The sequence below is a fragment of the Neoarius graeffei genome, chromosome 8 (genome assembly GCF_027579695.1).
Source record: "Neoarius graeffei isolate fNeoGra1 chromosome 8, fNeoGra1.pri, whole genome shotgun sequence".
Classification (NCBI taxonomy): domain Eukaryota; kingdom Metazoa; phylum Chordata; class Actinopteri; order Siluriformes; family Ariidae; genus Neoarius; species Neoarius graeffei.
The window spans coordinates 9,895,750-10,005,820 of record NC_083576.1 but is presented as its reverse complement, the minus strand read 5'-3'; the positions used below and the strand labels follow the sequence as shown (position 1 = coordinate 10,005,820).

General features: G+C 41.1%; 5 protein-coding genes across 6 annotated transcripts in view; 3 read left to right on the top strand and 2 right to left on the bottom strand.

Annotated features, from left to right (window-relative positions):
- Nucleotides 1–8,888: 8,888 nt before the first annotated feature.
- On the bottom strand, nucleotides 8,889–12,880 carry scocb (short coiled-coil protein b). Its single transcript, XM_060926835.1, has 4 exons — nucleotides 12,790–12,880; nucleotides 12,014–12,083; nucleotides 10,249–10,329; nucleotides 8,889–9,680 (listed from the first exon to the last, which is right to left on the bottom strand). The coding sequence occupies exons 2-4, from the start codon at nucleotides 12,030–12,032 to the stop codon at nucleotides 9,538–9,540; spliced, it is 243 nt and encodes an 80-aa protein (XP_060782818.1). The 5' UTR covers nucleotides 12,033–12,083; nucleotides 12,790–12,880; the 3' UTR covers nucleotides 8,889–9,537.
- An 8,991-nt stretch (nucleotides 12,881–21,871) lies between these two features.
- setd7 (SET domain containing 7, histone lysine methyltransferase) lies at nucleotides 21,872–44,346 on the top strand. Of its 2 annotated transcripts, XM_060927274.1 has the most exons (8): nucleotides 21,878–22,126; nucleotides 24,011–24,140; nucleotides 29,037–29,238; nucleotides 30,311–30,500; nucleotides 33,964–34,045; nucleotides 36,990–37,107; nucleotides 39,478–39,635; nucleotides 43,383–44,346. In XM_060927274.1, the coding sequence occupies exons 1-8, from the start codon at nucleotides 22,087–22,089 to the stop codon at nucleotides 43,582–43,584; spliced, it is 1,122 nt and encodes a 373-aa protein (XP_060783257.1). In that variant the 5' UTR covers nucleotides 21,878–22,086; the 3' UTR covers nucleotides 43,585–44,346. The 2 variants fall into 2 exon arrangements, with proteins under 2 accessions (XP_060783258.1, XP_060783257.1); XM_060927275.1 differs by lacking the exons at nucleotides 39,478–39,635; nucleotides 43,383–44,346 and having other exon boundaries at nucleotides 21,872–22,126; nucleotides 33,964–34,113; nucleotides 36,990–37,075.
- Nucleotides 44,347–49,548: 5,202 nt separating this feature from the next.
- zgc:113425 (uncharacterized protein LOC541425 homolog) lies at nucleotides 49,549–68,654 on the top strand. The gene is made up of 7 exons (XM_060926834.1): nucleotides 49,549–49,600; nucleotides 56,380–56,554; nucleotides 56,695–56,754; nucleotides 59,743–59,874; nucleotides 60,034–60,180; nucleotides 65,802–65,862; nucleotides 68,354–68,654. Exons 1-7 carry the CDS (start codon nucleotides 49,557–49,559, stop codon nucleotides 68,455–68,457), a joined length of 723 nt encoding a protein of 240 aa, XP_060782817.1. The 5' UTR covers nucleotides 49,549–49,556; the 3' UTR covers nucleotides 68,458–68,654.
- A 10,020-nt stretch (nucleotides 68,655–78,674) lies between these two features.
- rab33ba (RAB33B, member RAS oncogene family a) lies at nucleotides 78,675–92,904 on the bottom strand. Its single transcript, XM_060927273.1, has 2 exons — nucleotides 92,404–92,904; nucleotides 78,675–82,973 (listed from the first exon to the last, which is right to left on the bottom strand). Exons 1-2 carry the CDS (start codon nucleotides 92,629–92,631, stop codon nucleotides 82,491–82,493), a joined length of 711 nt encoding a protein of 236 aa, XP_060783256.1. The 5' UTR covers nucleotides 92,632–92,904; the 3' UTR covers nucleotides 78,675–82,490.
- A 7,465-nt stretch (nucleotides 92,905–100,369) lies between these two features.
- ugl (ureidoglycolate lyase) overlaps nucleotides 100,370–110,071 on the top strand; it is an 18,129-nt gene continuing 8,427 nt past the window's right edge. Inside the window, exons 1-7 of the mRNA XM_060927272.1 lie at nucleotides 100,370–100,419; nucleotides 100,668–100,796; nucleotides 100,890–101,108; nucleotides 101,449–101,539; nucleotides 104,537–104,613; nucleotides 104,702–104,812; nucleotides 106,653–106,712. Of these exons, the coding sequence (XP_060783255.1) occupies nucleotides 100,414–100,419; nucleotides 100,668–100,796; nucleotides 100,890–101,108; nucleotides 101,449–101,539; nucleotides 104,537–104,613; nucleotides 104,702–104,812; nucleotides 106,653–106,712 (693 nt within the window). The 5' untranslated portion in view covers nucleotides 100,370–100,413. The remainder of the gene's footprint in view (nucleotides 100,420–100,667; nucleotides 100,797–100,889; nucleotides 101,109–101,448; nucleotides 101,540–104,536; nucleotides 104,614–104,701; nucleotides 104,813–106,652; nucleotides 106,713–110,071) is intronic.

The window sequence follows — 110,071 nt, the reverse complement described above, 5'->3', positions numbered from 1 at the left end:
CAGGTGTTTTCAATCAATGGGATGACAATCAGGTGTGAGTGGGCACCCTGTTTTATTTAAAGAACAGGGATCTATCAAAGTCTGATCTTCACAACACATGTTTGTGGAAGTGTATCATGGCATGAACAGGAGATTTCTGAGGACCTCAGAAAAAGTGTTGTTGATGCTCATCAGGCTGGAAAAGGTTACAAAACCATGAATTGACAGTCAGACAGATTGTGTACAAATGGAGGAAACTCAAGACCATCGTTACCCTCCCCAGGAGAGGTCGACCAACAAAGATAACTCCAAGAGCAAGGCGTGTAATAGTCGGCAAGGTCACAAAGGACCCCAGGGTAACTTCTAAGCAACTGAAGGCCTCTCTCACATTGGCTAATGTTAATGTTCATGAGTCCACCATCAGGAGAACACTGAACAACAATGGTGTGCATGGCAGGGTTGCAAGGAGAAAGCCACTGCTCTCCAAAAAGAACATTGCTGCTCATCTGCAGTTTGCTAAAGATCACGTGGACAAGCCAGAAGGCTATTGGAAAAATGTTTTGTGGACGGATGAGACCAAAATAGAACTTTTTGGTTTAAATGAGAAGTGTTATGTTTGGAGAAAGGAAAACACTTGATTCCAGCATAAGAATCTTATCCCATCTGTGAAACATGGTGGTCGTAGTATCATGGTTTGGGCCTGTTTTGCTGCATCTGGGCCAGGACGGCTTGCCATCATTGATGAAACAATGAATTCTGAATTATACCAGCGAATTCTAAAGGAAAATGTCAGGACATCTGTCCATGAACTGAATCTCAAGAGAAGGTGGGTCATGCAGCAAGACAACGACCCTAAGCACACAAGTCATTCTACCAAAGAATGATTAAAGAAGAATAAAGTTAATGTTTTGGAATGGCCAAGTCAAAGTCCTGACCTTAATCCAATGGAAATGTTGTGGAAGGACCTGAAGCGAGCAGTTCATGTGAGGAAACCCACCAACATCCCAGAGTTGAAGCTGTTCTGTACGGAGGAATTTTAGCCCATTCCTCCAAGCCGGTGTGCAGGACTGATCAACAGTTACCGCAAACGTTTAGTTGCAGTTATTGCTGCACAAGGGGGTCACACCAGATACTGAAAGCAAAGATTCACATACTTTTGCCACTCATAGATATATAATATTGGATCATTTTCCTCAATAAATAAATGACCAAGTATAATATTTTTGTCTCATTTGTTTAACTGGGTTCTCTTTATCTACTTTTAGGACTTGTGTGAAAATCTGATGATGTTTTAGGTCATATTTATGCAGAAATATAGAAAATTCTAAAGGGTTCACAAACTTTCAAGCACCACTGTGTATAAAGCTGTTCAAGGTTATAATCAAGTAGAAACCGAAGTGTTTTTCATCTGCAAGTTGTTGCATAAACTTTATTTATAGGTAGGTTGTTATTTCTTTTTGAACTTGGATAGGTCAGATTTAATTAAAGTGTTATTTATTAATATAGGTGAGTCAAGTTTCCATCCTGAATAAATAAACACGTCCTCATTTCATTTAAACATGACGATGAAAGAAATGAACACTGGCAAGCAAACTAATAATCAGAATAAATTTTAGTTTCTGTTAATAAAACATTTGTGTTGCTCGGAATTGTTACTCACCTGTAGAACGAATGAGTTGATTCGAAATCATATCAGATTGATATTTATAAAATTTACAAAATTACACGTTAACCCACTTCCCATGTGTGTGATTGTGATGATCAGAATTTGTTTCATTTCATTTTCTATACCGATTGTCCATTGCGGGTCGCAGGGAAGCTGGAGCCATTCCCAGCTGACATCGGGCGAGAGGTGGGGTACACCCTGGACGGGTCACCAATCCACAAGGCCAACACACAAAGAGACAGAAAACATTCACACTCACATACACACCTATGGGCAATTTAGAGTAGCCAGTGGAACTAATCCAAATGTCTTTGGACTGTCAGAGGAAACCAGAGAACCCAGAGGAAACCCACGCAGGCATGAGGAGAACGTGCAAACTCCAAGTAGAAAGGCCGCCCTGTCGGGCATGGGACTTGAACCCAGAAACTTCTTGCTGTGAGGTGACAGTCCATCATGCTGCCCTGATTGATTATGGCTGAAAGGCGATGAGTTTATGCCATCATGTGTTGTCCGTTGTCCATCTGGTGTCATCCACATTTCACGAAAATCGCTTCTCTCTCAATTCTTCACCGATTTTTATTCTTTTTGGCAGGAAGGTCGGTCTGCCTGGGGTGCATGTGGCCTCTACCCAAATTTGCATAATTGCAATTGATAATGAAGATATGGAGTAATTAATCCCTAATGAGCAGTTTCCACACAAATCGTTTCTTCTCCCTCAATTCTTCACTGATTTTGGTTCTTTCTGGCATGAAGGTCGGGGTACCTAGGGTGCATAGAACTTCTACCCAGATTTGCTTAATTACAATTATTAATGAAGTTATGGACTAATTAAGCCTTAATGTTCAACAGCAGTTCAACAAAAATCGCTTCTTCTCAGTCAATTCCTCACCGTTTTGGATTCTTTCTGGCAAATAGGTCGGTATTCCTAGGGTGGATATAGCTTCTATATAGAGCTTGTATATAGTGTATATAGCTTGTAACATTTATTGCGCCCATAAGGTGGCCCACTTTAGGTCGTTCCTTCTGGACTAGGCGGGGCCGGAGTGAGCTACACCGTCAGTGACGATCTCGTTCGTGTTATTTACTATTTTTATGGCTATACCTCGTTTACGTGCTATAGACTGAGATTGATTTTGACTGTTCTTTCTTACGAACAGCGTTTAGATCCTCTCAGATATCATATTTGCTCCCATTAACATTTTACGCAACTTCCTCACTGTTCTTTATTCAAATTACATTCAAAGACAAATAGAGTCCTAGCAAAACTTCTCTTGCCTTATTTAGGTTTGGTCTCATATTGCAAGATAAACCCACATTTTTTAAAAATTTCTGAAAGAAAAATGGCAAAAGTAGACTTTCTATTTTGCGTCCAAAAAACATTGTCCTAATTTTTTTATTCTTTTGATGAGTATTAACTCATTTTGCATTTAGCAATAATTCGCTGAAGATGAAGTGAATATCGGTGAATAATAACTGAGACGAAGTCGAGGTTATTCATCGATATTCACTGAGCCTGAGGTGGATAATCGTTTTAGTATAAATACACAGGTGACTGTGGTTTTTTTTAAATTGTATTTAAAAAATAATTTCTTTCAAACTTCAAAAGCGGCATGCAAATGTAATAACTTTGTGGCGCAGACTTGTGTCACTTATCTACGCCGACTCACATAAAATACTTTGTTTTGAAATTTATAAAATAAATCTCAACTCCACCTTAGCTTTTTATAGTTTTAGACCAAACTTCGTAGCATTGTTAGTGCTTTTAGGAACAGCATTTTCCTTCATCGTTTGTAATTCTTCCTCACGGTGACAAAGCGATCAGCCGCTGTTTTTGCCGCGTCGCTCGAGATGATTATCGAGAAATAGTCTGAATTTCTCAACCAATCAGCACGCTCGATTTTCTATAATCTCCTGCGTATTTATATGAAGCTAATTTTATTCAAAAAAGTTCACGAACAGTTGGAACTATGGAGAACTACGATTATCAGCTTTACTCAAACAACACGTCATTTATAAGACAAAATCAGAAATGCAAAAAGCTCCTGTTTTGTTTTGTGGCTATTATTTCGTACAGGATTTAATTGATGAACCCTTTTGTGGCATCTCTGGCTTACTGTTACTCCTGAGACATTCCGTATTCTGCTATATTTGAAAGGTGAAAGCCAGTGTTGTTTTTACAAAGCAATTTTAAAAATTAGCAGCTTAACAGGGCGGCACGGTGGTGTAGTGGTTAGCGCTGTCGCCTCACAGCAAGAAGGTCCTGGGTTCGAGCCCCGGGGCCGGCGAGGGCCTTTCTGTGTGGAGTTTGCATGTTCTCCCCGTGTCCGCGTGGGTTTCCTCCGGGTGCTCCGGTTTCCCCCACAGTCCAAAGACATGCAGGTTAGGTTAACTGGTGACTCTAAATTGACCGTAGGTGTGAATGTGAGTGTGAATGGTTGTCTGTGTCTATGTGTCAGCCCTGTGATGACCTGGCGACTTGTCCAGGGTGTACCCCGCCTTTCGCCCATAGTCAGCTGGGATAGGCTCCAGCTTGCCTGCGACCCTGTAGAAGGATAAAGCGGCTAGAGATAATGAGATGAGATGAGCAGCTTAACAGAAATCCAGATGTAGATTTAGATCCATAAAGAACGAACTAGATGAAACATGAGGAAGAACCCTGAAGAGGAACTCAAGCAGGAACCCGTCCTCTTCTGGGTGACACTGATGATGCCCTTTATTGTCACTAGTCACATGTACCAGCGAAATTAGCCGTCAGCCTGTCCGTACATATACAACATACAATTGACATAGGGTAGACAGGACAGGAAGACAGGGATGAAGATAAAAAGGAAACACAACATGAGGAGAGATAAGGAAAAAAAAAGAACACCGCCCCCCCACTATGCTCCTGTCAGGAGTACAGTGTGGGAACATTTAAAAAACCTTTGCACATAAGCACACAACAACACAAGTACACTTTAAACACAGGACTTGAGGGGGGGAATCAGGGGTAGGGGGGAGGGGGGAGGGGAGGAGATAATCCAGCACAAGCAAGCAGCAGTCCACTCCTGCAGCCATGAAGGCGCTGGTCACGCACCCGCTTGTCACACTGGGGGTAAAAATGGCGACTGCGGAAAGTTAGAGAAGGAATGCGAGAGTGTCTCCCGGCAGTGACCTTCAGGGGGAAATGTTGCCTCAGCAACGGCCTGAACCGAGGCCGGTGCTGTCTCAGGGAGCCGAATGTCGATAAGATATGAATTGTTTGGTCTTTCCAGACGCAGTCTTTGCACGTCCACACCGCTCGTCCATATCTGTCCATTCCGTCCATTCTATTCAAATTGATCTCCGAAAAACGTATTCCTTGCAAAGCTGAAAGCTGCTCCGAGATAACAACCATTTTGTGGTTAAAGTTCTGAATGTCCACAGTCCGAGTGCCAACAGCTTTGCCCACCACTCCAATCGTATCGGGCAGCTTTGTGGGGCTTTGAACAGCTGTCACCGTTGTCTGATTTCCTCGATACACCAGGGCAATGCCTAATCCAATCAGCAAAAGTCCTGTAATCATGGTTCCAAATAGGTAGATATCTTCAATGTCCTCCACAGAAAGAATCGCCAGGCACACGACCCGCCACCGCTCCCACGCATCCATCGTGTAACCAGCCGCAAACGTTCCGGCAGGACAGACGGGTTCCCCCGAACCCAAACTTCTTGTCGAGAAAACTGTGTCAATTTCGTTAGGAGACCAGTTTCATGCTTTTTTTAGTTTAGAAAGTAATGCAGGGAGAGTCTCTTCAAAAAGTACAGCAGATGAGACAAGACACAGAAGCACAAGCAGGGAGAAAAAGGAGGGAGAGGGAGAGTAGAAAATGCGACCGCCTTCCGTGGAAGCACGGAGAGAAAAAAAAATACTGAATACCGTATTGGGGTTCTTCTTCTTTCGGCTGCTCCCGTTAGGGGTCACAACGTCAGATCTGTTCTGCATATTTGATTTGGTATAGGGACCGGTACTAAGTATGCACTGGCTTGTGCTCGGTATTTTATCTAATCTGCAAGTCTTTGAACTGTGGGAGGAAACCGGAGAACCTGGAGGAAACCCACACAGACATGCAGAGAACATGCAAACTCCACAAAGGCCCTGTCAGCCATGAGGTTTGAACCCGGAACCTTCTTGCTGTCAGGCGACAGCGCTAACCACTACACCACCCATTTTGCATCCAAAAACCACGCCCATTTTGGGGTTATAAATAATTACTCTTCAACGAAGTGTGTTTTAAATTCAGGACATTCAGTATGAGTGGTTTGTTTCGTCTTCGGATTTGGTTTAGTCTACTTTGCATTTCAAATCATGGCTGCAGAGAATTAGAATAAACTAAATTGGCACGCTAATGTAGAAAATCTCATTTGCATGGCATGAACTGTAAAGGTCCCTTGAACCATGAGGGTGAACAAAAGGTTTCCGGGTTCTTCTTCTGGGGAAGCGTTATAAAACGTGCTTGTGTGTTAATCTTAAAGATTTTTAGCATTCAGAAAGGTCTTTTTTTTTTCTAAAGAGTTCACGACACCAGGTACCAGACTCTAAAACACAGTAATTGTAGCATTTCTCCTATACACTTAATGATAACACATTCTTAGTTTGTCCTGCTCAGGCTTGTAGTACTCGAGTCCGACTCGTGCCCTAATTTTAAGGACTTGTGACTTGATTTGAGCACCGATGACTCGGACTCGTGTATTAACTGCATTCAGACTCGTAAATTGGAGACAAGGACTCGGATTTTTTTGTAACATGCCATAATAATTTGGCATACGATATTTACAGTGGGGCAAAAAAGTATTTAGTCAGTCACCAATTGTGCAAGTTCTCCCACTTAAAAAGATGAGAGAGGCCTGTAATTTTCATCATAGGTACACTTCAACTATGAGAGACAAAATGAGAAAAAAAAAATCCAGAAAATCACATTGTCTGATTTTTAAAGAATTTATTTGCAAATTATGGTGGAAAATAAGTATTTGGTCAATAACAAAAGTTCATCTCAATACTTTGTTATATACCCTTTGTTGGCAATGACAGAGGTCAAACGTTTTCTGTAAGTCTTCACAAGGTGTTCACACACTGTTGCTGGTATTTTGGCCCATTCCTCCATGCAGATCTCCTCTAGAGCAGTGATGTTTTGGGGCTGTCGCTGGGCAACACGGACTTTCAACTCCCTCCAAAGATTTTCTATGGGGTTGAGATCTGGAGACTGGCTAGGCCACTCCAGGACCTTGAAATGCTTCTTACGAAGCCACTCCTTCGTTGCCCGGGCGGTGTGTTTGGGATCATTGTCATGCTGAAAGACCCAGCCACGTTTCATCTTCAATGCCCTTGCTGATGGAAAGAGGTTTTCACTCAAAATCTCACGATACATGGCCCCATTCATTCTTTCCTTTACACGGATCAGTCGTCCTGGTCCCTCTGCAGAAAAACAGCCCCAAAGCATGATGTTTCCACCCCCATGCTTCACAGTAGGTACGGTATTCTTTGGATGCAACTCAGCATTCTTTCTCCTCCAAACACGACAAGTTGAGTTTTTACCAAAAAGTTCTATTTTGGTTTCATCTGACCATATGACATTCTCCCAATCCTCTTCTGGATCATCCAAATGCTCTCTAGCAAACTTCAGACGGGCCTGGACATGTACTGGCTTAAGCAGGGGGACACGTCTGGCACTGCAGGATTTGAGTCCCTGGCGGCGTAGTGCGTTACTGATGGTAGCCTTTGTTACTTTGGTCCCAGCTCTCTGCAGGTCATTCACTAGGTCCCCCCCGTGTGGTTCTGGGATTTTTGCTCACTGTTCTTGTGATCATTTTGACCCCACGGGGTGAGATCTTGCATGGAGCCCCAGATCGAGGGAGATTATCAGTGGTCTTGTATGTCTTCCATTTTCTAATAATTGCTCCCACAGTTGATTTCTTCACACCAAGCTGCTTACCTATTGCAGATTCAGTCTTCCCAGCCTTGTGCAGGTCTACAATTTTGTTTCTGGTGTCCTTTGACAGCTCTTTGGTCTTGGCCATAGTGGAGTTTGGAGTGTGACTGTTTGAGGTTGTGGACAGGTGTCTTTTATACTGATAACGAGTTCAAACAGGTGCCATTAATCCAGGTAACGAGTGGAGGACAGACGAGCCTCTTAAAGTTGTTACAGGTCTGTGAGAGCCAGAAATCTTGCTTGTTCGTAGGTGACCAAATACTTATTTTACCGAGGAATTTACCAATTAATTCATTAAAAATCCTACAATGTGATTTCCTGGATTCTTTCCCCCCATTCTGTCTCTCATAGTTGAAGTGTACCTATGATGAAAATTACAGGCCTCTCTCATCTTTTTAAGTGGGAGAACTTGTACAATTGGTGGCTGACTAAATACTTTATTGCCCCACTGTATATCTACACTAATTTTGTCCAAGAGAATGCACATTCACCTGTTCATACGTCATGTTCAGGAACAAACTAACGTTAATGGCGCTAAAATGCCTGGAGAGAACGCCGCTAGGATTGTCCGCTTTGCTTATACAGACTTCTCGTGCTGTAGGAAAAAATACACTGCTGTGTGTTCCATATGTAGAAGAACTATCGAGGAGACGACGGGGACAACCTCGAACTTCAATCGTCATTTGGCAAGACTCCACCCAGAGAAGGAAGTGACACGCTATGTTCATTGCTCTGTTGATAATGGGCGGGGCTTGCTTGCTGAGCGATGAACTAGCTAGTGTTAACCCTCTCTCATGTTATTTATCCTGTTGATAGTGGGTGGGGCTTTCTGAGCGATGAACAAGCTTTTTATCTGTAGCCTATTAACTAAAATGGCGCGGTCGAGCAGGAACGTTAGTCCAACACAGTAACAGAGACGCTTTCACATAAACGCAGCGACAGACACCGTCAAACTGTGCAGCTGGAGTCTTGTTCTCGGACTCGACTCGAAATTTTCTTTAATGACTTGAACACTGGTCCTGCTGGAAGAACAGATGTTTTTAGACACTTTTGTTTCATCCAGATCACAGGCGTTTTTATTTTCACACATAATTCATTTATTTTCACATGTAGGGCATGTGGATTCATATCTCTTCATTATATCATATAAATTTGCTTATAAAATGCCACGTTGATTTCTTTACTGTGCATTTTCAGGGCATTACATCATGAAAACCACCTGATGTTTATTTAAACCAAAAAATACAGTATAATCCACACACAAACACTATACTTCATATATTAAGAAGCACCAGAGATCAAAGGAAAATGTATTTATTAAAACAGGCACTAATAAAACCGAACAATGGTTAAACGTGACACAAACGTTAAATGCAGCTCAGAGAGAGATGTTGTGCGTCTACACAGCTGGAACGGAGGCCTGTTAAAACTCCTGAGTGAAAAGCACCAGGAGATCAGAAGTGTTATTTCCCTGAACAGAAGCACCTGAATAACTCACTTCGATTTATCAGGTTGCCTAAAACGCACGGTGGCGCACAGCAGTTTCACAGGCACATTCATCACCGCTGTGTTCTCGATTAAAAAATGAAATAAAATAGTTTTTAAAAAATTAAATATATACACACACACACAACAAAACGAAAGCCATCAATAAATTAACAGAACTAGTGTATTTAGCACAAGAATGTTTTAATACCTTGCCCTAACATAAGGCAAAAATGATAAATATATACATATAATTATATTTTATCCTCACGATCCTTAAACAACACCTAGCGTCGATAGAATACAACAGCTTCATGAATTAACGGGGTATTTTCAGTCATGTGATATTAAGAGCAGATAAAAAGCAACGTCGTAAACATAACGTGCAACAGTGGGATCTTATAGAACGCCAATACGTGGATGAAATAAACAGACTTAACGCGCTCTAGACGCCAGGGTCCGTTACTTCCGTTTGCTTTTGGAGTCAGTGGTCTGAAAGACGCTGGAGGCAGACATGAGGTTCTCGATGTACTGACCCAGAACTTGGTTCTCGGACTTGAGCTTGAGGTTTTCCTCTTTCACGGCGTCCACCCGTGCCGAGAGATCTGATCGAAAGAAAACGACAGATGAGAATTGTTTCACAGCTACTTGCATTTCAATATACAACCAAAAGTTTGTGCACACCTGACCAGGACAACCATATGCACCGTTTGAACATCCTATTCCGCATTTAGTAGCCATGTTACTAGATTTATGATCATTCAGCTCGGAGAGCTTAGTGAGGTCAGGCAGTGCACATCCCAGCTCATCCCACAGGTGTTCAGTGGAGCTGACTTCAGTCAGGGCTGAACACTCAAGTTCTTCCACTCTAAACTTAGCAAACCATGTCTTCATGACTTGCTTTGTGCACAGGAGCATTGTCATGCAGGAACAGATTTAGGCTTCGAAGGGAAATTGTAATGCTACAGCATACGGGTGTGACGGTCAGGTGTCCACATACTTCTGGCCATATGGTGCATGACGTCTAAACATTTGAAATTCTTTCAAAACCACTGACGCTCAGAGATGCACAGGGCTATTACATAACAGACTTATGTCACAAAGTATTAAAGGCTAATTTTATACTTGAATTGGCTTTTAACTCAACCATTGAATCCAGTGATGACGTTTTACCCTCCAGAGTGTTCTGCAGCTCCAGCACCTGATTTATGAGCCTCGTTTTCTCCTCCAACTCCACCTGATTTTCCAGGTCACCTGAAAAACAGAGCATCTTTGAGAACAGAATGATGTCTTACATCCTGTATGTAATGCCCTGAGAAGTATTTACGGACATTCTAATTTCGTCATCTTGTGTTTAATTCATTTACCAGCTGGGAGGTCCGTATCGTGAAATACTGTGATTGAGGTCTTGAAAGTACTGACCAAGTACAAGGTCAGTATTCAAGGCCGAGGTCACGGTATTTCACCATACGGACTGACCTTAAGCTGGTAAATAATATATTTATTTTTTTCTTTACCAAATTCTAACAGAAAACGAGAGTGCCCAAAAGGGAAAACCGAGCCGAGCCGCCATTTTGAATCCTCATTCACGGCTGTAATGCAAATGGCTTCCTCCTCGGTATACAAGTGCACTTCCATGGCAGGAAAAAAAAAAACTACATTTTGCCGCCCACATAGTCCCCTATTTATACAAATAGGAGTCATTCAGAATTCAGCCATATTTTTGCTCGGCGTTAGCAACAGTTACAGGTTTTTAGCTTTCTCCTGAAATGTTTTATTTTATTGTTTCTTCCTCAGGGTAGTAAAACTCGCTTTTGCTGTGAAGACTGTCGTTATCGCCATCCATGATAAAAATCTTATAAAAAGATAAATGTTGACAAAAATTGCTACTATGTTTGTTGTTGTTATGAACAAGCGAGTCACCAGAGGTCCATAACCGGGGTCCGTAACTGGGGTCCATACCGTAGGATACAGACCCACTCGCCAGCCAATCAGAGCGCAAGATTTGATGAAAACCACACCACGAAAAAAAATAATGTATATTATTATCCATACAGGACACTTTTTCAATGGAATAAAAAAAAAAACACGTGTTCTATTTCCTTCTAGCGGGTTTCGTTCATTTGGTTTGACAGCATGCAATATCGTTAGCATATCGCTTATCCTACGTGTATTACATCACTCTAGTCTACCCAATGCAGAATGAGCTTTGAATATGGTTTACGATATTGCACGGTTGTCAAGGCAACATGACATCACATGTCGGAGATGTAAAACTTCCGCACTCGTGAGCGACTGGGACAATTTGTGAACAAACATGGCTGCCGGGTTTGCTTCATTAAAGACGGAAGATTTTGAGAGAATTTTGAAAGCGAAAGATGCGTTGAACACCTGAAAGGAATGTGTCTGTATAATAATAATTTTTTGTGGTATATCAGATATATTCCATTCAGCTACTCGTCTTCAACTCATTTAATATCATGCTAATAGATCTGATATACCATTCAACGCCAGCCAATATTATTTAAATATAATATACTTAATAACGGGCGGCACGGTGGTGTAGTGGTTAGCGCTGTCGCCTCACAGCAAGAAGGTCCGGGTTCGAGCCCCGTGGCCGGCGAGGGCCTTTCTGTGTGGAGTTTGCATGTTCTCCCCGTGTCCGCGTGGGTTTCCTCCGGGTGCTCCGGTTTCCCCCACAGTCCAAAGACATGCAGGTTAGGTTAACTGGTGACTCTAAATTGACCGTAGGTGTGAATGTGAGTGTGAATGGTTGTCTGTGTCTATGTGTCAGCCCTGTGATGACCGGGCGACTTGTCCAGGGTGTACCCCGCCTTTCGCCCATAGTCAGCTGGGATAGGCTCCAGCTTGCCTGCGACCCTGTAGAAGGATAAAGCGGCTAGAGATAATGAGATGAGATACTTAATAACTGTCCTACCATCCACATCAGAGTTCATGGTGAAATAATCGTCTTCCTTTTTGGGATGCAGGGCTGCGGCTCTGGTGCACTGGCAATTAAACAAAAGATTAATTCATTCATTCTATTAATCAATTTATTCATTTTAATATTAATTAGTTGATTAATTAAGTATGCAATATTGCAAACCATGACTAGTGGAAATACCTACTGAGCATAATTATTCAGCTAGTGAATACATTAAAAGACAACTTTTAATAATAAAAGTAGGTTGGTTTGTAAAAGCTGTCATTTGATTTCAGTTTGCAAGCTAAATCACTAAACAAACATGCTAACTGTTAAACGTCCAGATTTCCTGCTCTGGGATTGGTTACTCGACTTATTTGACTACTCAATATCCAATAAGAGGACAGCTCCTGATATGATCTGCCAATCGTACCGCAGGAGGCGGGATTTCTCGTAAAATAATTACAAGGTGAAAAAAAAATAACGTAATTTTATTCAAACAAAACAAATAACATGGATAGCTGATTTTAGGATATAAATAATATAATAATGATGATGATGATGATGATAATAATAAAAGGGAAAAGCAGTTCCTATGCTCATCTCTGAACAATTTGCATCCAGCTAATCGCTAACACAAGCTAACTAGCTAGCCGAGAGCAGAATGACGTCAACAGCTGCCCTGATAAACAGCGTGTGAGGAAGTTTTATCACTAATACATAGAAACAAACATGTTCAGGCTTAAATACTGGGATTTAAAAAAAATAACCTTTAAAACATTCACACTCACCAAATCAAGAGATTCAAATGGGTCAGACGGTGTCTGATCAGAGGTTCAGGATGCTCCTCAGGATTAAAACAGGGTTGCCAGTTGCTTCATAAACAAACATCTGAGGTTCCTCCCAAACCCTACAGTCCAGAGGATCTCCAGTAAAGTAGAGTAGCTAAATTTTCACAATATTTCAGAGTAACACTATACAATACATCAGTAATAAAGCATTATTTAAATTATACACTTATCCTAGATAGTTCTTTAACGGTTATAAAACATTTAAGTAATAAACACTTTGGGAGCTGCGCTGTGGGAAAATAATCAACGTCTCATCTCATCTCATTATCTCTAGCCGCTTTATCCTGTTCTACAGGGTCGCAGGCAAGCTGGAGCCTATCCCAGCTGACTACGGGCGAAAGGCGGGGTACACCCTGGACAAGTCGCCAGGTCATCACAGGGCTGACACATAGACACAGACAACCATTCACACTCACATTCACACCTACGGTCAATTTAGAGTCACCAGTTAACCTAACCTGCATGTCTTTGGACTGTGGGGGAAACCGGAGCACCCGGAGGAAACCCACGCGGACACGGGGAGAACATGCAAACTCCACACAGAAAGGCCCTCGCCGGCCACGGGGCTCGAACCCAGGACCTTCTTGCTGTGAGGCGACAGCGCTAACCACTACACCACCGTGCTGCCCAATAATCAACGTATCCCAAAATACTTTATTCCTGTTATACCACAGCAATTTGTCATCAATTACATTCCAGGACATCATGTCATACTTTAATCCATGTAATGCTGTAGAACTTCCCAACAAGACACGTTAGTTCCTGTGATCATTTCCATTATCACTGCTATAAACAGTTGTTTCTTCACCGTTCCATTGTGAAGTGTAATAAGAAGAACTCAACTTGTTTTTTTCGCAGTGCGGTTTCCATCAAATCATGTGCTCTGATTGGCTGGCGAGCGGGTCCATGTCCTACAATACAGACCCCGGTTATGGACCTCTGGCGACTCGCTCGTTCACAACAACAACATAGTAGCATTTTTTTGTTAACATTTATCTTTTTTATAAGATTTTATAAGGCCCAGAGGGCCTCAGTCCGTACTTTCAAGACCTCGGTCACGGTATTTCATGATACGGACCTCCCAGTTGGTAAATAACATATCTCATCTCATCTCATTATCTCTAGCCGCTTTATCCTGTTCTACAGGGTCGCAGGCAAGCTGGAGCCTATCCCAGCTGACTACGGGCGAAAGGCGGGGTACACCCTGGACAAGTCGCCAGGTCATCACAGGGCTGACACATAGACACAGACAACCATTCACACTCCCATTCACACCTACGGTCAATTTAGAGTCACCAGTTAACCTAACCTGCATGTCTTTGGACTGTGGGGGAAACCGGAGCACCCGGAGGAAACCCACGCGGACACGGGGAGAACATGCAAACTCCGCATAGAAAGGCCCTCGCCGGCCACAGGGCTCGAACCCGGACCTTCTTGCTGTGAAGTGACAGCGCTAAGCGCCGTGCCGCCCCTACAAAAAAAATCAAACAAACAAAACTAAACACTAAAAAATACAGCATTCCAAAATAACGGGCGGCACGGTGGTGTAGTGGTTAGCGCTGTCACCTCACAGCAAGAAGGTCCGGGTTCGAGCCCCGTGGCCGGCGAGGGCCTTTCTGTGCGGAGTTTGCATGTTCTCCCTGTGTCCGCGTGGGTTTCCTCCGGGTGCTCCGGTTTCCCCCACAGTCCAAAGACATGCAGGTTAGGTTAACTGGTGACTCTAAATTGAGCGTAGGTGTGAATGTGAGTGTGAATGGTTGTCTGTGTCTATGTGTCAGCCCTGTGATGACCTGGCGACTTGTCCAGGGTGTACCCTGCCTTTCGCCCGTAGTCAGCTGGGATAGGCTCCAGCTTGCCTGCGACCCTGTAGAACAGGATAAAGCGGCTACAGATAATGAGATGAGATGAGATTCCAAAATAACCAGCGAACACTGTTGGATTTGCTCTTCTGACCTCGCTTCAGCTGTTTTCAGCACAGGGGATACAAGGATACAGCGTCAAATAGTCATAGTAAGTGAAGCCAAGAACCAATGGAACAGCGCAATAATGATGTTGAATCTAAATTGTATCGCTTTATTATATCACACCATTCCATTGGTTCTCGTTATGGTTCTAGCCAAACGACAATGAGCTCACATATTACAAAAAATGGTGCCAGTATTTGTAAAAACCAAACACGCTCTGATGATTGGGAACAATGAAAATTTGGAAGAAGAAAAAAAAAGATTCGCTATGACAAGAAGTTCAAGGCAACTTGGTCATCGGATCATCCAGCATCAAAGCATCGAGGCAAGGTGAGAAGCAGCATTTTGTGAAGTACGTCGGTCCAATTTCTTGGTCAATTTTCTTCAAATATGGCAGTCAGAATGCAGGAGAATGCACCATTTTACACTTTTTTTTTTTTTAATTTTCCAAGGGGTCATGCCACTCAGGAACCCCCTAGAAGGGCGCGACTGTGTCATGCAATCTGACCTACCGCTTTTCATTCTCAGGAAGCCGGCAAGTATGAATATGTTTTCTTTTTATTAAAATGGCTCCATTTTGCGCTTGAATGAATAACAGAATTGAAAATAACAGGGTTGAGTTTTTAAGCAAAGAACTAACAAATACAAGCATAAAATTGCATTGATGCTAAAACCATTATCATGATTTACTTATTAGTTGATTGTTTTATTCATAATACTTCACTTTAAGTCTATAATTTGACCACAGTGATTGTACTTTTAAAGTGACATCATCAGTCAGTTCAACAGTTCAACGAAATCATTAAGAAATAAAGAAAAAAGACGAGGAAACCTGATTTTCTTCTTCTCAGGATCTTCAGAAAATTTGGAGCTTCCTATTGAATGTAATATTCTAAAGGGGTGGATATGTTCAAGAAACATGGTTAAAGGTCATAGGCAAAGGTTTTAAATTTATGCACATTTGAAACTTTATATGTTAAAAAAACCCTCTGTAATTTTCTTCTGGTCCCAAGAAGTATTGTTAATAAGTAATAATTAAAATAAGTTAGCGCGGATCGCGGCGAATTTCTGCTCGGCGATTTTCGTGACCACTCGGCACGAGACGTCATTCAAGACAAACAAATCGCTTGAGTTGAGTCCACTTCCGTTTATTTGCATTGCTGTTCGGCTTGAGTGCAGACGTGCGTTCAGGAATTTCCAAAGAAAAAAACATGCCTTATTGTTGTGCAGTGAACTGTAACCGGTTCAGGAAGAAGTTTTTACCTTTTTCCGAGAGAGGTGAAGAGGCAGATAGAGTGGATTGGCTTTTTCCGAGAGAGGAGACGAGGCGGAGAGAGTGGATTGTGCGCGTGAAACAAAATCAAGCAGTCAAAGAAGAAACGGAGCAGCAACGCTCAAGCAAAAAGGAGAAGATTGGAGGTAAACATTTTTACTTTTGCTTGCAATTGACAAGTCAAGAATCCTGAGGGATCCTGTACAATCATTGTGGAAATGAGACAAAGGGATATTTCCTCGCTTAGAGTCGGCTATAAATAGTATAATGCCGCGGATGGCAGGCTAACGTGGCCTACCGGCGCACTGTCCAGTAATCGTTCCCTAGATCCACTAGGGAGGGCGGTTTAATTATTCTTCAAAAGGGCTCTTATTTAGTATTATGACGAAAGTAGGAATTTATCATCACTACCAGGATAAATCGTTTGGGCGCGAGTCTTGTTGAGGTCCGGGGTCACCGCGATCAGAGTCGGCCGAGTCGCTGTCCGATTCCGAGGCCGCACGGTCAAACCAGTGAGCCACATTCACTGATTGCTTTGCAACGCCCATAGGGTCATACATATACGGTTTCACCTCTCGATATTCAATTTGGAGAGTTCCTACTTCAAAATCGCTATCGCTTTCAGACATTTTACACGACCAAAGTCCGTACACGTGTGCTCGGTTCGCAGGTAAACGCAGAACTGCTCTCAGTCTGTTTGACTTAAATGACGTCACGACGACGGGCCCCTGGCGGTGACCGTGCACATAAGTGAGATGTAAACAAACCTTCGGAAATTGTGCAAACCAGTATATTTTAACCGTTTTATTCAATTTTAGGGTGCACATTAGACACCAGGAAGATTGAATTCGCTTTTTGGGTCGTTCTTCTAGACAATAAAGTCGATATTCTACGTTTCACCTCCGACCCTTGCCTATGACTTTTAAGGAAATGTTTTGGGACATTTTTTCATAACTTCATAACAATTCAGTGATTCGATATCATCTGATATTACATGGATTTGTTAAAATTAAGTATATTAATGTTTTGAAGCATTTTAACGATGTTATGTAGTGACAGTGGGCTGGGGAAGGCAAAAATGCTGTTTATCAAAGTGCTGTAGGTTTTCTTAATGTTTTAGGTCAGGGCTTTTCAAAGTGTGGGGCGCGCCTCCCCTAGGGGGCGCCAGAGTTCTTCGGGGGGGCGCAACGTGAGGAAAAATAAACCAGAATAAGTTACTATTGCGGACATTTAGCGAACTTCAGTTAGCCTTTATTTATTTACAATAAATAAATAAAAATCAACTTTACTTTTGATCCATTTATTATCCACACCCATCCACCTCTTTTTTTTTTTGGACAGTTATCTAATCATAGTAGTTAGCGCTGTTGCCTCACAGCAAGAAGGTCCTGGGTTCGAGCCCCGTGGCCGGCGAGGGCCTTTCTGTGCGGAGTTTGCATGTTCTCCCCGTGTCCGCGTGGGTTTCCTCCGGGTGCTCCGGTTTCCCCCACAGTCCAAAGACATGCAGGTTAGGTTAACTGGTGACTCTAAATTGACCGTAGGTGTGAATGTGAGTGTGAATGGTTGTCTGTGTCTATGTGTCAGCCCTGTGATGACCTGGCGACTTGTCCAGGGTGTACCCCGCCTTTCGCCCGTAGTCAGCTGGGATAGGCTCCAGCTTGCCTGCGACCCTGTAGAAGGATAAAGCGGCTAGAGATAATGAGATGAGAAGTTACTATTGCAGACATTTACTGTAGCGAACTTCAGCTAGCCTTTGCCAGAGACAAAATGGATCAATTTTTAGTACCTAAAGCTACAGTGAGTGAGGAGACAGAGTCTGGGCCAAGTAAAAAAAAAGAAGGAAGATGACCACGATTATTTAAAGTTTGGATTTTCATGGACTGGATCTGAAGATGCTCCACTGCCACAGTGTGTTGTCTGCCAAGAGGTGCTAGCTAATGATGATATGAGATGTTTAAAATGTGTAAAACAAGATGTTTTTTTTTTTTAAAGCACAGATGTTTAAAATGTGTAAAAAAAAAGTTTTAAAAAATCACAGATGTTTAAAATGTGTAAAAAAAAGATGTTTTAAAAAAGCACAGATGTTTAAAATGTGTAAAAAAGATGTTTTAAAGAGCACAGATGTTTAAAATGTGTAAAAAAGATGTTTTAAAAAGCACAGATGTTTAAAATGTGTAAAAAAAAGATGTTTTAAAAAGCACAGATGTTTAAAATGTGTAAAAAAAAAGATGTTTTGAAAAAGCACAGATGTTTAAAATGTGTAAAAAAGATGTTTTAAAAATCACAGATGTTTAAAATGTGTAAAAAAAAGTTTTAAAAAGCACAGATGTTTAAAATGTGTAAAAAAAAGTTTTAAAAAAGCACAGATGTTTAAAATGTGTAAAAATGTTTTAAAAAGTGCAGATGTTTAAAATGTGTAAAAAAAAGATGTTTTAAAAAGCACAGATGTTTAAAATGTGTATAAAAATGTTTTAAAAAGCACAGATGTTTAAAATGTGTAAAAAAAGATGTTTTAAAAAGCACAGATGTTTAAAATGTGTAAAAAAGATGTTTTAAAAAAGCACAGATGTTTAAAATGTGTAAAAAAGATGTTTTAAAAATCACAGATGTTTAAAATGTGTAAAAAAAGATGTTTTAAAAAGCACAGATGTTTAAAATGTGTAAAAAAAGATGTTTTAAAAAGCACAGATGTTTAAAATGTGTAAAAAAGATGTTTTAAAAAGCACAGATGTTTAAAATGTGTAAAAAAATGTTTTAAAAAGCACAGATGTTTAAAATGTGTAAAAAAAAAGTTTTAAAAAAGCACAGATGTTTAAAATGTGTAAAAAATGTTTTAAAAAGTGCAGATGTTTAAAATGTGTAAAAAAAAGATGTTTTAAAAAGCACAGATGTTTAAAATGTGTATAAAAATGTTTTAAAAAGCACAGATGTTTAAAATGTGTAAAAAATGTTTTAAAAAGTGCAGATGTTTAAAATGTGTAAAAAAAGATGTTTTAAAAAGCACAGATGTTTAAAATGTGTAAAAAGATGTTTTAAAAAGCACAGATGTTTAAAATGTGTAAAAAAAAATGTTTTAAAAAGCACAGATGTTTAAAATGTGTAAAAAAAAGTTTTAAAAAAGCACAGATGTTTAAAATGTGTAAAAAAATGTTTTAAAAAGTGCAGATGTTTAAAATGTGTAAAAAAAAAGATGTTTTAAAAAGCACAGATGTTTAAAATGTGTATAAAAATGTTTTAAAAAGCACAGATGTTTAAAATGTGTAAAAAATGTTTTAAAAAGTGCAGATGTTTAAAATGTGTAAAAAAAGATGTTTTAAAAAGCACAGATGTTTAAAATGTGTATAAAAATGTTTTAAAAAGCACAGATGTTTAAAATGTGTAAAAAAATGTTTTAAAAAGCACAGATGTTTAAAATGTGTAAAAAAAAGTTTTAAAAAAGCACAGATGTTTAAAATGTGTAAAAAATGTTTTAAAAAGCACAGATGTTTAAAATGTGTAAAAAAAAAAAGATGTTTTAAAAAGCACAGATGTTTAAAATGTGTAAAAAGATGTTTTAAAAAGCACAGATGTTTAAAATGTGTAAAAAATGTTTTAAAAAGCACAGATGTTTAAAATGTGTAAAAAAAAGTTTTAAAAAAGCACAGATGTTTAAAATGTGTAAAAAAATGTTTTTAAAAGCACAGATGTTTAAAATGTGTAAAAAATGTTTTAAAAAGTACAGATGTTTAAAATCTGTAAAAAATGTTTTTAAAAGCACAGATGTTTAAAATGTGTAAAAATGTTTTAAAAAGTACAGATGTTTAAAATGTGTAAAAAAGATGTTTTAAAAAGCACAGATGTTTAAAATGTGTATAAAAATGTTTTAAAAAGCACAGATGTTTAAAATGTGTAAAAAATGTTTTAAAAGCACAGATGTTTAAAATGTGTAAAAAAAAGTTTTTAAAAAGCACAGATGTTTAAAATGTGTAAAAAAAAGATGTTTTAAAAAGCACAGATGTTTAAAATGTGTAAAAAAGATGTTTTAAAAAGCACAGATGTTTAAAATGTGTAAAAAATGTTTTAAAAGCACAGATGTTTAAAATGTGTAAAAAATGTTTTAAAAAAGCACAGATGTTTAAAATGTGTAAAAAATGTTTTTAAAAGCACAGATGTTTAAAATGTGTAAAAAAAAAAGTTTTAAAAAAGCACAGATGTTTAAAATGTGTAAAAAATGTTTTAAAAAGTGCAGATGTTTAAAATGTGTAAAAAAAAAGATGTTTTAAAAAGCACAGATGTTTAAAATGTGTATAAAAATGTTTTAAAAAGCACAGATGTTTAAAATGTGTAAAAAATGTTTTAAAAAGTGCAGATGTTTAAAATGTGTAAAAAAAGATGTTTTAAAAAGCACAGATGTTTAAAATGTGTAAAAAGATGTTTTAAAAAGCACAGATGTTTAAAATGTGTAAAAAAATGTTTTAAAAAGCACAGATGTTTAAAATGTGTAAAAAAAAGTTTTAAAAAAGCACAGATGTTTAAAATGTGTAAAAAATGTTTTAAAAAGTGCAGATGTTTAAAATGTGTAAAAAAAAAAGATGTTTTAAAAAGCACAGATGTTTAAAATGTGTATAAAAATGTTTTAAAAAGCACAGATGTTTAAAATGTGTAAAAAATGTTTTAAAAAGTGCAGATGTTTAAAATGTGTAAAAAAAGATGTTTTAAAAAGCACAGATGTTTAAAATGTGTATAAAAATGTTTTAAAAAGCACAGATGTTTAAAATGTGTAAAAAAAAATGTTTTAAAAAGCACAGATGTTTAAAATGTGTAAAAAAAAGTTTTAAAAAAGCACAGATGTTTAAAATGTGTAAAAAATGTTTTAAAAAGCACAGATGTTTAAAATGTGTAAAAAAAAAGATGTTTTAAAAAGCACAGATGTTTAAAATGTGTAAAAAGATGTTTTAAAAAGCACAGATGTTTAAAATGTGTAAAAAATGTTTTAAAAAGCACAGATGTTTAAAATGTGTAAAAAAAAGTTTTAAAAAAGCACAGATGTTTAAAATGTATAAAAAAGTTTTAAAAAGCACAGATGTTTAAAATGTGTAAAAAATATTTTAAAAAAGCACAGATGTTTAAAATGTGTAAAAAAAAAAGTTTTTAAAAAGCACAGATGTTTAAAATGTATAAAAAAGTTTTAAAAAGCACAGATGTTTAAAATGTGTATAAAAATGTTTTAAAAAAGCACAGATGTTTAAAATGTGTAAAAAAAATATGTTTTAAAAAGCACAGATGTTTAAAATGTGTATAAAAATGTTTTAAAAAAGCACAATGTTTAAAATGTGTATAAAAATGTTTTAAAAAGCACAGATGTTTAAAATGTGTAAAAGAAAAAAGTGTACAACAACCATTTTTTTTAAAATACGAATGGAACATTAAGTATAGCAACAACAAAAATTGTCAGGGGGGGGATGACTCTCCCACACTTTGAAAACCCCTGTTTTAGGTTATTCAGGTTGTTGTGAAGGACCTGTTATATTTATACTGTATATGTTTAAAACATTTTTTTAAATATCTACGTTAGTGTGTTTAATGCAACTGGCCCTCAGTACTGGAACCGGCCATATTTAAAGCTTGGAAGGAGGCGGAGCTCATTCAAATCGCCGATATCAATATCATTCCTCAGCGAAAGTACGATCTGGATATGACGTCTAGATCGTCGCGCGCTATCTTCCTGTCAGCGCGAGCCGAGTGATTTCACCACACTGGAGCATTTCCGCCAAGCGCGAGGGCCGAAAGGTTGGTTGCTTGGATGCTGCGCGCTCGCGTGCCCGGATAAGTTAACCAACATCCGGGTAATTGTGTCCTGGAGCCACACTTAACATGGCGGCTGGGAAGTGAAGTGCGCGTGCACGCTGTGGGCTATTCTGAGGTCCAGTGAACAGACTGAGACTAAAACAAAAGCTCTAATTTTATTTATTATTTTGTTTATTTTTTAATAAACTTGGCAAGGAACTGTTTAAATAAAACATGGACAGCGACGACGATGATGTGGAGGAGGTTGTAGAAGGTAATGTGGCCAGCTTTGTTTACAAAATAGCTGGCTAAAGTTTATGCTATTTATTTTAGCCATGTCAAGGCTATATCTGTTTACATACTTGTATTATAGTAAATTATTACATATTATTTCAGTCTGAGGTTCAGCAGTGACTCTTAAACGGTTTTCGTTGCCCTGGTCTTAAAATTAGGCTTTACTTTCAGATTCCCTGTACAACCTCATTTGCATGTGCAATTTTGTGACGTCATAACATGTAAACCTTGTGGGGGGGAATGCTGTAGTGCTAAGTTCAAATACATTATTGTTTCTATAGTAACCAGGGAGTATCTGCATAAGGGTTGTTTTACAATCAGGGTACGCAAGCTAAAAATCACATTTGACACTTATCTTCAATATCAAAAGGCTTGACTAAAACTTGGTTGTTTATTGTAGCCCTGTGATCGCTCTATTTACCATGCAAAAAAAAAATTTGGTGATAAGGTTATTTTTGGTGAATGTATGGCAATATGTGTCATATTTAGCAAAATTACTCGTGTCATTTAGAAAAAGTGCTTTTTTGACCACAGGTAGCTCCAAAAGGGATGCACTTAAATCATTCTTTATACCATAAAACACATATTTGGTTCCATATCATTGGAAACATAGTTAAGTTTTAATGTTGAATGCCAGTAAGTTTTCACACTATTTTGATCAAATTAGTATGGAATTGTGTCAAAAAAAAAAGTCCTCTCTCCGAGACAGCTAATTTTTCAATATAAAATAACACATATCTAGATTTATTTTCATCCTAAAATGTGATCAAGATATTGGGACATAAATATTAGAGACAACTAACACAAAGCTTACAGCCTTATATTTAAAAGCACGATGGAAGTAGTGGATTCTGAATTGTCAAAAAAAAAAAAAGTCCTCTCCGAGAATCACTTCATTTGTTTCTCCCAGCCCTGCTTAAAGCTACACTTAATCTTCTTTGTCTTATAGCAGATTACACAAAACTACCATACACACATGTCAAAAAATTACCTGAAATCTGTTCTTTAACTTGTCCTTCACTTAAAAACTGGTACAAGAACCAGTTTGAATCAATTTGAATTTTGGACCCCTGTGACACAAACTTTGTACCCTGATTGTAAAACAACCCGTAACCTAATCATAAATGTGGTGTTATTTATTACAAAGATTGGAGAAATGTTATAACTGTTGATCTAGTGAAGCTTTCTTCGATGAGATGTTTGTTTATTTATTTATTTAGCATTTAATGGAAGGAGTCTCCAGTGTCAACAATTAACAGCGTAAGAGTCAATACGTCAGTAAGCGTTCTGGGCTTCAAAACGGCGCACTGCCAAGGTGCTGTAGTGTAAGAGCCACTGAAGGATGTGTGGTTATTTTCCGACAGCGAGGCAACATGGTTTCAGATCAGGTTGGTTAGTTGTGGATAAGTAGAATGATGTGTTTATTTGCTTTACAGGCAGCACTGGTGCTCAGAAATTCCAGAAAAGCTCCTTTCATGCTTAAAATGACATGACTATTGACAGCCGAGTAAGTATTTAGGGCAGACGTGTGTTCGTTTTCATAGAGACGTACACAAGTAAGGTGTGAACGATTTTTCTCGAGAGTCTAACTTTGGCTCTTTGGCAGGGGTAGGATTTGAACTCGCAACCTTAAGGTTACTAGGACAGACCCTGAACCACTAGTAACACTATATGCTCATCACTAATAAGTATAAAGCACACAACTAATCATGAGTTATTCCCAGTTATTATTATTTATTATGCGCTGAATATTTCTACTTTTTCAGGACAAATAGTCCAGTTCATGGGGAATCTTTAGCTCTAGAGCCTGTGTGTGAGTGAGTGAGTTTTGTGTGCGCTGACTGACCGTATCGTGAGTCCACAGGCCCACTAGACGATGACGAGCTCCCACATGGCTTCTGTACCGTCACCTACTCCTCCAGTGACCGCTTCGAAGGCCATTTCGTCCATGGAGAAAAGAACGGAAAGGGCAAATTCTTCTTTTTCGACGGCAGGTGCGAGACGGCACATGCAGGCAACTCAGTGTTAAACATCACTTACTGATGATTTATAGCACTGTGTTATTTTTGACACTTACACAAGCTAGAGCTTCTCAGACATGGTTATGACTCATACTTCAGATGAGTCAGAGTCTTATACAGACAGACACACACTCACACATATACACACAGTGTAGCTGTAATTGGCTTAGTGTGAGTCATATGTAATATATACTGCCAGTCTGGCAATAACTCATCGTTCATTACCAGCAGGTCGAGAACCTTTTCCTTGTCTCTCACGCACAGACTTGGGTTTTTTTCCTTAAGATATCTTTTAATTTCCAGTAATATCCTGATATCAGTCATCACGCTTTCGTTTTACCTATGTAAAGCAATCTTATAGGTGGTAGTTTAGCATCTAAATCATCACGCACACACTCAAACCATCCAGAGTTGTTCAGTATCTCAGACTTTCTTGCTTATGTGGTTTCTGACGCAGCATGACGCGTTCTTACCCGGTATTGTCCTACGTGGCTTATAGCCAACTCGGTGCTACGCGCCTCATCCGCTATCAGCTCCTGTGCGACTCGATTCCATGGAATCACTGTTTTATTCTATCCACATTCACCGGGTTTTGAGAAACGGAGCATGTTTATTTTTTGCAAATTCGAAAAATAAAAGCTTTTATACAAAACTTTCTTAAAAACCTATCGATGGTGGCACAAATTGACTTTGTAGTGTTTTTTTTTTTTTTTTTTTTCTTTTCGGAATTGCTGTCGTGCTGAGATATAGAATAGCTTTAGACATTTATTTAATTCCTCCTTGGACATTTCAGTGATATAATGTTCAAACTTCTTTGAGCTTTTGAACCAGTCTAAAAAAAAAAAATTCAACAAATTTTAATGCTTAAAGATGAAAAATGTGAACAAACTGGCGAAATGACAGGAGCAATTTGTGAAAAATGCTCTAATAATAATAATTCTTGAAAATTTTTTTTAAAAAGATACTTTTTTATTCCATATTTTGTGTTTAAATTTTTTTTTTGGAGGGGTAGGGTTTATTTTGTCCTCTGTTGGTTGAGCGACACGATCTGCCATTTTGTTTTTCTTTACTCATGGTATATGAGCTGATAGCCTAGAAGTAGGGTAGCCAATCAGAGCATGCGATTGCTCATATCCAGTGAATGTGGATAGAATAATTAAATAATATTGGTTGGTTTTGAGTGGTATATCAGATATATTCCATTCAGCTAGCATGATCCTGAACGAGTCGAAGACGAGTAGATGAATGGAATATATCTGATATACCATGAAAAAAACCCTTATTATTATTATTATTATTATTATTATTATTATACACACTCTTCATTATCAGCATTCTCGAAGGCCGACGCTAGCTTACCCGTGACGCGGTGCTGTTAGCACGGCAGTCGAGTTACCTTCTAGCTGGTGTAGTGCTAGCGCAGGGCAATCCTAGCGCAGTCAAGCCAAATATTATTATTATTTTTCCCTGTGTAATTTACTTAATTACTTTTAAAATCAACATCTAAAACTACGCACAACGGAGCGGCCTGGCAGCCAGCCAAAATTGTCTCAAAATCTTCCGCTTTTAACGAAGCAAACCTGGCGGCCATGTTTGTTTACGAATTATCACAGTCATTCGCTAGTGTAGAAGTTTTACCTCTCCAGTGTGTCTCTCTTCCAGTTTTTCAATGTCCATTGGTGTGTTTTTTTTTTTTTTTTTCCTCTTGCAAATATGCATGAAGAATATATAATGAAGTTTTGGTAGCCTTTCGGGTGTTCAGCACGTCTTTAGTTTCAGCTTATTTATTTCGTGCTTAAACCTAGCACTGGATTAGCCTCGTTGTCTCTCTTTCCCAGCCGACAAAGAAATGATTGTGCGCATGCGCAACAGAAAAGTTTTGTCATTGGATCTTTACGTGTGATGTCGTGTTGTCTTGACAACGTGCAATATTCTAACAATATTGCACGCCCATTCTCCATTGCGGAGAGTGGCGTAATACATGGAGGATAAGCGAAGCGATAACAATATTGCTTGCTATCAATAAACCTGCTAGAAGGGAATAGAACACATGTTTTTATTCCATTAGAAAAGTGGCCCGTGTATAATAATTCTCCATGTTGCACATTGTGTATGTTTCAGTATATACAGTGCTGATGAGTGTATTGATTCCTGGTAGGTTGGGCAAAGAAGTACACGTAAAATAATGTCATATAGACATGAACAGAAACCAACTTCCAGTCTTGAGTAAGTGTTTTACTGCCATCGACTGATGCGTTCAAATTGAATGCGAAGTTATTAAGAATAACTATAATACTCATATAATAAGAACAAAGCAAATTAAAAACAAAATAAACACATACATGTTATCACATAAGTATGAGCTGCATGTAATAATACCTGCTCAAGTAGCACAATATAAGCTAAAGCTACTCCGATCGATGCCAGAAGCCTCGCTTAGTATTAATTATATTATAATAGGCAAAGTCCACCTGGAGAACTAACGCACTGATGCTCAATTGCAAATCCAATCGTAAAACTAATTATACGCCTCATATGCGCTAATAAATATTCAGGAAAAAAAAGAACTAAAGGTGACCGATCACTTTGTTCTTAAGTGCACAGTTTGGTGCCGCATGCATAAGGTTCAGACTCTGGTAGAAGGAATTGTAGGTGAAACGCAATTCAAATCGTTATAGCAGAGCGAAGCGCCATACTTAAGAGAGTATGGTAATGCGCCGACCTGATTTTTGATGGCCTTTGCGACCGTACGACGAACATGTACCACTACAGGGAACCCGAGCATAAGTGCAAGGCAATGTATCTCATAAACACTTGACCACCGTACAACAAAATGTAGGCTATATCTTTATTTACATAAGATAGATGGGTTTTAATCCAGCACTTATTTTTAATTTGCTTTTAAAAAAATAACCTAGGATTATTCACTAATACATTTTAAAGGAAATATTCACAACCGTTTCAGATAAAACTAGTTAAAACAGTTTTATTAGTCCACTAGCTTGTTGGACAGTTTAGAGTTTCTGTCATGGAAGGCCGATAGATGGAGGTAATCACAGGAGGAGTTTTATAGAAAGGACGCTAGCAAACAGATCCAAAACGTAGATACAGGCAGTGGTCGAGTGAGTCAGAGGGAATACAGTGCTCACAGTCCAAAAACACAAACAGGGTCAAAACCAGAAAAGAAATGCAGCACGCAAGGCTTGGTAATGTCAGACGCAGGGTATAGAGCTTCACAAAGTCTGTGTATTACTTAGAGTCCTTATACCGTATATATGCGCTGTGATTGAGCACTAATCAGGAACAGGTGCATGGTAATCGGTCCTAATGGCGCTGCATGCGTGGATGAGAGAGATATAACCAGACAGCTGTTTGACATGAGGGCAATTCCATGTAAATGTCAACCTCACCATGCAAAAATAAAGCAACATGTAATACATCAAAACCACTCCCAGAGATATCACCTAGGCCTGTATTTTACAGATGTGAATAAGTTGAACCAATTTGTAACCAACCTAATATGTCACTGTCAGTCTTTCTTTCTTATAATGTAAAACCCAAGCTAAAATCAACTTTGATCATGTACAATTCTATATTATTGCCACAAGCCACAGAAATGTATGCTAAAATCCGCAAAACAATAGCCATCCTAAATATTATTATTTAAGAACTTTGATAGTTTTAGCTGATATTTAGAGAGTTTTTCAAAGGGTTATGGTGGTTAAATTGCTGATTTTCTAAACATATGCCATGTCTATTTCAGACGCGTCACATCCATAACGGAATTTCGTCACATCCATAACGCTGACTTTTCCTTCCGAAACTCTGCATGAAATACAAAATATTTTAAACAAAGGTTTTTTAATATTCACCTTGGACCCCTCTATCAAATCGATATCTCCATTTCGACATTAGGTTTACGATTTCACAGAGTTTGATAAAAATGTACAGTCACCCAAGAAAAGTGATACTTTTTCTGTCACATCCATAACGCATCTTTTATTGGCATTTTCTGGCATGCCGTAGATGTACTATGGGAATTGTTCTTGTTCTATCACTTCTCCAGTATGGTACAGCCTTAAAATATGCAACACCTGTTTAAATACTGGGAGACGATAAAACATGCACTGGGTCATTTGTTGCCATTTTGAGTTCAAGTGTCGCATCCATAACGCTGGAATTGCCCATATCCAGTTTGATTTCGGATGGTAACTCTACAGTAATGATGTAAAGTGAAAGTCCACCAGGCACCCAGCAGAGTCGCACCGTAATAAATGTCACCACATGTTGTCAAAGAAAGGAATGAATATGTATCGTAACTGTGATGCGGCTCTCATGATTGGCCTCACTGTCGCAAGATAATGCGGTGATTTTATTGAGGTGAAAAACACGACACAACTCGATGGTTCGTTCATGGTGCCACAATATTATTATTCTGTTCAGGTCGATTTTATGCCCTTGTGAATATTTTGCTCGTAAACTCTTCAGGAGCTGTGGTTTTGATGAAGCAGTGACTAATATCGAAAAAGGAAAGAGCCCATTTTGTTTGTAGATGAAATATTCCTTTAGATAATTGTCCGGTTATGAGTGATAACTCGTACTAGTGTACTCCAGTGTTAAATTCTGGTGTTCCTATCTTTAAATGTTGCAGGTCTGGTAATGCAACATGTTTGAAGTAAACGTCCCTGAAAATCATGGCAGCGTAATATCGAACAAGTCTATGAGTATATTCTAATAACGGACCCTAAACAAGAGTAGATGAGTGAAGTTGGAGAAAATGTGTCTCTTGAAGACGAACAGGAACAGACCGTTGAGTTAAAACTCCTCATTCCAGAATGTTTTTCGTTCTGCTTTTGCTTTCCTGCGCAGCACTTTAGAGGGCTTCTATGTAGACGATGCACTTCAGGGGCAGGGTGTGTATACTTACGAGGACGGTGGAGTGCTGCACAGCACCTACATGGACGGCGAGCTCAATGGTCCTGCTCAGGAGTTCGACCCGGAAGGACATCTGATCTTCAAGGGCCAGTACAAGGATAACATCCGCTGTGGCATCTGCTGGATTTATTACCCGGTACGCTTTCCTTTGTTTTCATGCAGCTCTTGGAGAGCTTCTGTTTTATTGAGAAGGTTGTGTTCATTGCAGGTCTGAAGTAGAGCCCTGCACTCCCGCGGGAGTCCCGCGGGACCCGACGCAAAGCAGTGCGGCGCAGGACAAATTTTGAAAGCTCGTTGCGGGCGTGGGCGGGAGGGGGAGGTGATAAGCTGCAGTCCCGCTAACTAAAAACGTGTTTAAAATAAAATTTATAAATTATTAATTTATGTTTATAATATATAATTTGTGCTGGATATTTTATTTGGCATTAATAACATTTTTAAGATGCCTAAATTTGCGGATGTGGTCTAATCTCGTGTACGTTTCCGATTCCTTTCCGCTCTTCCGTGTTTGAGATCTCCGATCATGGCAGAAGAGCAGAGCTCCTCTAGTGAAGCTCACAATGCTTCAGAAGTAAGTGCTGCTTTAAAAAGAGGTACATTTACCGTTAAAAAGTCAAGAGTCCTGAAATCAGACATTTGGAAGTCGTTCTCACTCGTGTACCCCTGAACGTGAGCTGTAGATATTTATGCTCAAATCTACTCAAAGTAGGGGGCGGCGCACCATCACGCTGTGTCTTTAAATTATATTAATTTCTTATAGGTCTACTTGTATTTCCTAGAATGTAAATGTGAGGAGTGACGTATAAGCTATGTGCAATGTACAATATTCTTAATATCCACTGTAGATTTTGGTAGGTGTGTTGGGTATCTCTGTAAAGCCTCAGCTGCGCATGCCGCCTGGCAACGCGCACCCTCGCTACGTGCGCTAGGTGAAGGATCGGTCAGTGGAGAGCTCAGCTAAGCTCAGCATGTTTAATTCCCCAAGCCAATGACAAGAACTTTCGTGAGAAATAACGCGAACGTCTGCATCATGTGGGATTTGCGGGCAGGAGCGGGACAAAATATGGCAGGCGGGAGCGGGACTGAAAATCATAATTCTTTGAGGGCGGGAGCGGGACTGCACAATGCGGGCGGGAGCGGGACTGAAAATTCTGTCCTGCGCAGACCTCTAGTCTGAAGGTCTATAACCAGGTGGTTGTTGTGTGTAGGACCGAGGCTGTGTGGTGGGCGAGGTCAACGAGGACGGAGAGATGACTGGGAAAGCAGTGGCTTACGTTTACCCCGATGGACACACGGCTCTGTACGGGAGCTTCGTGGACGGGGAGCTCATCGAGGCTCGACTGGCCACGCTGACCGATCAGGAGAACGGCAGACCTCACTTCACTGTTCAGCCCGACAGTCAGTAGCACCACCTTCAGCTCTCATATTTCAGCTTGAAAACACTGAATCCACTAATTGGATTGTGTCCTAATGGGATCTTTACCATTTCTGCCATTTCAAATAGCACAGACATCCATTAGGTCCATTAACTCGCACAAGGTCGCCATCAGAGACCATCAGGCTCCTTTAAGATTCTTCGAATCCCATTAGAAAACCATCACAAACATTTAGAATCCTATCACCTCTTAAATCATCAAGAGCTTGTGAGGTCAGGTTATCTGGAAACCTTAACTAACCACCAGCGTCTGGTCATTTATTTAGCAACATTTGATGAACGTTTTCATAATATTTAGGTGGTGTTTACATTAGACCGTATCAGCGGATCATCAGATTAACGTTTTTAAAACGATTCGCGTGCACACAGCAACGCCAATACACGATTCGCGTGCACACAGCAACGCCAATACACGGATACGCTAATCACATGACTAATTAGACGGCACGTAAGTTGAAATGTGTCAGCGCTGCTCAGCGCTTCCTCCTCAGCGGCTGCGCTCCAAATCACTCCGCCCTGAACAGCGAGTGCCCTCTGGAGGGTGCGCACTCCGGCCCTGCGCAGCTCACAGAGCGCGCGAGTGAAGCGCACGAGCAGTGATTCGGGACTGAGCCGCTGTGTGTGTGATCCCAGTGCGTATCGGGCATGCGCAAGTCACTCACCACTTGCAAGTCTAAAGCCTAAAGACAATCATAACTACACAATGGGCAGTATTTGCATCTTACCATGAACAACATTAAGAATGACAAAGCAAAGCATTATATTCATACTTTTATACTCTTTTTAATGAAAAACAAAAAGGTGATACAAGGCGGAAATAATAGCAGGAAGTGAAGTCCGCGCCGTTTTTCATCAGTCGCGTCACATGACCAACGTGGCATGAACAACGCCAGCGAATCAGGAAGGTGGATGTCACAGTGACGACGTCCAATGACGACGTCAGCTAGAGCTCAGCACTGCATATCCTCGTATCTCAGTGTTTACACAGCACCGGATCAGATACGAACTGGGTTGAATACGTGGGCCCTGGCGGATTCAAGTTGTTCCGCCTGTGGAGTCGTTTCCCGGCGTTTTAATGTGAACGGACAGTGCATCCGCAACGACAACGAGACGGATACGGTCTAATGTAAACACCACCTTAGTCGTATCCTGGCTCTTCAGAGACTCCTACAGGTGTAGTCTAGTTGAGTTTTTGTCCTCATAGTGTTTCGTTTCCTGAGCTTCAGCGTTTTCTCCAGTCCGACTCTTCGCTAAAGATGGTGTACTGTACCTTCGTGTAAACTTTTCGTCACTGCTAGCTTATAACATACATCAGCAAGTGATGCAACCTGGACACATCTTCAGTGATGTTACCTGGGGTCTTCGAGTGTTTCGGGTCTTTCAAACATCATACACTCTCACCCAGGCGACTCAGCCAGGGGTGATCAAGCCCCAGCTTGTGTCCAGGTAGCGCTACCCTGCCCACGGATCTCCTCTTTTGATCCACAGCCACCGTGAGGCAACTTCAGCTGCCTCAGTGGCTTCCTTTTTGGCCCTTTGCCTCCTTGCCCCTGTGATGCCCAGCATGTTATAAGCCCTACAAAGGGACTGGCCTGCAAACCCTCTACATCCAACCTCAATGGGTTCACATCTTGTCCCCCACCCATTGCGGCGGCACTCCTCCACTAGTTGAGCATACTTGGCTCTCCTCCTCTCATTAGCTTCCTCAATGCGCTCCTCCCACGGGACAGTAAGCTCCAAGAGGACCACCTGTTTGATGGTTTCTGAGGTGAGGACTAGATCTGGTCTTAGCGTTGTTGTGGCTACCTTTTCCGGGAACTTAAAGGAACAGTCCACCGTATTTCCATAATGAAATATGTTCTTCTCTGAATTGAGACGAGCTGATCCGTACCTCTCCGAGCTTTGTGCGACCTCCCAGTCAGTCAGACACGCTGTCACTCCTGTTAGCAATGTAGCTAGGCTCAGCATGGCCAATGGTATTTTTTGGGGCTGTAGTTAGATGCGACCAAACTCTTCCACGTTTTTCCTGTTTACATAGGTTTATATGACCAGTGACATGACAAAGTTCAGTTACATAAATTGAAACGTGGCGATTTTCTATGCTATGGAAAGTCCGCACTATAATGACAGGCGTACTAACACCTTCTGCGCGCTTCGACAGCACATTGATACCTTCACAGGCCCATGGTAAAACTGCACTTCCAGGAGGGGCTGCCGTCTGCCTCCCGAGCCGGCCGAGAGCGCTCCTCGTCGGGCACGGCCAGGCGGGTGAATGCCCTGGTCTGTCCGCCTTGTCTAAAAAGAATGGTACAACTCGAGCCCCATGGTAAAACTGGGACTTTGTCATTTTTTCAACCTAAGGCCCATGGTAAAACCACACTTCCAGGAGGGGCTGCCGTCTGCCTCCCAAGCCGGCCGAGAGCGCTCCTCGTCGGGCATGGCCAGGCGGGTGAATGCCCTGGTCCGTCCGTCCTGTCTAAAAAAAAATGGTACAACTCCAAGTGAAGGTATCAATGCGCTGTCGAAGCGCGCAGAAGGTGTTAGTACGGCTGTCATTATAGTGCGGACTTTCCATAGCATAGAAAATCGCCACGTTTCAATTTGTGTAACTGAACTTTGTTTCATGTCACTGGTCATATAAACCTATGTAAACAGGAAAAACGTGGAAGAGTTTGGTCGCATCTAACTACAGCCCCAAAAAATACCATTGGCCATACTGAGCCTAGCTACATTGCTAACAGGAGTGACAGCGCGTCTGACTGACTGGGAGGTCGCGCAAAGCTCGGAGAGGTACGGATCAGCTCGTCTCAATTCAGAGAAGAACATATTTCATTGTGGAAGTACGGTGGACTGTTCCTTTAAGTTGCCTTCCCAAGTCAGCTCTAACTCCCAGTCTTGAGCTGTTGCCAACAAACCAGAATACTTGGTCCTGGCCACAGCTAGTGGTTTCTCCCCGGCTCTCACAAAAGCGATAGTCTGCTTTGCAGGGCAGAGGCGCTTGCACTGGTTGATTCTGTTGCAGATGGTATTCGCAGTCACCCTTAGCACTTGGTCATGGCGCCAGCGGTAGCGTCCCTCGCCTAAAGCTCTTGGGCAGCTGCTAAGAATGTGCTCCAGTGTCCCCCTTTTCTGGCACAGGGTGCAGGCTGGTGACTCTACCTTCCCCCAGTTGAACAGGTTTGACGGGCTTGGTAACACAACTGATGAGACTCTTCGCTAAAGATGGTGTACTGTACCTTCGCGTAAACGTTTCGTCACTGCTAGCATAATATGCAATTAAAAAAAAAATTAGCCAAATGCAAAATTAACTAAGTCACAGCACCTATTCAAATTTGTAGAGACTGGAAATGATGGTATTGATGTACTAATATGCAGAAGGTTACAGAACTGATGAGGCCATTTCTCTTTGTGTGTCTTCCCTTTCAGGTCCTGTTTACTCCTATGACAAATCCACTTCCTCCTGTATCGCTGCTCACAAAACGCTTGTCGACCCCTATGAGAGCCAGCGGTTGGTACAATCCATCAGAGCCGTCTAATTCTCAACGATCCATAGATGTGCTTTGTAGCCCTAGATAGGTGACTTATTATTATACTAGGGTGGCACGGTGGTGTAGTGGTTAGCGCTGTCGCCTCATAGCAAGAAGGTCCGGGTTCGAGCCCCGTGGCCGGCGAGGGCCTTTCTGTGCGGAGTTTGCATGTTCTCCCCGTGTCCGCGTGGGTTTCCTCCGGGTGCTCCGGTTTCCCCCACAGTCCAAAGACATGCAGGTTAGGTTAACTGGTGACTCTAAATTGAGCGTAGGTGTGAATGTGAGTATGAATGGTTGTCTGTGTCTATGTGTCAGCCCTGTGATGACCTGGCGACTTGTCCAGGGTGTACCCCGCCTTTCGCCCGTAGTCAGCTGGGATAGGCTCCAGCTTGCCTGCGACCCTGTAGAACAGGATAAAGCGGCTAGAGATAATGAAATGAGATGAGATTATTATACTGTCCGTCTGAAACACCGTTTACTTGGTACCAAACTTCAGCTTGGGGTTCTATACCATGTGTACAGTTTTCAGGTCTGTCGCATATCAACTTCCTGTTTACCGACTGAATGTATTTACGAAACGTATAGGATGGATTTTGACGCTATTTCAAGAAGCAAAATGCTATTTCAGGATGCTCTGTGAAATCCCTGGGGAGAGACACTGCTCTTTACTTGTTTCAGGGTTCATTATTTGTTGACGTCAGCATTCATAATAAGTGTCCTGTTCCTTTGATCGCTCGCATTCTGATAGAAGCGAGAGCGGAGGGGGGGATACGTAAGTGAGCAGTAGCTCATGGTTACCCAAAAAGTACAACAACATCTGATTTGTCTAAATCTAAGACATGGTTTATGTGATATTAGTCTGTTTAACAGTTATTCCACGAAATCGAGTCGTACATGAGCCGATAGCTGACGAGGCGCGTAGCACTAAGTTGTCTATAATCCATGTACGACGAGCTTGAGTGGAATAACGGTTTTATTCTATCCACGTTCACTGGATTTTGAGAAACGGAACATTTTTTTATTTTTTGCAAATTCAATAAATAACTTCTGTACAAAACATCAGACAAAATACATTCTGCTTGGAATGTAAATAAACCGGTGAAATGACAGAAACAATTTGTGAAAAATGCTGCGATGATGATAATTCTTCGGAAAAAAAAAAAGTTCGAACCATCAAATGCTTTTCATTCCATATTTTGTTGTTGTTTGTATTTTTTTTTTGGGTTTTGCTTTCGAGTAGTTTTTATTTCGTCCTCGGTTGGTTCAGCAACGCGCTCCGCCATTTTGTTTTTCTCTACTTACGGTATATGAGCTGATAGCCTTGTAGTAGAGTAGCCAATCAGAGCGCACGATTACTCATATCCAGTCAATGTGGATAGAATAAAATATTATATTCTGTGACCTGTAGTTTCTTAGACTTGTAAGTTAGGTTTAAATAAGTGAGTGAGTTGTTTTTTCCAATATAGGCTCACTTTACACGGGGACGGTCTGAAACAAAAACGCAAAAGTCCGTTTTCGTTCTCACTTTTTTCCGCGTCTACACGACCGGTTTCAAGGAGGAAATCTGCGTCTATGCGGTGACGCATAAATGTGTGGAATTCAATTGGATGTGCATGCCAGGCAGTTAGGTGGTGCTGTGAAAGACCTCCACTATGTCTGCACGCATGCGCAACGTCTTCCGTCTTGTCTGATCTGCACATCTGCGCCGCAAAAACTTTTGACTACTCTGGCTATGGTAAGTAAGAAAGTAAGTAAAAAAGTAAGAGCATACTATACCCGCCTCTGTTCATTAACGGTATATGTGCAGATTTGGTATAGATGTTCGAAGGACTCCTGGACGTTTATTAAAGCTGCCAGAGCAGCTTGAAGGTCCGTTGGATCGATGTAATCAGACATGCTCTTACTTTTTTACTTACTTTCTTACTTCCCGGGCTGGCATGTACAGTATATGACATATGTATGATGTAAACGCGTACCCGACATGAGCAGATCCGAGCAGAGTTTCACGTATTGGGTAGTTTAGACGGATATGCAACGGGCGCTGTTTTTAACTTATCCACTCTGGAAGGCGTTTTCAATTTTTTCCATTTTTCAGCCTCGGAAACGCCGTCCCCGTGTAGACGAAAGGCACTTCTGATAAAATATTTAGTCGTTTTTACTCGACAGCGTCCTCGTGTAAACGGGCCCGTAAAGAAGTCACGTTGCATAAATGACTTTTTGTTAAGTAAACAGTTTAAAACCATGAGCTAACGAGAGAATTGATTTGCAAATGATTCACTGCTGATCGAATTGTTTATTTCGGTGTATGCAAAAGCAAACAACATGGAGTATACTCGATCTGTTAATGAATTGAAGTAAGAATTAATCATTTATATGGATACTTGGAGATAAATTGTCTTGCAAAATATACTGCAGTTGGAAAATTTAAAAAAAAAAAAAAAAAAACACCAAAGTTGGAAAGGGTTTTTTTTTTTTTAAATATTTGCATTCAGATCAGAGAAGGAGGTTCAACATGGCAGCCGGGTGTCTTAAGCTGACTAGGTTGTTATGTAAGGTAGAGTATAGTTTGAACAACTTATTTGCTGTATTGCGCACACTTTTTTTTGCTCTTTATTTCCTGAATAACAGCTTTGGTTGTTTTTTGCCATCAGTTGTACCCTGTAGAGACTTTAACAACATGACTCCAGGAAAACAATCGGCCATGGTTACAGCGTGATTGATTAATGGGCATTGTTCTAATGAGCCAACCGGGTTGCTTCTTAGCGACGAGATACAAATGCAGAGGAAGGCGTGCTGTTCATATGATTATATTACAATGCACTGGCGATTTGTTCTTAATGATTCATTATTATGACGTGCTTCACCCAAGTACACTGTGGATTAAATAAACACACTCTCTTATTCTTATGTATGTGTTTACGGCAGTGTGTGTGTAGGGCAGTCGCTGATCTCTGGAGCAGGAGAAGGCCTGTTCGCCAAAATCGACGCAGATGCCGACACCATCATGGCCTTTTACAATGGAGTGCGCATCACACACACAGAGGTGTTTTTTTTTTTTTTTTTTTTTTTTTTTTTGTCAGCGTTGTATATCAAACCCTGTAAATTTGACTTGCCAAGGAAGTTATAATCATTATACACTACCGTTCAAAAGTTTGGGGTCACTTTGAAATGTCCTTATTTCTGAAAGAAAAGCACTGTTCTTTTCAATGAAGATCACTTTAAACTAATCAGAAATCCACTCTATACATTGCTAATGTGGTAAATGACTATTCTAGCTGCAAATGTCTGGTTTTTGGTGCAATATCTCCATAGGTGTATAGAGGCCCATTTCCAGCAACTCTCACTCCAGTGTTCTAATGGTACAATGTGTTTGCTCATTGCCTCAGAAGGCTAATGGATGATTAGAAAACCCTTGTACAATCATGTTAGCACAGCTGAAAACAGTTTAGCTCTTTAGAGAAGCTATAAAACTGACCTTCCTTTGAGCAGATTGAGTTTCTGGAGCATCACATTTGTGGGGTCGATTAAATGCTCAAAATGGCCAGAAAAATGTCTCTCATCTCATTATCTCTAGCCGCTTTATCCTGTTCTACAGGGTCGCAGGCAAGCTGGAGCCTATCCCAGCTGACTACGGGCGAAAGGCGGGGTACACCCTGGACAAGTCGCCAGGTCATCACAGGGCTGACACATAGACACAGACAACCATTCACACTCACATTCACACCTACGCTCAATTTAGAGTCACCAGTTAACCTAACCTGCATGTCTTTGGACTGTGGGGGAAACCGGAGCACCCGGAGGAAACCCACGCGGACACGGGGAGAACATGCAAACTCCGCACAGAAAGGCCCTCGCCGGCCACGGGGCTCAAACCCGGACCTTCTTGCTGTGAGGCGACAGCGCTAACCACTACACCACCGTGCCGCCTGAATAGAAAATATAGTCAAGACATTTTTCTGGCGGGGCGGCACGGTGGTGTAGTGGTTAGCGCTGTCGCCTCACAGCAAGAAGGTCCGGGTTCGAGCCCCGTGGCCGGCGAGGGCCTTTCTGTGCGGAGTTTGCATGTTCTCCCCGTGTCCGCGTGGGTTTCCTCCGGGTGCTCCGGTTTCCCCCACAGTCCAAAGACATGCAGGTTAGGTTAACTGGTGACTCTAAATTGACCGTAGGTGTGAATGTGAGTGTGAATGGTTGTCTGTGTCTATGTGTCAGCCCTGTGATGACCTGGCGACTTGTCCAGGGTGTACCCCGCCTTTTGCCCGTAGTCAGCTGGGATAGGCTCCAGCTTGCCTGCGACCCTGTAGAACAGGATAAAGCGGCTAGAGATAATGAGATGAGATGAGATACAAAATTGTCTGGGTGACCCCAAACTTTTGAATGGTAGTGTACATAATTACAGTAATTATAAGTAACCATCAGTGTGTACTGTTACATTATTTTGTTTCTCAAACATTTAAAGATGCAGTTTGTCTGTTTTTAAAGCGTCAACTCTTGACCTGTATGAACCTAAATTGACGATATACGATACTGTGTAAAAGTCTTAGGCACATGTCAAGAAATGCTGGAGACCAAAAATGGCTTGAACATAATGAAATGTTTCAACGTTTTAAAAAATAAAAATACGATAAACAGTAATCAGTAAGCCATGATGAATGAAACAATGTCAGTATTTGGTGTGAGACGGAATTTCCTTTGCTTTTAAAATAATAATAATAATAATAATAATAGTCTCGGGCCCAATGCATGCAGATTTATAAGGAAATGATCTGTAGGTTTTACTGAGCATCTTCCAGAACCAGCCACAGTTCTTCTGGACACTTTTTGGCTCCTTAATTTTGCACCAAAACCCAGCAGCCTTCATTATGTTTTCTTTTTATAATCTGAGAAGTGCTTTCTTATGGAATATGCTGCTCAGATATTAATGTTTTTTTCACTTTTCCTGTCACCTTTAATTTTGTGCTGGAAAAAAGACGAACATTTGGACTCTAAAATGTTTTTGTGTTGTTGACTCAATAATGTAGAAGTCATAAAATAGAAACCTATAACAAAGTTTGTATGAAAAAAAACCGATAAGGTGCCTAAGACTTGTACACAGTACTATTATGTTTATCTTGAAACTTGAAATCCGAAATGTGAAAGTTATTTTTTTATTGTAGTAAATTTTAAGATGCTTTTTAAAAAAAAATCTTTTGAATATTGCGTTTGATTGCATCTCAGCCAAAGTAGAGCCGTTTTAAAATGTTCCGTCAGTTAAAATGCAGTATACGAGGCAAACAAATTTTCAACGCTGGATAGCAGACGGTTTGTATTTTCATTATGGTTCATCTGACAGGCAGCAAGGGGCCTTTTAAAAAGACAAACTGCTCCTTTTATATTACAGGAGTACTGTAGTAACTTATGTGGTTTGGGTTGCCAGGTGGACGCCCGTGATTGGTCCATGAATGGGAACACCATTTCGTTAGATGAGGAGACAGTGATTGATGTCCCTGAGCCCTTTAACCATACAGAGAATTACTGTGCATCACTTGGACACAAAGCCAATCACTCCTTTACCCCCAACTGCAAATACGACCCGTGAGTGTTAAAAGGTCGTGTGTGGAAAATAGTGTGTCGTGTTTTAAGCACTGCATCCTTAAGACTCAAAAACTGTTGTGGCTTTTAGAACGTTATTCTTTATAATTTGTTGCGAACTCCAACACAACCGTGCTGTGATCATGATAACTTGTTAAAATGGTGCCGTGACCCGGATTCAGATGCAGGATTCTTGCAAGATGATGTCCAGTTAATGAGTAGCCAATCAGAACGCACGATTGCTCATATCTAGTGAATGTGGAAAAAATAAGTAATATTGGCTGGCTTTTTTTCATGACATATCAGATATAGTCCATTCAGCTAGCATGATATTGAAAGAGTCGAAGACAAGTAGCTGAATGGAATATATCTGATATGCCATGAAAAAAAGCCATTATTATTATTATTATACCTGCACGGTCCTTTCGAGTGTTCAACGCATCTTTCTCTTTCAAAATCTTCCGTATTTCACAAAGCAAACCTGGCGGCCATTTATGTTTACAAATTGTCCCAGTCACTCGCTAGCACGGAAGTTTCACGTCTTCGTCGTGTGCCATCATGTTGTCTCGACAAGCATGCAATATCCTAAACAGTGTTGGGCACGTTACTTTAAAAAAGTAATTAGTTATAGTTACTAGTTACTTTTCCCAAAAAGTAACTGAGTTAGTAACGGAGTTACTTTGTCATAAAAGTAACTAATTACCAGGGAAAGTAATTATTCCGTTACATTTTGTTCCCCCTCAAAAAAAAATCAAATTCAATTAGTGTAATCATAATAAAAGTGAACGTTAAATGTGTTTAATGACTGAAATGGACACTTAACAGAACCAATTAGTAATGTTATCTACACTATATTAATATTTTTGTGGGACAATGTGAGATAAGACATCTATCAAATGTACTAATATATTTTTGTAGTTATTAAAATTGTTACTAATTATTGGCCACTGACGAGGACAAACGCTTTGTTCCTCAACATACTGTAATGTACATTGCACGTAAACACTCTTGCCTTTTATTTAAAGTAATGAAAAGTAATGGCTGTATTTCCAGTGTGAAAGCGCAGTGCTGGGCTGACCGCTCGCCATCGCTGGGTCTTCCGATTGAAAGAGCGCGCAGTCGTGCAGTAGGCGTGGCCTCCCTACGTACAGTATCTATGTTGTCCAACTCTACTCTGATTGGCTTACTGTGCCGTTGTCTCGCGTCTCCCCGCCCCACACGAAAGCAGAGTAAAGAAAGGCTGAACGAGCAGCGTGCCAGATGAGAACAGCTTTAATAAAGTAACGCATAGTATTTTATTGTAAGTAACGGGAACGGCGTTATAACGATGTAAAAAGTAATTAGTTAGATTACTCGTTCCTAAAAAAAAGTAACGCCGTTAGTAACGCCGTTTATTTCTAACGCCGTTATGCCCATCACTGATCCTAAACCATATTCAACACTCGTTGGGTAGAGTGATGTAATACACGTAGGATAAGCGATATGCTAACAATATTGCATGCTGTCAAACCAAATGAATGAAACCCGCTTGACATGAATAGAACACGTTTTTATTCCATCCAAAAAGTGTCCTGTATAGATAATAATTATCTTTATTTTTTCGCGATGCAGTTTCCATCAAATCCTGCACTCTGATTGGCTGGCGAGCGGCTCCGTATCCTACGATACGGACCCTGGTTATGGACTTCTGGTGACTCGGTCGTTCACAACAACAAACATCGTAGCATTTTGTGTCAACAGTTATCTTTTTTTTTTTTTTTTTTTTAAATAAGATTTATTTATAAGATTATCAAAAATCTTATAAATTTTTGCCAGCATTTCTCAGGAGAATAGCATTAATTTTACAGCATGGATAGCGATAACGACAGTGTTCACAGCGAAAGCAAGTTTTACTCCCCTGAGGAAGAAGAAATAAAAGAAAACATTTCAGGAGAAAGCTAAAAACCTGTAACTTGCTAACGCTGAGCAAAAACATGGCTGAATCCTGAATGACTCAATTTTGTATAAATAGGGGACTACATGGGCGGCAAAATGTAGTTTTTGTTTGTTTTTTTCTTCGTGCCGTGGAAGTGCACTTGTATACCAAGGAGGAAACAATTTGCATTACAGCCGTGAATGAGGATTCAAAATGGCGGCTCGGCTCGGTTTTCCCTTTCGGGCGCTCTCGTTTTCTGTTAGAATTTGGTAAAGAAAAAAAATGAATATATTATTTACCAGCTTAAGGTCGGTCCGTATGGTGAAATACCGTGACCTCAGTCACGGTATTTCATGATACGGACCTCCCAGCTGGTAAATAACACATGTATTTTACTCTGTACTTGAGCTGCTGCTGCAACACCTGAATTTCCCCTCGTGGGGATCAATAAAGGAATATCTTATCTTTTAGAATAACAATTCCTAAAAAGAATCGCATCACTGCAAATCACGATTAAAAACTAGTTTTCATCGGTTTGGATTTGGCATGTTGGCGTATTGGTTCTAAAGGTTATCGCCTTGAGAGGTTTTGCCCTCTCAACCTATAAAAATGTCCCAGTGGCTCAGCGCAAAATGTAGCCTTTGGCAACCAAGTCCAACTTCTGGGCTTTTACATGGCAGAACCGTTTCGTACCAACAGGCGAAGGGGTGAAAGGCAGGTCACCAGCGCCTTAAAACCAGTTGTTGCTCCTCTTGGTTTTGACTCCATCCACTGTCTCCTTGTATGCATTTTGGTTTGCTTGTTTTTGATTTGGGGGGGAATGTTAAAGGAGAACTGAAAGGCAATTTTTTTTTTTTTTGTAAATTATCAAAATTCAATTTCTCTCATTTTATTAAATATCGGAATGCATTTTTGATCGCTATTTTGTCGCTGCTATAGCAAGTTGAGTGTTTGAAATATGCTCTGTAATATATCAGTCCATATGTCAAAGCAACGGCCATAAACGAGATTCATTGAGACCTGTGCGAGACATCGTAGGACGGAAGTAAAACGTACAGCCGAAATCAAAATGACCAACATCTGCCAACGTCGTCAAAAGACGCGCGCGCCCTCTTTCGAACACTGACGTAATCAAGCCGGAAGTTTTGTTTGTTTCGATAGCAATCAGGAAAGTTTGAAAAAAGTAGGCAGGAATCGTCATTTAAACTCGTTTTTGTGCAATACTTCGTTTGGAAAACAGTTTTCAAAACGGCGGCACTGACACCTGGCTGACACTTCACGTTTCGAAGTCTCGCACAAGTCTCGTGAAGATCGCGCGGATAAGCGACGCCTTCCGTGGACCAAACGAACTAAATTCAACACGGCTAAAAACCGAATAGGCCGATAAATATAACATTTAATTGCGGTTAGTTGCCAATACGAGTCACGATATAAGGTTACTAAAACTGAAAACGTAACTGAATAACACGTTAATTAAGAAATAAAGCAAGTTTAAAAACGACTTCAGTTCTCCTTTAATATGTGATGTTTTTTGTGTGTTAATGACTTGTAGCTAAAAGTTAGCAGTAAATTAGCTGAGGTACGCTGGCTTGTAACATAAAAATGAGAACAGTACAACTGTAGTTGCCTCCATCTTCTGTTGCCCAGTACACTACAGTTTTCTGGCTTTAATTTTGAAGTTAATGTTAACATTGCATCATGATCTTGTGCAGTAAACCATGAAGACAGCTATAGCATCATGTTTAGAAATTTGGTGTTCCAGGTATATCCATATTTGTCTAATTATTATAATACCTGATTATATCTTCACGTTACATTTCTTGTCGTTTTGATAGGTTTGTTCATCCTCGCTTCGGGCCAATAAAATGCATCCGAACAATCCGAGCGGTACATGAAGATGAGGAACTCACAGTGGCTTATGGTTACGACCATGAATCTTCTGGGAAATCAGGTCCAGAGGCTCCAGACTGGTACAAGCAGGAGCTACGCGAGTTTCAAGAAAGAGAAGCTGAAAAAAGAGTGAAGGACTCTTGTTAACCACACTCCCTACCAAAAAAAGAGTTTTTGCATCATGCCAAGCAACACCTAGATCTGACTCTTTTACTGTCTTGCTGTTCGCTAACCATCTGTCTTTAATCCTTTTCTCGATATCCTCTTAACCCTGCTCTCTTTATTGTTCTCTTTGCATTGAAGGCTCGGCTTTTGCAGAATCTTGTTGTATAATATAAAGGTGCTATGATGTGGACAGATCTCAACACCTGCATCATGATTGCAGTAATATAAAGAGAGTGACTGAAGCACAGCATGATGATGTGAATGAGCTCCGTGACTCATCTGAAGCGAGAACTATGCACTACCGAACCCAGCAGGTGTTCTTTGCTGTTACGCTAACTTCTACAAGCATCGGCATTGCAGTTTATTAGTATGTGGTTAAACTCCCATAGCTATCGCTATTGCAATTTGTGCATTTGGCACTCTTGCAGTGCAGGTATTACAGTTCGCATCGTCTCTTCAGCTTCAATTTAATTGCACTGAGACTTAACTGCAACACTAGGTTCTACTTATGTTTTGAAGAACAGTATTAGAACTGCTCACGCACTGTACAAGTTTCGTTTTTGCCTTTTTGGTTTTTAAATCGGTAAGAAAAGTATGAAAGCGCATTACGTTTGTGTGTGTATGTGAGAGAAAGACAGAAAGAGTCAGTGGAATGAGTAGCAGATCACAATAAGAAATGAATTCAGGTCTTTGATATGCAGTATCTCTAATCCAGGATTTATCAATAAAACATTAAAAACATGACCATCATTGTTTTGTTTTTTTCCTTTTATAGTAATGTAAATATTACAGCTGCATATACGTGCTCATTCATGGAATTATCCAAGCAGTTAAAGGTTCTGAGTGCAAAGTTGAATTCTGGGTCAAATTTTCTATTGCTGTTGGAGTTTCGAGATGTTTCACTGCCGCACGCACACACCGTGTATCCTGTGTGTAAATGTTTTGCTGAGATAAAAAGCGTCCCGCGTTTTACAAGTCCGGAAATTGCCAAAGCCAATGAGCACCAGTGTGACGTGACCCATCATCTGTTCGAGCTACTTTTAAATAAAACAAGTCGGCGTGGGCGAACGTGTCGGATTTGTGTCTCTCCCTCCAGCAGAAAAGAAAAGGAAAGCCTGCCTAGTGAGTGTAACTGCAAGGTTAGAGGGTGTCATTATTCTGGACAGATAACTAAATCATTCTAGCTAGCGCTTAGCTATCTTAGCCTTAGAACGCATGTGCTCAACTCCACGGTAGCGAATTTGGAGCTGTACATCTAATGTTTTGATCTTACAGAGAAAGAAACGAGAACACAAAAGCAGGAACAGAGAAAAGATCTAAATCTTCGTCTTTTGTTTCACGGATCTATTCACGAATATCGACCACAAATTATATCCCTGCGACTCAAAACTCTCCGAGGTCGATGCAGAGTCACGATGTTTTCCGCGTGTCGCCATCTTGCTGTGACGCAGTTCCATTAGTTATGCTAATTAGTTAAAGCTCCTACCTCATGTTTGGCTGTTTCCGTCGGGCCATACTGTTTACCTCAAGAGGGAGCAAAATGGAGAAATGCGACCCTCCGGACATCAAAATGATCACATCTCATCTGCGTGATTATTGTTCTTGCGAGACAGGAAAATGCCATGCACAATAAAAAAAATAATTAAACTTTCAGATGACTTTGCAGTCTGTACCTTTTTAAGTATGTCAAAATGTTCTTCTAATGTTCACTTAATACATATTTCAGGATCTGCTAATCTCTTCGGATCTTCACACACAACAGTCTGTAGATTTTGCACATAATGGTGCAAAAAAGGTTGGCACGGTGGTGTAGTGGTTAGCGCTGTCGCCTTAGCAAGAAGGTCCGGGTTCGGGCCCCGTGGCTGGCGAGGGCCTTTCTGTGCGGAGTTTGCATGTTGTCCACGTGGGTTTCCTCCGGGTGCTCCGGTTTCCCCCACAGTCCAAAGACATGCAGGTTAGGTTAACTGGTGACTCTAAATTGACCGTAGGTGTGAATGTGAGTGTGAATGGTTGTCTGTGTCTATGTGTCAGCCCTGTGATGACCTGGCGACTTGTCCAGGGTGTACCCCGCCTTTCGCCCGTAGTCAGCTGGGATAGGCTCCAGCTTGCCTGCGACCCTGTAGAACAGGATAAAGCGGCTACAGATAATGAGATGAGATGGTGCGAAAAACAAAAAACAGCCAGCAATTCTGCGGGCGGAAACACCTTTGTTGTTGAGAGATATTAGAGGAGAATGGTTAGACTTTACAACCGGGGTGAGCAGAAAAGCATCTCTGAATACACAACACCTTGTTCCTTGAGGTGCTTGGGCTACAACAGCAGAAGATCACATCAGGCTCCATGTCTGAAAGAACAAAAACAGGAATGTGATGCACATGTTCACTCAAACTGGGTGGTCGACCCAATTTTGGGAAGTGCCAGTAGATGGATTGGTCTCGGGTTGTGAACATGTGCATGGTGCTCTGAGAATAGACTGGTATTCCATCCCATCCCATCTTCACAGAATCTGGATCAACGGAAACCCTGACCAACCAGGATAATGAAAATGTATGAATAAAGAAATATATATACAGTGGTGCTTGAAAGTTTGTGAACCCTTTAGAATTTTCTACATTTCTGCATAAATATGACCTAAAACATCATCAGATTTTCACACAAGTCCTAAAAATAGGTAAAGAGAACCCAGTTAAACAAATAAGACAAAAATATTATACTTGGTCATTTATTTATTGAGGAAAATGATCCAATATTACATATCTGTGAGTGGCAAAAGTATGTGAACATCTAGGATTAATAGTTAATTTGAAGGTGAAATTAGAGTCAGGTGATTTCAATCAATGGGATGACAATCAGGTGTGAGTGGGCACCCTGTTTTATTTAAAGAACAGGGATCTATCAAAGTCTGATCTTCACAACACATTTGTGGAAGTGTATAATAGTATGAGCAAAGGAGATTTCTGAGGACCTCAGAAAAAGCGTTGTTGATGCTCATCAGGCTGGAAAAGGTTATAAAACCATCTCTAAAGAGTTTGGACTCCACCAATCCACAGTCAGACAGATTGTGTACAAATGCAGGAAATTTAAGACCATTGTTACCCTCCCCAGTAGTGCTCAACTAACAAAGATCACTCCAAGAGCAAGGCGTGTAATAGTCGGCGAGGTCACAAAGGACCCCAGGGTAACTTCTAAGCAACTGAAGGCCTCTCTCACGTTGGTTAATATTAATGTTCATGAGTCCACCATCAGGAGAACACTGAACAACAATGGTGTGCATGGCAGGGTTGCAAGGAGAAAGCCACTGCTCTCCAAAAAGAACATTGCTGCTCATCTGCAGTTTGCTAAAGATCACGTGGACAAGCCAGACAGCTATTGGAAAAATGTTTTGTGAAGGATGAGACCAAAATAGAACATTTTGGTTGAAATGAGAAGCCTTATGTTTGGAGAAAGGAAAACACTGCATTCCAGCATAAGAACCTTATCCCATCTGTGAAACATGGTGGTGGTAGTATCATGGTTTGGGCCTGTTTTGCTGCATCTGGGCCAGGACAGCTTGCCATCATTGATGGAACAATGAATTCTGAATTATACCAGTGAATTCTAAAGGAAAATGTCAGGACATCTGTCCATGAACTGAATCTCAAGAGAAGGTGGGTCATGCAGTAAGACAACGACCCTAAGCACACAAGTCATTCTACCAAAGAATGATTAAACAAGAATACAGTTAATGTTTTGGAATGGCCAAGTCAAAGTCCTGACCAATCGAAATGTTGTGGAAGGACCTGAAGTGAGCAGTTCATGTGAGGAAATCCACCAACATCCCAGAGTTGAAGCTGTTCTGTACGGAGGAACGGGCTGAAATTCCTCCAAGCCGGTGTGCAGGACTGATCAACAGTTACCGCAAACGCTTAGTTGCAGTTATTGCTGCACAAGGGGGTCACACCAGATACTGAAAGCAAAGGTTCACATACTTTTGCCACTCACAGATATGTAATATTGGATCATTTTCCTCAATAAATAAATGACCAAGTATAATATTTTTGTCTCATTTGTTTAACTGGGTTCTCTTTATCTACTTTTAGGACTTGTGTGAAAATCTGATGATGTTTTAGGTCATATTTATGCAGAAATATAGAAAATTCTAAAGGGTTCACAAACTTTCAAGCACCACTGTATATATATATATATATATATATATATATTCATTCATTCATTCATTATCTCTAGCCGCTTTATCCTTCTACAGGGTCGCAGGCAAGCTGGAGCCTATCCCAGCTGACTACGGGCGAAAGGCGGGGTACACCCTGGACAAGTCGCCAGGTCATCACAGGGCTGACACATAGACACAGACAACCATTCACACTCACATTCACACCTACGGTCAATTTTTAGAGTCACCAGTTAACCTAACCTGCATGTCTTTGGACTGTGGGGGAAACCAGAGCACCCGGAGGAAACCCACACGGACACGGGGAGAACATGCAAACTCCGCACAGAAAGGCCCTCGCCGGCCACGGGGCTCAAACCCAGGACCTTCTTGCTGTGAGGCGACAGCGCTAACTGCTACACCACCGTGCCGCCATATATATATATATATATATATATATATATATATATATATATATATACACAGTACTGTACAAAAGTCTTCGGCACCCTTTTTTTTCCATACAAGCTTTCTTATAGATTTTATTTGATGAGTTCTACATTGGGGCGGCACAGTGGTGTAGTGGTTAGCGCTGTCGCCTCACAGCAAGAAGGTCTGGGTTCGAGCCCCGTGGCCGGCGAGGGCCTTTCTGTGCGGAGTTTGCATGTTCTCTCCGTGTCCGCGTGGGTTTCCTCCGGGTGCTCCGGTTTCCCCCACAGTCCAAAGACATGCAGGTTAGGTTAACTGGTGACTCTAAATTGACCGTAGGTGTGAATGTGAGTGTGAATGGTTGTCTGTGTCTATGTGTCAGCCCTGTGATGACCTGGCGACTTGTCCAGGGTGTACCCCGCCTTTCGCCCGTAGTCAGCTGGGATAGGCTCCAGCTTGCCTGCGACCCTGTAGAACAGGATAAAGCGGCTAGAGATAATGAGATGAGATGAGATGAGTTCTACATTGGGGCGGCACAGTGGTGTAGTGGTTAGCGCTGTCGCCTCACAGCAAGAAGGTCCGGGTTCGAGCCCCGTGGCCGGCGAGGGCCTTTCTGTGTGGAGTTTGCATGTTCTCCCCGTGTCCGCGTGGGTTTCCTCCGGGTGCTCCGGTTTCCCCCACAGTCCAAAGACATGCAGGTTAGGTTAACTGGTGACTCTAAATTGTCCGTAGGTGTGAATGTGAGTGTGAATGGTTGTCTGTGTCTATGTGTCAGCCCTGTGATGACCTGGAGACTTGTCCAGGGTGTACCCCGCCTTTCGCCCGTAGTCAGCTGGGATAGGCTCCAGCTTGCCTGCGACCCTGTAGAACAGGATAAAGCGGCTACAGATGATGAGATGAGATGAGTTGTATCTGAGCAGCATGTTCCACAAGAGAGCACTTTCTTTTCAGATTAAAAAAGAAAACATAATGAAGGCTGCTGGGTTTTGGTGCAAAATGAAGAAGTGAGTGTGACGGTCAAAGTGTCCAGAAGAACTGGAGCTGGTTCTGGAAGATGCTCAGTAAAACCTACAGCTCATTGGACCTGAGACTATTTCTTTCTTTTTTTTTTTTTAAAGAAAAGCGTCTTCACACTAAATAATGACTTTACTTCATTTATTACTGTTTACTGCTACTATTTTACCGTATTTTTAACAGAGAAACATTTATTTCCATTATTTCTGAAGGCAGAAGCCACAATTAGCCCGAATGCTAATTTATTTTCAGTCTGTCCCCGCCCACTCTGACAGCTGGTCAACAGGGGAAGGGGGCGTGGCTTGTTTGCCGCACCTGCGCGGCCTGCAGGTGAAGTGGCACGCGCTGGACTTCAAATCCGGAAGTTATGAGGTGTCCAGGAGGGAGAGACGCCGGAAGTGAAGGGAAACGGTAACGTTGTTGTTTTGCTATTCGAAGTGTTTATTATTATTATTATTATTATTATTATTGAATATAATTTCGCCTCTATTTAGCGCATTACACCAAAACTACACGCGAAAGATAAGAATGTGGTGATAAATAATGTTTAAATTCTATCATTAGTGTATGTGTATATATATATATATATATATATATATATATATATATATATATATATATATATAAAATAGAGATGGAGAGAATGTGTGTGTGTGTGTGTGTGTGTGTGTGTATATATATATGAGTGATTCCACGCTTATGGGTACTGAAATGGGGACATGAACTTATTTTTTAAAAATTCACCTAAAACCATTTCTTTTTTTACCATCAGGTCACAAAACATGTAATCTTTAATGAATGATATGTTAAAAGATAACTTTAATTTTCTGAGATGTAATAAAAACATGTTTATATGCCAAAGTCAGAACGTAACAGAAGTATTGTGGACATCTCATCTCATTATCTCTAGCCGCTTTATCCTGTTCTACAGGGTCGCAGGCAAGCTGGAGCCTATCCCAGCTGACTACGGGTGAAAGGCGGGGTACACCCTGGACAAGTCGCCAGGTCATCACAGGGCTGACACATAGACACAGACAACCATTCACACTCACATTCACACCTACGCTCAATTTAGAGTCACCAGTTAACCTAACCTGCATGTCTTTGGACTGTGGGGGAAACCGGAGCACCCGGAGGAAACCCACGCGGACACGGGGAGAACATGCAAACTCCACACAGAAAGGCCCTCGCCGGCCACGGGGCTCGAACCCGGACCTTCTTGCTGTGAGGTGACAGCGCTAACCACTACAACACCGTGCCGCCTATTGTGGACATATAGATTCTCAATTTTAACAATGTAGAATTACTTTTTGAAACATAGGAAGGTGATGTTTTAGCAAATATAACTAATAAACATGTGTAGTAGAATAAACATACACATTCTTTCAATAAGATTAACATGGTATATAGCTAGATTGTAATCAGTGGCGGTTCTAGACCAAAATTACTAGGGGGGCCGAGGTGGGGCCAGTGTTTTTTCAGGGGGGCACATATAAGGACAAAACATGGCAATATTTAAGTGTTCAAAATGTTTTGTTTAGTTTATTTAAAACCAAAACAACATACATTGAGCATAAATACAATGAGATAAACATTCTGTCTCAATAGCCTAAACATAAAATAAATTGTGCTCAATAAATCTTAAAACCATGTTTCTCTTTTTTGTAAAATAAGATTTCTATTTTTGCATACAATGAACCTTTTCTTCAGACGTGGCTGCACTGGAGTGTCGTCCAAGCACTTGCTGATATCTGGAGAAAGATGAATACAGTAAATATGAGAGTGCGACTGAGAACAACATTTATTTATCATTATTCATTTATTTATCATTATTAATTTATTAATATATTATTATATCTATTTTTATTTTATATTTATTAATTATTATTCAGACTTCACACTTTCAGGTTAGGCTATATGAATTGTAGGCCGACACTGCTCACACACACACATTTGTTCAACATCACAAACCTGATGGTGCTGTACTTGATATGCATGGTGAATCTGGTTGTCCCAATGACTCGTTGGGTTGTCCCTCATTCTGTCCCTCAATCTGATCCTGAATGTCTTCACTCTCAGATTGCCTTTCAGATGCCTCACTTTCCACCTCTCCAACCACCACCTCTGGCTCTCTCTCCACCTCTGGCTCTCTCTCCTCTTTCATAATCTTCATCTTCCTTACTCTCTCTATGTTGCTTTTTGCCAACAGGGGCAAAAAAGGACATAATGTCCTTCTTGCTCCTTTTCATGATGACAGCCTACAGTAGGCCTATACTAAAAAGTAAACAGAGAGGAACGTAGCCTCTACATATCACAAGGCCATTCAAGTTTTACAAGCAGGTTAAACACTGTCGGTTATTTTACCCATTTCCCAAAAATATTAAGTTAGGCTACTTATTGCTGTCCAACGCACTTTTAAGAAAGCGCAATAAAACGGATTTATTATTGTAGTGAACAACAACAGTAAAACACGGATATGTGCAAACACTGACGTTACAAAATTGAATAATTTTCCTTACCTTCGCCTCTTTGCAGTAGCCTAGTCCTTGCAGGGCTGCAGCTGTTATCTCTCACATCCGAAGTTTACAATTCGTGCTGCTGCTGGTCTTTCTGCTGCAGGTAACAGTGTGCGTGTAGCGCTTTAAGGAGTCCGTGTAGAACACTCCGTCATGTCAGTTCCGATCTTTGAGCCAGCGCATGTCGAAATTAATAAATTTTATTATCTGTTCAGCACAGGGGCCACAACAGGGGCCAGGAGCAATTTTACAGGGGCACTGGCCCCCCCTGGCCCCCGTTTAAAACCGCCTATGATTGTAATTAATTTGTAACAGACACGAGATGGACAATCGTAACAGAAGTAATGTAACAGACATCATTTTGGAACTCATAGGGTTGACTTTGGCATATAAATATGTTTTTATTACATCTCAGAAAATTAAAGTTATCTTTTAACATATTCATTAAAGATTACATGTTTTGTGACCTGATGGTAAAAAAAGAAATGGTTTTAGGTGAATAAGTTCATGTCCCCATTTCAGTACCCAAAAGCGTGGAATCACTCATATATGAGAGAGAGAGAGAAGACTTTGTCACTTTTCCAAAGGTACAACGAAATTGAAGGTGCTGTTGACTCATTCTGAGTTATAGAAAGAAAAAAGGGTGGAGAACAAATAAAGTATAATAATAAATAGTAAAGTATACAGAGTTGCACTGGTAAAATGGTATAAACAGAAAACTATTGTATGGTTCCATATGTACACGGATTGCACTTAAAATAGTACGAACAGAATTGTTTTGGTTCTGTATGTACACATTGCACTGATGAGAAGAAATATGCACCCATATATTGCACATTGGCCAAGAATAGTTCTATTCCACATTTGAGTTTAAAGCCATGATTACTTTGGGATAAAAACTGTTTTTTAGGTGGTTTGTCCTGGTTTTCGTCGCTCTGTATCTCTTGCCTGATGGCAAAAGCTGGAAGAGACAATGACCGGGGCATGAAGAGTCTTTTGAAATGTCCGTTGCTTTCGTGCGGCATGTGGAGGTGTAAATCTGCTCCAGGGTGGGGAGGGGGCAGCTTATGGTTTCCTCTGCTGCCCTAACGACCCTGTGGAGCACCTTCTTCTCTGAGGATGTGCAGCTGACGTACCACACACAGTCCGTACGTGAGCGCACACTCTATGGAACAGTGGTAGAAGGCCCGGAGCAGATTTTTTTGGGGAGACTGTTCTTTCTGAGGATTCTCAGAAAGTACAGTCTCTGCTGCGCCTTCTTCAGCAGCTCCTTGGTGTGTAAGAACATCTATTTAACCCTTAATCCTTCTTGGAAACAAAAACTGTGAGATAACTAAAAGGCAATACATTGAGGAAGAAGTAACTAAATTCTTAAGATGCCTCTCATCTATTTTTTTAATGCAGTGTATAAAATATAGTATATATTTTTTACAGAATGTATCAATCATGGCGGCACGGTGGTGTAGTGGTTAGCGCTGTCGCCTCACAGCAAGAAGGTCCGGGTTCGATCCCTGTGGCCGGTGAGGGCCTTTCTGTACGGAGTTTGCATGTTGTCCGCGTGGGTTTCCTCCGGGTGCTCCGGTTTCCCCCACAGTCCAAAGACATGCAGGTTAGGTTAACTGGTGACTCTAAATCAGGGATTCCATGCCAAGGCCCCCCAAACAGCATTAGCTTCTGGCCGGGGACCCCCTTTGCAAACCTACAGACAATGCTACAAAATATGTAAAGGAACATCAACTTTTAGAATGTTTTCTCTTACTTTTATTCAATAGTCAATAATTGTTACATTTGTTGAGCATAAGAATATTATTAACTAACATGTTTTGAACACAAATATTTTCGCACTGAACAATAAACTGTATAACCTCCTGTAGTACCTGATTCAACTCGTTATCCATCCTTTTTGCGACCAGTGCCTCGCGATGGAGCATGCAGTGTGTGGCCACTACATGCGGGGCCTTCTGCTTAATGAGAGCGGTCACGCCACTGATCTTCCCGGTCATTACCGCGGCTCCGTCCGAACACCCCCACACACAACGGGTCCAGTCCAATCCGTTAAACTCGATGTAATCATCCAAAACTTGAAAAATGTCTTTCCCAGTAGTTCTTCTTTCAAGTGTTTTACAAAATAGTATTTCCTCCACAAATCTTTTCTGTGAAATAAATCTGATGTACACAAGCAGTTGGGCCTCATTGGATAAATCTGTGCTCTCATCCAGCTGAAGTGCGAAGCATTCACTGGCTCTCACCTGCTCCAACAGCTGAGCAGATACGTCTTGAGCCATGTCACCAATCCGTCGGCTCACGGTGTTATCAGAGAGTGGGACAGCATCGATTTTTTTTTTTTTTTTGGCAGCATCCTCACCAAGCAATTCTCGGACAATGTCTTTGGTGGCTGGTAAAATCAAATCTTCTGCAATTGAGTGAGGTTTTTTAGCACGAGCAATGTGGTATGAGGCTAAAAATGATGCCTTCAGGGCCCGCTCGGGGACAGTAGCTTGCTGGGTGAATGCAGCAGGTTGCCTGACCAAATGCTCTTCTTTGCGTCTGAAGAAATCTACTGTTTTTTCGGCATCTGTTGGATGTTTTTGTACCAAGTGACGCTGAAGTTTCGAAGGTTTTAAGCACTCGTTTGACAGGGTCTCCAGACAGAGGACGCATTTTGGGCAATCATGGCCATTTTTCTGTATGGCTGTAAAGCCATGCTTAATGTATGCTGCCTCATATTTTCGGATTTTAGTTGGCCAGGACTTCTTAGGTTTTTTCGCAGCAGTGTCCTCCACAGCAGGGCTGTTGGTTTGTTCCTTCGGTCTCTTCTTCAAAAACCTGTCCATTTTGCGCTAGCAATACGCTAGCTTGAGGAGCAAAGCAGCTTAATAAATGGCGCAAACCGCAACGTCACAGGCAATCGGAGAGATGAGCATGGCAAACAACGTTTCGATATGATGTATTATTATTAATAATTATATTTTATAATAATGATTAAAAAACTAATTACAATATATTTAATAATAATTATTTTAAAAAAGTATATTTTTTCCGCGGGCAGCACGGTGGTGTAGTGGTTAGCGCTGTCGCCTCACAGCAAGAAGGTCCGGGTTCGAGCCCCGGGGCTGGCGAGGGCCTTTCTGTGTGGAGTTTGCATGTTCTTCCCATGTCCGCGTGGGTTTCCTCCGGGTGCTCCGGTTTCCCCCACAGTCCAAAGACATGCAGGTTAGGTTAACTGGTGACTCTAAATTGAGCGTAGGTGTGAATGTGAGTGTGAATGGTTGTCTGTGTCTATGTGTCAGCCCTGTGATGACCTGGCGACTTGTCCAGGGTGTACCCCACCTTTCGCCCATAGTCAGTTGGGATAGGCTCCAGCTTGCCTGTGACCCTGTAGAAGGATAAAGCGGCTAGAGATAATGAGATGAGATTTTTTCCGCAATTTTTTTATCGTCCCTCCAACTTTCTGAGGCCCCCCTAGCGCCCCCTGGCGGCCCCCACTTTGAAAACCACTGCTCTAAATTGACCGTAGGTGTGAATGGTTGTCTGTGTCAGCCCTGTGATGACCTGGCGACTTGTCCAGGGTGTACCCCGCCTTTCACCCGTAGTCAGCTGGGATAGGCTCCAGCTTGCCTGCGACCCTGTAGAACAGGATAAAGCAGCTAGAGATAATGAGATGTATCAATCATCCACTGATTTTGTCTTTTTTTTTTTATTTTAATGTAGCATGAATCGACAGACTCTTGACATTTATCTTTGCCAACTTTTATTGGAGGAGGTTATGTTTTTGCCTTTTTGTTTTTGTTTGTTTTGAACGTACCTCAAAAATTAGTGAATGGATCTTAATGAAATGTTGAGGAAAAGTGACTCATGGGTCAAGGAACCATTGATTAGATTTTGATGTAAATCCAGATATGTACGTGGATCCAGAATATATATAAAAATTGTATAATTTCTGTTTCCAACGTAACTCAAAAAGTAGTGAACGGATTTGGATGAAATTTGGTGTACAGCTTTAGTATTATCCTAGGTTCAATTGATGTATAATTATTTTCTTTTAAAATGTTGATAATGCGTAGCTTGCCGGATATATGTTTACGCTCTACCAAGTGATCTAGTTCTTGATAGATTGGTTCTACACAGATTGTACCTAATGAATGTTTGTTTTCTTAAAAGAGCCAGCTCATGTTTCCCAGAAGCCTCTCTGCTAAGTCATGAGTCACCATTTTCAGTGCCATCGATTATTCCACTGCGTTTTGGTTTGAAAACAAAAGCACAATAATGTGGTGACTTTTTCTCGTCCATAGATCATAAATTGTGACGTGAAATTGAAGATATTTTTTTCAAAGTAAATATATATTTAAGATTGATCTGTTCAGTTTTTGTATAGTTATTCTGTCCCGTAGGTGGTTACGGAGGACAGAAAATATTAGTCATATTGTGTTCAAAATTGTTTTTTTTTTTAATGGGTGAAAATGTCCTCGTAAAGGGTCCGTATTCGGCTAGGTGAGTGTGTATGAAAAGCACTAGCAGAGGTTGGGTTTTTATTTTTATTTTTTGGTCTTAAAAGTGATCTCTTACCAGTTTTGTAATGTGCTCCTTTCTTGACTATAAACATAGATGTTTTAATAATGTTTTATCTTGTCATTAGATCTGTGTGGGTTTTTTTTTTCCCCCCCCTTTCCTTAGACCCATGAGCATGGATCGCTACAGGTACTTCATCCTGAACCAGAAGCTGGCAGTGCTGTGGGGGGTTCTGCAGGTGGCCTGCGCCAGTCTGTGTGTCGTATGTGGATTTATAGATGCGGCTTTCCGTGTGGACACGACTCTCTGTAAAACCAGAGCTCCTCTGTGGGCTGGACTGGTGAGCAGAATTGACTGGATCACGTTGTTAATGAGTCCTGTACTCTCCATTACATCACATCCTGCATTATGAATCATTAACAGGATGTGTCTGCTTTTTTTGCGGGACTTAGTACCTGTGCTGCTTTATTGTTCTCACAGATCATGGCCATCCCTGGGGTGCTTGCACTTTTTGCCTCGCAAAAGAAAAACCCCACGCTGGTGAGTCACTCTCAGATTTGGATCGTTCTCATTCTGGGCATGTTGGGTTTTCCACTTTTCCTCTTTCAGACAAAACATTGCAGGTGAATCGGGTCATTTTGTTTAAAACAACTGATATCACAATGTTTTTGCCAGTGGCTTTTTTTTTATCCCCCCTTCATGCCTCATGTACATTTTTATTTGAATATGCAAATGAGGCTTCATCTAATTAAACTTGCATACTTTATAGAAAAATAAAATCTCGTCTTTGAATGATGTGAGAATTAAAATACTGTTGCAGTATCTAAGGAAAGTATTTATGCAAGAGTTTGTTGGAATGTCATTTATTTAATCAAGAAAAAATACTATCCTGCTGGGTTGTGGTGGGTTTTTTTTTTTTTTTTGTGCTAATTAATGCCGTTAATATAATTTCTTAACTCCAAAGGTTATCAACACCATTTGAAAAACCCTCTTTAATATTCTAATACTAAATAGGGGTAAGAATGAACATTTCATGAATGCAGGTTATCTAGAAACTCACATTTTTGCTTCTGAACAAAAAGGAAAAAAGAATTTGGAGGAAAATGCGTTTGGATATCCACTCCCCAGCCCACCTTATTAGAAACACCCCAGCATACACCTGCTGCTTTATGCAGGTCTCTAATCACCCGGTGCATTAAAAAAAAAAAGTCATACAGATACAAATCAAGAGCTTCGGTTAACGTTCACGATGTTCAAACATCCGAATGGGGAAAATTGCGATCTCACAGTGAAGTGACCATCCATCCATCCATCCATCCATCCATCCATCCGTTCATTCACTGTGCCATGGTTGTTGGTTTGAGTATTTCAGAAACTGCTGATCTCGTCCTGGGGTTTTCACACACAGCAGTCTCACAAAAGAATGGTGCGAAAAACATCGAGTGAGTGGGCGACAGTTCTGTGGGTGGAAAACAAAAGCCTTATTGATCAGAGAGGTCAGAGGAAAATGGACAGATTGGTTCGAGCTTTTTTTTTTTTTTAACCAGGAAGGACATAGTAACTCATATAATCACTCTTTACAACCGTGGTGAGCAGAAAAGCATCTCAGCATGCAACAGAAGACCACACTGGGTTCCACTCCTGCAGCCAAGAACAGGGATCTTAGAATCAACAAGAAGTTCCTATTAAAGTGGCCAGTGAGTGTATACAGTATGATGTGACTAAGTGGGTGGAGCTTTATCAACGTAATGCGGCGTAGTGGACAAAAACTTGAAACATGTTTTACTGTACATGCTAAAATAAAATAAATACCTGCAGTGTCTTAGCCTGGCAAGCCAGACTAAATGTGAATATTTAGTCTGGCCTCGATCCGTAGACATTTCCGAAGCAGGTAGGAGGAACAAACCGCTGTCTTTCAAACTGTCTCTGTGCGTATAGGCCAACGCTCTGACCAATCAGCGCAACAGTGACTGTGACGTAGTCAGAGCGACAGAAAGCAGTGGGGGAGGCCTTGAAATAAATAATTTTTCAAAATGCGTATTAATTAATAAACAGGTTCTAGATATTAAGAAGTTTGGAGATAATGACCACAAGTTTGGAGTCTGTACCACATACTTAACATACACTTTTTTTTTTCAAGTGTTTTTCAAGGGTTTGCTTAAACTGTTTTTGAGAGTTTTTATTTAGTGGTGTTTGGTGAAATAATGTCCCTTAAATTTAAAATAACGGGAAAATAAGAAACAATCAAAAAGTAATGTTTCAAAGCTGTTTATTAATTCTTCGTACTGCACAAACTAGCCCCATCCTTTTGGCTACGAGCGGAGCCAGCTGGTAGATCAGACTTTTGCCATAGCCGGTCGGCAAAACAGCGAAAACGTCCTTCTTGAAAAGGAATGAGCGGAGAGCCTCTTCCTGCTCATGTTTCAACGAAAACTCCAAGTCTAATTCTTCTAAAACTGATTCCAAAGCGGAGTCAAACGCGCGCTGTTCACTAGCCGTAGCCATCTTTCCTGCTGTGCTTTCTCCAGCGTCGCGCAGCTTTGTCGTCACTCCTGCAAAAGCCCGCCCAAAGAATCCAAACAAAAACCTTGCGTTGTGATTGGCGGGCACGATTTGATGCCCAGGGTGTTTTTGTTTATATGGTGCGAGGCTAGACCCATTTGCTAGGCAAAAATATTTTTGGCCGCTAGGCAGGTGGGTCTAGTTTACTAGGCTAGCAGTGTCTTGCTGTGAATGTTCATCATGTTGAACTCTCCGTCTTAACCAGTTGAATTTAATGTTGTCTTTTCTTGTTAAAGGAATACTCCAGAGGCGTTTCTTTTTTAAATAAGATATCTCTACCCATTACGTCTGTAGCATACAGCATCGTATTTGTGATTACCGCAGACGGAAACGTTAATGTTTCTTAGGTCTGAGAAAGTCAATAGCAGTCTAAGGGCACTTGTTGGGGCAGTTGGTAAACTTATTAATTTTATTTAATTTTTTTAAAATAGCTTATCTATATAAACTAATCTCGTCCTCCTGCAAATGTGTTTGCATTTTCAGAGGGAAGACTTTGTAGCAGTGTATAGTTATAAACTGTTAGGTCAGTACACACACACATGGGGGCGCTACAGTTTCCGTCTAGTGATGTATGGATACCGCACACCTTTTAGGAACGTGTCCGATCCTGGAATTACTTTTTTAATGTGTTGGAAAGATGGATAAAACTACATTTAAATATATTTCTCTAACAGAAATCGTATTAACATAGTAATGTGTTTGAAATGCTGAAGATCAGCTGCCCTTTTATTGTAAGTGACTTTCGAGTAAACTAATTGATTTGTGTTTTGGTGGGGTTTTGTTTCGTAGTAAAGGGAAGTGTGTTTTATTTTGGCTGTAGTAATTACACACATACGTGCAGTACAAAATACGTAGATAGAAATTAGCTTGAAAAATGCCCGAGTATCCCTTTAATGCTATGACTGGGGAATCTTTTCTAAAAAAAAATTTTAAAAAACGTTGTTGTTGTTGTATCCGTTCCTCCAGGTTAACATCATGATCGTTTCATCGGTCATCTCTCACGTCGCCACTGTGATCATATTAATTTACGCCGGTGTGACGCTCAGCTACGGAGAGGAAGACGATGAACTTTTCCACCCCAATCACATCACTGAAGTGGTACAGCCTTCCCTGCAACTCTGCCTTGTGGATTCTGTGTAGAACGAATCTGCCCCGGTTTCTGTAATGTTACAGATACTCTTGTTTATTAACTCCCCGAGAGCAAGAGCTGTATTGAGTGTCTTCTGTGGTGTGTGTGTGTGTGTGTGTGTTGTGCAGAAGTTTGTCCTGAGCCGCATGGTGAAGGGAGCGAACAGCACCATGGTGTTGGCGGGAGTCTGCTCGATCATCTTCTCCTCCCTCATCGCGTACATGGGGTGCCGCAGTCTGCCGCTCTGTGGCTGCTATGATTCAGTCACAGGCATGGTGAGCACACACACGCATAATATCTAAGACTTTCGGTTGTCCAGGAAAGACCGTGTTTTAAAGCACATTGGAGAACCTTGAAGAGGTTTCTTCACTTGGGGTCATTCCATGTCAATTCACACAAATGGCCAAAACCTCCCCAGTGACACCTCTTCAATTTGCCTTATTTTAATTTTCTTAGTGCCTTATGATGTCAAATGAAAGAATCCAAAATTTTAGCTTCCTAGCTCGAACGTTTTTTGAGTTATGGCCCTTCAAAGTTTGGGTGCCACGCCCACTTTTGGGGTCCGGGAATTGTACACTTAATTTGCAAGCATTTTTGGAGGCCCATATCTTTTGTTCTAAGGGGAATATAGACCTGTAAATTGCTATATCTATATATTCTGGCCCTGTCTATCTGATTCTGCACCTAAAAATAGCACAAGTTTACTAACTTTAGAGAGATTAACCCCTTAAAAGTGGATTTTTTTTAATGACAGTTTTTTTTTTTTGACATTTCAGGGGTCCATATCTTGGAAAGTTTTTGTGTTGATAGGGTTTAAACTGATTTATCATCATATTTGGGAACTCTACTGTGTACTTAGAGTTTCAGGGCACTCAGAGCTTTGGTGGGGGTACAGGAGGGCCCCAAATATGGCTTCGGGACAAAATTACCATTTGGTACGCCCTACTTCAGGCCATTAGTTGGCCATGTGGGCACATGATGACTGGAATGAGCCTTTAACCCTATCAACAGACACCTTTTATCAAACTTTTAAGCCAATAAAAACTTTGATTATCCAACTCCTTCAATATAAAATAAGCATTTGTATATGGTACTGTTTTTGCATATTTTCTGAAAAATCCTAAGTCCGGAAAGTAGGTCAACTGTTGTTTTGACTGCCTGTTCATGTTTAAGGTAGTAAAAGCACACCCATATAGTGATTTTAATCTATGGGAAGATTATTTATACCCAATACCCCATTAGTTATATTGACAATTACAAGGGATAAACCCTTTCCCGGCTGTTTCACGATGCCGGTTTTTTTTTTTTTTTTTTACATTTGACACCTTTCCCTGTATCCAACCAAACTCTGACCACGATACACTTAATAGTCAAATGCATCTTTCAAACAGGAAAGGGAAAGATGCAAACAAGGGGATGATCCCAAGAAAAACATCCTGGTTGCTTTACTACATTTGTTCTGACATCCGATCTGGAAGTTAAACCGAGACTCATCAGGTTTTTTTTTTTTTTTCAAGAAAAGGGGAAGGGGCCCCTAGCCACTCATGTGGGGAAAATTAGCATATCAATTAGTAAAAAGGGGAAATACTAATTGATATGCTAATGTTCCCCACATGAGTGGCTAGGGGCCCCTTCCCCTTTTCTTGAAAAAAAAAAACCTGATGAGTCTCGGTTTAACTTCCAGATCGGATGTCAGAACAAATGTAGTAAAGCAACCAGGATGTTTTTCTTGGGATCATCCCCTTGTTTGCATCTTTCCCTTTCCTGTTTGAAAGATGCATTTGACTATTAAGTGTATCGTGGTCAGAGTTTGGTTGGATACAGGGAAAGGTGTCAAATGTAAAAAAAAAAAAAAAAAAAAACAGCATTGTGAAACAGCCGGGAAAGGGTTTATCCCTTGTAATTGTCAATATAACTAATGGGGTATTGGGTATAAATAATCTTCCCATAGATTAAAATCACTATATGGGTGTGCTTTTACTACCTTAAACATGAACAGGCAGTCAAAACAACAGTTGACCTACTTTCCGGACTTAGGATTTTTCAGAAAATATGCAAAAACAGTACCATATACAAATGCTTAGTTTATATTGAAGGAGTTGGATAATCAAAGTTTTTATTGGCTTAAAAGTTTGATAAAAGGTGTCTGTTGATAGGGTTAAAGGCTCATTCCAGTCATCATGTGCCCACATGGCCAACTAATGGCCTGAAGTAGGGCGTACCAAACGGTAATTTTGTCCCGAAGCCATATTTGGGGCCCTCCTGTACCCCCACCAAAGCTCTGAGTGCCCTGAAACTCTCTAAGTACACAGTAGAGTTCCCAAATATGATGATAAATCAGTTTAAACCCTATCAACACAAAAACTTTCCAAGATATGGACCCCTGAAATGTCAAAAAAAAAAATTGTCATAAAAAAAAAATCCACTTTTAAGGGGTTAATATCTCTAAAGTTAGTAAACTTGTGCTATTTTTAGGTGCAGAATCAGATAGACAGGGCCAGAATACATAGACATAGCAATTTACAGGTCTATATTCCCCTTAGAACAAAAGATATGGGCCTCCAAAAATGCTTGCAAATTAAGTGTACAATTCCCGGACCCCAAAAGTGGGCGTGGCACCCAAACTTTGAAGGGCCAAAATTCAAAAACCGTTCCAGCTAGGAAGCTAAAATTTTGGATTCTTTCTTTTGACATCATAAGGCACTAATAAAATAAATATCAGGCAAATTGAAGAGGTGTCACTGGGGAGGGTGTGTGAATTGACATGGAATGACCCCTTGTTCAGTGAGCTTTAGCGTGCGAGTGTTGGATAGTTTGATGAATCGTCTCTGATGTCTGTCTGTGAAATCTGTGTCCCTGTGCTGTGCTTCACTCCACTCAAGCTTGTAACTTGGAATTCCCAACCTCCAACCAATAAAAGCCAAAATAAACACCCCTTCAACTTGAAATTCCTACTCGGCAACTCAAAGTAGTCTCCTTAACTACAAGTTTCTTCCCAGTTTACGGCATGACATCGAATCAACATGGCCACATCAGAAGTAAACAACAGAGCACTTCTTACCTTTTAAATGAGTTCTACTACATAAGTACAGTGGGGCAAAAAAGTATTTAGTCAGCCACCAATTGTGCAAGTTCTCCCACTTAAAAAGATGAGAGAGGCCTGTAATTTTCATCATAGGTACACTTCAACTATGAGAGACAGAATGGGGGGAAAGAATCCAGGAAATCACATTGTAGGATTTGTAATGAATTAATTGGTAAATTCCTCAGTAAAATAAGTATTTGTTCACCTACAAACAAGCAAGATTTCTGGCTCTCACAGACCTGTAACTTCTTCTTTAAGAGGCTCCTCTGTCCTCCACTCGTTACCTGTATTAATGGCACCTGTTTGAACTCGTTATCAGTATAAAAGACACCTGTCCACAACCTCAAACAGTCACACTCCAAACTCCACTATGGCCAAGACCAAAGAGCTGTCAAAGGACACCAGAAACTAAATTGTAGACCTGCACCAGGCTGGGAAGACTGAATCTGCAATAGGTAAGCAGCTTGGTGTGAAGAAATCAACTGTGGGAGCAATTATTAGAAAATGGAAGACATACAAGACCACTGATAATCTCCCTCGATCTGGGGCTCCACGCAAGATCTCACCCCGTGGGGTCAAAATGATCACAAGAACGGTGAGCAAAAATCCCAGAACCACACGGGGGGACCTAGTGAATGACCTGCAGAGAGCTGGGACCAAAGTAGCAAAGGCTACCATCAGTAACGCACTACGCCGCCAGGGACTCAAATCCTGCAGTGCCAGATGTGTCCCCCTGCTTAAGCCAGTACATGTCCAGGCCCGTCTGAAGTTTGCTAGAGAGCATTTGGATGATCCAGAAGAGGATTGCGAGAATGTCATATGGTCAGATGAAACCAAAATATAACTTTTTGGTAAAAACTCAGCTTGTCGTGTTTGGAGAAAGAATGCTGAGTTGCATCCAAAGAACACCATACCTACTGTGAAGCATGGGGGTGGAAGCATCATGCTTTGGGGCTGTTTTTCTGCAAAGGGACCAGGACGACTGATCCGTGTAAAGGAAAGAATGAATGGGGCCATGTATCGTGAGATTTTGAGTGAAAACCTCCTTCCATCAGCAAGGGCATTGAAGATGAAACGTGGCTGGGTCTTTCAGCATGACAATGATCCCAAACACGCCGCCCAGGCAACGAAGGAGTGGCTTCGTAAGAAGCATTTCAAGGTCCTAGAGTGGCCTAGCCAGTCTCCAGATCTCAACCCCATAGAAAATCTTTGGAGGGAGTTGAAAGTCCGTGTTGCCCAGCGACAGCCCCAAAACATCACTGCTCTAGAGGAGATCTGCATGGAGGAATGGGCCAAAATACCAGCAACAGTGTGTGAAAACCTTGTGAAGACTTACAGAAAACGTTTGACCTCTGTCATTGCCAACAAAGGGTATATAACAAAGTATTGAGATGAACTTTTTGTTATTGACCAAATACTTATTTTCCACCATAATTTGCAAATAAATTCTTTAAAAATCAGACAATGTGATTTTCTGGATTTTTTTTTCCTCATTCTGTCTCTCATAGTTGAGGTGTACCTATGATGAAAATTACAGGCCTCTCTCATCTTTTTAAGTGGGAGAACTTGCACAATTGGTGACTGACTAAATACTTTTTTTGCCCCACTGTATACACTGAAAAGTTAATGCTGGCTAAAACAGAAAGGTGTCAGCATTAACTTTTTCAGCAGTTTGTGCTACAGGAGCTCTTCTGCGGGATTGATCCATATGGGCGAGCCTTCATGCCTTATCTGAATCAATGAACCTTCGACACCCATGACCCTGTCACCGGTTCACCGGTTGTCCTTTGGATCCTTGGAGCACTTTTAGTAGCTACTAACCACTGCATACCAGGAACACTCCACAAGATGTACCATTTTGGAGATGCTCAGACCTGGTCGTCTAGCCATCGCAATTTGGCCCTTGTTTAAAAAAAAAAGTCACTCAGATCCTTACATTTGCCCATTTTTCCTGCTTCCAACACATCAACTTCAAGAACTGAGTGTTCTCTTGCTGCTTAATATATCCCACCCTTGGACAAGGTGACCCTGTAATGAGATAATCAATGTTCTTCACCGGTCACTTAGTTGGCTTGGAGTTAGCTAACTAACTAGCTAAGGTTCTATCTGGTCTTGTCTTTTTTTTAAAGCCAGAAAGCTTCATTACTGAAGCTACGTCCAAAATGGGGGGAAAAAAAACCTTGGTAGCATAAGGTTCTATCTCCTCGCCAGTCGTGATCGTCTCCGATGAATATTCAGCATAGGCGACCATTACCAATCAATATCCACGTTCTTTTGACTGAGCTGCTGGACAAGAAAAATATTTTACCTGTAAATGTTTTCCATTTGCTTGATAACTGGATGGAATTGCTGGTCTTATAACATGTAAATATTCTGGTATGTTAGAGAGCTCTGTATTACCCAACATTTGCCTTACATATTGAATTACTGAGATTTAATTACATGCAATATATTTTCAATAAACTGAACTTTCAGAATAATTTGGACTGAAGGTCAGCTGGCGGACTTGGCGAGTTTCTGAGTGTTGTTATTCGGATGTATTTTAATGTAGCTGCAGCGTTCAATGATCTGAGATGGCAATTTCAGGTCAAATGGAGTGTAAATATATAAATAAATACTGTAAATATTAAATGATGCAGAGATTTATATCAAGGTGGGGAAAGGGCGGTCTTGGATAGGAGTTGTGTATGATATTTAAGTCATTACATGCCGGAGTTCATTCAGGGAGCTTTCTAGAAAGATGCAACCACTAAAGTGTGTGTGTGTGTGTGTGTGTGTGTGTGTGTGTGTGTGTGTGGTTTTTTTTAATAGGAGACTCTCGTTCCTCAGAATGATCCGAGCGCTTCAGCTGAACTGGTCTGTTCATGGCATGGTGAGGTGTGCGTGCATGTGTGTGGTTGGGGGGGGGGACTTTAAGGAGAACTGAAGTCATTGTTAAACTTGCTTTATTTCTTAATTAACGTGTTATTCAGTTACGTTTTCGGTTTTAGTAACCTTATATCGTGACTCGTATTGACAACTAATTGCAATTAAATATTATACTTATCGGCCTATTCGGTTTTTAGCCGTGTTGAATTTAGTTCGTTTGGTCCACGGCAGGCGTCGCTTATCTGCGTGATCTTCGCGAGACTTGTGCGAGACTTCGAAACGTGAAGTGTCAGCCAGGTGTCAGTGCCACCATTTTGAAAACTGTTTTCCAAACGAAGTATTGCACAAAAACGAGTTTAAATGATGATTATTGCCTACTTTTTTCAAACTTTCCTGATTTCTACCAAAACAAACAAAACTTCCAGCTTGATTACATCAGCATTCGAAAGAGGGCGTGCGCGTCTTTTGACGACGTTGGCAGATGTCGGTCACTTTTGATTTCCGCTGTACGTTTTACTTCCGTCCTACGATGTCTCGCACAGGTCTCGACGAATCTCGTTTACGGCCATTGCTTTTACATATGGACTGATATATTACAGAGCATATTTCTAACACTCATAACTTGCTATAGCAGCGACAAAATGGCGATCAAAAATGCATTCCGATATTTAATAAAATGTGAGAGAGAATTTTGATGATAAATTTGCCTTCAGTTCTCCTTTAGGAACATAAAGTGAGTAGTCATACAGTTTAATACAGAAGATGTTTTATTGAAAAGCAATATGTAAGACAATTAACAAAAACGTAGAAAGCAAATAAAATACTTAAAGCTAGACGGCCTTTCGATTTCATAAAATCAGTGAAATTTAGTTCCGTCTGAAATGTGGTCATTGTGATATATGTTTATTTCTGTAATATCTCACAAAATATCAGGCCGTTCTGTGGCTGGGAGGTTATTTAATTTGAGGGGATTAAAGCAAATAATGTGCATGAAATCGCTCGCTTCATGCAGTCAAGCAGACAGAGGAAGTCCGTGTGTGCGCATGCGCAGGTTTACCTTCATCTTTAGGATTTTACAGCAGCTGGCATCCACACTCAGTGCATTTACATGCACATCCAAATCGAGCTGCTGTCGGTAATCGAGCTAAGGGTCCCAGCAGGGGTGCCAGAGAAATCCAATCCTACACGCACACAAGGAAATCGAGCTATTGTGTGAGGTACATTGTGCACCCGAGCCACAGGTGGCGCTACACGCCCCATCGTGTTGGTACACTTCCGGTTGTCGTCATGAAGAAGAGCTATTCAAGAGTATAAACAAGGTTATCAGTTCCGTGTTCACAAGAAGAACGACGACGAGGACAGCAACATCGAGATGTATATATTCAACTCCTTAAGCTGAATGAGCATGAACTCTGTCTCCTCATTGCTCCAGAAGTGCACGTTTCTACTACTGTTGTCATGCCGACCGAGGCTGTTGTGTTTCCCGCTTGTGGACTCGTCACTTCCGGAAGGGGCAGTGCTGAAGTAAGTAGCTCGACTACGTAGCTCGATAGGGTTTACATGCACTAAGTAGCTCGGCTACAATCACATAATCTAGGTCGCGTAGCTCGATTACGAGAAATCCAGTTCGGTTCGATTTCAGCCGAGCTAAGGTGTTTCCATGGCATTTAGAACTTTGATTTCAGTCGAGCTATGGCAGAAATTCGATTTTCTCTATGTGCATGTAAACGCACTGAGTGTTGCATTACTGCCATCTACAGGTTTACCTTTGAGCGCTCACTGACAGTTCCATCATTCTGTCGCTAAACGAACAGCTGATCACACCGAGGTGCTCGCTGACCGCCGATATTTATTAGTTTGATATTTCCTGCGTTTCATTTCCTTTGTATATAACATAACGTCTTTTCTTCTCGCTTTCTTTCCGTTACTGTCGTCGGTCTTTCACGTTTCATTCGCACACTCGCGTCCTCCGTTTTTGTTTTTGTTTTTTTCTCTCCTGTTTCAAATCTGTATCCCACAATACCTTGCACGAACGGGGAAAGCCCAATGACGTAGTATCTAGAATTGGGTCATGGTGAAGCAGGAAAAAATAAGAGAATTTAGGGCCATGTGGAGATAAATTCATTAATTGTTCGATTTAAAAAGAAAAAAGTAATAATATTTGGAAGTCTGTGATTCGAATTCAGTAGCTTTCGGTCCACTAAACAAAATAATTGGGTGTCGGGGAAAATTCTTTTTAGGACCTACACTTGAAAAATCTGAAAGGTGGTCTAGCTTTTTTTTTTTTTAAATAAATTGTATTAAATAATTATTTATTATTAAAATAAAACATCTAACTAAAATTAAGTACTATATAGATTTTTTTTATTATTATTTGATTGCTTTTGCATTCAATAAAGTTAAGTCATTATTATTACAAAACAATCTTGGATGTGTTTAATGATGTTAAAGATAAAAAATATTTCCGTGATGAGACGCTGCTGTCTGTCGTGCAGGTGGAGACGAGCGGGTGTTTAACTCGCCCGTGTCCTTTACGGAGCGCTGTCCTGAACGGGAACAGGAACTCTCTACGCTTCCTCCTTATAGCAGATTCGCATAGGCACTGAAGTGTGCACTTCTGAGTGTGCACTCACCTGTAAACACTGTGTGCCATTCAGTCTCAGTGAATTTTGAGCAGAAGTCTCTCCGGTATTTCCGGGTCCTGAAGAGAGGAACGTGAAGCTTCTGAGTCCAGTTCCATAGATTTCCTTGTCCTGACTGAAATTCTTAAGTGCCATTTTACTGTATGCAATGTTTTTTTGTTTGTTTGTTTTTTTAAAAAATAATTTTAATTTATGTAATTTATATCAGGAAATGCCTGTGTATATATTGTAAAATGAAGTAATTTTTAATAAATAGTTTTGACTTGGATGAACAGCTTTGAGCTATGAAGACTTTTTCTTATTGGAACATTCTGGATGTTTTCTCAGCGCCCTCACGCCAAGTTTTCACCCTTACGCCAAATTTGTGTATATAAATATAGAGCGGCGGCTACAATTATCAACAGTCCATAATTATCGACACCTTTTCAGATTTACCAGTAAACAATTTTACAAAGGTGAAATGGAATTTTTTTTCAGCACGATCAGCAATTTGAGGAAATCCCAGACGCTATCATCATCATCGCAGGTGAGCATGGTGGAAAGATCATGGACATGTTTTTATTCATCAAATTCACCGATATTTCATGATCTCCTTGTCAAAGCCTATTTTGTTTCTTACGCTTTCATTCGACAGCCGCTAGTTTGTATCTAAACGCGCGTTTGGGAATCACGTGAGGTGTCGATAATCGTGATCACTTTCACCAGGGTCCACCATTATCAACACCCTGTGGAATTAAGTGACATTTTACAACTGTTACGGATCGATCTTTGTGTAACATTGAAGCTGAAGTACTTTAAAAAAAAAAAAAAGTGCTGTGATTTTTTTTTTTAATATATAAATTATTTTTTTCTGATTCATAACAGAATGGAATGTTTTGTAGAGTATTTGGAATCCGAGTGCAATAAATAGAATTAGACCAGAATTAAATTCCTAGAATATAAAAAATTACATGCTTGAAATATTCAGATTTTTCTCTTCCATTCAGAATTTTTTTTTTTTCAGTTTAAAACATCTATTACAATATCAGTAGCGATCTTTAGATGTAAAAACATGAAGTTTTGGTTCGAGGAATGACACACAACCTTTGACCTGGATGTTCACGTGGTTACAATGTCGATTGCCTGTTGACATTTATTGGTAAACGACAAAACTAGAAATTAATACAAACAACGGTGAATGATTAACAAAATGTGATCTACGAAAATAAAAACAATAAATAAAAGATTTTCTGGCACGGGTTCAACATTTATCAGTTCATTTGTTTACAAACATTAGAATTACTTCATTTACGTAAGCATCGATATTTTCTATAAAAGATATTTTGTACTAAATATGTAAAACAAATTTTAAATAACTGTTTTGTTAACTTAATACCACATACCCTTTTAAATTAAATTTTTTTTTTTTAATAAATAATGATCTGGATGTCGATAATTGTGGAACGGTGTCACGTGATCTGATACGCTAAATACAGTGGTGCTTGAAAGTTTGTGAACCCTTTAGAATTTTCTATATTTCTGTATAAATATGACCTAAAACATCATCAGATTTCCACACAAGTCCTACAAGTTGATAAAGAGAACTCAGTTAAGCAAATGAGACCAAAATATTATACTTGGTCATTTATTTATTGAGGAAAATGATCCAATATTACATATCTGTGAGTGGCAAAAGTATGTGAACCTTTGCTTTCAGTATCTGGTGTGACCCCCTTGTGCAGCAATAACTGCAACTAAACGTTTGCGGTAACTGTTGATCAGTCCTGCACACCGGCTTGGAGGAATTTTAGCCCATTCCTCTGTACAGAACAGCTTCAACTCTGGGATGTTGGTGGGTTTCCTCACATGAACTGCTTGCTTCAGGTCCTTCCACAACATTTCGATTGGATTAAGGTCAGGACTTTGACTTGGCCATTCCAAAACATTAACTTTATTCTTCTTTAACCATTCTTTGGTAGAACGACTTGTGTGCTGAGGGTCGTTGTCTTGCTGCATGACCCACCTTCTCTTGAGATTCAGTTCATGGACAGATGTCCTGACATTTTCCTTTAGAATTCGCTGGTATAATTCAGAATTCATTGTTCCATCAATGATGGCAAGCCGTCCTGGCCCAGATGCAGCAAAACAGGCCCAAACCATGATACCACCACCACCATGTTTCACAGGTAGGATAAGGTTCTTATGCTGGAATGCAGTGTTTTCCTTTCTCCAAACATATAATGCTTCTCATTTAAACCAAAATGTTTTATTTTGGTCTCATCCGTCCACAAAACATTTTTCCAATAGCCTTCTGACTTGTCCACATGATCTTTAGCAAACTGCAGATGAGCAGCAATGTTCTTTTTGGAGAGCAGTGGCTTTCTCCTTGCAATCCTGCCATGCACACCATTGTTGTTCAGTGTTCTCCTGATGGTGGACTCATGAACATTAACATTAGCCAATGTGAGAGAGGCCTTCAGTTGCTTAGAAGTTACCCTGGGGTCCTTTGTGACCTCGCCGACTATTACACGCCTTGCTCTTGGAGTGATCTTTGTTGGTCGACCACTCCTGGGGAGGGTAACAATGGTCTTGAGTTTCCTCTATTTGTACACAATCTGTCTGACTGTGGATTGGTGGAGTCCAAACTCTTTAGAGATGGTTTTGTAACCTTTTCCAGCCTGATGAGCATCAACAACATTTTTTCGGAGGTCCTCAGAAATCTCCTTTGTTCGTGCCATGATACACTTCCACAAATGTGTGTTGTGAAGATCAGACTTTGATAGATCCCTGTTCTTTAAATAAAACAGGGTGCCCACTCACACCTGATTGTCATCCCATTGATTGAAAACACCTGACTCTAATTTCACCTTCAAATTAACTGCTAATCCTAGAGGTTCACATACTTTTGACCCTCATAGATATGTAATATTGGATCATTTTCCTCAATAAATAAATGACCAAGTATAATATTTTTGTCTCATTTGTTTAACTGGGTTCTCTTTATCTACTTTTAGGACTTGTATGAAAATCTGATGATGTTTTAGGTCATATTTATGCAGAAATATAGAAAATTCCTAAAGGTTCACAAACTTTCAAGCACCACTGTAATCAGGAATCGACTCTTTTTTTTTTTTCCCCCAGTGGACATTTGAGTAATTATTCATGCACAATTTATATCCTGAAAGTCCTGAAAAAATATCCTGAAAAAAGGAACTTTTTCATGGTATTCTAATTTTTTGAGATGCACTACAGTAGTACAATTATCGACACCTTAATCTTTTGGCTGTTGAGAAAGTAGAAAATACTTTCTCAACAGCCAAAAGATTAAGGTGTCGATAATTGTACTACTGTAGTGCATCTCAAAAAATTAGAATACCATGAAAAAGTTCCTTTTTTTCATAATTTAATTCAAAAAGGTAAACTTTCATATATTCTATATTCATTACATGTAAAGTGAAATATTTAAAGCCTTTTTTGTTTTAATTTTGATGATTATGGCTTATAGCTCATGAAAATCAGAAATCCAGTATCTCAAATTATTAGAATATTCCCTAAGATCAATCAAAAAAAGGATTTACAATACAGAAATGTCCAACTTCTGAAAAGTATATTCATTTATACACTCAATACTTGGTTGGGGCTCCTTTACCATGAATTACTGTATCAATGCGGTGTGGCATGGAGGTGATCAGTCTGTGGCACTGCTGAGGTGTTATTGAAGCCCAGGTTGCTTTGAGAGTGGCCTTCAGCGTATCTGTATTTTTGGGTCGGGTGTTTCTCATCTTCCTCTTGACAATACCCCATAGATTCTCTATGGGGTTCAGGTCAGGCAAGTTGGCTGGCCAATCAAACACAGTAATCTCATGGTCAGCAAACCATTTGGTAGTAGTTTTGGCACTGTGGGTAGGTGCTAAGTCCTGCTGGAAAAGGAAATCAGCATCTCCAAAAAGCTCGTCAGCAGATGGAAGCATGAAGTGCTCTAAAATCTCCTGGTAGATGGCTGTGTTGACTTTGGACTTGATAAAATACAGTGGACCAACACCAGCAGATGACATGGCACCCCAAATCATCACAGACTGTGGAAACTTCACACTGGGCTTCAAACACCTTGGATTCTGTGCCTCTCCACTCTTCCTCCAGACTCTAGAACCGTGATTTCCAAATCAAATGCAAAATGTACTTTCATCTGAAAAGAGGACTTTGGACCACTGAGCAATAGTCCATTTCCTTCTCTCCTTAGCCCAGATAAGACACTTCTGACATTGTCTCTGGCTCAGGAGTAGCTTGATATTAGGAATGCGAAAGTTGTATCCCCTTTCTTGAAGATGTCTGTTCGTGATGGGTCTTGATACACTGACACCAGCCTCAGTCCACTCCTTGTGAAGCTCTCCCAAGTTCTTGAATCAACTTTTCTTGACAATCCTCTCAAGACTGCGGCCATCCCTGTTGCTTGTGCACCTTTTCCAGCCGCCCTTTTCAGCAATGACCTTTTGTGGCTTACCCTCCTTGTGGAGGGCGTCAGCGATCATCTTCTGGACAACAGTCAAGTCAGCAGTCTTCCCCATGATTGTGGTTGTGTGTACTGAACTAGACCGAGAGATACACTGTGTTCATACTGTTTTACTCAAACTCGAAATGAAATATTCTAATATTTTGAGATGTTTTTTTGTACTGTATGCCATACTGATTAAAATAGAAAAATGCTTGAAACATTTTAGTTTGTGTAATGAGTCTATAATATACAACATTTTCACTTTCTTAAATAACTGATGGAAAATATTGAATTTTTTCATAATATTCTAATTTTTTTAGATGCACTAGTAGCTGCTGCTCTCATAATTAAAATAACTTTGTTTTGCTGAGAGCAAAAGTTTGTGTCCCCCCACAACCCACTTTTTTTTTTTTTTTGGAAGGGGTTCCACAAATTAATTTCCAGAAGTTAAAAATGCACCTTTTTCCAGGGGGGTAGAAACTTTTGCACCACTCTGGAATACAACAATCTGAAATAAGGCCTGTATTTTTAGGTCTATGGTTTTTAAAATAACTATAGTGGCCTGGAATGGATCTTTTTATTAAGTAAATATCATTAAGAATATATTCAGATATTCAAATAAGAAAAATCTTTTGTACGTTTTAGAAAACGGAGGATAATTTCAGTAAAAATAAACCGGGTTAAATGCCAGATCACTGACTGACTACATGAGAATGTGATTAGAGCGTCACCATCATGTGTTTAAATATGTTTCACCTTGCTGATGACATGTCTCTCTCATTAATTACAAAAATAAATCAATCAATAAATAAATCAGATTATCTAAATTCTACTTTCAAGTGTTGCCAGGTAAAACAAACCTCGCACGGCGGCACTTATTTTATACCTAAATGTTGATAACGGTAATATTTCTCAATCGTCAGCTGTCAGGTTATTTTCCTATGAAAACCCATGACCTTGAGTTTGACCTTTCAAGGTCATGGTGTGAAATGAAAGCCCATATGGAACTTTCTGTAAGTTGATAATGGTAAATATCTGCCTACCATTGACCGTTTTCAAAAAAAAAAAGCCAGGCAATATTCTTGAAACGTCACTCATGTCACCATGATGTATTTTGTATGAAAAATGCGAGTTTTTCAACACGAGAAGATAAACTTCATATCTTCCAGCCAATGTATGATTTTCTTTTTATTATATCGACACAGGCGGCACGGTGGTGTAGTGGTTAGCGCTGTCGCCTCACAGCAAGAAGGTCCGGGTTCGAGCCCCGTGGCCGGTGAGGGCCTTTCTGTGCGGAGTTTGCATGTTCTCCCCGTGTCCGCGTGGGTTTCCTCCGGGTGCTCCGGTTTCCCCCACAGTCCAAAGACATGCAGGTTAGGTTAACTGGTGACTCTAAATTGACCGTAGGTGTGAATGTGAGTGTGAATGGTTGTCTGTGTCTATGTGTCAGCCCTGTGATGACCTGGCGACTTGTCCAGGGTGTACCCTGCCTTTCGCCCGTAGTCAGCTGGGATAGGCTCCAGCTTGCCTGTGACCCTGTAGAACAGGATAAAGCGGCTACAGATGATGAGATGAGAACCATTTTTACTGAATCTGCATGTCTTTGAAGTGGGAAGAAACCCACGCAGACACGGGTAGAACATGCAAACTCGACATAGAAAGGCCCTTGTCAGCTGTGAGGTTCGAACCCGGAACCTTGTTGCCGTGAGGAAACGGTGTTAACTCTAAACGTGGCAGACTGTAAAATTAAAATAATATTTAAAGCCAGTAGCGTCTCAGACGTTGTGGTTTATTGTGAGTGAGTAATTGATTTGAGGATTGAGGAGTCGAGCAATCACAATAAGTGTATGTGAAATGGAGAGAGCTTTATTCCATCCATCTGTTAAAACAAAACAAAAAACCACATCATACAAGCAAAGTTCCTTAAAACACAAAGTGACAATAATCCAGTGGCAGACTTTCCTCTTTCGGTTTGTCCCGTGGCAATAATCAGGCACCAAACGAGGACAGAACAGCGAGACTGGCCGTGTGTTGGATGTGTACGACGTGACAGATGATGCAGAGGCATTAAATTTAACACCACGTGTCGGCTCTTGGGGTTGGGATGAAACATAAACAATGAAACATAACTCTATTATAAACATCCTGAGAAACAAAATCATCCCCGAGGACGTGAGAGGCCTGGTTTCCTTTCGGATTTTTTTAGGCACAGAAATAATATGAAATAAAAAACGAGGCGCAAAATCAACCATTCTGGCAAAACATAAAGTAAACACATTAACAACAACAACAACAACAACAGAACCCAGTCTGCACAAAGCACTGTAGCATTAAGATTGTCTTCACTGCTACAGATCATGAGGATCCAAAAGTTTGCACACCCTTGCAATGAAATATCAATCTTAAGTGTATTATGATAACTTAAGCAAAGCAAAAAATGCTGTTATACTGACCAACACTAAATAACGATTTGGCTTGTGAATAAAGAAAATACATTTATTAAGGTATAATTAGAAATAAACTTGAGAAATCAGAAATTTAGCTTGAGAGAAAAAAAGTTAGAGAAAAATTGTCAAATTTGAACATTTTTATTAGTTCATTCAAATGTAAAATAATAATAAGAAATAATAATACTTAGATGCGAGAGTAAATATTAGGATTTTCCAAAATGAAAAAAGTGAAAGAAAAAAAAAGTGTATAGAGTTGATAATAAATAATATTTTTACTTCGTGTAAATGTTAATTTTTGTCTTTGGGGGGAAAAAGGACATTTTTTATTGATATTAAGTTACAATGTAAGATTTCAACCAAATACTGAAAACAATTTGAAGGAAAAAAAATTAAATTTTTTTAATTTATATTAATATTTATTATTTATATTATTAATATATTATTAATATTTAATATTAATATTAATATTTATTTTTATTTATTTTATTTATCGAGCATTTTTTTTTCAGTGAAGGTTTTATATATGCAATGAAAACAGCCAAAGTGCATGTGAATCTATTAAGTGAAACAAATCTGTCAGTTAAAAAAAAAAATTACATAGGCCTCAAAAAAGATTTGTCCAAAGATTTGACTCGTATGTCCAACTTCGGGTTTGATTCCTGCCTCCAGATTTCAGCGTTTAGATCTTCCAAGTTGTAAATTTTGGCCCCTCGAAGTCCATCTCACCTTTCCTCTCTGACATTCGTTATTATACGCCACCTTTAACAAATCAGCACTAAGGGCTTGAGTCTTTTTTTTTTCTTAAAGTACATTTTCACTATAATCCTTTTACAAATCATTTATCTAATCTGTAAAATGGTTCCACGTGGCTGAAGTTTTCACTGTTGATCTGATGCTCCAGTTGTATGAACGTGTCTGAGCTCAGAGCAGGACAGGAAATTGGGGAGGATTATAAAAAAAAAAAAGCCACCTCTCTGTTTATCAATCACTGAGCTCTATATAAAATCTGGAGCGCTCATAGGCTCGTCAGACGGAAGCCATCTGGCCGCCATCTTACCGCTCGCATCGCCTGGATTTGGCTTACGTGTTAAACCACCGTATACGATCAAACTTGTCCCAACAAAAGTTTGTTCCTGACTTTTCCCCCCTTTCATTCCCTCCTCTTATTTTCTCACCTTCACCCACATTCTTTACATATCTTTATAGCGCTCCGCTTCACTGTTAGTTTTTTTCCTTTTCCAGTTCAGTCTCTGATTTTTTTTTTTGAATGGCTCTTTTACTACTATAATTATTTTTAGGGAGATTATTTCACTTTTTCTCTTGTACAGTGCATCTCTCGCTTTCATACAGTTCTTCCTTTCTATCTGTCTATGTTTTTATTTATTATTATTATTATTATTATACCAACACAAAGGCTGTACGATACTTCCTTTCTGTTGAGGACGGTTATCAAAACAGGATTATTTTCTCATATTATTTACCATTTTCACTTCATTCTCAGTCACGTCTTACCAGTATTTATTGGTCACAGAATTCACTGTCACAATATTCATACAGCTTGTGACCAATAAATACTGGTAAGACATGACTGAGAGAATGAAGAAGTGAAAATGGCAAATAACATGAGAAAATAATCCTGTTTCAACAACTGTCCTCAACAGAAAGGAAATATCATACAGCCTGATAGATATGAAATATACAAGAGAAAGATACACTGCATAAGAGAAAAACTGTACTCTCCATTTAAAAAATTATAGCAGTAAAAGCCATTCAAAAAAAATGATCAGAGACTGGACTGGAAAAGGAAAAAACAATATACAATATGCTATAAAGATATGTAAGGAATGGGGTAAGGTTAAGAAAATAAGAGGAGGGAATGAAAGGGGGAAAAAAGTCAGAAGATCCTTTTCTTGGGGCAAATTTGATCGGATACGACGGTTTAACAAACAAACCAAATACACACGATGTGAGCAGCAAGATGGCTTCACTCGTCTCTACAGCAGGGAATAGGCTCTGAGCTCTCCAGATTTTATATAGCGCTCAGTGTTAACAACACCATTTAAATTAGTTATAAAAGTGTTTTGGGGCGTCGTGGCTCGGGTGGTTGGGGCGCCGTGCCGTGAATGCGGGCGGCCCGGGTTCGGTTCCGGCCCGAGGTCATTTCCCGATCCCTTCCCGTCTCTCTCTCTCCCGCTCGTTTCCTGTCTCTACACTGTCCTATCCAATGGAGGTGCAAGAAAGCCCAAAAAAATATCTTTAAAAAAAAAAAAAAAAGTGTTTGAACTGACAATATTGTACACCTGTTTCACCTTATCGTCAATAATCTGTTTTTTTCTCCTCTTTTGGCCACAAGTGTATGGAATCAATTTTGTGTCAAAATGTTCATACAATACTTTTGAAATATCAAACGAAAACGACAAATCAAAATACAAAAAAAGAACAAAAAGTCAATTTTTTTTAGACTGGCAAACAAATTATTCGTGTAATCGTGCAAAATATCAGTCTGTTACTCTTCAGAAACCTTTTATTTTTGTTCCGCGTCTTTCTCAGTTTTGTTTGACGTAGTTTATTTTGGTTGCGATTCCAGCTTTCTCGTTTGCGCTCCCTGACTTTTTGCTTGCAGTTTTGGCACAAACTTGACGTGTGGGCGGGCTGTCTAGGAATGCATTCCCATTGGCTAACTTGTGTTTGACTGACAGCTACGCTCAGCCATTCCCTACTCGGATTCTGGCGGACTGTTTGCCGAGTGACCGATCCATTGACGGTAAACAAGGATGGAGTGGACTTCAGTGGCGACTATGATATTGAATTAATTCAACAAAGTGTAAATTCAGTATCATAGTCGCCACTGAAGTCCACTCGATCCTTGTTTACCGTCAATGGATCGGTCACTCGGCAAACAGTCCGCCAGAATCCAAGTAGGGAATGGCTGAGCGCAGCTGTCAGTCAAACACAAGTTAGCCAATGGGAATGCGTTCCTGGACAGCCCACCCACGCGTCAAGTTTGTGCCAAAACTGCAAGCAAAAAGTCAGGGAGCGCAAACGAGAAAGCTGGAATCGCAACCAAAATAAATTACGGCAAACAAAACTGAGAAAGACGCGGAACAAAAATAAAAGGTTTCTGAAGAGTAATAGACTGATATTTTGCACGATTACACGAATAATTTGTTTGCCAGTCTAAAAAAAATTGACACTTTGTTCTTTTTTTGTATTTTGATTTGTCGTTTTTGTTTGATATTTCAAAAGTATTGTATGAACATTTTGGCACAAAATTGATTCCATACAAGTGCTATTTTCTTCACCACCATGTACCAATTTTCAGTGACCTAGGGCTACAGGAGGAATCCATTTCTGTCCCCTAAGCTGCACTAACGTGCCCTCTAGGACTCATTATCGGACCTCAAGGTAACCATAAAGTCAAAAAGGTACATATTTTTTCCTAAAGAGTACAAATAAGTACCTTAGAAGGTCCTGCACCAGTGACAAGCCGTTGGTTTATTTTCTAAGAGTGTATAGTTACCTGTAAACATACACTCACTGGCCACTTTAATAGGAACTTGTGATCGAGTCTAAGATTCCTGTTCTTGGCTGCAGGAGTGGAACTCAACCTGCTCTTCTGTTTTCTGTCGCATGCCGAGATGCTTTTCTACTCATCACGGTTGTAAAGAGGGATTATATAGGAGTCGCTATATCCTTCCTGGCAAAAAAGCTCGAACCACCTCGAACCTGTCCGTTTTCCCTCGGACCTCTCTGATCAACAAAGCGTTCATTTCCACCCACGGAACTGTCCCTCACTCGCTTGACTCGATGGGTTTTTTTGTTTGTTTTTCGCACCATCCTGTTGTGTGTGAAAACCCCAGGACGAGATCACCAGTTTCTGAAATACTTAAACCTCATAAATCATTTGGCTCAAACCAACACCCATGGCACAGTGAAAGAAAGTCGCACTTGACTGCGAGATCAGAGTTTGTCCCGTTCTGACGTGTGAACATTCTGAACGTTAACCGAAGCTCTTGATTTGGATCCGCGTGAGATTTGATGCATCGTGCTGTTGTCGAGGGATCGGCTGATTAGAGAATGGCGTAAAACAGCACGATGGATGGATGGATGGGGGTTCCTAATAAAGTGGCTGGTGAGGGTAGGTGCTTGTCTGATATGTCTAAAGTCGAAAGATTTTTATTTCACATCAAGGAATTCTTTGTTTACCGTGAAGGCTGATCTTTCGAGCAGGAAATCTGGAGTTGAGACGAGACCAGAGAGAGAGGAAGAAAAAGAGCATTACTACTGTATTAATAAGAGAGTCAATCATTCTATTCTACTCTAATCACATGTCGATTGGCTTGTTATTGGTGTTCTGGTGTATTTTTGCCAACAGGATAAAGATTGGCAGCTGGAGTTCTCTATTGTTTAGAGATGAATAGTGAAATCCATCCAGGCGGGGGGGTGCAAACTTTTGGGATGGTCCAACACATGCTTCATTTCTTTGTTATTTGTGCAAAACTGATGTCGATGTTCATGGCAGTCAGAGAAACATCACATCACATCACATCACTTCAACCCGAGACTAAAGAACGATCCGGGTTAGAACCGTCCAGGCGTTTGTAAAGCGCGCACCACAGGACCTGCTGTAGCGGCGACGAGGGAAGGAAAAACAAGCCACGGTTCCGATCCGGAAAGCAGGCGTGCATTCAGTAGCACACACTCACTTCACACACACACATTTGCTCTCTCAGTCGTCCTGAAAGCTTGCAGGATGAGCGAGACGCTGATACTGTACCCTGCTGCGTGAGTAACATAATAAGAACGCCATGCTCGCTGTCGGCTAGTGTTTTATAGTGTCGCAGGATACACACGTCCCCAGAGTGTCCCTACAGTCCTACAACACACTACCGTACTACAAATGTAGATTTTCTTTGTCTTTAAAAATAACAAATGCTTCGTATAGCCTATGTTTTACTGACTCATAACTGAATAATGTCGCTAAGTAGCTCGGTAGCTAAGTGTCATTTTGTTTACTATAGCTAGCATCCTAGTCCCTACACAGAACTCTGGTAACGTCTGGTTTTTTTTTTTTTTGGTTCTGTTCTTGTTGTTTTGGCTTAAAACAGCGCCAGGCCTCGAAAATCACTCACTTTCGTCTGAATCCTTATTCATTTTTCTTTACCAGAGTAAAAACAAAGTAGAAATACAGACCTAGCTAAATAATTATGATTAGCGATGCTCAACTTTAACTAGCACACAGTACTTCATCATCGGCCCACTTTTGTGGTATCCGTAACGTCTCCATCTTTCCATCCAACAACACCTCATAGTTTGTAGTGTTTTTTTTTAAATATGACATAACTCATGCTAGCAGTTGATGCTAAAATGCTATAATTACAGCATAACACGACACATAGCAGAGTCTCTTCTTGGTAATTTTGCCGCCACCGCTGTGGCATTTTCAAAGAAAATATGTTGACGCTCTTCTTCATCATTTTGAATTGTTTGTATTTTAAAAAAAAACAAGTTAGTAATGCTAGTTGTAATTTGGCGTCCATGTTTCTGAAGAATTACAGTACACAGAGTTCAAGAGTACACGTTCGAGGAAAGCAAACAGGTTAAGTGCCAAGGAACTGGAAATACGGACGCGGAGAATAAGCTAGCTATGATTTAACAATGGAAACCGTAGCAAAGAGTGGAAACAAGGTCAATAACGCATTCCTGGAGATAGAGTGATGGGAAATTACTAATTAACGAACATGGAGAACTTGGTAGGGATGAGATGCTTCCTGTTCCAAGAAGTCGTCGAATCTTTTCAGACGTTTGACCTTGAATCCAAGCAAAATTCCTTATAAACTGGATAAACGTTCGATTATTGGCGATAGTCTATCCATCATACCCGAGAGAACCTTGGACGATCTTGGATGAACACAACACCTCCATCGGCTCTTAACCAAACATCCATCACGACTGACGTCAACACTGTGTTCCAGCTCGAAGGGCTTCCAAAATGGCTCAACGGAAACCTGTTTTTTGGGATCACTGAGTGACGGATGTTTTTACTGGACTGGACTGACGTTATAGATGTTCTGGTATTTAAAAAAAAAAAAAAAAGACATTTCCATTTTGAACAATACGGAAGCAGCCGCTTCGAAGTGCCGTACATTCTCAGCAGAAATCCGTCTCGTTTGGAAAGCAGCACAGGAACGTTTACGGTCAATCACGTTTACAGTCTCCAGGACGCAAGTCATTGATCATTTTCAGATCAAATACTGGCCAAGGTATTGATCATAATATAAACGATGCCGTACAAATAACATCAGTGCTTTGCATCACTGTAAATCTTATTTCATTCATATCCTGATTTAAAAAAAAAAAAAAATCCCGAATGATTAAAGTCGGTAATTATTTCACGAGATTTGTCGAGCACTTAGACGTGGCTTAAACGATGTTACGAATATTAGACACAACGTTTTTTTTTTTTTTTTTCCCAGAACAAAAAATTTAACTCCTCATTTCCGGTTATGATATACGACGTCTCTTCAGCGTACGGTAATATTCGAAAGCAAGGTGCTCGGAGTTTCGTGATGAACGCAACCCTGTGATGCATCTTTATACTAAGGTCATTCTGTTTATGTACCACGTGGATTACAAAGACAAAATTATACGAGCAAACACCGATTTCTGTCACTGGGATCAAGTGTTTATCCATAATCTACGTTTCCTCGTGTTGTGTTTGTGTTTGCATGCGTGTCTTTCTCGGTTAGTGTGTTCTCTAGGAGTCTTGAGCGTCGAATGATTTGAGAAGCTGCTTTATCTATGATGTTGCCTGCAAAAACGTAGAACGTTATTCCGAGTCATTTCGCTCATGTTGAATGCTAAATTGAGATTGAGCCTCGAGTTAAGCGTTTCCGTGGTGTGTAGGGTTCAGTCCGGGTATAGATACTGTAGTGGGGAGCATCAGCATCAGCGTCGTTATCCTTTGTCCTTGATGATCCGTCCATTTTGCAACCTCCGATCTTGTAGATTTCGAATCCTTTACACTCGTCACTACTTCCCTTTTAGACCGATTTAGCCCCGCCCCTCACTAGCTCCTCCAGCAGGTGCAGCCCCAGCTCCCGTGTTGCTGCTGCTGCTCCTCGTCCTGATCCCGCCCCCTGAGCATGACCGTGTTAGCCGGCTGACTCAGCACCAACGGCTTCTGCGACTTCAGCTTGTGCGCCACCGTCATGAAGATGGCCTCCACGTGATCGCTGTCTTTGCTCCCTCCCTGTGGGCTCTTAGCTGACGTCTCGAACAGAGGCATGGAGTGGGCGTCGGCGAACTGCTGGGCCACCTCCGTGCTCACCTGAGCAGCGTGGCGGAGGTCGCACTTGTTGCCCACCAGGATCCGGGGCACCTCGTGGCCGAGCGCGTGCTGCCGGCATTCCTCGATCCACGCCGGGAGGCTGCGGAAACTCGCCGCGCTCGTCACGTCATACACAAACACCACGGCGTGAACGTTTCTGTAGTAGTGCTGCACCATGCTCTTCCGGAAACGCTCCTGACCCGCCGTGTCCCACAGCTGCACCTGGAAGACAGGGAGAGCGAGGCAACGGTCAAGAACTTGTACAAAAGGCAGTTCATACGCTGACTGGCTACTCTATTACTAGGATATCAGCTCATATACCTACCGTGAGTAGAGAAAAACAAAATGGCGGCGCATGTTGATGAACCAAACAAGGACGAAAGAAAAACTCTACTCGAAAACAAAACCCCAAAAAGCAATAAAATATGGAATGAAAGTATTTAATGGTAAGAATGTATCTTTTTTTTCCCCAAGAACTATTATTTTCACAAATTGCTCCTGACATTTCGCCGGTTTGTTTACATTCTAAGCGGAAATTATTTTGTCGGAAGTTTTGTATAAAGTTTTTATTTGGAAAATTTCTTTCAAAAATGCTCCGTTTCTCAAAATCCAGTGAATGTGGATAGAATAGAACAGTTATTCCACTCAATCTTGTTGTACATGGTTTATAGCCGACTCGGTGCTACGCGCCTCGTCGGCTATCAGCTCATGTCCGACTCGATTTCGTGGAATAACTGTTAAATATCCCGTATATAGTCGATAACCCAGTAGCATGAAAATAGGAAGTTTATCTTCGAGTGATGAACGTATATATCACGAGTGAGAATGAAGTGAATGAGTGAAAATATTTCAACACGAGAAGATAATCTTCATATCTTCACGCCACTGTGTAACATTATATTATATGGACACATCCAAAAAAAAAAAAAAGACAAGTTCACTATTTTGACAATGCACGTCTAGGCAGCGGGAAAACACTAGGATTGACGTCACGGGAGTGAAATATCAGGAAATATTATGTCACTCAGATCCGTGATGTATTTCGTCTGAAAAATGGGAGTTTTTCAACACGAGAAGATAAACTTCATATCTTTGTGTGATTTTCTTTATTATATCGACACATTCACAAACAATAAAGTGCCCAAATTTATCAAAACAAATTGATCATCAATTTCCTCACGAGTGACATGTAGAGATTTATGTCCTGGATGGAGCTTGTATGAAAAATACGAGCGGTGTATTTCCCAGTAAAACACTCGTGTCCATGGAATAAAATATAATATAGAAGCGAGAAAAATAGAAAAGAACAGAACTGTATGGAATAGAAGAGAGAGAAAGAAAGAAAAAAAGGCTGGTACAGAGACAGAGAGTGAGTGGGTGGAAATTAGAGACAGAAATGTCAGAGAGAGAGTCTGTGAGGGGGAGAGAGAGAGAGAGAGAGAGAGACCGAGTGTGTCTGTGAGTGGGGAAGAGAGAGAGAGAGAGAGAGAGAGAGAGAGAGTGTGTCTGTGAGTGGGGGGGAGAGAGAGAGAGAGAGAGAGTCTGAGTGGAGAGAGAGAGAGAGAGAGAGTGTCTGTGAGTGGGGAGATAGTGTCTGTGAGTAGAGAGAGAGAGAGAAAGAGAGAGAGTGTGTCTGTGAGGAGAGAGAGAGTGAGTGAGTGTGTCTGTGAGTGGGGAGAGAGAGAGAGAGTGTCTGTGAGTGGGGGGGAGAGAGAGAGAGAGAGAGAGAGAGAGTGTGAGAGTGGAGTGTGTGTGTGTGTGTGTGTGTGTGTGTGTGTGTGTGTGTGTGTGTGTGTGGAGATAGTGTCTGTGAGTAGAGAGAGAGAGAGAGAGAGAAAGAGAGTGTGTCTGTGAGGAGAGAGAGAGAGAGAGAGAGAGAGAGTGTGAGAGTGTGAGAGTGTCTGAGTGGGGGAAAGACAGTAGAGACAGCAGAGAGAGAGAGAGAAAGTCTGTGAGTGGGGGAAAGACAGTAGAGACAGCGTCTGTGAGTAGGGGAAAGACAGTAGAGACAGCAGAGAGAGAGAGAGAGAGAGAGTGTCTGTGAGTAGGGGAAAGACAGTAGAGACAGCAGAGAGAGAGAGAGAAAGTCTGTGAGTGGGGGAAAGACAGTAGAGACAGCAGAGAGAGAGAGTCTGTGAGTAGGGGAAAGACAGTAGAGACAGCAGAGAGAGAGAGAAAGTCTGTGAGTGGGGGAAAGACAGTAGAGACAGCAGAGAGAGAGAGAGAGTGAGTGTCTGAGTAGGGGAAAGACAGTAGAGACAGCAGAGAGAGAGAGAAAGTCTGTGAGTGGGGGAAAGACAGTAGAAACAGCAGAGAGAGAGAGAGAGAGAGAGAGAGACTGTCTGTGAGTAGGGGAAAGACAGTAGAGACAGCAGAGAGAGAGAGAGAGTGTCTGTGAGTAGGGGAAAGACAGTAGAGACAGCAGAGAGAGAGAGAAAGTCTGTGAGTGGGGGAAAGACAGTAGAGACAGCAGAGAGAGAGAGTCTGTGAGTAGGGGAAAGACAGTAGAGACAGCAGAGAGAGAGAGAGAGAGAGAGAGTGTCTGTGAGTAGGGGAAAGACAGTAGAGACAGCAGAGAGAGAGAGAGAGAGAGAGTCTGTGAGTAGGGGAAAGACAGTAGAGACAGCAGAGAGAGAGAGTCTGTGAGTAGGGGAAAGACAGTAGAGACAGCAGAGAGAGAGAGAGAGAGAGAGAGAGTGTCTGTGAGTAGGGGAAAGACAGTAGAGACAGCAGAGAGAGAGAGAGAGAGAGTCTGTGAGTGGGGGAAAGACAGTAGAGACAGCAGAGAGAGAGAGTCTGTGAGTAGGGGAAAGACAGTAGAGACAGCAGAGAGAGAGAGAGAGAGAGAGAGAGAGAGAGAGAGTGTCTGTGAGTAGGGGAAAGACAGTAGAGACAGCAGAGAGAGAGAGAGAGAGAGAGAGTCTGTGAGTAGGGGAAAGACAGTAGAGACAGCAGAGAGAGAGAGAAAGTCTGAGTGGGGGAAAGACAGTAGAGACAGCAGAGAGAGAGAGAGAGAGAGAGAGAGAGTCTGTGAGTAGGGGAAAGACAGTAGAGACAGCAGAGAGAGAGAGAGAGAGAGAGAGAGTGTCTGTGAGTAGGGGAAAGACAGTAGAGACAGCAGAGAGAGAGAGTCTGTGAGTAGGGGAAAGACAGTAGAGACAGCAGAGAGAGAGAGAAAGTCTGTGAGTGGGGGAAAGACAGTAGAGACAGCAGAGAGAGAGACAGAGAGAGAGAGTGTCTGAGTAGGGGAAAGACAGTAGAGACAGCAGAGAGAGAGAGAGAGAAAGTCTGTGAGTGGGGGAAAGACAGTAGAGACAGCAGAGAGAGAGAAAGTCTGTGAGTGGGGGAAAGACAGTAGAGACAGCAGAGAGAGAGAGTCTGTGAGTGGGGAAAGACAGTAGACAGCAGAGAGAGTCTGTGAGTGGGGGAAAGACAGTAGACAGCAGAGAGAGTCTGTGAGTGGGGGAAAGACAGTAGACAGCAGAGAGAGTCTGTGAGTGGGGGAAAGACAGTAGACAGCAGAGAGAGAGAGAGTCTGTGAGTGGGGGAAAGACAGTAGAGACAGCAGAGAGAGAGTCTGTGAGTGGGGGAGAGACAGCAGAGAGAGAGTCTGTGAGTGGGGGAGAGACAGCAGAGAGAGAGAGTCTGTGAGTGGGGAAAGACAGTAGACAGCAGAGAGAGAGAGAGAGAGAGAGAGAGTCTGTGAGTGGGGGAAAGACAGTAGAGACAGCAGAGAGAGAGTCTGTGAGTGGGGGAGAGACAGCAGAGAGAGTGTCTGTGAGTGGGGGAAAGACAGTAGACAGCAGAGAGAGAGAGAGAGTGTCTGTGAGTGGGGGAAAGACAGTAGACAGCAGAGAGAGAGAGAGAGAGAGAGAGAGAGTCTGTGAGTGGGGGAAAGACAGTAGAGACAGCAGAGAGAGAGTCTGTGAGTGGGGGAGAGACAGCAGAGAGAGAGTCTGTGAGTGGGGGAAAGACAGTAGACAGCAGAGAGAGAGAGAGAGTGTCTGTGAGTGGGGGAAAGACAGTAGACAGCAGAGAGAGAGAGAGAGAGAGAGTCTGTGAGTGGGGGAAAGACAGTAGACAGCAGAGAGAGAGAGAGAGAGTCTGTGAGTGGGGGAAAGACAGTAGAGACAGCAGAGAGAGAGTCTGTGAGTGGGGGAGAGACAGCAGAGAGAGAGAGTCTGTGAGTGGGGGAAAGACAGTAGACAGCAGAGAGAAGGAGAGTCTGTGAGTGGGGGAAAGACAGTAGACAGCAGAGAGAGAGAGAGAGAGAGAGAGAGTCTGTGAGTGGGGGAAAGACAGTAGACAGCAGAGAAAGAGAGAGAGTCTGTGAGTGGGGGAAAGACAGTAGAGACAGCAGAGAGAGAGAGAGAGTGTCTGTGAGTAGGGGAAAGACAGTAGAGACAGCAGAGAGAGAGAGAAAGTCTGTGAGTGGGGGAAAGACAGTAGAGACAGCAGAGAGAGAGAGAAAGTCTGTGAGTGGGGGAAAGACAGTAGAGACAGCAGAGAGAGAGAGAAAGTCTGTGAGTGGGGGAAAGACAGTAGAGACAGCAGAGAGAGAGAGAAAGTCTGTGAGTGGGGGAAAGACAGTAGAGACAGCAGAGAGAGAGAGAAAGTCTGTGAGTGGGGGAAAGACAGTAGAGACAGCAGAGAGAGAGAGAGAGAGAGAGAGAGAGAGAGTCTGTGAGTGGGGGAAAGACAGTAGACAGCAGAGAGAGAGAGAGAGAGTCTGTGAGTGGGGGAAAGACAGTAGAGACAGCAGAGAGAGAGTCTGTGAGTGGGGGAGAGACAGCAGAGAGAGAGAGTCTGTGAGTGGGGGAAAGACAGTAGACAGCAGAGAGAAGGAGAGTCTGTGAGTGGGGGAAAGACAGTAGACAGCAGAGAGAGAGAGAGAGAGAGAGAGAGTCTGTGAGTGGGGGAAAGACAGTAGACAGCAGAGAAAGAGAGAGAGTCTGTGAGTGGGGGAAAGACAGTAGAGACAGCAGAGAGAGAGAGAGAGTGTCTGTGAGTAGGGGAAAGACAGTAGAGACAGCAGAGAGAGAGAGAAAGTCTGTGAGTGGGGGAAAGACAGTAGAGACAGCAGAGAGAGAGAGAAAGTCTGTGAGTGGGGGAAAGACAGTAGAGACAGCAGAGAGAGAGAGAAAGTCTGTGAGTGGGGGAAAGACAGTAGAGACAGCAGAGAGAGAGAGAAAGTCTGTGAGTGGGGGAAAGACAGTAGAGACAGCAGAGAGAGAGAGAAAGTCTGTGAGTGGGGGAAAGACAGTAGAGACAGCAGAGAGAGAGAGAGAGAGTGTCTGAGTAGGGGAAAGACAGTAGAGACAGCAGAGAGAGAGAGTCTGTGAGTGGGGAAAGACAGTAGACAGCAGAGAGAGAGAGAGAGAGAGAGAGTCTGTGAGTGGGGAAAGACAGTAGACAGCAGAGAGTCTGTGAGTGGGGGAAAGACAGTAGACAGCAGAGAGAGAGTCTCTGTGAGTGGGGGAAAGACAGTAGAGACAGCAGAGAGAGAGAGAAAGTCTGTGAGTGGGGGAAAGACAGTAGAGACAGCAGAGAGAGAGAGAAAGTCTGTGAGTGGGGGAAAGACAGTAGAGACAGCAGAGAGAGAGAGAGAGAGAGTGTCTGAGTAGGGGAAAGACAGTAGAGACAGCAGAGAGAGAGAGTCTGTGAGTGGGGAAAGACAGTAGACAGCAGAGAGAGAGAGAGAGAGAGAGAGAGAGAGTCTGTGAGTGGGGAAAGACAGTAGACAGCAGAGAGTCTGTGAGTGGGGGAAAGACAGTAGACAGCAGAGAGAGAGTCTCTGTGAGTGGGGGAAAGACAGTAGAGACAGCAGAGAGAGAGTCTGTGAGTGGGGGAGAGACAGCAGAGAGAGAGAGTCTGTGAGTGGGGGAAAGACAGTAGACAGCAGAGAGAGAGAGTCTGTGAGTGGGGGAAAGACAGTAGAGACAGCAGAGAGAGAGTCTGTGAGTGGGAGAGAGACAGCAGAGAGAGAGAGTCTGTGAGTGGGAGAGAGACAGCAGAGAGAGAGAGTCTGTGAGTGGGGGAAAGACAGTAGACAGCAGAGAGAGAGAGAGAGAGAGAGAGAGTGTCTGTGAGTGGGGGAAAGACAGTAGAGACAGCAGAGAGAGAGAGAGAGAGTGTCTGTGAGTGGGGGAAAGACAGTAGAGACAGCAGAGAGAGAGAGAGAGAGAGAGAATATGAATCGGAGGAGTCGGGGTACAGAGAGTCTGTAGTGATGCAGAGGGAGGTGGACGGGATAATGACGGAGAGAGAGTGTTCATTGTGCTGCTCGCTCTCCCCTTTAACGATGATCTTTGTGCTGCGATGCTTTTGGGAAACTCAGGCCTCCTCACACTGAGACTGAAACCCCCAGTACCAGCTCACATCACTGCCATTAGTTCACGACTCAGCAGTTCAAAATAATACATTACTGAAAAATAAAGGAAAAGATGCGTACATAAACAAAACTACAACTTCGCCTACGTGGTTAAACTCTTTCACAACGTTGTGGTCAGAAGTTTACATACAGTGACAGGAATGTCATGGTAATATTTGGGCTTTCAGGAATTTCTTTGAACTGTTCTTTTTCTGTGGCAGAATGATTGTACAGCATACAGCTTTAATTAAAAAAAAAAAAAACTAGAATTTGGTGCAGAAGTTTTAATTTTCTTTGGGTTTACTGAAATCAATACAGGGTCAAAATTATACATACAGCACACCTAATATTCGGGTAAAATGTCTCTTCGCAAGATTCATAGTGACCAAACATTTTTGTTTACCATGAACAAGCTTCTGGCAGAATTCTGGTTGGATATTTCACAACTCTTCATGGTAGAATTGGTAGAGTTCAATTAAATTTATTGTTTTTCTTGGCATGGACTCGACTTGTAAGCACGGTCTGTATATTTTCACTAGGGTTGAAGTCAGGACTTGTTTTAAGCTTAATATTAGCCTGCTTTATCCTCCACAACCAGCTCTGATGCGTGTTTGGGTTCATTGTCCTGTTGTAACTCCCAAGTCCCAAGTTGTGTTTAAGTTTCTGATGGTTTATGCTGAAGAATTCTGAGGTAGTCCTCCTCCTTCATTATTCCACCCACTTTGTGCAATGAACCAGTTCCACTGGCAGCAAAACCACCCCAGAGCATGATGATCCTACCACCACCACCAGCTGGTACAGTGTCCCTCTGTACATGGTGGTCATTGTGGCCAAACAACTCAATCTTTGTCTCATCTGACCATACAGCTTTCCTCCAGAAGGCTTTTTCTTTGTCTGTGTGGTCAGCTTCAAACTGTAATTAAGCTTGAAGGTGTTGATTTTGGAGCAGGGGGTTATTTCTTGGATAGCAGCCTCTTAGTCCATGGTGATCTGAACTGTAGACAGTGATCCATCAGCTTCCAGTTCATGGCAGGGCTGTGCTGTGCTATGGTGGTTCCCAGGTTGTTTCTGACCATCCAAACCAATTACCTTTCAGCTGAGGGTGACAGTTTGGGTTTTCTTGAAGCAAAGTGACTACACCTCACAATAACTTAGATACAATTGTTTGAACTGATCTTGGAATTTGCAGTTGTTTAGAAATGGCTCCAAGAGGCATTCCGGAGTTGTGTACATCTGCGATCCTCTTTCTCAGATCTGCACTGAGCTCCTTGGACTTTCCCATTTTACTGTGTGTTGGTCAATCTAATGAGTGCTGTAAACAAACCCTTTTTATGAAGGCACAGACAAGCTACCAGCTTATCAATCATAATCACTAACAGGAAGTAAAGAGACCTCAGCCTTGGCAAGATAAGAGACATTTTGGAAGTTTCAGCACCTTTGAATTAATAACCTAAGTGAGCGTGTGTAAATTTTTGACCCTGTATGTATAATTTTGACCCTGTGTTGATTTCAGAAAACCCAAAGAAAATTGTGCACTGAATTCTAGGCTTTTTTTTAAGATGTATGCCGTACAATCATTCTGCAACAGAAAAAGAACAGTTCAAAGAAATGACTGAAATTCAAAATATTGCCATGACATTCATGCCACTGTATGTAAACTTCTGACCACAACTGTACATGATACAGAAAATATAAAGTGCAAAGTATTATAAAATTCAATCCTAACATGAAGAACAATCAAGGCTCTTTATATGTAAACATTCGCAGTGTCACCTCATGGTAAGAAGGTTCTGGGTTCGAGCCCAGCAGCCGACGGGGCCTTTCTGTGTGGAGTTTGCATGTTCTCGCTGTGTCTGCATGGGTTTCTTCCGGGTGCTCCGGTTTCCCCCCACAGTCCAAAGACATGCGGTTAGGTTAACGTGGGAAGGGCTGAAGTGCCCAAGAGTGGCGGCGTGCATGTACACAGCGGCTTTGCTCTCCTATGACGAACTAAATTTCGTTGTACATTTATGCAGTGACAATAAAGGCTTTCTATTCTATTCCAGTTCCAAAAAACGTGTATTTGTTGTAGGATTTCATTCTTTTTTTAAATGAATTTGTTAGGATTTTTTTTTCATTGTTTGTTTTTGTTCATTGTCAGTGAACACACGTGTGCACACACACCCAGAGCAGTGGGCAGCCACACTAGAGCACCCGGGGAGCAGTCAGGGGTTCGGTACCTTGCTCAAGGGCACTTCATGTTAACCTAACTGCATGTCTTTGGACTGTAGGGGAAACCGGAGCACCCGGAGGAAACCCACGCAGACACGGGGAGAACATGCAAACTGGGTTCGAACCCGGAATCTTCTTGCTATGAGGCGACCGTGCTAATCACTACACCACCGTGCCGCCCATTTATTGCTGGTATCAGATCGTTACCATCTCTGCTGCCGAGTTATAAAAACACACAAGATATGACGGATGACAGGCTTCAAGACAAGCCGTCTCTAATCTTCAAATTCCATCGGATCTGATCAAATCCTGGTTCTGATTCTGTCCCAGCACCCATCTCAACCGTTACTGATAGGCTACTACTACAGTATTTCTAGATTGGACGAATAAACGAATGTATTGAAACCTGACCTAATAGTTGATTTTCATATATATGATAACAATACTTTTGATCAGACTGTTGGATTGTGAGAATAAATGCTTTAACTAGCAGATAAACACTCTGACACTGGGCTGTGATTGATGTGATGGAGGGATCAGACGCGCAGCTTGTGAACAGGCAAGGCAGGCAACTGCTTGGGGCCCCCTGAGAGTCGGGGCCTGAGGGCATATTTATTTTGTTTTTTATTGTTCTTTCCCATTGTATTTTCACATTTGGAATTTAAAAAACTTTGGTTTCATACATTTTTCGTTGGTGTCAGATTATTTACAACATATTGGTGATGAACACTGGTCAGAAGGGCCCACTGGAAATGTTTGCTTGGGGCCACAACAGACTCTATAATCGCCTCTGGGAGGGATTGTGTGAGCTTACAGTAGTGTGTGTCACATGCAATAACTAACTAACTAAAAAAAAAAAGTGTTTGCTGGTTAATAGATGACCTGGATCAGGTGACATGCAAATCAAAACACTGCAACAGACCTACTCCTAAGGGTGACGTCATAGATACAGCCACTGACAGTGGCGTCATTTGTTTAGCCACTAAGGATGACGTCATTGCCCCCAGCAATGTGCTTCCCAGTGGCATGATTTAAGTCAGATCCGATCTCTGCTCCTTCTCCTCCTCTCACCTTGATCTTTTCTCCGTCGATCTCGATGATCTTCTCCCGGAAGTCCACCCCGATGGTGGCCTCGGTCTTGTCCGGGAACTTGCCGGCGCAGAAGCGGTATGTGAGGCAGGTCTTTCCCACCCCGGAGTCTCCGATCACTATGATCTTAAAGATCCGGGTGCGGGGAGGAGGCAGTGTGGAGCTGCTCAGGGAGCTGCTGAACTCCAGAGAGGACTCCATTTCTGCCATCTCTCTCTCTCTCTCTCTCTGTCTGTCTGTCTGTCTGTGTGTGTGTTTAATCAGAGATGATGACCGAGAACAGCAGCATGTGGACAGATGTTCCAACCCTTTCTAGCTGAGTCACTGTCATCCACTAAAATAACTCAAAACAATGAGAATAACTGATGTCTTCTCCTCTTTCTCGCACACGGCCGCAGAGTGAAGGGATATCTGAAGCTCTCCTGTCCGAATTACACCCACCCCATCCTGCTCATCTCTCTCTCTGCTGCTCCTGCAAACACTGTTTTGGTTTTCAGCCACGTCCTGACCCAACGCAAGATCTCGCGAGACTTTACTGTCTTTGCGCAGGAGTTTGAAATCACGCAGAAATCTCGCGAGATTTTAAACAGCACAGTTTCGCTAAGAAGCTAAAGCTTTTTTTTTTTTTAATTTTCTTTTTTCCTTTCTGTCCATGGCCATCTTTTAACTACAGCATTTCCTACATAATTTTTCAATTTTGTATTACAAGGTGTTTAAAAGTTTGTGATAATTTCTCTGTTCTTCACAATATTTAATAACATCATGATGCCGCCATATTGGTTTCCCATACGAAAAAGAACAGTAAAGAACTTATAAGAATTTACCACTGTCTTAGTAGTAAATCCTTATAAATATAAGGATAAATCCTTATAAGGATTTATAAATAAATATATATGCCATGTATGATTTACTCCTGAAAGTGGCCCATTTTGCATTTTCCTCATACAAATTTTTTATGAAAATCTAGTATGTAGGTATGAAGTATATACAGATAATGTGTATGATGAATTGCACCGTCTTTGTATGCTTCATGTAATGTTTGTAGTTTTAAATTATATTTTACAGTTTAAAATGTATATGCCTTTTATATGTAAATCCACATATGTTTGTGTTGGATTTACATATAAAAGGCATATACATTTTAAACTCATCTCATCTTATTATCTGTAGCCGCTTTATCCTGTTCTACAGGGTCGCAGGCAAGCTGGAGCCTATCCCAGCTGACTACGGGCGAAAGGCGGGGTACACCCTGGACAAGTCGCCAGGTCATCACAGGGCTGACACATAGACACAGACAACCATTCACACTCACATTCACACCTACGGTCAATTTAGAGTCACCAGTTAACCTAACCTGCATGTCTTTGGACTGTGGGGGAAACCGGAGCACCCGGAGGAAACCCACGCGGACACGGGGAGAACATGCAAACTCCGCACAGAAGGGCCCTCGCCGGCCACGGGGCTCGAACCCGGACCTTCTTGCTGTGAGGCGACAGCGCTAACCACTACACCACCGTGCCGCCCCACATTTTAAACTGTAAAATATAATTTAAAACTACAAACATTACATGAAGCATACAAAGACGGTGTAATTCATCATACACATTATCTGTAAAAACCATGCACAATGTTCACTTCATACATACTAGATTTTCATAAAAAATTTGTATGAGGAAAATGCAAAATGGGCCACTTTCAGGAGTAAATCATACATGGCATATATATTTATTTATAAATCCTTATAAGGATTTATCCTTATATTTATAAGGATTTACTACTAAGACAGTGGTAAATTCTTATAAGTTCTTTACTGTTCTTTTTCGTATGGGTTTGGATATTTCAATAAAGTGTTATTTATTTTTTTTTAAAAAGGACGAAGAAGAATAAGTTAAAGCGATAATATCATACCTCTACACCGATAATGTTACTATTTTTATGTTTATAAAATGTATTACAAAACCATTTGGGCTCAACTTCATTCAAATTCTATTTAGCTTTTTAATTGTTATATTTATTACATATTTAAAATAATGAAATTCAACATTAATATGCTAATTAAAATAGTTGAGAGTTTTTGAAGGGTGGCACGGTCGCCTCACAGCAAGAAGGTCCAGGTTCGAGCCCCGTGGCCGGCGAGGGCCTTTCTGTATGGAGTTTGCATGTTCTCCCCGTGTCTGCATGGGTTTCCTCCGGGTGCTCCGGTTTCCCCCACAGTCCAAAGACATGCAGGTTAGGTTAACTGGTGACTCTAAATTGACCGTAGGTGTGAGTGTGAGTGTGAATGGTTGTCTGTGTCTATGTTTCAGTCCTGTGATGACCTGGCGACTTGTCCAGGGTGTACCCCGCCTTTCGCCCGTCGTCAGCTGGGATAGGCTCCAGCTTGCCTGCGACCCTGTAGAACAGGATAAAGCGGCTACAGATAATGGATGGATAGTTTTTGAAAATTTAGAATTTTTTTTATTATTAAAAAACCCTTTTCTCCATCTCATACACTTACAGTAGGGTGCATCAGTTGCCCCCTAAAAATGAAAAGTTCCTCTGATCATGATGCATTTTTATTTTTATGTTCCTTTTGGTAACAAAACACACTGGGTGAAATATTTTGATAAAATTAAAAAGTTTAAGGGTGGCACCAGGAGCTCAAAGTTTTGGAAAAAGCTGCTATTTTATGACTTTTATGACAACATTTCGATCACTTTTCATGAAACATTATGGCACTTTATAGAGTATACCAAATATCTTAGATACACATTTTTAGTACATATTCTAAATATATCATCAAGCACAGCTTGAGTTTTAGCTGTTCATTGAATCATTGTTCAACTACTTTTAAACAATACAAATGTATTATGAATCACATTAATGCTTCTCAATCCCTTGCAAAGGTTCTTAACATGATCTCTGGGTCACAAGAAATCAATAAATGGAGTCCAACATTGTGATTCAAACCTTACGCGAAAACATAAAATAAGCGTTTTTTGGCAAAAAATGAACCACATGGTGCCACCATTAGACTTTTGAATATGGTCAAAAAATTTTACAGGATGTCTTTATTGGTGAAAAGGAACACCCAAACAAAAATGCATCAGATTTTATGAACGTGAGGGCAACTGATGCACCCTAACTTACAGTATACAGTTGTGCTCATAAGTTTACATACCCTGGCAGAATTTTTGCTTTCTTGGCCTTTTTTCAGAGAATATGAATGAAAACACAAAAACTTTTTTCCCCACTCATGGTTAGTGGTTGGGTGAAGCCATTTATTGATAAACAACTGTGTTTTCTATTTTTAAATCATAATGACAACAAAAAACATCCAAATGACCCTGATCAAAAGTTTACATAACCCAGTTCTTAATACCGTGTATTGCCCCCTCTAACATCAATGACGGCCTGAAGTCTTTTGTGGTCGTTGTGGATGAGGCTCTTTATTTTCTCAGATGGTAAAGCTGCCCATTCTTCTTGGCAAAAAGCCTCCAGTTCCTGTAAATTCCTGGGCTGTCTTGCATGAACTGCACGCTTGAGATCTCCCCAGAGTGTCTCAATGATATTGAGGTCAGGAGACTGAGATGGCCACTCCAGAACCTTCACTTTGTTCTGCTGTAGCCAATGACCGGTCGACTTAACCTTGTGTTTTGGATCATTGTCATGTTTGAACATCCAAGTACGTCCCATGCGCAGCTTCCGGGCTGATGAGTGCAAATTTGCCTCCAGTATTTGCTGATAACGTGCTGCATTCATCTTTCCTTCAACGTTGACCAAGTTTCCTGTGCCTTTGTAGCTCACACATCCCCAAAACATCAGCGATCCACCTCCGTGCTTTACAGTAGGAATGGTGTTCCTTTCATCATAGGCCTTGATGACACCTCTCCAAATGTAACGTTTATGGTTGTGGCCAAAAAGTTCAATTTTGGTCTCATCACTCCAAATTACCTTGTTCCAGAAGTTTTGAGGCTTGTCTCTGTGCTGTTTGGCGTATTGTAGGCAAGATACTTTGTGGCATTTGCCTGGTTTTAACAGAGCCCCTGATTTTCCATTTGTTAATCACAGTTTGAACACTGCTGACTGGCATTATCAATTCCGTGGATATCTTTTTGTATCCCTTTCCTGTTTTATACAGTTCAACTACCTTTTCCCGTAGATCCGTTGACAATTCTTTTGCTTTCCCCATGACTCGGAATCCAGAAACGTCAGTGGCTGGATGAAAGATGCAAGAGTCTGTCTGGATCCCAGAAACTCACTCAGCTTTTATGCGCACACACTGATTACAAGCAAACAGATCACAGGTGAGGACGTTACCTTTAGTAGCCATTCAAACCCATTTGTGTCAACTTCTGCACATGTTATCAGGCCAAAATCACCAGGGTATGTGAACTTTTGATCAGGGTCATTTGGGTAGTTTCTGTTGTCATTATGATTTAAAAAGAGAAAACACAGTCGTTTGACAATAAATGGTTTCACCCAACCACTAAGCATGAGTGGAAAAGATGTTTTTGTGTTATCATTCATATTCTCTGAAAAATGGTCAAAAAATCATAGATTCTGCCAGGGTATGTAAACTTATGAGCACAACGGTAAGTGTCTTTATTACCTGAGCTAACTGTGTGAGAGGAGGTTATGTTTTTGCCTCCATTTGTTTGTGATTTTGGTGAAATGTTGAGGAAAGTTGAGGCATGGGCCAAGAAACAGTTGATTAGCTTTTGACGCAGATGTAACTCAAAAAGCAGTGAACAGATTTGGATGAAATTTGGTGGACAGCTTCAATATTATTAGGTTCAAGTGATTTGATTTTGATATTGAGAATATGTGACCTGGCGGAGGTATGAACTCCACCCTACCGAGTGCTCTTCTAGTTTTTGCTGTTTTCTGTTCTGTGACTTATTTCCGTCATTACACATATCAATTAAAAAACAGTTAATAAACCTTTCAAACAAGTCCATTTTTAGAAGTAAATAAATCAAAAAATACATTAAAATAAGAACAATGAAAATACTTCAAGGTGCTGACTTCGAAGTCATCTGAAATGTTCATTTTTTTTTAATGTATATGGTATTTTCCTGTCTCGCAAGAATAATATCATGTGGACAAGACGTGATCATTTTGATGTCCCAAGGCTCACTTTTCTCCATTTTGGGACCGTTTTCCTCCCTCTTGAGGTAAACAGGAAACAGCCGAATGCAAGGTGCTTTAACTATTTATCATAACTATGGAACTGAGTCACACCAAGATGGCGACGCACGGAAAACATCGTGACCCTGCGTCGACCTCAGAGAGTTTTGAGTCGCAGGGATGTAATTTGTGGTTGATATTCGCGAATAGATCCGTGAAACAAAATACGAATATCTTTTCTCTGTTCCTGCTTTTGTGTTCTCATTTCTTTCTGTCTAACATTAGGTGTATAACTCCATACTCGCTACCATGGACTCAAGCTCATCCATTCTTAGGCTAACATAGCTAAGTGCTAGCTAGAACAGGGCTTTGAACCAGAATTTTTTTCCTATTGGTTCGTTCCGAACAGAAACGGAATTTTAACGTTTCCGGTTTTGGGTTCCACCATTAAATAGACGTTCCCGAACCGGTTAGAACAAAACAATTTCGTTCCCGGAACGGTTAATTACGTTCCCTGTCAGCTGTTTAACAAATGGCTATAAAATTATGTCTCTGTCTCATCCAGCTTAAGCCAAATGTAGGCTAATTCTATTACAACCTTCATTAAATAAGACAAGAAATAATTCAAAACAATTATTATTTCAAATGTTGGTGATTTGGATTCTCAGTATGTCTTCCCATCTACACAAACAGAAAAAGTGCCAAAAATGAAAGATAATTCGTTTAGTGTGTTACCAAAGGCTAGTCAGGCCCTATAGAGGGCTACCACATGACGTCACCGCACCGCGAGATTTTGTTAGGCGCCATATTGGAAGACCAAGTACACATCTATGCAAGTACATACATTCATAAAACAAACTACACCTGAAATGTAGCCAGGGCCGGTGCTGCCCTAATCTGGACCCGGGTGCAACATCGCGCAACCCCCCCCCCAACCAAAAAAAACCCAAAAAAAACCCCCACCAGTCTAAATCAGGACAACCATCACATAACTATAAACATTTTATATCAACTATTTTAACTAAATGGGCTATAATAAATAAGCCTGCAGGCAGCCACGGCGGGCTGCCTCAGAAAAGTAACCATTCAATGACACAACTGAAAGCCTGCAGCCACGGCGGGCTGCCTTAAAAAGTAACCATTTGTCCTACCTTAAAACTCGTTTTGCATTTTCTGCCTCCTTTTTTGTATTTTCGACCCTCCGTTTATTTTCTTTCCTTTTCTGAAAACCCGATTTGTGTCCAGACATTTTGTTCTGCTACCAACGAACTAGCTCGTCAGGTCTCGTCTCTCGAGCCCGCGATGATTCCCGTGGGAAGGGCAACAACTGATACATTTTTACAAACAGCCAATAGGGAGGTTGCAACGTTCAGGCTCTTCTTTGCTCAGACACTCAGTAATGCAATTACTCACTTTATCACATGGAGACGTGATAGCAGTCCACCTTCCCGCTCTCTCCATTCAGTCAGCGAACGTCACACAGGAAGTGAACCCCAGCGGGTCATAGAAACTTGCGCAGGAGAAGAATGGCTTTTTTATTTGTAGGCTACGGAAACTTTGAGGAACGAAATAAAAACCGGTATTAACCGGTTACCATTATTTTTAATAAGCGTTTCTGTTCCGGAACATAAAAAATAATAAAGTTTCTGGTTTCGTTTCTGTTCCATGTGAAATAGAAAAAGTTCCCGGTTTTCGTTTTCGTTCCTTGAACCGGTTCAAAGCCCTGAGCTAGAATGATTTAGTTATTGGTCCAGAATAATTACGTCATCTAACCTTGCTCTATCTTGCAGTTACACTCACTAGGCAGGCTTTCCTTTTCTTTTCCGCTTGAAGGAGAGCCGAATCCGTCATGTTTGACCACGCTGACTTGTTTTGGTTAAAAGCAGGTCAAACACACCCCACTGTGGTCACGTGATATTGTTTCTCACTTGCTTCAGCAATCTCCGGAATCGTAAAATGCGGGACGCTTTTTATCTCGGCAAAACATTTACACACAGGATACACGGTGTGTGTGTGCAGCAGCGAAACATCTCGAAACTTCAACAGCAATAGAAATAGAAGATTTTACCCAGAATTCAACTTTGCACTCAGAACCTTTAAATATTTAATGATGGTGCAGTTATAAAGTCACAGTGATTTCTAAATTGTTTCATTCTGCTATTCTCATGCTTCATATGAAGCACTTGCCTTTCAGGACATATTTTATTTGATGAACATCAATTTGGTAAGTAATATTCAGGTAACAGAATTCTCTACGCACGGTGGTGTAGTGGTTAGCGCTGTCGCCTCACAGCAAGAAGGTCCGGGTTCGAGCCCCGTGGCCAGCGAGGGCCTTTCTGTGCGGAGTTTGCATGTTCTCCCCGTGTCCGTGTGGGTTTCCTCCGGGTGCTCCGGTTTCCCCCACAGTCCAAAGACATGCAGGTTAGGTTAACTGGTGACTCTAAATTGACCGTAGGTGTGAATGTGAGTGTGAATGGTTGTCTGTGTCTATGTGTCAGCCCTGTGATGACCTGGCGACTTGTCCAGGGTGTACCCCGCCTTTCGCCCATAGTCAGCTGGGATAGGCTCCAGCTTGCCTGCGACCCTGTAGAACAGGATAAAGCTGCTAGAGATAATGAGATGAGAATGAATGAGAATTCTCTACACTATTTATTTGAAAGTATAAAATATGGACTTGGTTTCTAGTCACCAACCTCAATCTGGATTTTACGTCATGTCTATAAAGAGTTTAACAAATTTTAAACAAACAATGAAATGAGTCAAAAGAGAAGCTGTTTTTGTTCATGTTTGGTTTATCAGGGTTTTTTTTTTTTTTTAAATCAGCCAGAAGTGCAATGACCCTTACCAAAGTCCAACTCAAGAGGAATTGAGTGTCCGAGGAGAATGCTGGTAAGTCGACATAATTTGTTGCGTTTTAAACATTTTCTATTTAAATTCAATTGCTTTTTTTATGTTAAACTTTGCTGAGTTTCTACTGAGTGTGTAATCTTTACATTTAGCTTTTTTTTTTTCATTTAAAAGAAAAAAAACATGCAGCTTGTTTTATGTTTTATGTCCTAAAATTGCAAATATTGCAGTATTAGGAAAGACTAATAAATCACTGGACAAACCTGAGTCCTCTTCACTTTGGCACACAGGTACCATACAACGTAGAAGTGGAGCCTCCACCTCGAGGGCTGCAGATGGAGTTTGAGACCCTCTTCAGCACTGAAGCTCTGCAGTTTCTCTCAGATCTGTGCTCCAGGTTCCAACCAGAGGTGGACAAGGTAAAAAAAAAAAGCACAATGTTGACACCACTAGTGGTTTTGTGCTCCACATTCTAGTCAGCTAATACAAGTCTCTGTTTGTTTGCGCGTCAGGTCCTGAAGATGAGAATCCTACGGAAGGTTGAGTTGGATCTCACCGAAGAGCTGCCGTGTTTCAGGGAGAACACGGCACACATCCGGAATGATCCGTCCTGGAGAGTGAGTCCCGTCCCTGTCCGACTGCAATGCAGACATGTGGACATCGGTGACCTTTCACCCTGTGACACGCAGAGACTCACGCAGGCCCTCAAATCAACAGCGCAAGGAATACAAGTAATACACAGTTAAAACGTCCTCTGCTGTGGTTTATTTCAGTAGTGTATTAGCTCACGTGTCGGCTTCATGAGCAGAACAAGTCATTAGCCTTTTCTAAACATGAAATATGTGAAAAGCTGGTTATAATATAAAATATATCAGAATTACAACATTTGAGTTGCAATAGTTGAGTAGTTATTACATAAGTATTCTATCTGTTCATGGCATTTTTTTTTTGCCCTCGCAAGTAGAAAAATGTATAAATTATTGTTTAGAAATGTTCTTCTGAGACTCTTCTTCGAGAAACTCTTTCTATCCTTGACTAACACAAATGTCAATTTGTTGTGTACTTTTGCAGGTAGATTTTGACGATGGGAACTGTCCGACATACTACAATCAGATAAAAGGCATCTATAATGTTTATAAGGTCGTGCACAATCAGTTTCATGGTGAGTTTTTGCTACCTGATGAAACAGGGCACGTTTTAAACATTTGATAATAAATCTGATATTCTGATCGAGTTACTATGGAGTGAATTTTATGCCAGAAATATATGGGGGAAAAAAGCTTAACTAAGTATTAAATTTAAAAAAAAAAAATAGATGTTCCTGATCAAAAAAAAAATTATAAATTAGGAATTAGATCCAATGTAATTTTTCACAACTTTACTGAGTACTCACTACTCATTTTCTCCATTTTGTCATTTTTTTTCTTTTTATTGTGATCTTTCAGAATATTTTATAATTACTCTCAAATTCTTTTGTATCTTCTGGATTTATTATTATTAGGATGCAGTGCGGCGGCACGGTGATGTAGTGGTTAGCGCTGTCGCCTCACAGCAAGAAGGTCCGGGTTCGAGCCCCGTGGCCGGCGAGGGCCTTTCTGTGTGGAGTTTGCATGTTCTCCCCGTGTCCGTGTGGGTTTCCTCCGGGTGCTCCGGTTTCCCCCACAGTCCAAAGACATGCAGGTTAGGTTAACTGGTGACTCTAAATTGACCGTAGGTGTGAATGTGAGTGTGAATGGTTGTCTGTGTCTATGTGTCAGCCCTGTGATGACCTGGCGACTTGTCCAGGGTGTACCCCGCCTTTCACCCGTAGTCAGCTGGGATAGGCTCCAGCTTGACTGCAACCCTGTAGAACAGGATAAAGCGGCTAGAGATAATGAGATGAGATGAGATGAGATGAGGATGCAGTGCTGCTGCACAGCAACCTATGGGCTCCCCTAGGGGAGCCCATAGGTTGCAGTGCAAAGCACTGCAACTATTGTTCTTCTACGTGTTTCTTCTTTTTATTATTCCTACGCAAATTTCAATTTCGAATAACTCAATAACCGTACGTTGCACACAGACAAACAATATATCAAAACGTGCGGCTCGATCGGACTCGCTATGCTATTACTTTTCTCTACAGAATACGATTTATTCGCGACATAGTCGCGAAAAAATCGTCCAAAAAACCTCCATTAATTTCTATGGAATTAATTGGGAAAAAAAAGCACTTTTTCAAACATCCGCTGCTCTGGCATGCTTTCACCTAGAGACGTGATTCAAACTCTAAAACGTAGGAAAACTTCTCCTCTGTGGATCTGGCATTCAACTTTTCTGCTAGGTTCTACACTTTCGGATCAGTACCGGTTCAAACACCATGTGGGTTCCGGGAGAAAATCCGGCTTTTGAATGGGTGTCTATTGCGTTACACACCAGTGGAGCTCGTTTACTTAGAGTGTAGAGAGCTTGAAAAAATAGCTCAAACTTTCTCGCTTAAACTGTGTTTTCAGCCACAAATTTCACTCTACAGACATGATTTTCTCAAAAGTAGTAGTCACACTTGTCCTGATTCACACAATGTGTCTACCTAAATGATAGGATTTACAGTTTTTGAATGAGAAGCCTCAAACTGAGGAGAGTGCAGCCGAGAGGCCTCATTGACACCCATTATAAATGTGACAGAAAAGTCACTCAGTTTTACTCGCTCTAGTGTCCTCATTTTTAACACTACAGACAAAAAAATTACATCAGTTTATTCAGGAGACCCTTGTGGCGCTCACTGTGAAAGACTTTTGTGAATAGCTGCTTTCATTTTCGAGTTATTTGTCGTTGTTCGAGGCCTGCTCCTGAGCAAAAAACAGCAGAAAACTGACAAATTCTTGTGTGTCTTAACGCTCCTGCTCAGGCCCGTCGCCATGCCGACTGGGGCCAGTGAGTGAGCAGAGAGGGGGGGGCTGCTGTCTCAAGCACACACATAAATCATGGCATTGTAGCTTCATAGCAGGTCACACATTCACGGCCAGCAAACATGCGTGACCGAATTGCTTCGCGCACTGCATCCTCTCACAATTTCCCCCGGGGAATTGTACGGTCTAGTTATTATTATTATTATTATTATGACTTTGTAAAAGAAAATGGTTCACATGTGAATTCCTATTAGTCACCTCAAACAAGCCTTCACTCAACGTAGTGGACAGGTGTGGATCGAGCACTACTATCCAGACTTTATATTTAACAGTTATTCCACGAAATCGAGTCATACATGAGCTGATAGCTGACGAGGCGCGTAGCACCAAGTTCAATATAAGCCGTGTACGACGAGATTAAGCGGAATAACTGTTTTATTCTATCCACATTCACTGGATTTTGAGAAACAGAGCTTTTTTTTTTTTTAAAGATTTTTTTGGGCTTTTTTCACCTTTAATGGATAGGACAGTGTAGAGACAGGAAATGAGCAGGAGAGAGAGATGGGGAGGGATCAGGAAATGACCTCGGGTCGGCATCGAACCCAGGTCCCCGGATTTATGGTGTGGCGCCTTATCCACCTGAACCACGATGCCCCCAGAGCATTTTTATTTTTAGCAAATTTGATAAATAAAAACTTCATACAAAACGTCCGACAAAATCATTTCTGCTTAGAATGTAGACAAACTGGCGAAATGACAGGAGCAATTTGTGCAAAATGCTATAATAATAATTCTTGAAAAATAAAAAAAATGTTCTTACCATCAAATACTTTTATTACCTTGCCTGAGATGGAGTCCACCGGGAGCGAGGGATTATTTTCGGTCGGGTTTCTTTGGTTTTTTTTTTTTTTGTTAACAAACCTGGTTTCTTCCCACCTTGGAAAAAAAATTGCTAGTTGATTGATTTGGTACTATAAATGATCCCTAGTGGTGAATGTGTGTGTGAGATGATGTGACGTGCCATCCAGGACTTATACCCAGTATTCCTGGGATAGACTCCAGATCCACAGTGACCCTGACCAAGACAAAGCCCTTCCTAAAGATGAACGAGTGAATGAATTACTCTTCGAGATTGCAGCATGTCTGAGGGTTGAGTGATGGCTGGGTTAAATATTCGAAAAGTAATCAGCAACCTGTTCTATTGAATGTAATAAAATTTTAAATCGATGTTGATACGCCTGACAAAGTATTTGTGCTCCTCCCATTTCAACTAGATGCCCCGCCCTTATCCCAGGCCCCGGTTCTTATGCTCCGCCCTCGTGCTTGGAACATGGTGGAACACAACATGTTGGTAATAATGACGGATTTAGGCTCGTATTGCTTATAGCACACAAAGGCTAATCAAGTATCATATCAGAGTTTGTGTCTTGTCTCTCCAGGTAAATGGTCAGGAGGTTCCTGGTCCTCTCTTTGATTTTGGTTTGCTGATGTTCCATAATGCAAAGATGCTGCTTGAGAACCAGAGCGGGCCATTTTTCTACCTGTCCAAGGTCAGAACCTTTAAAAAAAAATCAGCTTAGTGGAATTAAATGCTATATTTATTAATTAATTTATTATCATGGATTCATATTCGGCATGTTTGTGATCATTTCAATGAGAAGAAAGAAATACAACCCCGATTCCAAAAAAGTTGGGACAAAGTACAAATTGTCAATAAAAATGGAATGCAATAACTTACAAATCTCAAAAACTGATATTGTATTCACAATAGAACCTAGACAACATATCAAATGTGAAAAGTGAGACATTTTGAAATTTCATGCCAAATATTGGCTCGTTTGAAATTTCATGACAGCAACACATCTCAAAAAAGTTGGGACAGGGGCAATAAGAGGCTGGAAAAGTTAAAAGTACAAAAAAGGAACAGCTGGAGGACCAAATTGCAACTCATTAGGTCAATTAGCAATAGGTCATTAACATGACTGGGTATAAAAAGAGCATCTTGGAGTGGCAGCGGCTCTCAGAAGTAAAGATGGGAAGAGGATCACCAATCCCCCTAATTCTGCGCCGACAAATAGTGGAGCAATATCAGAAAGGAGTTCGACAGTGTAAAATTGCAAAGAGTTTGAACATATCATCATCTACAGTGCATAATATCATCAAAAGATTCAGAGAATCTGGAAGAATCTCTGTGCGTAAGGGTCAAGGCCAGAAAACCATACTGGGTGCCCGTGATCTTCGGGCCCTTAGACGGCACTGCATCACATACAGACATGCTTCTGTATTGGAAATCACAAAATGAGCTCAGGAATATTTCCAGAGAACATTATCTGTGAACACAATTCACCGTGCCATCCGCTGTTGCCAGCTAAAACTCTATAGTTCAAAGAAGAAGCCGTATCTAAACATGATCCAGAAGCGCAGACGTCTTCTCTGGGCCAAGGCTCATTTAAAATGGACTGTGGCAAAGTGGAAAACTGTTCTGTGGTCAGACGAATCAAAATTTGAAGTTCTTTATGGAAATCAGGGACGCCGTGTCATTCGGACTAAAGAGGAGAAGGACGACCCAAGTTGTTATCGGTGCTCAGTTCAGAAGCCTGCATCTCTGATGGTATGGGGTTGCATTAGTGCGTGTGGCATGGGCAGCTTACACATCTGGAAAGACACCATCAATGCTGAAAGGTATATCCAGGTTCTAGAGCAACATATGCTCCCATCCAGACGACGTCTCTTTCAGGGAAGACCTTGCATTTTCCAACATGACAATGCCAAACCACACACTGCATCAATTACAGCATCATGGCTGCGTAGAAGAAGGGTCCGGGTACTGAACTGGGCAGCCTGCAGTCCAGATCTTTCACCCATAGAAAACATTTGGTGCATCATAAAACGGAGGATATGACAAAAAAGACCTAAGACAGTTGAGCAACTAGAATCCTACATTAGACAAGAATGGGTTAACATTCCTATCCCTAAACTTGAGCAACTTGTCTCCTCAGTCCCCAGACGTTTACAGACTGTTGTAAAGAGAAAAGGGGATGTCTCACAGTGGGAAACATGGCCTTGTCCCAACTTTTTTGAGATGTGTTGTTGTCATGAAATTTAAAGATCACCTAATTTTTCTCTTTAAATGATACATTTTCTCAGTTTAAACATTTGATATGTCATCTATGTTCTATTCTGAATAAAATATGGAATTTTGAAACTTCCACATCATTGCATTCCGTTTTTATTTACAATTTGTGCTTTGTCCCAACTTTTTTGGAATCGGGGTTGTATTTTAACTATATAACTATACAGTATATTGTTTATATTCAGCTGAAGCTGGAGCAGTGACATACAGAACACCGAGATATACATTTGTATATAAAAATGTCGAATATTCTTTAGGTTGAGAGTTACCTGGAGGCCAGGTTGTGGAATCAGATTTTTCTCTGGACGGAGGACAGGGTAAGGACGTTTGCTTTTTAAGAAATGTAAAGCATGGAGCAGAAATCGGTAACTGTTTTACACAGTTCTCTAAATCAGCCGATTCCTTGACAGCAGAACAGTGCATCAAATCATACAGATACAAATCAAGAGCTTCGGTCAACGTTCACAATGTTCAAACATCCGAATGGGAAAAATTGTGATCGCACAGTGAAGTGTGACTTTCTTTCTTTCTTTCTTTCTTTCTTTCTTTCTTTCTTTCTTTCTTTCTGTGGCATGGGTGTTGGTTTGAGCATTTCAGAAACTGCTGATCTCCTCCTGGGGTTTTCACACACAAAAGTCTCATAACAGAATGGTGCGAAAAACATCAAGTTGAGTGAGCAACAGTTCTGTGGGTGGAAAACAAACACCTTGTTGATAAGAGAGGTCAGAGGAAAATGGACAGATTGGTTCGAGCTTTTTTGCCAGGAAGGATAGAAAAAAAAACCCATGATAAATAATTTCGAAACTTTTCCCACCTTTATAAAACTTAAAAAACGTACAATAAGCTGGTTGCGTAAGTGTGCACACCCTTAAACTAATACTTTGTTGAAGCACCTTTTGATTTAATTACAGCATTCAGTCTTTTTGGGTCGGAGTCGATCAGCCTGCCACATCTAGACTTGGCAATATTTGCCCACGCTTCCTTGCAAAAGCGCTCCAAATCTGTCAGATTGCTGGGCGTCTCTTGTGCACAGCCCTCTTCAGGTCACCCCACAGATTTTCAATTGGATTTAGGTCTGGGCTCTGGCTGGGCCGTTCCAAAACTTTTTTGGAGTCATTGTTGTGCTGAAAGATGAAATTCATCTTCGTCTTCATCTTTCTAGCAGACACCTGAAGGTTTTGGGCCAAAATTGACTGGTATTTAGAACTGTTCATAATTCCCTCCACCTTGACTAAAGCCCCTGTTCCAGCTGAAGGAAAACAACCCCAAAACATGATGCTGCCACCACCACCATGCTTCACCGTGGGTATGGGGTTCTTTTGGTGATGCGCAGTGTTGTTTTTACGCCAAACATACCTTTTGGAATTGTGGCCAAAAAGTTCAACCTTGGTTTCATCAGACCATAACACATTTTCCCACATGCTTTTGGGAGAGTTGATGTACTTTTTTTTTTTGCAAAATTTAGCCAGGCCTGGATGTTTTTCTTTGACCCTGCCTCATAGTCCAGACATATGGAGAATACGGGAGATTGTTGTCACATGTAGGACACAACCAGTACTTGCCAGAAATTCCTGCAGCTCCTTCAGTGTTGCTGTAGGCCTCTCGGCAGCCTCCCTGACCAGCTTTCGTCTTGTCTTTTCATCAAGTTTGGAGGGACGTCCAGTTCTCGGTAATGTCACTGTTGTCCCATATTTTCTCCACTTCTTGATGATGGTCTTCACTGTGCTCCATGGTATATCTAATGCCGTGGAAATGTTTTTGTACCCTTCTTCTGACTGATACCTTTCAACAATGAGATCCCTGTGATGCTTTGTAAGCTCTCTGTGAACCCTGGCTTTTGCTGGAGGATGCAACTGAGTAAATGTCTGAACTTTATTTGGGGTTAATCAGAGTCATTTTAATTGATGGCAGGTGTGAACCCAAAAAGACTGAATGCTGTAATTAAATCAAAAGGTGCTTCAACAAAGTATTAGTTTAAGGGTGCGCACACTTATGCAACCAGCTCATTGTCCATTTTTTATGTTTTTCCCCCTAACAGATTTGTTTTTCAATTGAATTGTACAGGTTATAGGTCACATTAAAGGTGGGAAAAATTTTGAAATTATTTATCGTGGTCTCATTTTCTTACATCAGAAAAACCGATCATTTTTGCACTTTTTATATCCAATGTAGTAACTCATAGCAGCTCTTTACAACCGTGGTGAGCAGAAAAGCATCTCAGCATGCAACTGAAAACAGAAGACCACATTGGGTTCCACTCCTGCCAGCCAAGAACAGGAATCTTCGAATCAAGAACAAGTTCCTGTTAAAGTGGCCAGTGAGTGTAGATCATGGGGTGGCATGGTGGTGCAGTGGTTATCACTGTCGTCTCACAGCAAGATGGTTAAGGAGTCGAACCTGGTGGCTGACCGGCCTTTCTGTGTGGAGGCTGCATGTTCTCCTTGTGCCTGTGTGGGTTTCTTCCAAGTGCCTGGGTTTCCTCATGCAGTCCAAAGATATGCAGATCAGGTCAACTATCTACTCTAACTTGCCCGTGAATGTGAGTGTGAATGGTTTTTTGTCTTTGTGTTAGTCATACAATACTTAGGTTTCATGTGACGTCACATCCGCCTCATTAGTTATTCAGAACTTTAGCTGGTGGTCTACCAAAGCTCAGTTGACAAAGCATTTGTACGGAGAAGGTGCATTGCTTGCATGAAAAATGCCTTACGCTTGCATGGTTTTAGGTTGTTTGAATCGATCAAACCATGAAACTGATAAAAGTTTCTTCAGGGTTCCCTGTGAACTAATAAAAAAGGGTGAACGAACACAGGATTTCACAAAAAGATGTCGAGAAATGTAGCTTTTGGACCTCTCTCTGAAATCGAAGGGAGACGATTCGAAGCATGCTCGAGTTTGCAGTGATCACTTGGTGAAAGGTTTGTATCCCTTTCAGCTCTGGCCTTCGTGTTTTCCAAGTACTTTTCTTGCTATGTGTCATTATTTTACGGTACTTTTTTTAGTCACGAAGCACTAAAGTCCCCAGCTGTTTCTTTGTTTACTCCTCACAAAGTCCATATGCATGAAGGTCGTGCCAAAATTCTTACCCAGCCGTACAGTTACAATGTGCCGTGATCACTTCTTCTCCGTCTTGTTTAACTTAGGCTACATCCACACGACAACGGCAACAAGATTTTTTTTTTTAAATATCGCGTCCACATGGGCAACTGATCAGTAAAATATCAGGTTCATATGGCAACGCAACGCTTGCTGAAAACGATGCAATACACATGCCACACCTCTACGTGCGCTGTAAGATGGTCCCATCGGAGACACCAGAACAATAGAAGAAGTAGACGCATGCGCATAAACCCCTTCTTCTGTAGCATCAGCCGCATAAAGTTTTGATTATTAATCAGTAGCGTAAAATGAAAGACGCGGAAAGAGGAATAAACGGGGGTAGATGGAAGCCGGTACGCCAACATTCTGATATCCTCCAGAATTCTTTAATGGTCCGGAATAAATTGAATGCTACACGTTGATGGATTACTTTGTTCCTCTACGCCCTTTTTGAGGAATGTATTGTCGGACTTAAACCAACATCTGAAGAGGTGAGATCACTCTTTTTTTTTTTCCTATTTTTGCTGGCGGGATTTTTTTATTTTTTATTTTTTGGAAAGCGCACAGGCGGTGTGCG

Coding starts and splice junctions, on each gene's coding strand:
- zgc:113425 (XM_060926834.1), top strand. CDS start 49,557: ATGAGGTGTCCAGGAGGGAGAGACGCCGGAAGTGAAGGGAAACG. Junction 56,555..56,694: donor CTCCTCTGTGGGCTGGACTG/GTGAGCAGAATT, acceptor TTGTTCTCACAG/ATCATGGCCATCCCTGGGGT. Junction 65,863..68,353: donor ACTGGTCTGTTCATGGCATG/GTGAGGTGTGCG, acceptor TCTGTCGTGCAG/GTGGAGACGAGCGGGTGTTT.
- rab33ba (XM_060927273.1), bottom strand. CDS start 92,631: ATGGCAGAAATGGAGTCCTCTCTGGAGTTCAGCAGCTCCCTGAGCAGC. Junction 82,974..92,403: donor TCGACGGAGAAAAGATCAAG/GTGAGAGGAGGA, acceptor CCTGTCTTCCAG/GTGCAGCTGTGGGACACGGC.
- scocb (XM_060926835.1), bottom strand. Junction 9,681..10,248: donor GCTGCAGAACACTCTGGAGG/GTAAAACGTCAT, acceptor TCTTTCGATCAG/ATCTCTCGGCACGGGTGGAC.
- setd7 (XM_060927274.1), top strand. CDS start 22,087: ATGGACAGCGACGACGATGATGTGGAGGAGGTTGTAGAAG. Junction 29,239..30,310: donor TCTGCTGGATTTATTACCCG/GTACGCTTTCCT, acceptor TGTTGTGTGTAG/GACCGAGGCTGTGTGGTGGG. Junction 39,636..43,382: donor CCCAACTGCAAATACGACCC/GTGAGTGTTAAA, acceptor TCGTTTTGATAG/GTTTGTTCATCCTCGCTTCG.